At 36.8% G+C, this 144,179-nt stretch overlaps 5 protein-coding genes across 5 annotated transcripts in view; 2 read left to right on the plus strand and 3 right to left on the minus strand.

Moving 5' to 3' along the window:
• Positions 1-14,466: 14,466 nt before the first annotated feature.
• LOC111052868 (putative uncharacterized protein DDB_G0282133) lies at positions 14,467-73,376 on the minus strand. Its single transcript, XM_022339677.2, has 6 exons — positions 73,209-73,376; positions 25,744-25,907; positions 25,356-25,457; positions 20,798-20,892; positions 18,433-18,545; positions 14,467-17,023 (listed from the first exon to the last, which is right to left on the minus strand). Exons 2-6 carry the CDS (start codon positions 25,891-25,893, stop codon positions 15,360-15,362), a joined length of 2,124 nt encoding a protein of 707 aa, XP_022195369.2. The 5' UTR covers positions 25,894-25,907; positions 73,209-73,376; the 3' UTR covers positions 14,467-15,359.
• Positions 67,954-71,572, plus strand: LOC120351185. The gene is made up of 2 exons (XM_039427502.1): positions 67,954-68,081; positions 69,075-71,572. Exons 1-2 carry the CDS (start codon positions 68,048-68,050, stop codon positions 70,283-70,285), a joined length of 1,245 nt encoding a protein of 414 aa, XP_039283436.1. The 5' UTR covers positions 67,954-68,047; the 3' UTR covers positions 70,286-71,572.
• Positions 73,377-85,592: 12,216 nt separating the features above from the next.
• Positions 85,593-89,940, plus strand: LOC120351051. Its single transcript, XM_039426991.1, has 3 exons — positions 85,593-86,028; positions 86,094-86,291; positions 88,818-89,940. Exons 1-3 carry the CDS (start codon positions 85,593-85,595, stop codon positions 89,147-89,149), a joined length of 966 nt encoding a protein of 321 aa, XP_039282925.1. The 3' UTR covers positions 89,150-89,940.
• Positions 89,941-119,633: 29,693 nt separating this feature from the next.
• LOC120348719 lies at positions 119,634-123,055 on the minus strand. Its single transcript, XM_039426993.1, has 4 exons — positions 122,896-123,055; positions 121,608-121,831; positions 120,609-120,768; positions 119,634-120,128 (listed from the first exon to the last, which is right to left on the minus strand). Exons 1-4 carry the CDS (start codon positions 123,053-123,055, stop codon positions 120,097-120,099), a joined length of 576 nt encoding a protein of 191 aa, XP_039282927.1. The 3' UTR covers positions 119,634-120,096.
• Positions 123,056-131,797: 8,742 nt separating this feature from the next.
• The window catches only part of LOC111058110 (mucin-5AC), a 216,095-nt gene continuing 203,713 nt past the window's right edge, over positions 131,798-144,179 (minus strand). Inside the window, exon 17 of the mRNA XM_039426994.1 lies at positions 131,798-141,810. Coding sequence (XP_039282928.1) covers positions 141,642-141,810 — 169 coding nt within the window. The 3' untranslated portion in view covers positions 131,798-141,641. The remainder of the gene's footprint in view (positions 141,811-144,179) is intronic.

The following is a 144,179-nucleotide window of genomic DNA, read 5'->3' on the forward strand; positions in this document are numbered from 1 at the left end:
ATTTAATACAATTATAATTATTTCGCAAATTAAATACAAATCATTTATGAATTGCTCATTGAACTTTTTTGGAGGTTATACTTTTGTTTACTATTGATCAGATGTTTTATAGCACCTCAGACACAGCTGACTATATAAATGCTGATATTATAAATGTCATGCCAGGTTTTCATGCAAGCTATAATATTATTTCTAAAATTAAGAACTATTGAAAAAGGATAAAGAATTTCGAATAGAAAAATAAAATGTATGTATTATTGTTAAAATTATTTATTACTCACGAAATTACATTATAATGTCAAATGTTGTTATAACGAACTAGGTCATAGCATGAATATTGTATCACTGATAAGAGCAGCAAAAATTAATTATAACAGTTTCGAGTATAATAAGAATTGTATAGAAATATTAAATTATAAATTATTGATTCAACTGAGTCACATGGTGAATGAATCTCTTTGGCAAGTCTAAGCCAATCATATGTCATAGAAATGGCACCAAAAGGGATGATCGTTTGAAAGCATCAGATATTAATCTGTTATCAGCCAGCAAACTTGCCTTATCATATATGCTAGTGCATGTACACTGTATAGGGGAACTGTATCTAGAGAATTAAGCAATTTAAAAATTATACAAATTAAATTATTATTGTAATAAAGGAATTATATTTTCCTGCTTGCCACTGACATCATGCCTACGTCATAATCATTCTACCAATGGCAAATTTTCATGCAAATTAATTACACAGAGATTCTCAGAAAAGGGTTCTAGCCAAAGGCTTAGAAGAAGGCAAGACACTTCCCTTTTAAAATCCTCACGGTTAAGACCTTGTGAAAAAGTTACCAAAGACCTATTAGTGAAATTTTGTTCGATTTTTGTATATTTTATCTGTGAGCCAATATCTTAGGCTAATTTATCTATTATTTTGTAAATTTATTCATCAATTGATTATTCTAGAAATTCTAATTTAACTATTCCCTAATTTATTGGTGAAGGAAATATTTAATTAAAATTCCACACGTGCTAAGACCGAAGCCTGGACCAGCCACTGATCATACAAAATTTGATCTAAAGGAACCACGACCGCCAAGAGGATTCATGTGAGTTTTATAATTTGGGGCCCCAATCTTCGCTTCGAAAGAAAATACAGTGCAGAAACATATAAAATTTTTCTTCGTTAAAGTAATGGCCACACCGACAAGCGCTCATAACCATTAAGATCCTAGATTTTATCTGATATAGAATTTATAAGAACTTGTAGTTGATTAACTATCCTCCACTGCCAGAACCACGACCTTGAGTGATTTTAAAAATCTTTTATGATTTGTTTTCATTATTTTTAAAAAACTGTTGAATTTGTCAATTATAAATTCTGTTGGATCATGCATGGTATCATGCGAGCACAAGCAATTTCTAGTTATTTTGTTGATGTTAAACTATTTCCAATCTGTAACCAAGCTTTAAATCTGCACTGTCAAATTATATATTTTATTTTATTATATTTCCACTTTGTCAATTCGTCTTCTGAGTTCAATTATTTCTTGAGCCTGTCAATTATTGTGTCTGACACATTCTATATTATCAAGAACCAATCAAGTACAATCATTGAAATAATTGATTCAACCTGGATATTGGAACAGATTAAGTGGATGTAGTGTGTGGGGTCAGATCGAGATTACCTATTCTCTGTCCTTACCTGCTCATATATCAGCTTTTATCTGTTACCAACTTCGGCTTGGGAGTGAATTTTTTGACTGTATGGCAGATGCAGCTGGAGATAATATAATTTCCTACAATAGAGCATAAAGCCCGACAAGACTCTGTTCTTGTCCTTAGTACCCTATCTTAATCCTTCAGAACTTATTAGAGACGCAGTCCCGTAGATTATCTACATCAGGATTTTTGCTCGACCTGTATGATTTTATATGCTGTTTCATCACAGGTAATAGTTTGGAGATATCTGTATTCAGTGTTTAGCGACCGCTACACTACCTCTGAAAATTTTATTATTATACAGTCATAAGAAGAATCAAGGGTGAGTGAGTGTTTATGCCTCCCATGATTTAGACGATTGTATCGAATCTTGTAGTGACTCAATCAGTCTGGTGTTCACTTAGCGTCCACGCACGCATTTTCAAATTTCTAACCTCAATACTGGTGACTCAGCACAAGATTTGTTATACGTGTGTCGACCTTGGAGGCGATAGTAATTCCCCAAGAAGAGCTTCACACAATTTGGCTTGTAACATGGGGCTATTTGTACTTCACAGTACTCAATATAAATGTTCGTACTGAAGCGCACTGCCAATTTATGATGACAGAATAGTATGATATTCGGAAAAATTCACTTGTTGCAAATCTTAAGATTTGACACTCAAAACTAAAACTGCTGCAACAGTCGTATGGGATTGCATCTGGTCTGGCCAGAGAATTCGAACTGTAGCGCCAAAATGCCAGACTGGTTCTGTGAATAGCAGGCTTGTGTTTGCGCCGGCGCAAACCGTCCTGCTTGCTTGGCATTCTGGATGTTTTTTGTGAGTCGTCCTAGTTTTGTCCATCTTGTCTTGTCAGCCCGTTGTCTTGTTGTGCAAGACCGAGTTTGTATTTTGTCATGTAATTTCGATCGGAAATTTCTTGTAAATGATTGTTTGAGTGTCGTGTGTGTGAATTATGAAAATAACAGCGTAAATAGTGTTGAATTGAATTAATTTGAATCGGATTTGAATTTATAAAGAATCCAGTTTGAGCTTTGTTCGAACCACAGTGTATGACCTGCAAGTTGAACACAGAATCAACGAAAAGACAGCCCGGAAGCCAGAACCTGTCTTATTCCCAGATTTCATCCCACCCTGAACCTGCTCAAAACACCTAATAAAGGCTTAAAAGGGCAAGTAGTCAAGATTGGATTTAAATCTGGTGAGTTTTTGCTCTTTTTTATTGTTCATTAATGCAGAGTTCAACTGTACAAATAACCTGGCTCAAATTGAAGATTAAATTTTGCCCCTTGTTTGTATTTGATTATTTGAATAGTAAATTACAGTCCTCTGGTAGCTCTAGCCTGAGCTTTGTTCAGAACATTTCTTGGTCCTGCCAGGCCGTGATGAATTTAGATTTGTAATTTATTGATTAATTCACACACATTGGATTCAAGCAGTTTTCGTATTTGTCCAATTTTGGCATGTTGAGAATGGTCTGATCTATGCTCAACTTAAGTTTGTTGTAGCCTTGTTCTAGAGCAAGGTTTCTTGTCAATTTGTATTTGTCTGAAATTAAATTTATTTCAGTTAAAATTGTAATTTCTGAAACTAGGCTCATTGTGCTCTTTTTCAGGAATTTGTTTGTTTGTTGGAATTTGTATTGTCCATTTGTTATACATGTTAGTGAAGGTTAATCACCAGCATGAATTTGTTTGTTCAATTCAACAAGTTATCGTTTGTTTGTGAGTTGTTGGAAGAACATTATCTAATCATATAGTTTTGTCTTCAGCAGTAACTTATCTTGTGAATTGATAATCAAAGTTTAACTTTGATAACTTACTAGTCGTGATTCTTCCTTTCATCTAGTTTTGAACTCATTCTTGTTTTATTGTCTGTTGTTTGTATTGTCGGGGCTGAATTGTTTTGTGTATGAGTTCAAGATGGAGGAAAAATTACAGAAACAAATCAGGGTGCATCACGCTAAACTGGAACAATTGTATGCCAGATTGCAAAGAATTTATGAACTGTCTAAAAATGTCTCTGATCCAAAAGTTGCTGAGCAATTTTCAATCTTGTATCCTTGGGTGTCTCAGACCATTTCGGATTATGAAAAGACAGAATTAGTGGTTAATGAGTTGGAACTTGAGTTGAATAAAGATCATGTTGTAGCATTCAACGACTCACACCTAGATCTGTTTCAGTATATTGAAGTAGCGGCTAACACTCTCAAACAGAAAGAGGCGACTGATGCTATTGCTCAATCTTCGGCAGCTACAGCAGCTAGTGCACAGCTGGTCGTGTCCGAGTCGGTACTGCCTAAAATCGACCTTCCCAAATTTGATGGGAACCAGACTCAATGGTCGGTGTTTTATGAACTATTTAAGGCATTGGTACATGACAACAAGAGTTTGAACGATCAGCAGAAGGTCCAATATCTTGTAAGTAGACTTACTGGACAAGCAGCAAATATTTGTCATCATTTGCCACCATTGGCTAACAATTATCAAATAATTTGGCAGGCATTATTGACCCACTATAATGATCCACGGGCGCAAGTCGATGCCTATTTCAAACAAATTTTTGAATTTCGTCCAATAAAATCAGAATCAAAGGCAGGCTGTATTGCGATTTTGGATGGGTTTTGCAGTTCAATCAATGCAGTGAAGAGATTGCGACTCACTGATTTGTCAGACTCGATATTCCTCTATCATGGCTTGAGATTGCTGGATCCAAGTTCTCGTAGAAATTTTGAATCGGCCGTCCGTGACAAGGCTATGCCAACTTATACCAATTATGTCAAATTCATTGAAAAGCAAATTAAGACTCTTCCTTCTGATGAGAAACAGACTGAATCGTTTAATATGAGGCACAAAAAGGATAATAAATCAAAGGTGTTTGTGGTTCAATCTAATGATTCATCTGACGATGCATCTAGTAAAAATCCCAATTGTCTGAAGTGCTCAAAACCGGGTCATCGGTTAGTAGATCGTGCAAGTTTCTTGAAAATGACTCCTTGGGATCGTTATTGTTTGATTAAAGGAAAGTTTTGTTGTTTTCGTTGTCTTGATGTGGATCATTTGAGTAGAGATTGTCGTAGTAAAACTCAGTGTGCTCAATGTCGAGAATCTCATCATTCTTTATTGCACTTTTCCAGATCAAGTTCCAATGAAGGTGTTGCGTCCTCGTCGAACTCCAAGGCAGGTGGCACATCACCTATTAGTTGTTGTTCTACATGCAACGATGTAGAAAATTCGACCGTTGTGTTGTCGACCATCACTGCACATGTTCGAGATTGTAATGATCAGCTTTGTGATGTTCGTTTCTTGGTTGACACCGGGAGTCAGTGTCATTTTGTTACAGCCAAATTGTGTCGGCGTTTGAGACTACCATTCCAGCCCATGAAAACCGTTGTTCGTGGATTCGGTGGTGGTACTAGTGAAGTTCGAGGTCGTACTTGTGTGTCGATTCAGTCAAAGTTGGATCCTACCGTCAAGTTTTCGATGGATGCCACAGTGGTAGATAAAGTCATCGACAAGTTGCCTTCTTGTGAAATCGACAGATCCAAACTTCATCATCTTGAAAATCTCACACTGGCTGACAACAAATTCTATCTTCCTAGTAGAATAGATGGCATCATTGGTGCGGAGTTGGTTCCTCACTTGCTACGTGGGAGTCCTAGTATAGGTGAATCGCACGGATTGATGACTGTTAATAGTGTCTTTGGTCACATTCTGATGGGGAGAGCGCCGATTCTCACTTCAACAAAGAATGTGTCGAATTGTTTTACAGCCATCTGTAGTCCATTCGTTAGTAGTCCATCGTTGGATAGTTTTGTGGAACGTTTTATGGAGTTGGAATCGTGCCCTGCACCAAGCTGTCAACTGAAACCGGAAGAGTTGGAGTGTGAGGTAAATTTTTGGAAGTCTGTACATCGTGTGAATTCTGGTCGTTTTGTTGTTGCCTTGTCATTTGCGGAGCCGCCCAGCAGCTTGGGAGATTTGTATGCTGTCGCCGAACGCAGACTGCTGACTTTGGAGAGACGATTAGAGCTTGACAGCAATACTTGTATTTCATATCATGAAATATTGATCGATTACCTACGTCAGGGTCACATGTCGTTTGTAGCAGATCAGACAGACCGAGGTGGTTACTACATACCGCATCACGCCATCGTGAAAGCAAGCAGCACTACCACGCCCATCTGAATTGTATTTGATGCTGGTTCCAGAACATCATCGGGTTTGTCATTGAACCAGGTTCTTCATGCTGGTCCCAAATTACAGACTGACATTTTTGTTTTGTTAGTTAATTTTCGTTTGTTCCCAATCGCACTAACTGCCAACATTAAACAAATGTATCGACAGATATTAGTGGAGGATTCCTGCCGTCGTTATCAGCGTGTATTGTGGAGATTTTCGCCGGAGGATCCAATCGAATTTTATCAGCTCAATTGTGTTGTTTTTGGTGTTTCAGGCTCTCCATATTTGGCGCTTCGCACCGTCCACCAGCTTGTAGAGGAGGATGGAAATCGTTTTCCAGCAGCCAAGGCGAGAATACCAAGAGACATGTTCATGGACGACTTAGTCACATCTGTCGTCACAGAGTCAGAGGCCGCGGAGCTGTATCGTCAGTCCAAGCAGCTGTTTGAGGGAGGAGGTTTCTCGCTCACAAAGTGGACTTCAAATTCACCATCAATGTTGGAGAAATTCTCGGAGGAAGAGAAATCGTTTTTGTACAAGGATTTCGAAGCAGACAACTCCTTGGCTATCTTGGGATTGAATTGGCAACCTAGTACTGATCTGTTTCAGTTTTCAGTCAAGAGTGGTGAGGTCGTCGCTACTAAGCGTTCTATTCTGTCAGTGATGGCTCGAATCTATGATCCACTTGGTCTCTTGTCACCGTTTACATTATTTCTAAATTGTCTTGTCCAGAAACTGTGGAAATTAGGAGTGGATTGGGACGAGAAGCCGCCTGAGTCTATCTGCACTCTTTGGGAGAATTGTCAAAAAGAGTTGCCTCTATTGTTGGAATTTGCTGTTCCACGTCACGTTGGTTTGTTTCAGGATTCTCACATGAGTTTGATTGGTTTTTGTGATGCATCATTGTCTGGTTATGGTGCAGTTATCTATGTGAAGTCACAGAAGGAGAGCGAGGAGCCAAGAGTTGTATTATTGTGTTCAAAGTCCAAGGTAGCACCATCTAAAGTTGTTTCAATACCTCGTTTGGAGTTGTGTGCGGCACTCTTGTTGGCAGAACTCATGAATTCAGTAGTCACTATTATTAGTGAACGTTGTCATGTGTCTCGTATTGTCGCACTCTCTGATTCTACAGTCACCTTGTGTTGGATTAATGCTCCATCCGCGAAATGGCAAACTTTTGTTGGTAATCGCATCGCAAAAATACAGGATTCTTGTATACATGAGTGGATGCATGTTGCCGGAATTGAAAATCCCGCTGACTGTTTGTCTAGAGGTTTATCACCAGTTGAGCTTGTGAACTTTCCGTTGTGGCTCTCAGGTCCATCATGGATAGCAGAGGACAAATACGATTGGCCCATTCGAACTCCAATGGAAGAGATAGTGAAAAAACCGTCAGTGTTGACAGTCACAAAATCTCCTGATTGTAACAGCAATGCAATATATTCATTGATTGGTCATTGTTCGGATTATGGTCGTCTTTTGAGAATTGTAATTCTTGTTCTCAAATTCTTACGAATCTTACCCCAATCAGAAGAATCAGATTTCGATGTTGCTGAGAGGTATCTATGTAAAGTGGTACAGAAGATACATTTTTCATCTGAATTTGTGCAATTAGAGAAGGGAGAGGATTGTTCTATGCGCCTACGTCGCCTGTCTCCATTCATTGATAGAGGTGTGATTCGCGTCGGCGGTCGTTTGTTTCATGCTGGACTTGAATTTGAGACTTGTCATCAGATGATCTTACCAAAATCCGACGCTTTCGAATCGATGTTAATTGATTATCATCACAAGAAGAATTGTCATGCTGGACCTTCGTTATTGTTGTCCTTGATCAGACAGAAATTCTGGATACTGTCTGCTCTGAAGCGCACTGCCAATTTATGATGACAGAATAGTATGATATTCGGAAAAATTCACTTGTTGCAAATCTTAAGATTTGACACTCAAAACTAAAACTGCTGCAACAGTCGTATGGGATTGCATCTGGTCTGGCCAGAGAATTCAAACTGTAGCGCCGAAATGCCAGACTGGTTCTGCGAATAGCAGGCTTGTGTTTGCGCCGGCGCAAACCGTCCTGCTTGCTTGGCATTCTGGATGTTTTTTGTGAGTCGTCCTGTCCATCTTGTCTTGTCAGCCCGTTGTCTTGTTGTGCAAGACCGAGTTTGTATTTTGTCATGTAATTTCGATCGGAAATTTCTTGTAAATGATTGTTTGAGTGTCGTGTGTGTGAATTATGAAAATAACAGCGTAAATAGTGTTGAATTGAATTAATTTGAATCAGATTTGAATTTATAAAGAATCCAGTTTGAGCTTTGTTCAAACCACAGTGTATGACCTGCAAGTTGAACACAGAATCAACAAAAAGACAGCCCGGAAGCCAGAACCTGTCTTATTCCCAGATTTCATCCCACCCTGAACCTGCTCAAACCACCTAATAAAGGCTTAAAAGGGCAAGTAGTCAAGATTGGATTTAAATCTGGTGAGTTTTTGCTCTTTTTTATTGTTCATTAATGCAGAGTTTAACTGTACAAATAACCTGGCTCAAATTGAAGATTAAATTTTGCCCCTTGTTTGTATTTGATTATTTGAATAGTAAATTACAGTCCTCTGGTAGCTCTAGCCTGAGCTTTGTTCAGAACAGCGTCAAATAGTAGAATTATACATGAAATGAAAGATAATTTGATGCTCTACAATCTCGTAATTAGCACATTATTGTTTCATCAATTGTTAAAAAGTTATAAGACTTGAAAGAGTGAAAAAATGGAAGAAATGTTTTGGCAGTGGCTACTTTTGTTGTTCTTGTGCTGAAAAAGAAGTGTCTTGTTTTGGTGGGGCGAGTCCGTGACTAATTTCTCTACCTGGAAAACAGTCTCTGGTTGTCGCTATCAGCTTTTGTTGCTTATGTCAGTTAAGCTGGCAGAATAGCTAGGAAGTAGACTGGTTTGAATTTTGGCACAGACTGTACTTTCTTTGAAATATTCTGTTTATAACATACTTAGTGTGATGGAAAGAAGTGTGTTTGTGACCAACATTATACAATACTTCTTCGTGACATTGTCTCTTATCTCAACCTTATTTAGCTCTATTGCTTCCTCTCTCACTCTCTCTCTCATTCCCTCCCTCCCATCACTCTATCACTCCTGCGCCTTTCTCTCCCTCTGTCTCACACAAACATACACACACACACACACTCTCACTCTCTCTCTCTCTCTCTTACCCGGTTGTGTGCTAATGCTCTCCTTTATTCAAAACCCCTCAGGGTTTTGTTATTATTTCATACAATGCTTCAGACATATTATCTTCAACCTATCTTGAATTTGACTTTCCCATGCCTAGATTTGTAAATTTTTTTGTGTCAATAATATTCATAGTTGATCGTATAGTTGATAGTAGCATCGTACTGGAGGGTTGATGGTTGAATGTGAGAGAGGGCCGGCCGTGCAAAAAAACTAAAACTGCAATTCAATTAAATCCTCACTTCTTCACTTTCTCACTATAGGCCCTCATCCCTTAGAAACACAATCCCCTACACTGAAATAATTTGACTCCTTCAAGTTATGTGCTCCCTACTTGTTGATAATACCGCCCGTTGTTCTCTCAATAATATTTTTTGAACGAGCGTTAGCAAGTTCTTACTTTTTACTCAGGTTCAAAGTTGTTGCCAGTTTGTGGGTTTGCTTGTTTGTTTGAATGCACTACAATAACTTTAGAAAGAGTTGATCGATTAGCTTCAAATTTTGAACACGCACTCTTCGAACCTTTTTAAAGGTCAAGTTTGTTGAACAACAAAATATATACTCACTTCTTCGTCCTTTCTCAGAATATAAAAGTAACATTGAAAGTACATGAGATAAAATAACTTGCTCCTGTGTGTCTGCCTGACTATTATCCTTCAGTAGCATACGCATAATATTAATGATACAAATTGTGATGGCAGTTGCTATGTCGTTGGTATTATTAATTTAACAAAATTTGAATTTTGATTCTGAATCATTTACCCATACAGAGGAACCTATGAAGTTCTATGGATTCACGTAGGCCTACAGCGTAATATTAATAGGAAAACAGCTTAATGTTCCTTTTCCAAAGATAATTTGACAGTGGGCTCCACTGGGATTCATATTCAAATTTAAAAAAAAATCTGTAGGTAGCTTCAAAATTTTGGTCTGCCATCTTCGTTCCGCCACATTGAATCAAACATTTTCTATGGGAAGGTTTTAATACAAGATTCAAATAAAGAATTTCAAGAGACAATGAATGGTGGAAATCGCTCATCAATATCAAACCGTTTCAAAGATATTCACATTTTAGTGTTGAAGTTTTTGGATATCTGTGATACAAAAATTTTGCTCGCCTAGAACAGGATAGATCATTCATCACATTATTTATTTGATAGATTATTTATCACATTTATTATCGTTCCCTAGCAATCTATGTTAAGCGTTTATATAGTCGCTGCTGAGAGAATGCGAAAAATATTATAATATTTGGAACTCCATAACTTATCATTTAATTAAGAGACATTTATGGGATTAATAATTTTCTGAAAAAACACTAATAATTGGCAATAATTATTTAGCAATATTGCACTAATAGTTTTAATTTTAGACGACTCTCTCCTGGATTATTGAAATCTGTGTTGGAGACTCCTCAGTGATTGCTGCATCATCTGAGAAAACCCCGTAAAAGTGAGCTCTGTTCGAAATTAACAGAATGCTAAAGTATAGACATTTAGAAGAAAACAACCATTTCATTTAATGTTTATTGAAATCGACCATATCAGTATTTACTCGTGAATTACCGGTAGTGTATTAAGATTTGAGAAGAAAATATGAGCATCTTATTGTTTTTTCTCTCAATGATTGTAATGGATGGCTTAATTGCTTTTATATAATTATAAAAATATCACAGTTTATTACATTCCAGTACAATTATCTTGTTTCACAATCCATTTCTAAGTAGAGCTCATAAGTATCGTAATGTTGCCATACAATAATTGAAGTTGATTTCATTCAACTTCAGTGGCGCCATTTCACCAAACTTCTAGGGGGGGGGGGCAAAAACCAAGAGGTATTGGTGGGAGAGGAATACCCCCAAAGGATAGAGGGACCTGAGTTTTTCCCCATAAATGTTACATTCGAAGATATTATTATATGCTTCATTTTTTCCACTTTTATACAAATGTGGTTGAAGTATCAATAAAAAAATACATTATTAATTATTAAATTGAATCATGAAATATTTATTAGTAATATAGGTCTACAGAGAGGCCCTAAAGTAGGAATACACAAACAGATTTCTTAAAAATCATGGAAAAAGATAAATTTTTCTTTTACAATGACAATTTCAACAATTTCTTTGGGGATCATATTCTAACTGGAAAATAACTTTCAGTTAGAAAGCTAAAGATACATCAAGCTGTTCCCATAATCCTCAACAACTCTTTACATACATTTTTGATTGTCTGATTGTACCCTTTCTTTTGCTTTCACTGTGACATCTTGCAACTTGTTAATTCTCATTGAAATTTATTCAATAACTCACTTATTGTGCTCTGATCAATAAGTGTACCCATTCTGTATTCAAACTATACCTCAGAGAAAAATATATCCTTTATTACTCTGTACCCGTATCCATACTTTCAAGGCAATTTTGCCACATTGTTGATACTGTATAAGAAATTATACTACTGCTGTTAAAAAAAAGTATTAAATCATTATGAGACTCTAAGGATTCGTGTAGATAGACCCCCATTTTCATTATTTATCTGATCCTTAAGGGGGGCCTAGGCCCCCCTTCACGCCCTAAATGGCGCCCTGTTCAACTTTATTAAACTTCTCAAAGTTTTTGTATTCTACTCATTTCCATTGACAACATGCTCACATATCCAATCTTCCAGGAATTCTATCCTATATAAATATGCCTCTACATTCCTATATTCCAAGAAAAGGGTATTTCTATGTTGGGAAAGCACATACTAAAATATTAGCTTATAACAATCAGGTAGTTTTGAGGGAATATGAAAAGATAGACTCTTTGCGCAAATGTCATGAATAAGGCACTCCGTGGTCATTTCTGAGTAACAGCCGTGGAAGATGCCTCAATTTCTTCGTTAGGTCTAGCATACAATCCCAGGCAAACACCTCGGAAACAAGATGGCCGCTAAAATTTTCAGGGTTCTGCTATATCGCTTGTATTCCAATAACCGTTCAAGATATTGTACCGTTTTTTAGACGAGAATATTTTTAAAATCTTCCTCTACAATTTTTGTTTCATAAAAGTTTCCTCTAAAACGCATATTTTTGCAATATCGATGCTGATAAAATAAAATATGAAAAAATTTATCATGGATACTGATCCCATAATTACCCATAATTAATTCATAATGAATGGATATTAGAAAATATTGTTAAATATTAATTTGACATACTTGTAAAAAATTTCAGAGATCAATACAACTGTTCATGAGCGAGTTCTTCAACCAAGGGTGTCTCTAGTTATGTTATTATAATATGTGAATCTGTTATTAATCTGTGATAAATCTGTTATGAATAAATGGGTAAATTCTGGTAATTGCATGCAATTAATATTCCAGCTTACTAATGATAAATCACAACACCCTTTTTTCCTATTCACTTCATCAGTTGATGTGATTTTCGGTCTCCTCATCACTGGAGTTATTAGTTACTGTAGCATAATTTTCGATGAACTCATTACTGGAGTTATCAGTTACTATGGCATATTAGTGTATTTATCTTTATGGGAATGCTAATTACAGTGTTTTTGATGGCAAAACTACGAATCATAGAGTTATCGAGAAGTTTCAGTGTACTCACTAATCTTGACAATTGAACTATTGAGTGAAGTTATTTTTGTTTTGTTTCAAGAAATTTACTAATAGTTCTATCATTTAAGCTCCAAATAACTGCAGAAAAGAGAGACAACTGCACAAAATAGGAATGATATATAACGAATTATACAGTTACAAGATAAGTCATCGCCTGATATTACTACAAAGAGGGATAGAAAAGAGTGATAGGTTTCAGAAATAAATTGTCAATGGTCTTGTTAAGAATAGCCTACATGTGGGGATTCATCAGAACAATGGCGATTGTTTGAAAACCAGACAGCTCTTGGTAGTACAGTCCGTCCAAGAAGTGTAACCTAACCGTCTTGTTTTGGAAGTGTCAGAGATTCGATGAGTCTGACTTTGTCATTCCTGTACAGATGTAAAAGTGTCCGGGTTTGGCGCCTAACGCACACGCCAATTCGAGACTCTTTCAAAACAGTCTTTCCCTGTTGCTGGCGTACGGGATGTAAAAGTGTCCGGTTTTGGCGCCTAACGCACACGCCAATTCGAGACTCTTTCAAAACAGTCTTTCCCTGTCGCTGGCCTACGGTGTCAATGGATGAGATAGTCGCTGTCCACTCCTGTCAGGTTCTGGGTGTGTCGGAGGACTAAGGTGGCGCGTACCCGTGAGTGATGATCCAACTAATAGCACAAAGGATAGCTTTGAATGAAGATGTACAGCAGACAGTCAATCGCAACAATTGAGTAACAGATGAAGTAGAAATTGATACGGAAAACAGCGACGTTGATGAGTATTCCCTCTTACATATTTCTTCACAATAGATTGATTATTGGTCTCAGTTTTTGTAGGGGTAAATTTATATTTGTTAGGTTCACTGCAGGGGGTTCAAAGTTCATCAAGCTCGAAAAGGTGTATTCTAATAGTGACTCTCTTGCACTGTCAAGTAGGTTAGAAACATAAGTCTATTACTGAATTATTCAAATTCCAATGATTACTCACTTGCTTCACACATTACTGCAAGACCGTCACTAACTTTTCTGAACAATTCATAAATTTTTTATGAAGAACTACTGAAAACACAATTAAATACGAAAAATAATAGACACAGCACTAGAGCAACCATTTGAGGCAGCCAGTGCTACCAACCCCGATCGATCCGACCGAATGAGAAGTCTTTAGCTATGTGGTAGGTGACACACCAGAATCAGATGTGTCTGCATTTTGTATATGTGCAGTACATTGTTTTGTCCAAATGTGTCGTGTCCGGCCTGGTGTGACATTTTCCTAATACTAAAACAGTTCACCAAAATTGAATATTTAGTGAAAAAGAACTGATATCATAGTCTAAGGATTAAAACTTCTTGGAAGATTTTGTATTTTCTAGCAATATTGGCGGGAACGATAATCAATTTTCTTTATTGATTTTAATGGTGAATTTCAATACTTTGATTTAATTTTTAATAGAGGCTTCAGCTATTATGCTGATACATAAAAATTATCATCCTCATCTGAAATCTGACCTGAACATCAAATTTTATAATGAATGTTTTAATTTTATAATTAAAGTTTTTAATATAGTACTGAACTTGACTGACATCAGTTGGCACTTGGATAAAGAGGAGAGATTAGAGTAGTTCTGGTTAAAAGAGGCCAAGATTGCAAGTACTGAAACATACACTTTCAAGTTTGATGATGCTACAGTCTCAATTTCAATCTGGGAATGAGAGGATAATTTTTGACTAGGAGTTGGAGGTTTTATTTGACATCAATGTAAACGTTTTATTCTGAAAAATTAATACAATAAATATTTACAAATTATTAATCTAGATATAATATACATAGAAAAGTGGAAAACTACTCTCCACTTTCTGTTCGGAGTGTATCAGCTTCTTGAATGACATTCGTAGCATTGATCTTGCATGCATTGAAGTGTGTTCCATACTAACAGAAAAACTCAAGAATTAGAGCAGAGTCACACGAGATGTTTTTCAGAAGAGTCGGCAGGACAGGACAGGAAGCTCTCTGATTGGCTGATTGGATTGGTGTATCGAAAGCTTAATGTCCAGCCAATCAGTGAGCTTCCTGTCCTGTTGTACCGTGCTGACTCGTCTGAATAACGCCTCGTGTCTTGAAATATTTCTAGGCTTAGCACTACAATAACTGAAAATTCAAACATGTTATGGTTGAATGAGATGCAAGTGCATTTACATCTAACATATTTGAAATTGGCTCATTAAGCTACAAGGATCAAATAAAGTTGAATCATGGTAAACAGTGAAGCTCAACATGTGTTCTTCAGGCCAACTTAGACCAACTTTCGCTGTCACGATCCTTGAAATAGTGAATATGAAAGATAGAATGTGGCCATGTATGACGTCACTGATATGAGCAAACTGAGTGAATGTTGAGAAGATAAGTTAACTCACTAAAGTTATCTGAATTCTTATACCATTATCCGACCACTAGCCGATCTGAAGAATTATCTCATTATTTTAAAGGTCGTTTGTTATTACTGTCAGTTTTTTTGTTGAAACTCGATTAAACAACATTCTGAAACTTCTCTTCCAATCTGAGATCAATACAACCTTATCCAATCACTATTTTTGCTGAATAAGTATTGATAATGAGTTGATGCATAACAAATTGAAATTTCAACGAATGATAACACACGGCGTGCAAGCTTCTTTATCAACGATAAAATGTGGGTGACACCTGTAGCAGTTGTCGGGTACTAAGTTGAGAAAGGTCATGGGATGATGGTTGGTTGTGCCTGGCCGCTGTACTTTTATTGTGATGGGCGTCACTTGACTGTCCAGGGGAATCTGCTCGTTATCGTTGTCCGGGATGAAAAACGCATGTCTGGGATCTTGAATTTTCAGCTTGAACAGTTCCAGTGAACTTCCGACCGGATCTGCATCGTCGAAGGGAGGTGCATCGAGCTCTGAAATGAGACCCACAAACGGCGGCTCGATGTCGGTTGACAGAGAATTTATTTCCGATACGAAGTTGCCTCCAAACACTTTGGAATTTTGTCGGTAAGAGTGATTAGAATTCGTAAAAGCTGAGTCATCGGGGATGAATACTTTCAAAAACTGATTGTAATTTATGGAATCTGTGGTGTTATTTTCAATGGGAGATGTGTCGTCGGGTACGAAAACTTTCAAAAAATTATTGTACTCGTTTGTGGAATTGACTTTTTTTGTAGCCTGGTTTCCCGGTACAGATTTATTGGCCTCTTCCTCATCCGGCATGAATCTTCTAATAAAGTTATTATAAGTATTCTCGTTGATAACTGTTGTAGGCTTCTCAGTGTTTTGAGGTAAATTCCCATTGAAACCTCCTTGTCCTACATTGTTATTGTTGGGTGGATTATTTTTGACTTGTAAATTCTGATTTGTGTTAGACTGGAATGGGACTGATGCAAATTTTTGAGTCACCGTTGCCTTGCTTTGTGGAATTTGAGGGTGGTTGGTGAACGGTGATGATGAGATATTGAAATGTGGTTGGGTGGTGAAATGAGCAACAGTGTGCTGGTTGCTTGGATGGAATGCTGCTGATGGTTGTGTGGATGAAAGAGAAGGATTTGTTCTGACATTGAAAGGTGCCTTTGTGCTTATTGTAGATGTACTTTGTGTTATTATTTGCTGATTGAATTGAATTGATCGGATAGTAGTTGTGGAGAATGTTTGCTGAGGTTGGAAAGAGTTGAAATTTTGATTAAAATTATTATTTTGATCGAGATTGTTGTTATTTTTATTAAGATTATTATTACTTTGAGAAAATGTCACAGGCTTGATAGTAGTAGAGGGTGTGTATGAAACTCGTTGCTGATTGAATAACTTATTTGGCCCAACAGTTGTAGAGACAGCAAGTAGTGGCTTGAACGAATTAAATCTGTTTTGATTGGAGCTATTCTGTTGAAATGATCCTAAAGTTGTACTACTTGAAGTGGAAAATTGATTAGGCCTAGCGGTTGTAGGAGCCGTTTGTTGTGGCTGAAATTGATTGAAATTATTTTGATTATGGCTATTTGGCTGGAATGATCCTAGCGTTGTACTTGAAGGAGGAAATTGAGGTGTGAGCTTTCCTGACTGCCGATTGAAATTTTGTTGAGTTGTGGACTTTTGAGAGGCAGAGTTATCAGCGAAGTGATTCTCCATTCTCGGCCTCTGGAAATTGGAAAATTGTCCTGGCGTGAGGTGAACATATTCACTTGCTGACATTTGTAAGCCGTTGCCGTTACTTGATGAAGTTAGTCTTGCTTGTTGAAGTCTTTGTAGCTCGTCTGGATTGAGTAAATTTTTCAAATCTTTACCTGTGAATCAAATAATAAGATATTCAATTCACAACACTGTAGTGTATGATTTATGACAAATTATGTTTCAATTTATTAATATTCGAGTGTGCCCAACATTTATAGAATTTATAAAATAAATTATTATTTCATGTATTATTACTTTATATATTATTATATACGGTGCAACATTATTATAAAATCAGAGAGTTCATGTGAACACTGTGCTGTTTCATGTGTCATGTGTCATGTGTCATGTTAGCCCATTAAAATTTTCTGATGTTGGTGAATTCTATTGTTGTGTCAAAATTGTCTTCTTATTCGTAGGTAAATTAATAAAGAATTATCATTTCAATGGTATCATACTTTATGGTCTGGAATTTTATGATTAGCTGATCACAGAATCAAGAGAGAAAATTAAATCCACAATACCCATTTCAATTATTTAAATTCGTATAGTTTTCGTTGAGGAAGCGGTTGGCTTCGTGATTGCTCTGATCAGTCCTGCTAGATATAAGTTATGCACCTGCTTGCCCCGTTGTATGCTGGGCAGCCACTTCAAGTGCTGAATCTTCAGCACTACGCATTTAAACATTTTCTGTGGTTCGGAGACCACCTAAAGCTGTAGGTAGGTACACTCATCTTTCATCATCATCCATTTACCACGCGCAAGCCGGGAACTTATTGCGGATGATGCCCACATGAGCGTTTTGCTTGTGCGTGGGCAATGATTGTGAATTTATTAGATGATCATGCCATCGGCAGGATTCACATCCACGAACCAGGCGGTGCTGGCAGACCGAAGTTTGTATCGCTTCTTACGGTATCACTAGACCAACCCGGCCGGCCAAACATATGTATGTATCTCAAGGTCAAAAAAATCTTGAATTTTCTGATTTATTTTATAGAAACACGAGTTTTTTTGTCTGATAATTAATTAATACAATTATAATGAATTAATGGAATATTGATTTCTCGAAGACATAAGAATATAACAATAGAAAAAACTGGGATTTCTTCTGTAGGCCTATACAATAACTATTATTCTAGACATTGATTTCTTAGCTCTTTAGACCATTCTTGGTGATCAAATTCTCGTATAGTGCTCGAGAGAGTGGTTGACTGTGCTTCTGAACATCATAAAGTAATAAAAGAGTTGAACGAATTGTACTTCCAGCAATAAACTGCTCTATTATTGATTTACAAGAAAAATAAAATTAGAAGAGTACATTCATGTCATTTACACAGCATATTTACACAAAATGTAGGTAGTTATAAGATACTGTTTTCTAACACCATTAAAATATTATCATTATGCCTATGGTCTCTTTGTAGAAAATAATTTAGACTTACAGATTAGTTTCATGTAGAAAATCGTGATTTTACTAAATTCATGCATAATTTGGATTCTATTGACAATGATAACTCACCATGATAATATATATTGACTTGCTCAGATTCATCTACAAATGGTTTGTCTCTCTGTCCTATCAAGAGATTTGCATGGAAATGCTGCTCTGACCTACTGCAGTTAACTTGATACCTGAATAAAACATAAAATACATATTGATTGTATCGCTTTATAAAATCGTCAAATCTGGTAGGTCTAATTCAGAAGTACAATAAATACCGGTAACATACTTGACGATTCACAATAATAAATTCAAATTTTTGTGAATTTGATTCATTAGAGCTAGGCTAGTGGCCTACTGGATTCAATATAAAATTGAAAAATACGGTATCTATTAATGAATCATATATTCTCTTTTAAAATAATTAAATGAAATCTATATCATGATGTAGGTCCACATTAGTGGGAGAAACGTTTGCTATTCAACAGTAGGTAGGTACCCCTAAGTTAGTTGTACGGAATGTTTTGTAAATTTTGAACGAGCATCATCAGTGGCACTGGGCCTTTAGCATAACTAGAGACTGTAGTGAATTTCATGAAGATGAGACCCAGTGCATGTAACTCATCTTGAATTGTTCACAAAACATTCTCATTATTGTTGTAGACTGAAATATGAGACATATAAATTAATGATGAACCAAGAACCAAATTCAAATGATTCAAATAGAACTTATTTAAAAATCCATAATACTACATTGAAACACTCGACATTCTAAATCAATTCTAGATTACAATTCATTGTAATAAATAATATTGAAATTTCAATTCTACGGTACATTAATACCGTAGGGTAAACCTTAGACCAGTGATAGAATAGACACGGCCCATTGTATATTCATACTGAAAGTCAATGTAAACAAATTCTGCAGAAAAGTTTTCTATCCGATGCTGACGTCACGATATGGTGATCTGGCAGTAGATGTTGGCTTCAGAGGGTAGACTTCCCAGCGTGTATATTCTATAACTGGTCTAAGGGGTAAACCAGCCCACGTTGGGACAATCCCACGTTGGGACACTTCAAGTTGTGGGAAATTAGTGAGTGTTAGGTTGGCAACAACTGCGATGTTTTATCAGCTGTTTCTAGCCTTAATTACAGTCAATAATTTCAGATGTAGCAACAGTCGTTATTAAGAAAAAGGTAAAAACATGTTTTTGCAACCTCAAAGTTTTTTTTGAGAAGAGGAATTTTAATTTTTAATTTAAACATTTACCATTTAAGGTAAGTCTCACAGCTAATATGCATATTTTGAACATTATTGTACTCTCATTTTTAATCCACATTTTTAAGCCATGACCATCTGCCCACCTTGGGACAGCCCACTTTGGGACACTGCAATCATCATTTATATGCTCATATTATAATGATGAGCACTCATTCATTCATTCATTTATTGTATAAAATACTATAATCATAATACAATTATGACATTGGAGGAAAAATGAGGCTGAGCCTGTACTATTTCTCTCCAAAAATTTTGATAAAATGTTGTCCAAAAGATAAGGTTATGTAATCTCACACTGCTTCGTCACTTGATTTTCGGTCCAGGAATGATGATTTAAAATTTTGAATTTTGAAGGTTGATTTTATACTCTAAATAAATCACAGAATGTATCACAATAAATTAAATACTTAAGAAATATTGCACTTATTTAAAAAAATTGAATACAGAATCAAAAACCTACTCACTATTTGTTATTTACAGCTGTCTAATTGCTTCTGAATCTTATTTTACTCAATGTAGGCTACATGTCAATGAAATGAATTATAAATAAATATGATATATGATTATAGCCTGTAATGTAGCTTCAGAGGTAGCCATTTCAAACACACTTTGTGTACATGACTTTTGGTAATAGTTTTTACTAAAAAAAATAAATAATGTATTCATATTATCAATAATTATAATAAATTTTATAAATTAACAAAAATAATAACTTGTTTATTGTTAATTCAATATCCCAACCTGAGCAAGGGATGTCCCATCGTGGGCCAATCTTAAGCCCTGGTTGGGACACTTCCCAAAAAATTGTTTTTGCAATAAAAAAATCAATCGACGATCAATGCAGTTGCCATCCTCAAGGATGAAAGTGTAAGCAAATACAATGAACATAAAATTTAAAAATGTAGATTTTTTCATTTTGGTCCAAGTTATAGCTGTTTGAATTTTGGTGTCCCAACGTGGTCTGGTTTACCCTACATTTAGTGAGTGCTGCGCATATAATAAAAACCCACATATTTCTAGAATTACTCTCTTCTCTATTATTTACTAGCTTGCTCACTAAAAGTGAGCTATTATATTAATTTTATAGGATACTATTGACACATTTGTCATTGATTATTCATGCTGCTTATTTCCACTCAGGTAACAATATGGTTTACTGACCAGTGAGCGCATATCAACATTCTCTGCTGGAAAAGAGTCGTGTTTGGACATCTATAGCTGAACTGAGTGCCTCCTTCTGAACACATATGATAGACCTGAAAAAATTAAATACTCAACTATAGTTTCCAAATTCTAGAAATACAAAAACGTACATAGTGAAACTAAACTTATCTATCCTCTTCAACTTATTTATCTACGGTATTTCATTTGTGAACAGAATTACAGAACATATACATTATATTTATATAATATATTATTGAGGGCATGTAGAGGTATTAAGGCTGTGCAAAAGGCTAAAAAAACTCATACTGGTGATATTTATTAAAGTTTTTCAATTTGTATACTGTCAAGCTATCAAAATAAATACGGTAAGTTGTCTCAGAACTTTTTTCCCCGATCAATACTTTTTGAGATATGAGCGCCTGAAGTTTGAATTTTTGGGACAGATCGTTTCAAATTCAGTAAGAGATAAATATATTAAATTTTGAGGATTAAGGCACGGTTGCACACAAAAGCCGGTTAAATTTTAACCATGATTAACTTTACGAGAACCAATCAGAGACGGCTTCTCTGATTGATTCTCATGGAATTAATCACGGTTGAAACTCAACCGGCTTTTGTGCAGCTTTTGTGCAACCGGCACTAACTCTTCATGATATTTGATTGAATAAAACAAAAATTTAAAATAGAAGTTATTTCTGGTAAATTGAATAAATTTCTCAAAAATTGATAATTTCAGGAGACTTCAGTTTTATTCAATAAACAATACGGTACCACGGAGAATTTATCCTCAAAATTTCATCAATTCAACTTTTACCAATTTGAAATGATCTACCCCAAAAATTCGAACTTCAGGCGCTCATATCTCGAAAAGTAATGATCAAGAAAAACATTTTTCCCTGAGCTTACAGCTCCCTTGCTTGTTTTGATAGCTCGGTAGTATACAAATCAAAAAACTTTGTTAAACATAATCTGTAAAAAGTTTTTTAGCCTTTTGCAAAGCCTTAAACCAAGCCATATCTTAAGTCAAGCAAGTTGCTTAAAATTGGGTTTCTTGGATTATCATCTGCCCATAATCACGAATAGTAGCCTACTGTAGGATATGAGATGTATAATGTAGCGATGGTATAATTCTATTTTGACGTATGATGTTATAATCATATGATAGTAATCATGTGATAAATTCAAAAAGCAACATCGTTAATTAAATGAATAAACAAGTTAGTTTTTACGGAAAAAGCTCAATGTATAGACACAGAATACAACAAAAGGCCAGCGGAATAGGACATACTGTTCACGCGTAATCGAATAGTTCCTTTGCCAGATTGTAGATAGCACAAAACCCTACTCTGGTCTCGCTCTCCCCCCTTCCGCACTCCATCATCACAACAACATACTCTATCACCACTCCACTGACAGGTAGTCGCCCCTCACTCCTACAACACTATCACACACACACACACACACACACACACACACACACACACACACACACCACAGACACGCACCCACACAGTCAACTCAGCACCAGACACCTGTCAACATGTGAAGCAATTATAGCAATTATGGGACTATTGTGATAATAATATTATTCAACCGCCTTCTGTTTTCTTTGCATTTCATCCCAACATTCTCCTGATGATTGGGAAACTCACAGCTGAATCATGACTGTATCATTTATATTACTCTGTGTTCTGTTAGAATGAGAATGCTATGTGAAGAAGAAGTAAAGGATTAAGAAAAAGACAAGAAGAAGGAGGAGAGAAAGAAGGAGAAGAAGAAAATATGACGTTTTCAGTTCATCATCTTCTAAATATTTATTATTTTTTATCACTATTGTATAGTATATCTTCATCTTCCTTATCCTCTTCTCCTCCCTCATGATCCACTAATTCTTATTTCTCTGACATGCTGCTCCTTCTTCTTCTTTTTCTCTTCTCTCCTCCTTCATGATCCACTAATTCTTATTTCTCTCATATGCTACTCCTTCTTCTTTTTCTCTTCCTCCTCTTAGAAGAAGTAGAAAAAAAGAAGAAGAGGAAGAAGAAGATTTCTTCCTTCTTCTTCCTCCACTATCTAATCTTCTTCATGTTCTACCACTTCTTATTTCTATCTTGCTACTCCTTCCCATTCTTCTCTTTCTTCAATAAGAAGAAAAAATAAAAAGAAGAAGGAGAAGAAGAGGAAGAATAGAATGATGAAGAAGAGGAGAAGAAAAAAAAGAAGATGAGTAGATGATAAGAATAAAATGACAATTTTTAGTAGAAGAAGAAGAATAAATAGTAGAACATGATGACAAAAAGATAATATAGTAAGAAGCAGAAGTAGGAGAAAAAGAAGAAGAGCTACAACATGATGATGAAGAAAAATAAGTTTGGAGATGAAGAAAAATAAGTAGGAGATGGAGAGAATATGATAACATAAGAAAAGAAGAAGAAGCTGATGTATTACTATTATTACATTCATTTAAACTACATAAGTCACCCTATCCATAATATTGGTGGAGCTGAATTTTTGCAGGATGTTAGTATACATAGTTAATAGCCTGGAATCACAATATGCTCATTTTTCCCTCATTTTTTTTCACTGGGGATGATGCCCACGTCATGGTTTGTATAAGGGTGATGAGACTGATGATAATGATGAGAGACGTGACCTGATATATGTGAACATTCTTATGTTCTCCTGGGTCCCCAAAAACGAAGAGAGACTTTTTCAGAGATTCGACTGTATTTCATAACAAAACTTACCAGACCTTTTTTTGAACAAAAACAATTTTTGGATAGAACATGTTTTTTTCAAAAGAGGACTGGTTGTCTGTCCAGTCTGAGACCTGGAAGAAATTGTTAGTTCAACTTCAACAATAAGAATATAACAATAGTTAACACTCACACTTCCTCCTACTCCATCACCTCCTTCTTCCCCTTCTTCTTCTTCTTCTTCTTCTCTTCTTCTTCTTCTTCTTCTTCTTCTTCTTCTTCTTCTTCTTCTCCTTCTTCTTCTTCTTCTTCTTCTTCTTCTTCTTCTTCTTCTTCGTCTTCTTCTTCTTCTTCTTCTTCTTCTTCTTCTTCTTCTTCTTCTTCTTCTTCTTCTTCCTTCTTCTTCTCCTCTTCTTCTTCTTCTTCTTCTTCTTCTTCTTCTTCTTCTTCTTCTTCTTCTTCTTCTTCTTCTTCATCTTCTTCTTCTTCTTCTTCTTTCTTCTTCTTCTTTCTTCTTCTTCTTCTTCTTCTCTTCTTCTCTTCTTCTTCTTCTTCTTCTTCTTCTTCTTCTTCTTCTTCTTCTTCTTCTTCTTCGTCTTCTTCTTCTTCTACTACTTCTTCTCCTTCTCCTCCTCTTCCTTCAGCTCCTCCTCCTCCATTTTCATCTTCATTTTATTCATCTCCATCTTATTCTTCTTCTGCTATTTCTTCTTGTCTTCTTATTCTTCTTTCTCTTCTAGGAGGAGGAGGAAGATGAGGAGAAAAAAGAAACAAAGAAATAGCAGAAGAAGAATAAGGAGAAGAAGAAGAAGAAAAAGAAGATGAGAATGAAGGAGGAGGAAGAGGAAGAGAACGAGAAGAAGATGAAGAGCTGAGAATAATAGTGGAAGAAGAAGTGAGAAGAAGGAAAATAAGTACAAGAGGGAAAGAAAATGATCAGAAGCTCTTCTTTTTCTTATCTTTCTTCTCCTTATCTGTCATATCCCATCATCACTCCTCCTACTCTTTTCTACTCATGATCATCAAATAAATATTTTCTTCTTATTTTTCAAATTATTCTTATCATCCTCCTTTTCTTCTCCTTATCATATTAAAGAACTTCTCATATCAACAGATTATAGAAAAATAGAAATTATATATATACATAATTCAGCTCTAGAGTTGTCAGAGCAGAAAGCTACATGTCACAAAGGAATGAAATTATTGTTTGTCTTTTATAATAGGCCACTAATTGGCCTTTGGTTGAGCTTGCAATATTATTGTTGAGGCTTCCTCAGAAATGAGTTGAAAGCCTGGCAGGCTGCCAGTTGCAGCTATAAAAAACCGGTTCTAAAGACTGACACTCTCCTTCCATACTCCCATGCCAGCCCACTTTTCTCCTTCCACTCATTACAAGCCGTTACAATCGACTGTTGACATGCTTATGCGATCTGGTGGGACAATGCAGAACTAAACTTATGCGTGATATTATAAATGCACTACGTTGTTATTCTCATTAGCCTATAGGAGTTTTCTCTGGTATAGATTAAGAAAAAATATAAAATGTGAATGTGTGAAATGAATAAAAGTAATTGATTTATAACAGGATATTGATTTATAGAATAATATCCTACTATAGGCTACATCAATTCATACATTTTTATGCCGTTTTACCTTGAGCGAATCAAAAATGTATTTATTTAAACTGATGCATAGCTTCATAACTGATGCAAGATTAATACGAATCTTGAATTATCATCAGGAAATTAATTCTCCATTTAATTATTAATGATATTGTATGAGTATGGATAAAGTAGGGGAGAGTGTTAATTGTGTACCCAACATTAATCATTTTAATCAATTTAGTATGATTAATCTACCTGACAGCCAGTCTGGACATCTGCATAGTAGCCGGGACTGCGGTCATTGCAAGAGAAGCTCGTTGTCGGGATATCCTTGGCGGCAACTACAACTCTGCTTTTCTGAAACCAAATTAATCAAGTCTGTTATTTTATAATGTACATTTTTATTAAATTCATAATAACTTTTAGTTATTTACTAATTTATAATTTGTAATATTACTTGTCTAATATATCCTATTAATCTATTTTAATATGGTATTGAATATAGCTTTAGATAAAACTCAAAATATACATTATTCTCATCAGTATATTACATTTTAATATCATACTGATAACTTCGGGTGGATATTATTTTAATGGTATCAAATGTGATTGCAAATGCAAAAGTTGGTGAGCTTCTTCTGACCGGCTTCTTGTGCTGCGTAGCCTGCGATGAGGCGCCATGATGGTTGACGATGATCAGCATCAGCAATGCCAGCAGCAGCAGACTGATGTTAGCTGAAGCCGCATTTCGGCGTTTTTGACTAATGTTCGACTCAACTCGGTTCACCATCATTGGAAACAGCCCTCCTGTCAAACAAACAGAATATTCATATTAGAATCTATCAATATTCAGAATTTCAAGTTGCTACCTAGTTATAAAGTATAATAATAATAATAATTCATTTATTTGATCCATAGATTCATATACATGAATATAAGATCTTGTCAAACATAAATTTACACAGAAATTGTAAAGTACAGAGTGAAAATTGTATAAATACTAGTAGTTCTGTGAACAGTAGACCTCACGCAGTATTCTAATCCACAAGTACCTGATTGAAAATATAGACCTTATGGAAATACAGCAATAGATGGCTTCTCAACACATCTGTGTAATCACTTGTCAGCTTATTTATGATGAATAATTCTATAGTCTCATTTTTACTCTAATATTGGCGTATGAAGGAGGCTCCTTTTTCCTTTCATATTATCCTTGAAATGCAAAATTTCCAAAAACCTTGTATATACGTCGACGCGCAATTAAAAAAGGAACATACCTGTCAAATTTTATGAAAATCTGTTACCGCGTTTCGCCGTAAATGAAACCGAACCATCCCACCTAACTATCGATCAAGGTCGCTACAATTTTTTATCTTTCCTTTCACTAGAAGATAACCTCCTAAAAAACGTGAGCTGAGAATCAACATTACTAATAGCGTAAGAGCAGATCTGATTTTTCGAAATTGGAAGTCATTCATAGCTGTAGAAGAAGCTGACCTTTTTAACTATGTTTTAGAGAAACTTCTAACCTGAGAAATAGACTTTATTAACTATACTATATACAAATTATTCAGCCCATTAAAGGCAAACACACACATCAACAGACGTATGCAGCAGACAGACAGAAACCCCCCCCCCCCAGGTGTTCGAATTTCGAATTTCGCGAATCTGTGTGTTTGCCTTTAATGGGCTGAATAATTTGTATATAGTATAGCTAATAAAGTCTATTTCTCAGGTTAGAAGTTTCTCTAAAACATAGAAAAATGTCAGCTTCTTCCACAGCTATGAATGACTTCCAATTTCGAAAAATCAGATCTGCTCTTACGCTATTCTCAATTTCCTACTAGGGTTATACGTTTGTCATACCGTATTGGTTTTTACATTTGTAAACATAAGAAAAGCAGTTCTGCTGATAGTATTATTAAACAATACCATGAAAACTTGAGATCTCGTGTTAACTCGAAATAAATCAACAGCTCTTAAATTCAGTGATGATCATTGTAGACAATCGGGTAAACTGCTAGATTGAGTTTGTTCAACCGGTCCAAGTTGAAAGCATAACACAAGAATAATTAAATGACGAACATTCATGTTGTAGGCCTACCCATAGGCTACTTGGAATACCTGTTAAGAATTATTGTTTTTTCAAGCTTTTTATTGAAGTTGAAGTGTACCTCTAAAGCTGCGTACTCATAAACGCGCCTCCAACCCGCACCGAGCACGTTCCGCCCTCGTACCGCCCTCGTTCCTCCATAGAACCACAGTCGCTCCGCCCCCGCACCCATCATGAACGTTACGGAAGATGTTAGCTCTTCTCGCGTTCCCCGGTCGAACCACTCTTGCTCCCCGGTCGATCATCAATCGCTCTGCTGGAGTGACGTTCGGTTGCGGAGCAGAACGAAAGTCTGTACGCACCTTAATAGTTCCAACTAAACTTCCAGCATATCCTTGAATTCCTACCTCCTACGTTCGTTTTTTCAAAAAATAATAGTGGGCAGATGAAATCTGATATTTTAGTCTTCATGTTGTTAAAAATTGCCCCCTGAACTTTACTGTTTTTCATCCTTTTGTTAAAATATCATATTGTGGAATTCCGATTCAAACTGAACATGCTCTACAGCATTACTCAAGTTTATTTGGAATCTGAAAGAAGTACCTAGGGCGAGCTTCATGTCAACACAAAGGTCAAAGTGCAAGCATGCAATCATCTCCTTCCTGGTGTGTTACGCGGTTATGTGCCAGTTACCTTGACCTCCCGGCAAATCCCGCATACCGTCAGCAGACTTATTTCTCGAGAAGAGGGGGCCAACAACATTCATAATTTCTCACACTTACTTTGAGACATCCGAGTCACTCGTACTCTTTCTTTTGTTTTCTCACTCTCAAACATTTTTCAATCTCTTTATTCTTCATTTGTCTCACTGCTCTCCAAGTCTCTCTTTCTTTACTTTTCTCACTGCTCTCTAGATCTCTCTCTCTCTCTCTCTCTTTCTATTTGTTTCACTGCTCTCTAGGTCTTCCATTTCACGGGCGATTGGAAATGATGTAAACGAAGTTGAACTCTGGGATAACCCACATCTATGTATCATATAATAAACCCATCTTATCTAGAAAAACTACCATAACTAACAAATCAAGCACAAAGTATTCTGTCATCTCTCACTTCGTTGAACGCATTTTGTTCCATTCTCTGTTTCACGATAATAATTTAAGAGTGCAAGTGAACGTTGTTTTATTACAATAATAAATCAGCCTCCAAGTATACAAAAAACGAAGATCAACTTATTTAGCTTTTTATTATTCACCATACAATTTATATTGAATGCATTCATGAATGATATTTATTGGATAAATTTTATAAAATGATATGTGTGGCTTGTGCTAGCTTACAAATACGGTCACTGAAATGAAAATTGAAGCCGATTACAATTACCACATGAGTTGATGAATACAGTTAGGCAAAGCATAAACGCATGAAGGACATTTTTGCATTTGTATTAACTATTCCAATTTAAAATGATGCGATGATTTTATAAATTTATTAAATAATTGTACATTATATTAAGCGTTACCAAAAAGCTATCTATATTATGTTCCACCAAGACTCATTTCAATTTTACTGCAGTACCTAATTTTGAATATTTTATAATATTGATAAGTTGTAAAATCAGTCAGCGGTTAGACACCGAAGTGGTAACATGTAGAGAGTGTTTAATAGTATTTCAGCAATAGTATACATAGTTATAGTAGTGTCGTTTAGTGTAGTTTAGTGTCGTTTATTATATTCAATAGAACAATAGGTTTGCTTACGCTGGAAAAATAGAGCTGTGAGTGGAAGTAGTACGCATGTGCGCGCTCGCGTCCGTACGTTCGCGTCGCCTGCCGCGGTCGGTCACCTCGCGAAAAACCAACTGGCGAGAAAAAACTGCTGAGCCGTCGTAATAATTATATTAATCAGAATAATGAATGGAAAGGAATGGAATCTAGTTAAACCTTCGACTTTCTTAGTTCCAGAATTTGAAGAAGTTGAAGATAATAGCTGCAATTCATCACCACCATTATCAATCACCATGAATGAAGGAGATACATCACCAGAAAAATTCATTCAACCAGACCAGCTTAAAACTCCGGCAGAGCAAATACTGTATAATGCATGGAAGGAAGCTGACAATAGGATGCGAGTAGCAGAAAGTAAAAACAACATGTTTGAAAAAAAACTGGAAAAACTTCAAATCAAGCTGTCAGTTTGAGAGCGCTAATTTCAATTCGGCCCCTGTAGCTTCCAACAATTTGAAAGTTGTAGAGAGTAGTAAGTCGGATCAACACCAATCAACAACAATTAGGAAAAATCAACCAAAAGGTGGAAAATCTGATGATGTTAAAAATGCATCAAGTAGTACTGGTTACTGTACAGATGAGGAGGAACTTGCCAAGGAGATTGAGTACGGTACTTAGATTGATTGAGTACTCTATTTATGTAGATTAATCTCCATAAATAAGTAGACTTGCCAAGGAGATTGAGTACTTTGATTGATTGAGTACTTTATTTATGTAGATAATCTTCCAATAAGGAGACGGAGTGGGTGAGAGTGAAAAATGGGAGATCTAAGAAGATGAAGCTGAATACTTCACTTTCGCCTCCATCACAAGAAAAATCACCACTCTATTCAAGAAATAAGCAAATGCTTCTTCCAATAAAGAGAATAAATCGAAAGATGACACTGGACATGAACAGTTTTCGACCAACAATCAACAGTCAAATAAAATTTTGAAACCACCACCCATCATATTATACAATATTCAAAATTACCAAGTTATTTATAAGATTCTAAATAAAAAAAATGGAGAAAAATACTTACAAGGTGACTTTACTGAATAATGATAGTCTAAAACTCAATGTTAACACAGAGGAGAATTACAGATTAGCTACGGCAGTGCTGAACGAAGAAAATATGAATTGGTCTTCGTTTGAAAACAAACAAACTAGATCTATCAGAGTAATTGTTGAGAAATTGCATAGCACTTGCGATCCAGGTGATATAAAGGAAGAACTTCAAGAGGAAGGATTTAAAATTCTGGATGTTGTAAACATACTGCAGTGGAAGACTAAAGAACCACTTCCAATTTTTATGCTCACTTTTGATAATTCAGAGAATATAAATAAAATTTATGAAATCCATGCAATCATGGGCATGAAAATTGAGGTTGTGCCAATTAAGAAGCCGAAATTCCTACCCCAATGCAAAAATTGCCAAGCCTGGGGGCATACTAAAAAATATTGTAGGAAAGATCCCAGGTGTGTGAAATGTGCCGGTCCTCACCTTACCACCAGCTGTACAAAGTCAAAAGAAGAAAAAGCAAAGTGCTACAATTGTGGAATGGAACATCCAGCTAATTATAGAGGGTGTCTAGTGGCACAAGAACTGCAAGCACTTCGGAATAAGAAGAAACAACCAAAAACCAACGAGGGAAATGAAACTACTGTGCCTCAAAGGGTATTAAAAGATGCTCGAGTTATTGAGAATCAGTCTTATTCGGATAGAGTAAAACAAGTCCCAGTTAACAAAATGAATAAGAAAACCCAACTTATATCCCAGAGCTTAGGTGAAGATTTAGGATTGAATATAACCTCTCAACTCCAATTAATTCTTGAAAAGCTAGTTAGGCAGGAGCAATTCAATAAAACAATTCTTTCTAGACTAGAAAAACTAGAAAATACTACAGTGAAAGAAAGCACTAACAAGAAATATGGAAGGTAGATTTAGAATAATGACATGGAACGCCAACGGTCTATTACAGCATAAAGATGATCTATTGGCAATTCTAATTGAATAAAAAATTGATGTTTGCCTAATTTCAGAAACACATTTCACAAAGCAATCATATTTAAAAATGAGAGGTTACAAAATATATCATGCATTACATCCCCAGAACAGTGCTTGTGGAGGAAGTGCGGTGATGGTTGAAGAAAATAGAATTGCAAGAGTTCCAGTCGATTTCTGTAAAAGTGAAACTTACATGCCATTCGAGTGGAATGATAACGATCGCAGCTGTCTACTGCCCTCCTCGATTCAGCTTAAAGAAACCAGATTACAGTGATTTTTAAAGAAATTTCACGGGAAAATTCATCATCGGTGGAGACTTCAACTCGAAGAATACTAGATGGGGCTCGAGACTAACCACAACCAAAGGGAAGGAGTTACAACTGGCCGTTGATGAATACAACTGCGAAGTACATTTGACAAGGAAGCTAACTTACTGGCCAACAGATAGAGCTAAGATCCCAGACCTGTTAGACTTCTTCATCACAAAGTACATATCACCCAACACTATAGAGGTTGAGGAAGAATTTGATCTTAACTCCGATCATTCACCAATTGTCCTTACAATCCATAGTTCTGCTGTGAAAAAACCCGGAGCACCACAACTAATAAATAAATATACAGACATAGAATCATTAAAGCACATGATAGAAAATAAAATTGACTTAGACACATCTCTACAAACGACTGAAGAGCTGGAAAATAAAGTACAAGAGTTTGTAACAAACATTCAACAATCTGCATGGGAAAACACTCCCCCACTTCAGAGTAAAATTAAAGGTAATAATTGCTACCCCCAAGTAGTAAGAGAGCTGATAGCAGAAAGAAGAAGAACTAGAAGAATCTGGCAAACGGCAAGAGATCCAAGAAGTAAAATAGAACTGAATAGAATTACACAGAACTTGAGAGGAGCAATACATGAAATAAAACAGCAAGAGATTAACACTTACATGGAGGAACTAAGTAATGAGGCCAGTACCAACTACTCACTATGGAGAGCGACAAAGAAAATAAAGAGACCAGTGGAACAAGTGGCACCAATAAGAAAAGAAGATGGAACATGGGCTCACAGCAGTAAGGAAAAAGTGGTTTTGTTTGCAAACGATCTTGAGAAAACATTTACTCCTCATGATGATAGAGTGCTAAATGTAATCATACAGCCAAGACTTTTGGATAATATCCCTCCAACATTACCAAGAGAACTTAAAAAAGGAATAAATAATATGGCAAAGAAGAAATCACCCGGATATGACCTCATAACAGGAGAAATACTTCAACATCTTCCTAGAAAAGCAATTGTGAAATTGAGTCATATTTTTAATGCAGCTTTCCATTTAAATTACGTGCCAAGTTTATGGAAAGTAGCCGAAGTTATAATGCTACCTAAGCCCGGAAAGTCACTAAATGAAGTAACCTCTTATAGACCAATATCACTCTTACCGGTACTATCAAAACTCTTTGAAAGATTACTGTTGGCAAGATTAAAACCAATTCTACAGGATAAACAACTTATACCTTCTCACCAGCTTGGATTCCGTAGTAAACATTCAACAATTGATCAAGTACACAGACTAACAGATGTAATAGAAAGATGCCTTGAGAAGAAAAAAGTTTGTTTTACTGTCTTCTTAGATATTGCCCAAGCTTTCGACAAGGTTTGGCATGAAGGCTTGTGCCATGAATTAGAACAAGTCCTACCCACAGCATATAGTCAATTATTGAAGTCTTACCTGGACGAGAGATATTTCAGAGTGAAGCTGGATGATGAATATTCTACACTAAGGCAAATTAAAGCTGGTGTACCCCAAGGAAGTGTGCTAGGACCAGTTTTGTACACACTTTACACTAATGACATTCCAAAGCCAGCAGGAGTCACTATAGCCACATTTGCAGATGATACTGCCATTCTCTCAGTCGCAGAAGATATTGAGGAATCTACAGAAAAGCTACAAAGAGCAGTTAATGAAGTAAACACATGGACAAATCATTGGCTAATTAAACTAAATGATACCAAGTCTGTACATGTGAATTTTACTAATAAAAGAATTCAATATATTCCAGTATATATAAATGAGAAAGTCATTCCACCTGCTAATACTGCCAAATATTTGGGTATGACGCTGGATGTCAAGCTTAAATGGAAAGCACACGTCAAGAAGAAAAGGGAAGAACTAGGAATTAAATTCAAAAAGATGTATTGGTTGCTGGGAAGAGGATCCTGACTGTCCATATACAACAATATTCTACTATATAAACAGCTACTGGAACCAGTATGGACTTATGGCATTCAACTTTGGGGCTGTACTAAACCATCCAATGTACAAATTATCCAATGATTTCAAAATAAGGTACTAAGAAATATTGTTGACGCTCCTTGGTACATCAGAAATGCTGATCTTCATCGCGATTTTCAATTGGAGACAGTCACGAAAGTTATTGAGCACTTTGCGGCCAAGCATGAAGAGAGACTCCACCAGCATGACAATATAGAGGCAATCCAGGTGCTTGATGTTGATAATCTGGTCAGGAGGCTCAAAAGAACAAAACCGCATGAGTTAGTGAAGTGAAATTTGTGTTGTGAATTGATGGCTTGAAGCTGGTGTTAGTGATAGTGAAATGTTCATCCCTTCAAACCAAAAAAATTATTATTGGCCTACTAACTTGATTGTATGAAACTATTTTATAGGGTACAAACTAGACTGTTTAATTGTAGTCAAAAACTAGACAAACTGAATCATGGGATGAGGTTTGAAAAAGTCCATTTAGTAAAATTAGGATAAAATAAATAGCTTATTAGTCTCTGACTAGGTGCTAATATTTAAATAATAAAAAAAAAGTTGTAAAATCCGGAGCTGGTAAATTGGAAGTAGCCTATTTTTAAAATGAGGAGAGGAAGTGACGGAATCCTATTCAATAAGGAAGAAACATGAACGTGATGAGAAGCATATGCAATGAAAGCATACTGTCTGAAAAATAAATATCCAGGTAGATCAAGGCAAAAGTATATCACATACACCCTGAGTAGCTTCAGAGGTGGGTGATTGATACCCAGGTGTTGCTCCTGGATGAATTAGCTCAGTCATAATGTGGGCGGGAAAAGAAGGCAAGTCGAAGTTCCTCTTCTTTCTTCTTTGTGCCTCAGCTGGCGTGGACAGCACCTCCTGGTGCTTCTGATGGCGTGAAGGTCACTCTCTTCTCTGATGACACCACTTCGAGGTAATTTTGTATTGGCCTTACGGCCTCGGTTCCACTCCAGTATAGTAGGAAGAGGAGGGATAGACAGGAGGGACGGCAGCCAACGGGCTGCTGTGCCTGGAGAGGATAGAAGAATAGGGATGGCAGCCAACGGGCCGCTGTGCCCTGGGAGGATGGGAGGATAGGGACGGCAGCCAATGGGCCGCTGTGCCCTGGGAGGATGGAAGGATAGGGACAGCAGCCAATGGGCCGCTGTGCCCTGGGAGAATGAAAGGCTAGGGACGGCAGCCAACGGGCCGCTGTGCCCTGGGAGAATGGAAGGTTACGGACGGCAGCCAACGGGCCGCTGTGCCCTGGGAGGATGGAAGGTTAGGGACGGCAGCCAATGGGCTGCTGTGCCCTGGGAGGGTGAGAGGATAGGGACGGCAGCCAACGGGCCGCTGTGCCCTGGGAGGATGGAAGATTAGGGACGGCAGCCAACAGGCCGCTGTGCCCTGGGAGGGTGAGAGGATAGGGACAGAAGCCAACGGGCCTCTGTGCCCTGGGAGGATGGAAGGTTAGGGACGGCAGCCAATGGGTCGCTGTGCCCTGGGAGGATGAAAGATTAGGGACGGCAGCCAACGGGCCGCTGTGCCCTGGGAGGGTGAGAGGATAGGGACGGCAGCCAACTGGCCGCTGTGCCCTGGGAGGATGGAAGGTTAGGGAAGGCAGCCAACTGGCTGCTGTGCCCTGGGAGGATGGAGGGTTAGGGACGGCAGCCAACGGGCCGCTGTGCCCTGGGATGGTGAGAGGATAGGGACGGCAGTCAATGGGCCGCTGTGCCCTGGGAGGATGGAAGGTTAGGGATGGCAGCCAATGGGCCGCTGTGCCTTGGGATGGTGAGAGGATAGGAATGGCAGCCAACGGGCTGCTGTGCCCTGGGAAGATGGAAGGTTAGGGACGGCAGCCAACAGGCCACTGTGCCCTGGGAGGGTGAGAGGATAGGGACGGCAGCCAATGGGCCTCTGTGCCCTGGGAGGATGGAAGGTTGGGGATGTACGGCAGCCTAAGGGCTGCTGTACAAGGACAGGAGGTCAGGGACGTACGGCAGCCAATGGGCCGCTGTACAGGAGAGGAAGGTTGGGAGCAGAATGCTGTGGTCTGGGGCTCGTCCGGCGTTCTTATACTCTCCCAAAGTAGAGGGGATGGAGTTTTGCTGCCGCCAGAGGCGGTAAGAATCATCTCGAAGCGAGGAAGATGGTGCGCCATTGGTACCCTCCTTATCTCTGCAGTCAGCTAGCTTGCTGATAGCCGTGCATCTTTCAATAATATTATTAACTATTTTCTCGTCACAATTTTACTTTGACACCCCACTCCTATTTGGGGGGGGGGGGGCTCGTTTGTGCTTACCTGGTGTCGAGACATGGTGGCACAACACTGGATCCTTATTTCTTGAGGGGCCTGGTCTTGGATCCTGTGACTATGGGACTATCTCTTTGACTGTCAATGGGTTTGTTGACTTTTCCACGTCTATCTCAGTCAATGGTGGCATTGAATCTTTCCTTACCACCTTCCTGTTTGTTGGGCATGGCAGGAGTGTTGTATTGTCTTCAGAGGATGATATACCACCTTGGTTTATCCTCTTTGTGTCGACTGCTAGGCTAGATTCTAACTCATTATGAGATGGTTTTTGTTCCATCCTAACTTCCACAACTTTCTCGGAGTTTGAAGTCTTCGTTCTAACAGTTGGAGCATAAATCGTGGCCTGTCGTTCAGAGTTGTTCATTCCATCACAGTGATCAACTATGTCATCCCAGGATGCTTGTCTTGGAATATATGACAACTCTGCCTTTCTTTCAATCAAGGCATTGGGTTCAACTCTGTTCAAACCAACCTGCTTGAACATCCTTCTGTTGCGACTCTTGTTGTCCAGAGATTTGGAGTCTACAGCTGCTATTGTTGGGACTGATGTTGTCTTAGACTCCAATAAGAGCAATCGTGACATAGTTCGCTGACTTGAAGGATTCAATTGGGGAGGATCCCACTCTACCTCTCTTGTGAATGTGTGAATATTCACTCTGTTTTCACGCATAAATTCCATGCCTAATAGCAACTCTTGTCCAAGTCCTTCCATTATAGATGCCGCTAGTGGAACCGTGATTTGTTCTATAGTTATGTTAGTCATCACCTTCCCATTCAAGAGGGTAGACCGTCCATCAGCTAATATCGCGTGGTGAAATGCTGGTTCCTTCTGTATCATCCTTATTTCTTGGAGGACTTCATACACCTCATTACTCATATAATTAGCTTCGGCGCCGGTATCCAGCAATGCCTGACACTTTTTACCGCCGATTGTCACGGTAATAGATATTCTGTTGTCCCTTGATGACTCTTCAATTACAGGAATCCTCTGTGCCGTTCGCATCACTGCTGTCTTGTTTAGAGTTTTATTCTCCTTTTGCATATCACAGACACATTTCAGTGCTCTCTTTCCGCACCTTTTACATGGTGGGATTTCGGGACAGCGTGATCTCCAGTGCCCCAGTTTCTTGTATTGCCAACACATGGGTTCAGACTCACTAAGAGATGGTCTGTTACTAGTAGGGGCTATCACTGTCTCAACCTTGAGCCTTATAATCTTTTTCGTGTCCTCAGTCATGTGAACTCTCAAATTCTGTCTATTCTGTTTCTCCTCTGCTTTGATTTGTTCATACTCCCTCGTGAATTTTTCCAATTTGTTGATACTATGAACATCTGATTGCCGAATATACAATTTGTACCATGGGAGGAGATTCTTATACACTCTCTGTAATTCATTTTTGTCTGTGAAACCTCCTCGATGCCTCATGAGTGTCAGTACATCTTCGAGAAATTCGTCTAACGACTCACCTTCCATTTGCTTCCTCATCTGGATTAGATTCTCGAGGTCCTCCTCATAGGTAAGTGGATAGTAGCATGATCTGAAATCTGTCACAAAATTGTCCCACAATTTCCACTGGTCACAACGATTACGCATCCATAAGGTAGCTTTACCAACTAGTAATTCAGGTAGCGCGACTAGTAGTTGGTTGCCAGTAAGCCCATAGGCCTGTTGTAGCTCATCCAGCCTTTCTAGGAAGCTGAGAGCATCTGATTGGCCATCAAAAGACAGTCCCCAGCTTCTTACTTTGTCACATACCGCCCCTGGGTCCATGAGGGGGTTTGTGTGAATATTGGTTCTAACCTCAGTATGGGCACCTGCCACTGAGTGTTTAGTTTCCCCACTGCTTCCGCTTATTATGCCGGGTCTTGGGCTGGGATAACGTACTGCCATCTTCTTATGTTGTTCCACTAACAACCTTCTTAGCTCGGCATGTGTTCCAGATGACACTATGCCCCAATCTTGTAGAAGATTGAATCCTTCATCCTTTTTCAATCTATAGATCCAGGAAACTCTGGGGTGAGCTATCACCTCGGGGTTTACGTCCTAAACCACAGCCAACGGGCCGCTGTGCCCTGGGAGGATGGAAGGTTAGGGACGGCAGCCAACGGGCCGCTGTGCCCTGGGAGGATGGAGGGTTAGGGATGGCAGCCAACGGGCCGCTGTGCCCTGGGAGGGTGAGAGGATAGGGACGGCAGTCAACGGGCCGCTGTGCCTGAGAGGATGGAAGGTTAGGGATGGCAGCCAACGCACCGCTGTGCCTTGGGAGGGTGAGAGGATAGGGACGGCAGCCAACGGGCCGCTGTGCCCTGGGAGGATGGAAGGTTAGGGACGGCAGCCAACGGGCCGCTGTGCCTTGGGAGGGTGAGAGGATAGGGACGGCAGCCAACAGGCCGCTGTACAAGGACAGGAGGTCAGGGACGTACGGCAGCCAACAGGCCGCTGTACAGGAGAGGAAGGTTGGGAGCAGAATGCTGTGGTCTGGGGCTCGTCCGGCGTTTATATACTCTCCAAAGTAGAGGGGATGGAGTTTTGATGCCGCCAGAGGCGGTAAGAATCATCTCGATGCGCGGAAGATGGTGCACCATTAGTACCCTCCTTATCTCTGCGGTCAGCTAGCTTGCTGATAGCCGAGCGTCTTTCAATAATATTATTAACTATTTTCTCGTCACAATTTTACTTTGTGACAAGTAGGATCATATATTATTGAAGGGCCGGAGCCGGGAAGAATAAAACTAACTTACTGTAAAATGTTTAACAGAAGTGGAATGTAAATTTCAAAACAAAGGATACAGTAATTATTATCTTCTGCAGATATTACTACTTGATATACTATTATACTTCTAGTACTTGATTTATTTTAAACCATCATGATAAATATTTACCACGAAATGTCTGTAATGATGGAGAAAAAGGCAATCAAGGAAGACTTCTATGAACAGTTGGAATCAGCATGTGCTCAGATATGTGAATATGACCAATTGATCATTATGGGTGACTTCAATGCACAGGTTGGAAAGGAAAGTTATCTTGAGCAAGTGGCTGGAAAACATACCTTACATGAGAAAACTAATAAGAATGGATTTCTACTCAGCCAGTTCGCAATGAGAAACAAGATGCAGATAAGAAGCCACCAATTCCCACAAAAAAATCCATCTCGGCACTTGGGAATCACCAGACTCGATAACAGTGAATCAAATTGAACATGTACTTGTGGACTCTCGGAATACTTCATCAATTATTGATGTAAGAAGCTGTAGCGGTCCTTACTGTGACTCAGATCACTTCATTGTCAAAGCAGTGGTTAGGCAGAGACTGTCAATGATGAAAATACATAAAGTGGCAATTAAGAGGTGGGATGTCGAAAAACTTTAAAATCAACAGACTCGAAATGACTACATTAGACTTTTTCAGATTAAAACCAGAGACATGTTAGGCTCAGATGGGGTTGAAGAAGTATGGTCCAAACTAGCCACTGGCTTGAAAGAAGCAGCAGATGAAGCAATCGGTGAAAAGAGATGGGTGAGAAACAAGGAATGGTTTGACAATGAGTGCAGAGAAGTGATAAAAGAGAAGAATGAGGCAAGAGCTCGGATGATTCAAGGGAGACTAGATGCAACTGTGAGGAGTATAAGCAGAAACGCGTGATAGCCAATAAAACATGTAAAAGAAAGAAAAGAGAGGCTATGAAGAGACAATTAGGAGCAATAGAGTGCTTGTACAGACAAAATGAAACACAGAAGTTTTACAGTGCTATGAAGAAAATTAATAAATAATATAGGCACAAAATTAGCTCCTGCAAAGACAAAAGAGGAAAAGTTATAAATTGAGGACAATGTAATGGAGAGATGGGCAGAAGACTTTGAAGAACTGCTAACATCAGCAGAGGCCAATGAAGATAAGAGTGGTCGAAACGAGGATGAGGAACCACCTATCAACACAGATGATGTACCAGAGTAAACATATGATGAAATAGAGGCTATTGCTAAGCAGCTAAGTGTAGTTTATAAAATCCTTTCAAGTGTTATAAACAAAAGAATGAAGATATATGTAGAACGAATCATTGGAGAGTATCAATGTGGTTTCTGTCCTGAAAGAGCGACAGCAGATAAAATCTTTACAATAAGACAGATCACAGAAAAGTTCTATGAGCATGACCTCGACCTACACATTTTATTCACCCATTTTAAACAAGCTTTCGATAGTATAATAAGGGGTGAGTTATGGAAAGTACTAGAGCATTATGGCTTACCGAAAAAGTTGATCAAAAGCTTGCCAAAATGTCAATGAGCAAGACTACGGCCATGATAAAAGTTGGATCTAGAAAAAGTTTGAGTCCAATACTGGTGTGAAGCAAGGTGACGGACTGTCAGCATTCCTATTCAATGTTGCACTTCATCGTGTGATGGATGTCATTGACAAAAGAGGCAGCATTTTTCATAAAATGCATCAAGTATGTGCTTATGCTGATGATGTAGCCATAATTTCCAGAAGAAAAGATATCCTCGAGGACTCTTAAATCGAGAGAGAAGCACAAAAGATTGGTCTCATTTTTTTTTCTTGGCGCTACAGTCCAATGTGGACCTTGGCCTCCGGCACAATTCACCTCCATTCGTCTCTCCTCTCTGCCACATTCTCCCATCCTTTGATGCCAAAAACATGCAAATCGGCCCTCACATCCTCCAGCCATCTCCTCCTGGGCCTTCCTCTTCTACGAATCATTTTACTTTTTAACAAATTATGCGGTAGCCTGCAGTGCTCCATTCTCTGGACATGCCCCAACCATCTCAACCATTGTGCCTTTATAACTCGTACAATATCTTCTGGTCCCATGACATTGGCAATCTCTTCATTATTTCTGATGTGCCACCCATATTATTGACTGGTCCCATGATACACCTTACAATTTTTCTCTCAAAAACATGCAATGCTTGCTCTTCTCTACTAGTCTCAGCACCATAGGTGGCCACTGGTCTGATCAGTGTTTTGTATAGCCGCAGCTTAGACATGTGTGATAAGAGCTCTGACTTCATTAGTTTCATGTGGACAAATTACGCCTTGTTTACAGCTAAAATCCTGCTTTCCACGTCCTCTCGTACCTTGTTCTCACTATTGAGAAGCGAACCCAAGTACTTGAACTCCTTCATATTTTGAAGCCAAATTCCTCCCGTCAGAAGCACCAGGAGGTGCTGTTCACGCCAGCTGAGGCACAAAGAAGAAGGAAGAGGAACTTCGACTTGCCTCCTTTCCCCGCCCACATTACAACTGAGCGAAGTCATCCAGGAGCAACACCTGGGTATCAATCACCCACCTCTGAAGCTACTCAGGGTGTACGTGATAGATTGGCGGGGTATCAATCACCCACCTCTGAAGCTACTCAGGGTGTACATGATAGATTGGCGCCCGCACTTGGGGCACGAGGCAACGAAGTAAGAATCATCATGAGTGAACAAGGCGAGGCTTATTCAGATGCTCAACACCAGGAGCTGTCAGAGGATCAGTCGGTTGAGGACGTAAACCCCGAGGTGATAGCCGACCCCAGAGTTTCCTGGATCTTTAGATTGAAAAAGGATGAAGCATTCAATCTTCTACAAGATTGGGGCATAGTGTCATCTGGAACACTTGCTGAGTTGAGAAGGTTGTTAGTAGAACAACATAAGAGGATGGCTGTACGTTATCCCAGCCCAAGACCCGGAATATTGAGCAGAAGCAGTGAGGAATCCGGACACTCAGCAACAGGTACTCATGCTGAAGTTGGAACCAACATTCACACAAACCCCCCCCAGGGGCGGTATGTGACAAAGTAAGAAGCTGGGGACTGTCTTTTGATGGCCAATCAGATGCTCCCAGCTTTCTAGAATGGCTAGACGAGCTACAACAAGCCTATGGGCTTACTGGCAACCAACTACTAGTTGCTCTTCCTAAATTACTAGTTGGTAAAGCTACTCTATGGATGCGTAATCGTCGTGACAAGTGGAAATCATGGGACAATTTTGTGACAGATTTCAGATCACGCTACTACCCACTTACCTATGAGGAGGACCTCGAGAATCTAATTCAGGCAAGGAAGCAAAAGGAAGGTGAATCGTTTGACGAATTTCTCGAAGATGTACAGACACTCATGAGGCGTCGAGGAGGTTTTACAGACGAGAATAAATTACAGAGAGTGTATAAGAATCTCCTCCCACGGTACAAATTGTATATTCGGCAATCAGATGTTCATAGTATCAACGAATTGGAAAAATTTGCGAGGGAGTATGAACAAATAAAAGCAGAGGAGAAACAGAATAGACAGAATTCGAGAGTTCACATGATTGAGGACACGAAAAAGATTACAAGGCTCAAGGTTGAGACAGTTATAACCCCTACTAGTAACAGACCATCTCTTAGTGAGTCTGAACCTATGTGTGGGCAATACAAGAGACCGGGGCACTGGAGATCACACTGTCCCGAAATTCCACCATGTAAAAGGAGCGGAAAGAGAGCACTGATATGTGTCTGTGATGTGCAGAAGGAGAATAAAACTCCGAACAAGACAGCAGTGATGCAAACGGCACACAGGATTCCTGAGATTGAAGAGTCATCAAGGGACAACAGACTATTCATTACTGTAACAATCGGAGGTAAAAAGTGTCGGGCATTGCTAGATAGTGGCGCTGAAGCTAATTATATGAGTAATGAGGTTTATGAAGTTCTCCAAAAAATAGGGATGATAAGGAAGGTACCAACTCATCACCACACAATATTAGCTGATGGACGATCTACCCCATTAAATGGGAAGCTGACAAATAATGTCACTATAGGACAAATCACAGTTCCACTAGTGGCGTCTATACTGGATGGACTTGGACAAGAGTTGCTATTAGGCATGGAATTTATGCGTGAAAACAGGGTGAATATTCACACATTCACGAGAGAGGTAGAGTGGGATCCTCCCCAACTGAATCCTATAAGTCCGCTAATAATGTTGCGATCTCTCTTATTGGGGACTAAGACAACAGCAGTCCCAACAATATCAGCTGTACAATCCGAATCTCAGGACAACAAGGATCGCGACAAAAGGATATTCATGCAGGTTGGTTTGGTTGGAGTTGAACTCAATGCTTTGATTGATGCCAGGGCGGAATCGTCATATATTCCAGAACAAGCATCTTCGGGCAACATAGTGATGGATCACAGGAATGAGATGAATGACTCTGAACGGCGGGCCACAATTCATGCCCCAGCCACCAACACAAGTGGTAACTCCGAGAGTGATGTGGAAAAGTTAATAGCACCCCCCATGGTCATGGATGTGAACGAGACCACACCACCCCCCACTGCTATGGATGTGGAGGAGTCCGTGCCACCCTCAATGGTTATGGACGTTGGAGAGCCAACGCAGTGTGCAACTATCAATGAAGTGGTCCCACCGTCCCAGGAACCCACACCAGGTCCCTCAAGGAGGAGGGATCCAGTGTTCTGCAAACGAGTCTCAGCACCTGGTAAACGCAAACGGGCTGGCAAGCCACGTATAAAAATCCAATTACCGGATGGACGGCGTAAATATGTGCCCATAGATCAGGCATAGATGATGCCTATAGGCAGTGGCATACACCTCTAAAGGTGATGCCTGAGCGGCATACGCCTCTTAAGGTGATGCCTAGATGGCTCACGCCTTTTAAGGTGGTGCCATAGAGGGCTCTGAACACCCCCCCCCCCCCAAGTAGGAGTGGGGTGTCACAAAGTAAAATTGTGACGAGAAAAAAATAAATAATATTATTGAAAGACGCTCAGCTATCAGCAAGGCTAGCCGACCGTGGAGATAAGGAAGGTACCGATGGCGCATCATCTTCCGCGCATTGAGACGATTTCCACCGCCTCTGGCGGCGGCACAACTCCATCCCCTCCACTTTGGGGGAGTATTTAAACGCCGGACGAGCCCCAGTCCACAGCATTCCGCTCACAACCTTCCTGCTCCTTGTACAGCGGCCCGTTGGCTGCCATACATCCCCGACCTCCTGTCCTTGTACAGCGGCCCGTTTGGCTGCCGTATGTCCCTAACCTTCCATCTCCCTAGGGCACAGCGGACCGTTGTCTGCCGTCCCTGTCCTCCCATCTCCCTAGGGCACAGCGGACCGTTGTCTGCCGTCCCTGTCCTCCCATTTCCCCAGGGCACAGCGGACCGTTGTCTGCCGTCCCTGACCTTCCATCTCCCCAGGGCACAGCGGACCGTTGTCTGCCGTCCCTGTCCTCCCATCTCCCTAGGCACAGCGGACCGTTGTCTGCCGTCCCTGTCCTCCCATTTCCCCAGGGCACAGCAGACCGTTGTCTGCAGTCCCTGACCTTCCATCTCCCTAGGGCACAGCGGACCGTTGTCTGCCGTCCCTGTCCTCCCATCACCCTAGGGCACAGCGGACCGTTGTCTGCCGTCCCTGTCCTCCCATTTCCCCAGGGCACAGCGGACCGTTGTCTGCCGTCCCTGTCTTTCCATCTCCTTAGGGCACAGCGGACCGTTGTCTGCCGTCCCTGTCCTTCTATCTCCCTAGGGCACAGCGGACCGTTGTCTGCCGTCCCTGACCTTCCATTCCCCCAGGGCACAGCGGACCGTTGTCTGCCGTCCATGTCCTCCTTCTCCCCAGGGCACAGCGGACCGTTGTCTGCCGTCCCTATTCTTCCTTCTCCCTAGGGCACAGCGGACCGTTGTCTGCCGTCCCTGTACTCCCATCTCCCTAGGGCACAGCGGACCGTTGTCTCCGTCCCTATTCTTCCTTCTCCCCAGGGCACAGCGGACTGTTGTCTGCCGTCCCTATTCTTCCTTCTCCCCAGGGCACAGCGGACCGTTGTCTGCTGTCCCTATTCTTCCTTCTCCCTAGGGCACAGTGGACCGTTGTCTGCCGTCCCTATTCTTCCTTCTCCCCAGGGCACAGCGGACCGTTGTCTGCCGTCCCTATCCTGTCTGTCCTTCCTTTTCCTACTCCACTGGAGCGGAACCGAGGCCGTAAGGCCGATACAAAATTACATCAAAGTGGTGTCATCAGAGAAGAGAGCGACCTTCACGCCGTCAGAAGCACCAGGAGGTGCTGTTCACGCCAGCTGAGGCACAAAGAAGAAGGAAGAGGAACTTCGACTTGCCTCCTTTCCCCGCCCACATTACGACTGAGTGAAGTCATCCAGGAGCAACACCTGGGTATCAATCACCCACCTCTGAAGCTACTCAGGGTGTACGTGATAATGTCAACCACACCAGCTTTGCTTCTTGATATACATCACATCATCTGCATATGCATATGCTTGCTTGGACTTAGTTACAATACTGCCGCTTGTCTGCAATGCTTTAAGAATAACATCAAGTGCCAGGTTAAAGATAAATGCTGAGAGTTCATCACCCTGCCTTACGCCTCTATTCACTCTAAATCATTTACTTAACTTGTTATCTATTCTGACACAAGCTCTTGCACCTTCCATTGTTAGTAATGCCATTTTTACCAACTTTCTTGGTAATCCACACCTGGTAAGTACTTTAGGTAACTGCTTCCTGTCTACACTGTCGAACGCCTGCCGGAAGTCAACAAATACAATGTGCAAGTCTACATTAAACTCATAGCACTTCTCCATTGTCTGCCTCATTACAAATATTTGGTCCGTTGTCCCTCTGTTGTTTCTGAACCCACACTGAACTTCACTGAGTTCTTCCTCTGCATATAACATCACTCGCTTAAAAATAATTGTGGAGAAGATTTTATAGGCTATGTTGAGCAGTGTTATTCCCCTATAATTATTGCACATGAGTTTGTCCCCTTTCTTAAAAATAGGACAAATTATTCCTCTTTTCCATTCATCCGGCATTTCCTCACTTACCCATATTCCAGTTACTAGTTCATGACATAATCTTGTTAGTTTTTGTCCCCCACACTTATATACCTCAACAGGTTTATAATCACTTCCAGGTGCTTTATTACTCTTCAGCTTGTCGATAGCCTCCTGCACTTCCCACATGGTCGGCGGCTCCACTAGAGGCTCAGCAGTCATTATTCCCTCGGCAAACTCTTTATCTCTCTATACTCAGCTGCTCCTTGAAATATTTCTCCCATCTTTCCAATATTTTATTCTCTTCTCCAATTATTTGTCCCTCTTGGTCTTTACATAACTTTAATCTGGGTTGATACCCTCTCTTTATTGTATTGACCCTCTGATAGAATCCTAATACATCATTCCGCAGGTACGCCGTCCCAATGTCTTCTAATCGCTTCTTTTGCCACTCTCTCTTTTTCTTCCTGCATATTTTACTTGCAGTTCTTCTGAATTCCTTGTATCTCTCTCGTTTCCCTACCCATCATATCTCTTCATGCTTCATTCTTTCTTTGCAGTGCCCTACTACATTCCTCATCGAACCATTCTCCATTTATTTCAATTCTTTTTTCTCCCACAGTGTTTTTAATCACCTCTGTCATGGCGTGCTTCATATCATTCCATGCTCTGATGCTATTAAAATTCTTCAGGGGTTTCCGATAGTTCATTTGGGAGCCGTCTTTCCATTCCTTCCTCAAACCTTGTCCGACACTCCCCCTGCCTCAGTTTTTCCATGTCTCACTTTATCCTTCTTTCCCCCCCTTAGTAGCTTGTGCAAGCGCCACTCTTTCTCTGAGAACTGCTCGCACCAAATAATGATCAGAGTCACAGTTTGGGCCTCTTAATGATCTTACATCTGTGATAGATGAAAAGATTGGTCTCATAGACAATGAAAATAAAACAAAATACATGAAAATATCAAGAAGTCAAGCTCGAAGAGTTTCATAGTGTCTGAGGATCGATAATAGGTTGTTTGAGGGAGTGAAAAACTTCAGTTATCTGGGTGTTGAATTAAATAATCAGAATATGATGAGCACCAGAATCAAACAAAGAATATTATCAGGAAATAGAGCCTACTACAGCAACATGAAGCTCCTAAAGAACAGGCTCATCATTAGAAGCAGCAAGCTTAAGATTTATGAAACCCTTATAAGACCTGTAGTTACATTATGGCTCTGAATCGTGGACTTTGACTAAGGAAGACCAACACAATTTGAGTGTATTCGAACGAAAGGTGCTTAGAAAAGTGTACGGTCCTGTTAAAGAAGGAGAAGAGTGGAGAAGGTAGAACCAATGCTGAACTTGAAATATTAATAAAAGGCCGTAGTATAGTACGCTTCATAAAGGCACAGAGACTAAGGTGGTTCGGACATATTTATAGGATGGATGAAACTAGAATGCCAAAAAATAGTGCTTAAAGAGAAGCTTCACTCGAGAAGAAAACAAGGAAGACCAAGAATACGATGGGAAGATGAGATAATGGATGGGTTATAGAGGATGGAGAGGATTTATAGTGGATAGAAATGTTTGGAGGAATGTTGTGGAGGAGGCCAAAGCCCGCAATGGGCTGTAGAGCTATAGAAAAAAATGGAGAAAAAGGTTACAAGTGAGAATTGTTATATAAACAAATGAGATTTCCAGTTCAAAAGTTAATGATAATCACGATATTGTCCTAATGCAAAAGCTACACGAGAGTGTAGTGAAATCTATTCCCGAGTTCACATCGATTTATTTGTTATGGAGGTCTAGGAAATGATGTGGGATGTACTAAGGTACCTTCTATATCATAATGTACACTTTGGTTTGAAAACGTAATTTAGAACTGATTCTAATTGGATTTCCTCATTAGCCAACAATCACGAGACACGAGAAAAAACGGTTTATGCGATGGCGTGGATCTTCCCTGATGATTTTGCCCTTGAACTATAGAAGACTGAGTCGAGGAATCCAACATTAACATTCCTTTGTACATAATTGAAGACAGAAACCATACCTTGTCTTTCTTGAATTATTGCAGATGATCAGCATGATCTGATCGTAACTTCCTTGAGAAGTTCTACAATATTAATGCCGCCCAGATCACACTTGTACATGAGCTTAAACGAATTAAGTCCAAAGCATGCGAGATGCTTAACCAGTCTTACCGGCTCGTTACATGTTATATAACACGATTATATATGGCGATTACCTATATTCGAACTTTACATCAGATAAATGCATTCGAATTCTAAAGATGAGTTTGGATGATATCCAATGTTATTGATTGATACGTTTGTAGAGAATGTGGGAGACAGTTATGTTGAAAGTTGATTCTCTTGTTTATAGCTTTAAAGATGACTGATGTTGTATAATAAATAACTGCTTTCGACCTTCTAGTATTTCATGTGTTCGTCCAACACCTATGAAGATTAAGATGGAATAGACTAAATTTAAATCAGATTTTCCACATTGATTTTGTGTTATGAAAAGGTTGATTCATTGTTAATCAAACTTTAGTGGATATATTATAGATTAGAGTTATCATAAAATAATGTCATCAGTAGATGTATAATGATTTGAGGCGTGATATAATCATTATAAAACGATCAAATGCATGTGATAAGGTAATTACTATGACCGAGAACTTCATCTATACTGCACATTGAATTTACATAACGCGGTATTCAGCACACTATCTGGCTGAAAAGAAAAACAAAAATTGCCGGTGCCGGTCAGGCATGCTTAACCACTCACACCATCCGGCTGAATAGCACCTCTCATTTTATACTAAGAAAAGACAGACCAGGCCAGATAGTACAAATGAAATGTAATAATAATTTATTCTCTGTTGCATAAATGACCGAATCTACACTTACAATAGTTTGTTGTGTTTGGTTGTGTATGCCTATCTGCAATTATTATACGAAAAAACAGTGAACAGTTACAGTATTGTGAATTTTAGTGTACCAAAAATAATTGCATGCCAAGGTAATTACAGGCTTCAATAATTTACAAGACCTATTAATGGAGACAGTAATAGCATCGATGAGCAAAACAATCATAAATATCTGAGGGATGAAACAAAGGACACAATCATTCACCAACCCACGCCCCAGCCTATACGCGAAGATGCTCACAGTCACAGCATAAAGTAATCAAACGCCTTTTAGGATACTGACATGTTGCATAACATAGGCAGCACAAAAAAGGCATTTCCCAAGTTTAGTCCACTCTACACGTATTGGTGCTTCTGTGAGAATTACTGCCAGTAACCACCGACATCCCTCGCCCACTGTACCATTAATCTTCTGCTCCAATGCTCAATACCATTCTAGTCTGTTTACTCTCATTGAGATAGTACATCACGCATTAACTTTTTAAGGTTGCAACAAGGATTCACCGCTGCCTATAGTCACGCACAGACCTTATTTTTACTTTCTCAATGAAACTCGACTGTATCTCTCTCTCTCTCTCTCTCTCGTTCCCCATCTGCTGGCTGTCCCAATGCATAGGACAGTCATGTTCAACAAGTCCTTTCTTGTGACAGCTTGTGGATTGTGGAACACATTGCCTGTTGAGCTGAGGCGAATTGAGGAACCTCGTCGGTTTGGCGCGGCTGTTTTCAGGTGGATCAGGGGTGGTGTGGGTGGCTGGACCTAGCTCATGGTTCATTGGCCAGTTTTTCTTTCTTTTTCTCAAAACAATTAAATATTTATTATTTCTCTTTCTTCCTCTTCTTCTTCTTTTTCTTCTTCTTTTTCTACTTCTACTTCTTCTCTTGTAACATTGTATTATTTTTCAGTTTTTATTATTTAATTTCTATTCATATCTTAATTATAATTTAGGTTTTGTTATTATTTTTTTTCTCCATTGATTATTTTTTGTATTTCAATAGTGTTTATTTACCTTGTTTGTATATATTGTATATATTTTTTTCTTAATTTGATTTGTTTAATCTAGCAATTATTTAGCGTTGTATTGGAGGGTTGAGTGTAAGAGAGGGCCGGCTGCGCCCTAACTCCGCCCTCCTAGGTAAAAATAAAGGCAGCCATTCTATTCTATTCTATTCTCTCTCTCTCTCTCTCTCTCTCTCTCTCTCTCTCTCTCTCTTATTTTAAATCACTTATTTTCAATCACTTTTTCAGCTACAGCCCTCTTCTCAGAGTGTTTGAAAGGGCGAAACAGATACAAAAAGGCTCATCGAAGTTGCTGTTGTCATATTCTTACAGCATAGTTTTCATTATAGTGAACTACAATATAAATAATAACATGGATAATTTGAATACTGGTAATTTATGATAATGTTTTGCAAAACTACTACCACTGATTGGTGATTCTTATCAAATCAATTAATCATTTTATTACCAAGTTACGGGTTGAAAATTCTATCTTCTCACATTTTTAATTCTAACAAAGTAAGTTAAGTACCGATACTCAGGACTTTAAACAAACAAAACTATCAACATGTCTTCAAATCAATATGATTTACCTATTCAATATCAAAGTAATTATATAGAACTAGGTGATTGAATATTTTGAACAATCCATGATATATATATTAATTATAAAAAAATTCAAGTTTCATAATCCACTTTTTCAAATTGACCAATCGAATCTAAAACAAACAAAAAAAAAACACGATGAAAGAGAAAATTGGTACCGGTACCATTCTATTTCAAGGTTTCAAGCTGCATATTCCAACTATGTGAAAGCTACCTACCTAGTATAGATGGATTCTAGCTCTGCTATGCTTCAAGTTTAGCTATGCTATAAGTGATATTCAACTGTCTTCATTTGAAATTGTGAGCTTTAATTAATGACTACCGTACTTCAGATTCTATTCAATACACCACTCAATGCATAATTAGGAGTTCATAGATGGTTGGTTAATGGATATTTGAGTCCCACTGGAACATCAAACTTAGCATCATCATCAATCTGTGTTGTGTGTTAATAGCTTCCATAAAATTAGTTTTAATATCACTACATAATGTTTTATAGTTTATAATATTAATGCTAGATGCATATTTGAAGGCTTCTGAACCATAAATCTTGAATTTATCATATAAATGACATGTAATGAGCTTTACAATTACAGTCACTTGAACGTCTAATAGTATTAAACTTGACACTATTTTTCACAAATTTTCTCAGATTTGACTCAAGTTTGATAGATTTTGTCTATAGAAGCATACAGTAGCAAGGCATATGAAATTTGTAGGAGACTTGTTCGCATAAAGTAGTCTCGACATTTTGAGGCATCAATTTGGTAACGATGACAGCCAAATGTGTGTTATCATACTACTTATTTTGGACACCTCGTTTGCAACATTATTCCGGCCTTACATCACGATGACAAACTTTCTCTAAAAGTCAATCGCGCCTACAGTATCACACCGAACCACGATTAATTCCATTGAGAAACAGTTCAGATAACAAAAAGTCATGTCAGTAGTGTCATCCAATATACCGCAGTTCTATGGCCCAGAAACCACAATCAAGATTTAGTGCGTGTGGACACCTACTCACACCCACACATGTAATATAAGTATTATGTACCGTATTTGTATTGCAATGGTACACACGTGTGAGTGTGAGAAACACACAAATTGAGCTTGAAATGAACTTATTGGTTTTGATAGCTTAGGTATTGATCTTTAATTTGAATCAGTTCAGACTTAGTATAGATACTTTCAAACTCTTGTATTTTGCTTTTCATCTATGACAGAAAAAGATAAATTGTAATCAGAGTAGGCTACAGTTGCGCTTCAGCTGAATTCATAATGAATTACACATGATGAACTGAAACATGAACATCAATTCCTATGAGTGTAGGCCTATAACAAGCGGATTGCAATAATGATAGATTTTAATGAACCAGTCTTGTGCAATATTATTATATTTTTGGAAATACGCAGCCGTTTAGGCTTGTATAAAAAGTTATAACATGAAACATTCTACCCGTAATTTATTCTAAGTTATGTTGAAAGAAAACAAAGTTCATTGGAATTTCTTCTCAAACCATTATTCATTTTCATTTTCAACCTGTTCTTAGAGTAGAGGTAGTAGTAGTAGTTTATAACTCAAGTTTAGTTATTGTGGATGACTTGATAATAATATATTAAGATGGTGGTTATTATTGTGATATATTTATTAGTATCAACTTGTTACAATCAACTCTACTGTTTGTTCCTATGTAACACGGGATACAAACCTTGTAGGTTTGAACTGATTCGAATTTTATAGCATTTTCCGAGCAATGCCGGTATATTGGCATCGAAACGTCATTTCAATCTCAGTAACAACGTAAAAAGGCATTTTTGGGAAATGTTTACATTAAATTCTTCTACTTAGATTCCAACTACATAACATAAACTTTAAATGATAAACCTTACTATATAGCCATTTTTGTACGAGTTGTTTGGAAAATTAGTGAAAATCACTAAAATCACACATGAAAATCTAGTGTACGTTCATGACCGTCTGTAGAACACTCTAGAATCTGGAGATTCGGTAATCATTTTTCAAAGTTTTCCCACAGAAGAAGCAAGTTACTGGAAATCATGTTGGAGAGACTTATTATTATACACCTAATACGGCTATAATGTAGCGCAGACCGATTCACATCAATGTTATTCAATTAGAATTCATGGTCCATGTAATTAAATTGAGGCAAATGTGATTTATCGTGTCGTGACATGTCTCATTGCCTGTTTTGATCATAAGACAGATCATCTCTAATAGAAATTCAGGGGCTCGTTCCACATCTCAACTGACTTCATACTGACTTGCCTCATCGTGACCGTCAGTTATATCTGGCCATGGAAACTTTCAAAGTCCACCGATTGAAGAGAAACACGACTATTCCTATTTATATATTCCTATATCAGTAGCAGATTTTATAAAATTATAAATTTGATATTCTGAATTTCCCCAACGTAGACAGATATTTGCCACTGGACTTTTTTTTAGTTGTGTCCGTTATGTTCAGGACCAGGTTTATGGCCTATCAAATTTATAATCCGACTTCAGGATTCTTTCCTACGGTCCTTCAAAGTTTACATGTAATCCTTATGGAAGAAGATTTGTGATGTGGCCACATACAGAAATAGAAATCATTGCGTCATCCAACAGTCGTCGGTAGATCTGTTTTTACTTTCCTTGCCCTATTACCATAGGTAAGGAAAGTATTGCTTTCCAAAAAAAATTAAGGTACCCTAATTTCAAGTTTTCTATACGTTTCAAGGTCCCCTGAGTCCAAAAACATGATTTTTGGGTGTTGGTCTGTGTGTGTGTGTGTGTGTGTGGTGTGTGTGTGTGTGTGGTGTGTGTGTGTGTGTGTGTGTGTGTGTGTGTGTGTGTTGTGTGTGTGTGTGTGTGTGTGAGTGTATATGCGTCTGTGTACACGATATCTCATCTCTCAATAAACGGAATGACTTGAAATTTGGAACTTAAGGTCCTTACAGTATAAGGATCCGACACGAACGATTTCGATCGAATGTAATTCAATATGGCGGCTAAAATGGCGAAAATGTTGTCAAAAACAGGGTTTTTCGCGATTTTCTCAAAAACGGCTCCAATGATTTTGATCAAATTTATACCTAAAATAGTCATTGATAAGCTCTATCAACTGCCACAAGTCCCATATCTGTAGAAATTCCAGAAGCTCCGCCCCATCTATGCAAAGTTTGAGTTTAGATTCCCAATTATCAGGCTTCAGATACAATTTAAACAGAAAATTTCAAGTTGAAAAGATTGAGCATAAAAATCTCTACAATTAATGTCGAGTATCATTGTCACCTTGAATTGAAAATAAGCTCGAAGTTCGAGAAAATAAGATTATCAATTTATTACATTATTACATTGATTGAGGAACGGGTGATTAAATTGAGGCGATTGGGCTACATTAACAAAAGTGTGGTTAAAGCATATTAATGATGAAAAATTAAATGGTTCAAATTAACTAACTATGGAAAACAGATGGATTTTCTTTAAATTATCGAACTATTCATCTACGTTGAAAGATCACGAATGTATTGGTTGCTCTTTTTTATTATCGAAGACCAAAGCAAGCATTCATAGAAGTGGCCACGTTTCACGATATGAAATACGATGTTACTTAAACGATTTATTATGAAACATCATATGACAGTGTTAAGAACTGTTTACTTCTCAAACTGGTATTATGACTGTTTAATTTAGGTACTATTAATGCAGAAAACTTGTTGAATAAAGTCTTTTAGTCGTTAGTTCGTGACTTTATGGAGTAGCCCAAACGTTACATGGTGAAACGAATCAATCGAAAAAAATGGATCAATTCTTAAGACATAATATCTTATCGAAGCTGGATGACAATAATTGACAAGATAGCTGATTGAACGAACGTTAGCAAGTTCTTACTCTTACTTCTCAAGGCCAAAATCGTTGTCCGTATGTGGGTCTGTATGTTTGCCCGTATGTCCATATGATCAATCAGTTTAAAATTTTGAACACATATTATTTCAACCTTTTACAGATCAAGTTCACTAGACATCGAAATTAACTCACTTCTTTGCTGTCCTCTTTAAGGATAATTAGCAAAATAACATTGAAAGTGCATAAGAAAAAAGTGTTGTGATCTATCATCTAGTCAGTTGAATTATTAATTCCTTGCAATTCTACAATTTTTCTATTCTTCTATAAACAGCAGATGATATTTGGGAGCTATCACACAGACTGTAATCAATGCGCCGACACATGTATGTCAGACAGACAGTCTACCTGTATATTGTTTTTCTGTAGCATTCCGCACGCGTTATTAATAATACTGCTTGTGATAGCATTATTAGCTATTACGACACCAGTATTATTAGTTAAGGGAATAGTAATATAGCATACTAGCTTACCCGGCGAACTTCGTACCGCCAAAAGTCAATGTATCTCATGTCACACTTGACTTTATCTGGTGAATCATGAAATTTATCTGACAATCAATATTTTCATTTACATCTCAATACGGACTTCCTATATTTGCTTAAAACTACCGTTTTAATACCAGTATACAATTTTATCACAGAGTGACGTGTTATTACAGTTGGTATGAGTTGATATGCTAAATCATATTATCACAACATGATCTTGAATCATGATGATCTTCCCGTTCTACGTTATTCGCTCGGTCGACAATTTCGAAAACATAGGTCTGTAAAATGGATCAATATATATTTATTATTAGCCCCCCTATAAAAATTTCTGGTCAGAAACCATCCCCAATATTCACACAACATATTCCCAAAGTTTCATGCCGTTCTGTCAAGTAGTTTTCGAGTCTATAGGGAACAAACAAACTAACACACAAACAGACATTCATTTTCATGTATAGAGATAAAGAGAGTGAGAGACTGATAGTTTGGTGAGTGTTATTGAGAACAATGTTAACAGAAGAACTAAACAATTCATTTTTCGATCATGTTCAACGTTAAACAAATGATATAATAATATCATATTACAATATTACAAAACAAACAATATTATAATACAGTATTACAAAACAAACAAGGTTACTAACTTTTATCTATTAATGCAAATTAATTTGAATGCAATGAATTTTCAAATAAAATATTAAATAGTGCTACTCGCTTGCTGTCTGTGGCCGCTCAAATAAAATAAAACTGTAATTAATTTTCTTCGGGGTTGGGGATCTAAAACGATTCCTATTATCTGAAATCTTACCTTGTCAAAATAAACTCCTACAAGATAGATGTCTAAAACACCACATTTCCTCACAAGATCCCACCTTTGAAAATACAATATTATATGTTTGGTTTAAATACATTAAGCTGTTTCCATAATTCTCAACATCCCTGCACAGTTATTATAAGTTGCGAAATATTTCATAGATCAATGCAACAGTTCATGAGTGAGTTTTCCAACTCCGGGGGTTACCAGTTACTTTTACTTATATTTTTGATAATGGTTAAAAATTGAAAACACTTGAGTTACGTTGAATTGTAGCTAATATTTTAATTGTATAATTTGTTTTGATTCTACTGAAGGCTCAATAATAAATAAACCGCAAATATCTCATCCCACATAAAATCTGTTCCAGAAACCTGAAATCAATCTAGAGATTGAGACATTCATTCCTAAACTGTAACTAGGCTCTTACTCAAAAACAGTACTGGACATAGAATGTACGCGTAATTATTACAGCGGAAAGAAACAAAGTAGAAGCTAAAGTGCTAAAACTAAAAGCTAAAGCTGAAGTAAAAGCTTTTAGTGTAAGAGTGAAAGAAATAGATATACTGACAATAATGAGTTTTCAATTAATCAAAACGATTTTAGCAGTAGGGTAGGATAGGATTAGAACAGTGCAGGTAAATAAGTTTCACCTATGTTCAATAAGGGATAACGTTTTATGTAGAGTAGGCCTACCCTGCCTATCACGTCAAAATTTCATCTATTGATATTTTTATAACTTACTGAACGGTCAGTTAATTTGGCTCTTAAAAATGTAATTGAGATTGAAATGTCTAATTAATATTTTTATTGTCTGATCATACTTATAACACCCAATTTCCTGTGTTCCATGGTAAAGTAACATAAAAGCTCATTACATGTAGAAAGGTGCCTTGATTATTTCGAAATGGCATAAATGATAAAATCTGTTCACGCTATGTATTGTTGCAATCTTGGATGGAGAAGAATGACATTTTAACGAGCTGAGGTTTAGGCCTATACTTAGGCGTCACTTGCTATTGTGCCGTGATATGGACCTGATTGGTTGAGCCGGTAAAAACGTGAATGTTAAGATTTTCTCACAGTGCACACTACACACTCTTGTATGGCTGCAATTTCTTGTAGAATTAATTGAGACATTTCTAAACCAAACGCTAAACTGAACCAACATACTAGCAACATGAGATTCTGTTAGAAAATTGAGGAAATCTTCTTTAAAAAATGAAGGAATTTTCATGAGAGATATTGGAGACATATTTATGGGAGAAGATTAGCTGATATTTTAATTTGCCCTTCCCATCGGTGATCTTCAGCAAAATATGACGGCTATGTCAATATCAAGAAGTAGAATCTTTTAAAGACTCACGGTTCAGGATTAAAATATGCTGATTAAGGATTGGTCTAGCAATTTCCCACCACACTGACTATAATATATTGATCAAAGTGAATACCGTATGAGTATTGTCGAATTCAATAAATTCAGACAGAAGAATCGATACTTGATACTCTTGATTGAAAAATCAATAACGCGATGACAGAAAATTGTTGATAATTATGATTTTGGCTTGGCTCATATTACAGTATTTCATAACAAAATATGTTAAAAGTGATCTTGTCAATTGGAAAAAATTGAGATTCAAGTTTTGCAAATTTAATATTACTAGTAATAGTCTGTCACACAATAATAAATCATCATATTATGCATTACTCCCACTTCTTGATAGGCTTAATAAGGCTTGTTGAGGGGTTGCAGTCTTTGTGAAAGATTGTATAAAAACAAAAATATTAATCTCATCAGAGCAGAAGTATTCTGCCAGACCTGAATTATCTTTATCTAGCTCTAATAAACTACTTGTTGGTATCTGCTATCGCCCACCAAAATTTGGCCACTTCAGTGACTTCGAAAATGCCTTACATTCTTTCATGCCTCATTATAATCGAATACTAGTTGTGGGAGATATGAACACTGACCTAAATATGACAAATCGTAACTTTGACTACTTTCAACTGACCACAATATTCCAATGCCTCAATATGACTATCTTACCACTCGACCCAACTCATCATACTAATGACTCTGACACATTCATTGACTTACTAATAGTTAGTGATCCAAATGAGGTTGTTGAAACTGGTCAAATCTCTGTGCCAGCTATTTCAGGACATGACTTGATTTACTGTGTACTCTCTCATAGGACACCTAAACCAACTCAGAAATTTATTACTTACAGAGACTTCAAACACATTGACGAAGATGCTTTTTTGACTGACGTAGCTCAAACCCCCTGGCATCAGATTGAAATCTCACCCACTGTTAATGCAATGGTTGAAACTTTTGAAAATTGGACACTCCATCTGTATGATAAACATGCACCCTATGTGACAAGGAGGATAAACAGAAAACGACGTGTACCATGGATGACTCCTGAAATACTCAAAATGATGGGACAAAGATACAAAACTCACAGAAAATTTAAAAAGACATTTGACTTAGACAGTTTAATTGAGTATTGCAGTTTGAGAAATAAAGTAAAACAACAGCTACGGAATTCGAAGACTAGGTACTTGAACTCATTCATGACAGACAATAGACAAGACTCTAGATCACTATGGCGCGGAATAAAAGAATTTGGCCTTGGTAAACAGAAATCCCAAACTGAAATTGACTTAACTTTGGACGATATTAACAAACATTTCGTTTCTCATTTGACACAACGTGACGATACAGTCATCAATAATCATATTAATAATCTCAAACATCAGGTAACCAATCTAAATGTACCACTTCAAAACAAATTCAACTTCCAACTAATATCGGAACTGGAAGTTTTCAAAGCAATACAACGTAGTCACAGCAATGCAATGGGGGTGGATAACATACAAATTGAATTTATTAAAAAAATATTGTTTGCAGTGTTGCCCACCATAACATTCATTTTTAGCAAGTCCCTTGAAAACAACGAATTTCCTGAAACAAAGTCACCTCTCCCAATAAAGTTGAAGATTTCAGACCAATTTGTATTTTACCTGCTCTGTCCAAAATACTTGAGAGAATTGTTCATTCACAAGTTGTAGAGTTTCTCGAAGCCAATAGGAAACTACATAATTTCCAATCTGGATTCAGAAAATCTTTTTCTACTGAAACCTCTCTCTTGCATGTCACCGATGATATTAGGTTAGCTATGGATCAAAGAAAGTGTACTGTCCTCAGTCTGTTCGACTTTTCAAAAGCATTTGACACTGTAGATCATGAAATTCTCTTAAACAAACTAGCTATTCTTGGGTTTAGTTATCAAACCCTCGCATGGTTCAAATCCTATCTCTCAGGTAGAAAGCAATGTGTCTCTGTTAAAAACAATAGGTCTAATTGGTTAAATGTTAACCATGGCGTCCCTCAAGGTTCTATCTTAGGCCCCCTACTCTTCACTCTTTATGCGAATGACCTACTCTCTGTCATAAAATTTTCTAGTTTCCATACTTATGCTGATGACCTTCAAATTTATGCAAGCTGCCCAATCACTAAAATTAATGGAACAGTAAATAACGATATAATTTCAATAGTAGAATGGACAAAGAAAAACGGACTAAAACCCAACCCTATAAAAACTCAGCCCATAATAATTGGATATTCAAGACTAGTAAACAACATCGATTTAAACTCACTTAACAAAATTAATGTTGATGGTGTCGAAGTAGCTTACTGTGATTCAGTTAAAAACCTTGGAATTATTATGAACAAAAATCTTGACTGGTTTGATCAAATTAATAAGACTTGTAAATTTTTATTCTCTGCCATGCATTCATTGAAGAAGGTGCAAGATATTCTTCCCAGAAAAATTAGATTGTTACTAGTCAAATCGCTCATATTCCCACATCTTATGTATTGTAATTCTGTGCTCAATGATATGCAAGTAACCTTAAACGATAAACTTCAGCGATGTCAAAACTATTGCCTCAGGTATGTTTACTCTCTCCAACGCCATGAACGAATCACTCCAGCACATATTGATAGTTCAACTTTAAAGTTACCTGATCAGAGAATGCTTCGATTGTATAATCAAGCTTGTTAGGGACATTTTAAAATATGGTGAACCAATCTATTTCAAAAACGATTTTAAATTTGTATCTGAAGGTAGGAGAATTGATGCTTCCCACACTAGAACAGGTGAAAATACTCTAAGAATTCCAAATCATCGAACAACTATTCATACAAAATCCTGCCTTGTTAGTGGTTGTCGTGCATGGAATGCACTCCCAAATCAAATTAGGTCCATAGAGTCGAGCGGGCTTCACCTGTATATTGAGACATTATCTTTTAGAAAAAATGGCTGAAACTGTCCAACCCTAGAGCAGCATGACATTCAATTAAACCTTCCTTAATACCTATTCTTATCCTTTATAATCATTTCCCTCCACTTCAAAGTAAAAATTATGGATTTTCTCTTTTTTCATGTAAATTTAGCATAAAAATGTGTATAGGCTACATTTAAGATTGTTTCTTATTCTAACTCTTCCTCGAGTGGATTTTAGCAACCTTATTCTATATCCCTTGCCCTCTTTTTTGTATTATAATTTCCCCTTCATAATTCCCCAATTAGAATTATTATTATTCCTCCATGAACTTTCATAATCATATTATCTTACATGAACTAATCTCTTTTGTACAATAATTTCCCTTTGTCATCAACATTATTTTTGGATTTAAATCAACAAATCTTTTTTTCTAATAATAAATTTCACGCCCTCATTATTCCAATTATTATATCATATTGATTTTCTAATTATTGGGAATTAACTTTTTCTTTAATTTTTTCCCTTATTATTATTTACTCTTTTCTGTTAATTGATTTAACTAAATGATTTATCGTTTCTATGATTTGGTTTTCACTCATTGATATTTTTTTCTTAATTTTTTTCGCTTTGACATGATATTTCGTTTGAATTTTCAACTTTCTTTTTTTACGGTTAAAAGCTGAAGGGGAGGGTATCCTTAATACCGTCTCTGAGAATGGACTTCTCAAGGTCCAAACTTCACCGTTTCATGTGAAAAGAATACAGTAGTATCTTAACTTTTGCATTTTTCATCATTATTCTTGCTCAATATTATTGTAGAACTTATCAGTTTAATATGATTCACCACGTCATTTTACCGCTACTGGTATTTATTTTTAACGCTAGAACGTAAGTTGAATTATGTTTTGTTAAACACATGAATAAAGGAATCTGAATCTGAATCTGAATTCTTCATTCTTTCCTCTCTTCCTTAATTTTATAAAATTGCAGGCGTCTTCACCAAACAGTTAATACTTGTTCATCAAGTGCCTACTTGAGTTACGGTACTTTAACTTAAATGATTGAATAACAGAATATTTTAACAATAAAATATACTTTATTCAGTATTTCTTCATTACTCTCCTCTGTTAATCTGCTACGAGTGTAATCCCTAATTACATACATCATAATAAACATTAACAATGCGGGTTACCAGACATCTTCCAGTAAATATTCACGTCTGAAAACTAAATAAAATATGAATATATTATAATGTTTAATTATTGCTACTTCAAACTACCAACAAATAAGGAATAGCAATGAACTAGAATATTGGTTTGAAGACGTAAGTCTACATAGTAGGACGCTATGACAAGATAATAAATAGATAGGCTACACATTACATCTGATTTAATTCTAAAATACATGATATGCTTTATGCATGGATTGATGTTGTCTCACTCACTACTTGCTGAAACAATGATAGAACAGTTTCGGTTGATATACCATTACAATCATAGAATAACCAATCGTTATCGTTCCTCCATTCCAATATCAAGAACTTGTATAGTCTAAACTTCTCACTGTTTCAAATATGTTGAAGACATCTAATATATCTTTTTCTTTATCATAGACTAGCTGGAGGTCCTTTCTTTTTGTTAGCTCAACCTGTAAACCCCAACGTGTGTGCGAAAAAGCTAGGAAAGGAGAACGCAACAGGAAAATTGGAAATCGAAAATTTTAAACGTGAATATTTTCAAAACCTTTTCAACACTCGATCCTTCGTTAGTCCTCAGCTGAACCCGCGTGAGCCATATTTGAACAATTTTGTTCAGTTTTAAAAAAATCTGGGGAAACTAAAAAGTATCGATTTTGGGTAAGTATTCACGAAATCTATAGCGAAACCGTTATTATCACACGTCTTGAGATTCAACATTAGATAAGAACCAAATTCCAATGTATTTAGCAAAATTTCAGATTTGGTGACGAATGAATAATTCCATCACTGCAATGGAGATATAGATATTAACCATTAACATCTATATAATGTAAGTGTTTGAGTAATGATACTGTTTCAAAATGATGTATCATGTTATGCATTTAAAACTTGAAAAAAAACATGTGTACATGTTTGAGACAATATCTAGACGCTTTATGGATAGTCACCAACACAAAATTTATCGATGAGATAGATAATCGATGTCTAGAAGTGCAATGATTCAAGTTTCTAACATTATAATTTACGGTTAAACTTTCAGGCAAAAGCTAAGTTAAAATACGCGCCAAAGTAGGCTACATTTCTTGAATATTGCATAACACCGAATAAAGGTGCTTGAAATTAATTTATTATTGAAGCTTGCTGATATAAAATATCCCGCAGTGGATTCTATAACAGTTCCAGTGAGTCGTGTTATTGATCTTGCGAAATTGGAGAGTCCACAATTCTTGGCTCTTGTTTCTTCTTTCGTGATGTGGAAAGCGAAGGAAGGACGCACGCGAAGCAACTTATCTGCCCGCTTTCGTGAACGACCTTTTTACTAAGAAAAGTGCACTTTCGTTGGGATTGTCATCCAGTCCGTCCGCATCAATGAGTTATATCACTTCCCATTCACGTTTGTGAAGCTGAGGCTCCTATTATTTGCTCGATGATTTGGATGAACCATCCGACCGATTCATCGTTTGTATACTGTATAATTCTGGTCGCAAAATTATAATGGAGGCTTAAACGTAATCCATGTTGTAGAGACGAAATTGATTGCCGATTGTTGGGGAAATGTCACAGGAAAATCTGCAACGCACTTGATCACGAAATTTGTAGATATTGTGTAATACTGTATCACTAAATCTATTTATGATCCATACAGAGTGTACCGTGATAATTTTTTATTAAGTTACAAAGCAGTAGAGTTAGAGTTATGTACCAATATTCAAGTAGCCTGATGAATATGTTGATATTAAATAGGCCTACGTAGATCTTTATTGACGTATTATTGATAAAGGCCCATAAGGATGAGTTCGAAAACTAGCATAAAACATCATCCACAATGTTCGACATACTATGTCTAGATGACGAGGATGAATACCGTACATATTGGAACCTCATCATCAATAAGAGCAACTGAAGTGTTATCCATAAGATAGTGACAGGCTCGCTCTGCTCCCTTTTACTTTAAAGATTATCCAATTGTTCAATTCTAGACAATAGTTCTATGGTCTTCCATGGAAGTTATCAATGAACTTGTTTGGCTTTGATAAAACCAAATATAAAATACAAATAAAATGCTTCAGATGTTCTCTAAAGAACTGAAAAAATGTAAAAAAGCACTGGAATATTTCTGGGACATTTACGAAAATTTCGATAACGAACTAAACCTTTCTAACTTAATCCTTAGCTGAAGAAATGAGCCGAAATTGAACACTTTTAGCCCATTCATTCGCTAGAAAGCTGGAAAGACTAGCCTATTTTTGAAATCACAAAAACCACTGGAAATTAATTTTTGTCAATTTTGGTGAATCGATAACACTTGCCTCACACTTGCCATGCAATTGACACGTGCATCAAATTGAGTTTTATTGAACTAGACACTCTCAAAGACACAGAAATAAATCTTTCAAAAAACGTTGATTTCGGACGACGTGTGTGAGAGTAAATTTACAACCCTATATTCTAGAATACTTTTCCAAGAATTAAACTGACGATGCTATCTAATAAATCAGTTCCAAAAAATATTTGTTCATGGATTGATTGATTGATTGTTTGCCTTTATCAGGGCGGAGTTAGGACTGCAGGTCGTCTCTGCCACACAAACTTAAATAATTGTTTGAACCCTAATGATTGATTAATGATTCGTTCTCGATAATTATTCAGAATGAAACACATAGAGAATAGTAAATTTTCAAACCCCTGTGAACATAATACTCTCTCTAGCTAGTCCTCAATCGTAGCTGTATCTTGTGAATACAATTATTTATTAATTATAAATTTTTGCAGAGTAATTTAGCGAATCAGCTGGTTAAACGCACTCAAAAAACAAAACAAAAATCAATGTATAATCTTGGACGCAACTAAAAAAATCTGGTGTGGCGCACTCACACAACTTTCCCTGCCGTTATGAAAATTGATCAACTGACGCTTGTGTTCACGCGCATCTCAAGTCTACTATTCCAAGATCTGAGCCAGATGGTGACAGGACAATAACGCTGGAGACACACGAGGTCTGCTATCTCTTCATAGTGAATGATTCAAGAGAATCAACAGTTGACAACCGTTTGCAATATTATTGAATAATCACATTATCTCGAATTCCGAGCTTATTTTCAATTTTAGGTGAAAATGTTACTGAACATTAATTGTAGAGATTTTCATGCTCAATCTCTTCCACTTGAAATTCTGTTTAAATTGTATCTGAAGCTAAAATCAAACTTTGCATGGATGGGGCGGAGCTCCTGAAATTTTTACAGATATGGGACTTGTGGCAGTTGATAGAGCTTATCAATGACTATTATTAGGTATGAATTTGATCAAAATCTTTGGAGTCGTTTTTGAGAAAATCGCGAAAAACCCTGTTTTTGACAACATTTTCGTCATTTTAGCCGCCATCTTGAATCGCATTTCATCGAAATTGTTCGTGTCGGATCCTTATATTGTAAGAGTCTTACGTTCCAAATTTCAAGTCATTCCGTTAATTGGGTGATGAGATATCGTGTACACAGACGCACATACACTCGAAGGCTACTTTCACACGATAGGAGACGTGCAACTTGAACACTGAACAGTGTTCACGTTTTTTTTTTTGTCGAAGTACATTGAGTCAAATCGTGTCTTTCACATGGTGACTCCTAGCCAAGAACCTCCTTTTGTCACGTCTTTTCCCCCCGAGGCAAGCAGAAACCGGCTTGGATCGAGATACTAGCGGACAAATCGTCGCTTTCACATGGTGATCTACGTCTCTCCGGTCACCACTTTTTCTCAAAAACTATCTTTCTTGAAAATGAAGATAGAAAGATTCTGACTCCGGATTTGGATTCAGCGACCCCAAATTTTTCAAAGCGTAAGTCCCGTTTTCGAAAATATCCGAAAACAAGGAAGTTATGGCTGTTTTTAATAAAGCTTTCTATTATCATATAATTATACGATAAAAACGAACAGGTACTGTACAATACAGTACGTAAGTACTGTAGCTATTATAATACAACTTACACTGTATTCGTGTAGGAAATTTGGTAGGATATCTATCTTGATTTCTGAAAATACCCCAAAATAAGGGAGTAAGATAACTTTGAAAAACCAAAGTTTCCCTGCCGATTGAAGAAACATTGAAAAAAACGTTTAACAAAAATATCAGATCACTATTCAAGCTATCAAGCTTTTCATAAATTTATTTGTCTCCTCATGGCAGAAGGTTTGCGCCCAACGTTTTCACTTGAACATTTCTGTGATTAAATTGTGATAGAACACATTATAGTATAGGTTCTTCTAAATCAAGTTACATGTACATCGATTTTCGTAAAATTGATTTTTTACCGTTCCTATGAATTCTAAGATTTCTATGAATTCTCTATATAGGTTCAGCACAACTTCTTAAATAACATTATGTTTGATTCAACAGAATTCATAAGGACGACAAAACATCGAACAACCAAAAAATGCTTTCTGAGTAACTGGCTCAGTAACTGGCTTACTCATGATACAAAGTATCGAACTGCTTTGTACTATGATACATGGTTTTTATTCCGTATCATTCTTTAATAAAAATAAAACAAGATTCCGGTTTCAAAAGCATCAAAGTCGCCAGGCTGGTCTGAACTATTCATGACTTTTTCAGTATGCATTATCCACTCAGCAGTTCTAATACACAGACATCAGTTTCACTTGGAATGGCATGACATTTTCTATTATTTCAATTCCTATTATTGTAATAGATCGATTCAGATCAGCACAATGTTCATACTGTATGTTCATAATAGATTTTTCTGATTGTTAAAAAGAAATAGTCAATAATTGCTGGGAATTTAAAGTGATATTCAACGATTTGAACCTGATAAATTGGATTGTTGATTGACAATTGAAATTCAGTGAATTTTACTGTGCAACATTCCTTTTCCTCCTATTTTATTGGATGATGAATGGAGATGATTTATGATTTCATATTTGGATTCATATTTTCATAGTTCAATATTTTTTTGGAAAACTAAACTTTTAAAAAATAGAAATGTTTATGTTTAAACTTCTCAGGTGTTCAAAAACTTCTTGAAACCTTTGCCTGTCCCTTTGTGAGGCAGGAGTATTATTATCTTAGTACGTACTATATAATCATATGATAATGGAAATATATATTAAAAACAGCTATAACTCCCTTGTTTTCAGGTATTTTTGAAAATGGGACTTACGCTTAAAAGAATTTGGGGTCACTGAATCCAAATCCGAAATCTTCTATCTATATTTTTAAGGAAGTTGGACTTTGAGAAAAAGTGATGAGTCATACTCTGAGCAAACGTCGGCGTAGTTGTTAGATCTGTCAGCTTATTCGTAAGATCCCCATGTGAAAGCACAGGAGAGCTGCAAAATATGAAATATGATCTTCAGTAATATGATCTTCCAGGAGTGGGGACTCTGCCGTGTGAAACTGGCCATACACACACACATACAGACCAATACCCGAAAACCACTTTTTTGGACTGATCGAAATTGTTCGTGTTGGATCCTTAAGTGTAAGGACCTTAAGTTCACACACACACACACACACACACACACACACACACACCACACACACACCACACACACACACACACACACGAAATTTGGAAATTGGGGAACCTTAATTTTTTCCGGAAAGCAATACTTTTCTTACCTATGGTAATAGGGCAAGGAAAGTGGAAAATGAAAGAGAAAACTCATCTCAACACACTCCTCCTATCCCGTGAATCAATCATCAGAGGACACTTCTGATAGCACAAATGAGACTGGAGTTTGATTACTTCTGACTAAGAAATTCTGAATAAAGCTGGAAAAGTTCACGAAAAGACACTGGATAACGTAAGGTCAACAGAAAATGTAAGATATTAGGAAATTGAAAATGTCTCTGAGCATACTCTCCTGAAACGTTAAGGTGCATTTCGTAAACTTCCGCAGTCGACGACGACAAGCATTGTTGACATTCAAATTGTCCAAATTGCAAGTGTGCTAAAACAGCTGATCAAATAACTTATTATTATTATTTGTGTTTATTATTCAAAAATCAAAACATTTCTAATAAATAAAATATATTGCCATTTGAAAGTATAAAAAAGTATAAACTCAAGATCCCCATTAGAATATGATTGAGTATAATCTTTCAGGTTATTTAGACAAATTAAAATGGAGGATCTCCATGCAAGAGGGGCGTAAGGTCACAGACGCCCTTTTTGCGGAGAACAGTCCAATGGATAGAGTTATACTTGAAGCATATGCCACCTAAATTTCATATTGATATCTTGAACAATTACGATTTTACAGCAATTAATGTAAGGTTATGTCATGCCTCATTTTCCAGTACCATATGAGTCAATCTGTATTCTTCTGCCAACGGATGATTGAAGGCTAGTGTAGGCCTATTTGGAGAAACAATATCAAAACTTAAAGATATTTATGATTAGTTTTTTATAATATATTTTTGATAATAGTTTGATAAATATAACCAAGTTTTATGAGATGGAAGAGTTCTCAAGTGACAGCATGGATAGTGATACATCTGAGCTCAAGGAAATCATCTGAACAAGAAAAACTGTTTGATGATGTTCACGGATATTTACAATACTCATTCCTTAAATATAGTGGAAAACTTTTGTTTTCTATGCAATCTATGCAATAAGGACTTCAATGATGTGGATCTATGCAAGAAGGGTGGCATTTCAAGCCTTTCTAGTTCTGATTGTCATTGAGTATTCACATGAACAAGAACAGTACAATTATAATGATTAAAAAGTTAATATCTCAATTAAATTCAGGGTGAAACCCAAAATAAGAAGTTTTGTATAGGAAAAAAGTTCTAATGATTTGAAAACCTTGTAACTTGTTTTCTCAAAATAAAGGTTTGCTTCCCGACGTCCTTCTTGCATAGAGCTCCTCTACTCAATGCGGGATCCTCATCCTGTCGTGGTCGATGACGGCATTTAAGCACAAACGAAACCCCAGCTTCAGATGAACATATAGGTATGCAGCAAATTTTAAAATTATAGAATATTTTTTCTTGATTAAGGTACAGTAGGGTTGATTAGCCATTTCATAAAAAGTAGCCAGTTCACTTATTTGGGATACTTTATTCAAATTAATAAAAACATTATAAAACTTGTAGAAAGTAGGATAAAACTGTAGATCGAAACTAGTCGTTAAAATGTTTTAATAAAAGGGTACTACAAGTTTTATATTGTTTTTATTAATTTCAAAAATTACTTATTGTGATGATATTGAATCATCATATGACTAGTGTTTTCTTCTTATGTTTCTGTTATCAGATGTTGAACTATTTATTCTAATTTTGAATCTGTTATGAATTCATTACTGATCAATAAAGCCTAGAATGCAGAGGTTTTTCATTACAATTTATTGATCAGTAATCTAAATCATCAAATCAATTCATCTTATCAAATACGAGTCAATCAATTTCTATTCTCTATTTCACAATTTCTATTCAACAACAAATGCATAATCTTCAAATCTTTTCTGGAAACGAAAACTGAAAATTCGCGTTACGATGGACAAATTTTTGAAACCAGACAAGTTTGATGGTGATCACGGATATTTACAATACTCATTCCTTAAATATAGTGGAAAACTTTTGTTTTCTATGCAATCTATGCAATAAGGACTTCAATGATGTGGATCTATGCAAGAAGGGTGGCATTTCAAGCCTTTCTAGTTCTGATTGTCATTGAGTATTCACATGAACAAGAACAGTACAATTATAATGATTAAAAAGTTAATATCTCAATTAAATTCAGGGTGAAACCCAAAATAAGAAGTTTTGTATAGGAAAAAAGTTCTAATGATTTGAAAACCTTGTAACTTGTTTTCTCAAAATAAAGGTTTGCTTCCCGACGTCCTTCTTGCATAGAGCTCCTCTACTCAATGCGGGATCCTCATCCTGTCGTGGTCGATGACGGCATTTAAGCACAAACGAAACCCCAGCTTCAGATGAACATATAGGTATGCAGCAAATTTTAAAATTATAGAATATTTTTTCTTGATTAAGGTACAGTAGGGTTGATTAGCCATTTCATAAAAAGTAGCCAGTTCACTTATTTGGGATACTTTATTCAAATTAATAAAAACATTATAAAACTTGTAGAAAGTAGGATAAAACTGTAGATCGAAACTAGTCGTTAAAATGTTTTAATAAAAGGGTACTACAAGTTTTATATTGTTTTTATTAATTTCAAAAATTACTTATTGTGATGATATTGAATCATCATATGACTAGTGTTTTCTTCTTATGTTTCTGTTATCAGATGTTGAACTATTTATTCTAATTTTGAATCTGTTATGAATTCATTACTGATCAATAAAGCCTAGAATGCAGAGGTTTTTCATTACAATTTATTGATCAGTAATCTAAATCATCAAATCAATTCATCTTATCAAATACGAGTCAATCAATTTCTATTCTCTATTTCACAATTTCTATTCAACAACAAATGCATAATCTTCAAATCTTTTCTGGAAACGAAAACTGAAAATTCGCGTTACGATGGACAAATTTTTGAAACCAGACAAGTTTGATGGTGATCCGAATTCTCCAACAGCTCTACAAGAATGGAACTTCTGGCTAAAGACTTTTGAGAATTTCATCGCATCTTTTGACGAAGAAGACATCGATGATGAAAGTAAGTTGCGGTTGCTTACCAACTTTCTATCTCATTCTGTTTATCAAACAATTGCCGACAAAAATTCATATACTTCGGCTATTGACGCACTAAAATCTGCATATGTAAAACCAATAAATGAAATATTCGCTAGACATAAATTGGCAACTAGAAAACAGTCTTCAGATGAGACAATTGACCAATATAACCAAGCTTTACAACAACTGAGTAAGAATTGTGGGTTTGCAGATGTTGATTCTGAAACTCATAGGAAAACATACATTCGTGATTCATTTATCCGGGGCCTCAGCTCTCATCAGATAAGACTGAGACTTTTGGAGTTTGACAAGCTAACTCTTGATGAAGCTATTGAAAAAGCACGTGCCTTGGAATCTGCCAGAAATCAATCAGCTTCTTACTCTTCTGAAATAACTCTTAATGCCACTTCAAATAATTCTTCAGAAAATTCATGTAAAGAAACAAATTTGTCAGCTGTAAAAACTGGAAGCTCAAGTTTTCAAAAATGTTATTTTTGTGGTCGTCAGCGACATAAAACACGTCAGCAGTGCCCTGCACTAAATGACTCATGCGAAAAATGCCAGAAAATAGGTCATTGGAAAAATGTCTGCAAATCTACTAAAACTTCTTCATCTTCGGCGCTTATTGCAGCCTCTACTGTTCTTGAAAATGCTACAGTACAAGCTCAGGTAAACAACATTCCTACTTCTGCTTTGATAGATACAGGAAGCTCTGAGACATTTATTTCACACTGTTTTGCTAAAAAATGTGGACTTGAAATGTACCCTACAACTGGTGCAGTGTCCATGGCTTCAACATCACTAAGAAAGAACATTTTCTTTTATTGTGTAGCTCATTTAGAATTTTCAGGTCAACATTACCCCAAAACAAAATTCAGTGTATTGCCTGATTTGTGTGCTAATGTTATTGTAGGACATGACTTACTTAATCAACACTCTGAACTTAGAGTTTTATTTGGAGGAACTAAACCCCCATTGACTATCAATTATCTGGCTCCAGCAAAGATAGAACCTCCACCACTTTTTGAGTTTTTAACTAAAGACATTAAACCTATAATTACTAAATCCCGAAAGCATTCTCTTGAAGACTAGTTTCATGGAGAAAGAAATTGAGAAACTGCTAGCTGATGGAATTATTGAAGAAAGCAGGTCTCCCTGGAGAGCTCAAGCATTTGTAGTGAAGAACGAAAATCATAAAAAGCGAATGGTAATAGACTATTCTCAAACTATTAACCGATACACACATCTTGACGCATATCCCCTCCCTAGTCTTGAAGATATTGTTTCTAAGGTCTCAAAAAACTCTGTATTCACCACTATTGACTTGAAAAGCGCTTACCACCAGGTACCCCTACGAGAAAAAGATCGACCTTTCACTGCATTTGAGGCATGTGGCCGTTTGTATCAATTTCGAAGGCTTGCTTTTGGTCTGACAGATGGTGTACCCACTTTTCAGCGAGTCATTGATAATGTTATTAATAATGAAAAACTTGAAAAAACGTATGCATACCTGGATGATGTGACAATATGTGGTAAGAATCAGAAGGAACATGATTTGAATCTCAAAAAATTCTTAGATGCAGTACAAAAATATAATTTTACAATCAATACAGAAAAAAGCAAATATTCACTTACTTCAATAAGCTTGCTTGGCTATAAAATTGAAAATGGGACAATTTCTCCTGACCCTGAACGTCTGAAACCATTGCTCAATCTTCCACCCCCAGATAATAGAAAGGCTCTTGAGCGAACAATTGGAATGTTTGCACACTATTCCAAATGGATATCCAATTATTCAGATAAAGCTAAACGGCTTCTTACAGCAAAGACCTTTCCTTTGACTTCTGAAGCTATAGCTGACTTCAATCAACTCAAAACTGAGATTTCTAAGGCAGTAGTTAGTACAATTGACGACTTTGAACCTTTTGTGGTTGAAACAGATGCATCTGATTTTTCAATTTCAGCTGTCCTATCACAGTGTGGACGTCCAGTAGCATTCTTTTCTCAGAAGCTGAATGATAGTGAGCGTAAACATTCATCCATTGAAAAAGAGGCTTTTGCTATTGTGTGTGCTCTTAAAAAGTGGAGACATTTCTTACTTGGAAGATTCTTCAAAATTATCACTGACCAGCGCTCTGTATCATTCATGTTTGATATGACTCATCAAAATAAAATAAAAAATGAAAAAATACAACGATGGCGATTGGAGATGTCATGCTACAATTACGAAATAATTTACAGACCAGGAAAGGACAACCAAGTAGCAGATGCACTTTCCAGAGTGTGTAATGCAACTCAAACCGATAAATTACACTCCCTACACTGTGACTTGTGTCACCCTGGAGTGACCAGAATGATTCATTGGGTAAGAACTCATAATTTACCCTATTCAGATGAGGATGTCAGAAAAATGACTTCTTCATGTCAAACATGTAATGCCATGAAACCTCAATTTTTCAAGAAATTGAAATCTACTCTCATAAAGGCGACACATCCATTTGAAAGATTAAGCGTGGACTTCAAGGGTCCTCTTCCATCAAAAACTAAAAACAAATATTTGTTGACAATAATTGATGAGTACTCTAGGTTTCCGTTTGCATACCCTTGTCCGAATATGAATTCATCAACTGTAATTCAGTGCCTTGTGAACTTGTTTACCGCATTTGGTTTACCTTCTTATGTACATACTGACAATGGAACCTCTTTCAAATCCAGAGAGCTGCAGGAATTCCTTCATAATCGAGAAGTAGCCACTTCCATGTCATCACCTTATAACGCACCAGGAAATGGCCAAATCGAACGAGAAAATGGTACAATTTGGCGCACAGTGTCTCTTACATTGAAGCATAGAAATTTGGATGTATCTGATTGGGAATCTGTGCTCCCAGATTCTCTACATTCTATTCGATCCCTATTGTGCACGGCTACTAATGAGACGCCACATGATAGGATGTTCCGACACTATAGACAATCATCTAATGGTATAGCACTTCCAACCTGGCTTGCCCCTTCAAACAAAGTCCTAATGAAAGTACCTATACGAAGAAGTAAATTCGATCCATTGGTCGAGGAGGTGGATATTCTTCAAATCAACCCACAATATGCCAAGGTACGGCTTAGTGATGGAAGAGAGACAACTGTATCATTGAAAAACCTTGCCCCTCGAGGAGAAGAGAGCATTCAAGAAGATAACGATAAAAATCAAGATGATACAAATGCAGGATCAAGCCTTAGTGATCACGCAGAGCCTGAGAACAATCAAGAAAATTATCATGAAAATCAAAATGAAACAAATACAGGATTCCCCCTCAGTGATGAAGAAGAGCCTCCTGATGGCACCCTGCGAAGATCTTATAGAGAGCGCAAAATGCCTTCTTATTTGAAAGACTATTCATTGAATTCCTAAAGACGGGAAGAATGTGATGATATTGAATCATCATATGACTAGTGTTTTCTTCTTATGTTTCTGTTATCAGATGTTGAACTATTTATTCTAATTTTGAATCTGTTATGAATTCATTACTGATCAATAAAGCCTAGAATGCAGAGGTTTTTCATTACACTTATAAAAATTTAAATTATCTGATTATCATAATTCTGTAAATCAATAATTGTTGCATCAATATAATTTGGACTAACACGAAGTTTATAAGAAGATTGTTGTGATCAAAGTTTAAAAGCTACTTTTTTATCCCAAAAAACCAATTTTCATAAAAATAAGCAGCCTATTTTAAGTTTTGCATGAGTACGGCTAGTTTATTCTAATAAATGACAAGCTATATTGTGATAATCAAGAAACATTTATAATTTGAAAACAATATTGACGATTAATCGTTTCAATTTTATTATTCACATTCTGCAAAGCTGTTAGAACAAGAAGCTAAACGTGGACGTTCAGCACATTATCTTACAAACCAGAGTTCCAATAAGCATCTACAGTCTTAGAGTAAATTGCTACCACCAGTCAAAGAATGCAGTAGAGAGACGAAAACAATGAACAGTGTTATTTACATACCATTCCTCAATGTGTGTGATGAGATTGTAAGCACCGCTGTTCAGCATGTGATCGCAAGAGAACCGAGAGCCCGAGAATGCAACACAAGGATCAAGTGACAAGCTTTCAACTAGGATGCTGTTCTGAAGGAGAGGGGAGAAGACGACAAAGAAGAAGAGAAGGTGTACCATGGTTAGCGGCTGCAGGGAATAATAACTGGTAAGAAAGAATTGATGATTGCAGAAGTGAAAAGGAGAGAAGATGCTCTGAAGAGGGGAGAGGTTGTTTTACCTATAGCGATATTTAGCGTGTGGGTGGTATAACATATGATGAAGAAGACGGAGGAGATGAAGAAGCGTGAGCACGATTAGTGAGAGTGAATGTTTCGGTCTCTTGACTTTACTGGAGGAGCCAGCCTTTCAAGTACAGTACCGGTACCTACACTTCATTATAATTCTTTTGTTTTTGTTTCTACTTCTGAATAAATCCATGTTGTCTCACCTATACCACTTAAGAACTTAGAAATCTCAAGTCACAAACAAGGTTATCCGTGTATTTAATTTTTCTTAGCGATTATATAGATTTTTCTATATGAATTGTTGTTGTAATGTGTAACTTTTGAACATCATCAACATGTGGACCAATAATATTGTATTGATGTAAAATTAATGTGGATATTTTATTGATTGTGTTATCTATAAATTCTTGAAAATCAGAAAACTAAATCAGGATATTTTTCTTCTAGCCATAATGACCTTGAGCAGTTTGAATAGATTTTCATCACAAGTTTCAGTAAAAATTGTAACATTCAACATTGTATCAAAATTTAAATATTGTATACATTCAATTGTATCAAAATTATTGTAAAAATATTTTCCAATCCTTTCATAATATGAGACTCAAATTCAAATTCATAATGTCAATCTGTCATTTCTAGTCTCAAGATTATTAGAATCAGATAATCGACGACCAAATCGACTTTGAGAACTAAAAGTAGGCTACATATAGATTGATGTAATCATAATCATCATCTATCATGGACTAGGCTTGTAAAGCATGTTCCGGTGTCTACCGCTTCCTCGGTCTGATGTCTCTTTTTCCATCCAACTCCAATTTCCAAGCTTGTAATGGAAAAGGCGTTGGTGGAATACGTCACAGGTAATTTGTCCACTTCATTCCAAGTTTTATAATTCCTGCTAGGGGTTGCACATTGCACTCACTTCGGATTGTTTCATTTATAGTCCACTCAAATGGTCGTTTTTCAGGAAACAGCCCCGAAAAATTTTTCTCGACGATTCTATAATTATGTATTTTGGGGCGCTGAATTCGAATCTGAAATTTTCTGATACGCCAAAGACCGGCTTCACCCCCAAAATCCCCTAAAATTTCAGACTTTTTGAAATTTGTCCATTTAATTTCAAAAACTTTGGGTTTTTGGAGAAATATCAATCTCTACAAGATTAAAGATAATAAAATTTCCAATAATATGAGTGGTCGCGCAGAATTCTACCATTTTTGGTTCTGGAGCTACGAATTTTCAAAAAAGTGGTATTTTTCAAAGGGTTTTCAAAATTATGGAAACCTACCACTTATACCCTATACAACTTGGATATTTTTCTAGTATAGATAGAAAACCACACATCACGTGATAGAAAAATTAATTCTGAACATGCTTTCTGAGGAATTTTCGAATTTAGTAGTGGGGGGAGGGGAATACATCCAAAAATAGAAAATCATGACCTACTGCCAAAATACAAATTTTTCATTATAATACCCTTTTCAAAGCCTTCCCAACAAAAAATACATACTTCGGCTGAAATCATCTCACAAGTGTCATTTTCTATGAGAATTACTCGTTAGAAACTTTTAATTTCAGTATTTCCTATTGTGGGGGGGGGGGTTATGTCATAAGGATATGTCAAGGATCAAAACTTTAAACACTTATAACATTAGACAGAATCTCAGATCTCCTCGCACTACAGCTCATTCTTCTAAACTCGTCAAGGCGGTTCAGATCATGTAGCCTATTATTACTGAAATTTGATCAAAAAATAAAAAATTCCTCCTTTAGTGCATTTTTGCCCATATATATATTTGAATACACAGAAAAAAGGCCAATTTCTATATTCAAAACTGTGTATCTCGGTTGCACGAAATGATAAAAATTGTACTTGGTCTTGATTTGAAGAACAAAATCTCCTCTTTCATGTAAGGTAAATGAATTTTTAAAAAGTTCAATCGTGAGGTAAGATACGTTTGTTTCAAAAAATTAACAAATTTGCGATATTTTCCTCGTTTTCACAGTCTCAACAGTTTTTCGATAATGAACAGTCATGAAAGATGGATTTAAGGCAACGTAGCTTATAGAGAATGCAATTCTCTTTCATTTGAGACCAATCGTAAGTTTTTATCATGTATCTTATTCGTTTTAACAGTAATTTTGACTCCTGAATAACAGTTAAATCTCAGAAAAAAATGAGAAAATGGAAATAATCATTTTTCCAATTGGCTGTAACTTTTGAACGGTATTAAAATCAAAAAAACGATTTATGGGAGTGTAAAAACGTATTAAGAGTGTAAAACGTGACTTCATCATAAGTCAAAACAGTTACCACACAAAAATGCATAGGGAGCATGGAAATTTTGACAAGAGCAATAAAGAAGCTTACATACACATTTTTTTCTTCATCTGCAGTATTGGATTCCAATACAATAAACAGTTTTTTTAAAAATAATTTATCTATTTATTCTGATAAATAAATGTAATAATAATAAAATGATACAATTTAAATATTCTATCTAATCATAATAATTTATTTTATGATGAATCATCATTAGAATAAGATAAAACAATCATTATCATCTGCAAAAAAATTTGGTTGGACCATGATTTGTGCCTGGGTCCTTCAGCATGAGAGTCAATGCTCCAGCTGCCTTTGCCACCACGACTGATGGAAATGGGGCGAAAAAGTAGGAACATGAAATTATTGGAATTGAATTTTTCTAAAATGTAGCCTACTGCACATGCGCTCCGTTTTGCGAGCGTAAAGAAAACGCAGTGGCTACACAAACCAAAAGACCTTAAAGAGATATGCATCTTTAAGGTCTTTGCACAAACCACTCTCGGTCTCAGTCAGCACCCTATCGCGCATGTGTTAGTAACGGTTCTTTCCCGTTCCATTCAGTCAGTTCTTTGAAAGTAACGTTCTTTGTGATGATGGTTACCGAGCACTGTAACTGGAGCTAATCGTCATTCTATTTGATGATGATATTAATATCCAATGATGATTTATCATTGAATTAAATATAATAATCAATATATTATTATTTTATTTAATAAAAGGGTTGCCAGAACTCAGCCTTGCAACCAAAACAGCTGATACTGGTATATCTGATGAATTCAACTGTTCATTATTTTTGAAAATAGTTATTCATATTTTATTTGTCAAATATATTTCTTTAAGATGTGATAATAAATTTTCATAATTGAGATGAAATATTTTGTCAATTAGTTGAATTTCTACATTGTTGATAAACAATGTGGCAACATCGCGATGTGTGAAAGAGATAGCGCCATCTGCTTTATTGAATGATAGACAAGGATAGCAATACCATTGCAAATCATACACTACCATTATAACGTGGACCTCACTATAGATACTCAAAGAATACTTTTCAATAACTATGTGTTAACTGTGACTGTTTCTTGTACCGAAATATTCTTAGTAAGTCTTAGTACGTTACGTCACAGGGCAACGTACGCACGCGCATACACATGCAGTGATATTCTTAGTCACTATGACGTCACCAGAATATTCTTAGGAGCTATGATGTCGCACAGAATGCCAAGTATCCATAACCAAAGCAGCTTTTCTTTGTCTCAGATACAGAGTAACGGCCAGCAACGGTCACAGTTATCACATAGTTATTCAAAAGTATTCTTTGAGTATCTATAGTGAGGTCCACGTTATAATGGCAGTGTGTGATTTGCAATGGTGTTGCTATCCTTGTGTATCATTCAACAAAGGAGATGGCGCTATCTCTTTCATGCATTGCAAGGTTGCCACATCGTTTATCAACAATGTAGAAATTCAACTAATTGACAAAATTGGGTTGAGGGTTAGGTTTTATTTAGGTTATATTCAATAATGTTTCATAAGGATAGGTTAGGTTTTTGCTTTAGATTTGCAATATGCTAAAAGGGGCTACGGTCCAGTTAGAGTTATGTTTTTTGTTGTTTCAAAGGTGAAAGGATAGGTTAGGGGGTTGGGAGTTTGCTTTGAAATCCAAAGTATTGAATGTGAAAGGGTTAGGGGTTAGGTTTTTTAAGTTATAGGTATTTAATAATGTTTCATGAGGTTAGGTTTTTGCTTTAAAATTGCAATATGCTAGTAAGGGCCAGGGTCCATGTTTTTTGTAGTTTCAAAGGTGAAAGGGTGGGTTAGGGGGTTAGGATTTTGCTTTGAAATTGCAATATGCTGGGAGGGATTACAGGTTTTTACCAAGATATGTTTATCAATGTTTTAAATATAAAAGGGGAGGTTAGGTGGTTAAGTTTTTGCTTTGAAATGACAATAAGCTGACTTAGTTGTAGTGTTTTTCAACATTAGTTAAAAAACAACTGTTATATTCTATTAATTATATTATTGAAAAGTACTCTTACTTTTCTTTAATGGAATGATAGTGTCACGATGTATATCGTAACTAGAGAAAGGAATTGAGTTTAGGGCTCATTTATTTGACGCTCGGCTATCTTTGATAGAATCTAAGGGGTCAACGTTCAAGCCAGCCACTGGCCTACCGCTCAGCGGTGCTGCGCATCCTCTCTCCCCTCCCTCTCGGTCACTGAGGGAGGCTCGAGAAAGGCTAGCAGGAGGCAGTCGAGTTCGGAGAGCCAGGGCGAGCGGTCGAGTGAGGTGAGAAGGAAGCAGCGAGCAGCTAGCAACGTCACAGTACGTCTTGTACTAAAGTGAACTCCGATTTCTTCAGCGACCGGGGGTTGTGTTGAGGCTAAAGACGATTAGCCTCAAACACGGTGGACTCCATTGCTCAACACCCGTTTGGGCGAGTGCTGAATGACATTTAACCCGTTTAGACGACGGGCTACCAGTTTCGACCAACGGCGACACGTCAGGTTTGGTCGAAACCTGACTCCCCATTGGTAGACCACCAGTGGGACATCGAGGCGCAAGAGGACCTCTGGGAAGGTGTGGAAAAACCTTTCCCGCGACTCCGCGACCGATCCGGACCCCAGGAGGACAGCTGGTGCCCGGGTGCCCGGCAAGTAGGACTTAGGAAAGTCCAGAGTGCGAGCCGCCGCAGCGCACTAATCCAGTGCGGAACCGAAAAAGGACCTCTGGGAAGGCCAGGGAAGGCCTTTACCAGAGCTCCACGACCAACCCGGACCCCGGGAAGACATCCGGTGCCCAAGGACTAAGACTTAGTCCCGACACGAAGCCCTTTCTCGCAACTGGCACCGCAAGGTTCCTATTCCCTTCATTCCCCGACCAACCCTGTTTGGCAGTGCGAAAGCACGGCCCCTCTTTCCTAAAAGAGGGAAACATTTCTCCAAAACACTCAAAACCCTGTTCCAACCCCCAACTCGAACGAGGGTGGTTGGCGGACGCCCCACCAAGACTCCCGTCCCCTGCTGCGGCCCACCCCAGCGCACTAGTCCAGTGCGGAATTGAGAAAGGACCTCTGGGAAGGTGTGGAAAAACCTTTCCCGCGACTCCGCTACCGACCCGGACCCCAGGAGGACAGCTGGTGCCCGGCAAGTAGGACTTAGGAAAGTCCAGAGTGCGAGCCGCCGCAGCGCACTAATCCAGTGCGGAACCGAAAAAGGACCTCTGGGAAGGTGTGGAAAAACCTTTCCCGCGACTCCGCGACCGATCCGGACCCCAGGAGGACAGCTGGTGTCCGGCAAGTAGGACTTAGGAAAGTCCAGAGTGCGAGCCGCCGCAGCGTACTAATCCAGTGCGTAACCGAAAGAGGACCTCTGGGAAGGCCAGGGAAGGCCTTTACCAGAGCTCCGCGACCAACCCGGACCCCGGGAAGACATCCGGTGCCCAAGGACTAAGACTTAGTCCCGACACGAAGCCCTTTCTCGCAACTGGCACCGCAAGGTTCCTATTCCCTTCATTCCCCGACCAACCCTGTTTGGCAGTGCGAAAGCACGGCCCCTCTTTCCTAAAAGAGGGAAACATTTCTCCAAAACACTCAAAACCCTGTTCCAACCCCCAACTCGAACGAGGGTGGTTGGCGGACGCCCCACCAAGACTCCCGTCCCCTGCTGCGGCCCACCCCAGTCGCCGACTGAGTTTAGCCGGCCCAGAGCGACACTGGGAACTCTGATAGAGACAGGTGTGGGCAAAAATCAACTCAGAAGATTGGCACACGAACGTGGGGCCCAAGGCAGGAGGAGTAAAGCAGCAATGAGTGCAGAAGAGAAATGTAATCGCGCCGGAGAAGACCAGGAGGCGCGAGAGGATAACAGCGATCCAGGAGTGTCCTGGATTTACAAACTCCACCGGAATGAAGCAGTGGATCTAGCAGCATCAGCAGGGCTACCTACAACAGGTACCATGGCAGAGCTCAGGAGAGCTCTTGTCGAAAACCACCGGAGGACAAGGGTGGAGGCCGCCGGTCTAAACAGGATCGGTGGCGGAGCTGGCACATGTCAGGAAGAGGAAGGAGCTGCAGCTCTATGGCCACCAATCGCGGAGGCCACTGCATGTTCCAGACCGGAAGAAATACCCAAGGAGACGTCTCCAGAGTTCGATGGAGACTCCAGCAACTCCTGGGTGTACAGAGTGCACGATCAGGGCTTGATTGATCTAATACTCGACTCAGTGCTGACAGATGGCACAAGTACGAGCCTGAGGAGGGCTCTACTGGAGCAACGACAGCGGATTGTTGCGATGCTCCCCGTTCTGGATAATGAGGAGGAGGCGCTTCGTCGAGGAGTGCGAAGGCCAGCACCAGTTAGCGAGGAGGCAGAGCCTGCGCTGGTGAGGCCGGAGATGCCGGAGGGGCATTATAACATGCCTAGGCATGTGTTGAGGTCACCTACCAGGTCAGCGGTGCCTGCTACATCCTGTATGGACCCGGGTGCCGTGTGTGACAAGGTTCGAGGGTGGCGGCTCTCATATGATGGGAGTGGAGATGCTCCAAGTTTTATGGAGCGGCTCGAGGAGCTGCAACAAGCATATGGCTTGTCTGGCAGACAGTTATTTCCAGCGTTACCTGAAATGTTAGCGGGGAAATGTTCCTTATGGATGAGGAATAGGAGAGAACAGTGGAGATACTGGGACGATTTCCTGAGAGACTTTCGGTCTCGTTACTATCCACCTACTTATGAGGAGGATCTTGAGAATGAAATTCTCGACAGGCGGCAGAAAGAAGGCGAGCTCATAGACGACTATGTTGAGGAGCTGCTAACGCTGATGAGGAGAAGAGGTGGTTTTTCAGAGAGTAGCCAGGTACAGAGATTGTACAAAAATCTTTTACCACGCTACAAGCTCTACATCAGGGAGGCTGAAGTATACACCACCGACGACTTGCTACACTTAGCGAGGCAATATGAACGAATTAAATTCGAGGAGAAGAGTGCTCAACAGAGACAACGAGCTGTGAAGCAGGAGGAGGTGAGGAAGCAGACCAAGCCTCGACAGGAGACGACTACTACACAGCGCCTGGAGATCAGAGTGTCCGGAGGTTTCACTCTGCTCAAAGTGCGGGAAGCCACGACCCAATTGTTCCTGTGAGAGAGAGCAGAAGAAGACTTCTGATAAAACAGCTGTGGTTAAAACGAGGCTTCAAATCCAGCTAGAGCCAGAGCTCCAGGATGACAACCGTCTTTTCACTACAGTGGAAATAGGAGACAGACAGTATAGAGCTCTTCTCGACACCGGAGCAGAGTCCAACTATATTAGCTCTAAAGCTTTTAATAGTTTGGAAGCAGTGGAACGAGAGCCTGTGCAGCGCGGCGCTGCTATGGCTAATGGAGCGGCTGCACGTCTGCGAGGTGGTGTTATAATCAACCTGAAAATCGGCAGAATATCCCTATCAACAACACTCACAATAATGGATGGGCTTTCTCCAGATATTCTGCTTGGTATGTAGTTTCTACGTGAGCACCGGGTGAAAATAGACCCCTATTCCCGGTCAGTGGAATGGGATCCTCATCTCGTCAAAAAGCACATTGGAGACGATATTTCCACTCCAAAAGTGGGAGAAGGAGCTGTCAACTCCAGGCTGGCTACTGTTAAAACCGAGCCTAACATATGGAGGTCAAGGAAGCCACCTGTAATTATTCCTGTCAAGAAGCAGGAGAAGGAGAAATTTCCTCAAGTCCAGAAACACGTAGGAGCCGTGTGGAAGACTGGAAAAGAGGAATTTATTTCTCAGAAAATTTCTCCAGCGCGTGGAAAGTTCATTTGCTGGCACTGTAAACGAGCTGGGCACTGGAGGTACAACTGTCCGGAAAAGCGGTACCGGAGGCGGAAGAAGGAGGATAATTTTCAGCGAGGAGCTGGAGATAATCGTCAAGCAGTGCAGTCTAGAAGACTGCCGGTGCTGGAAACTACACTCAAAGTAGTTTCAGATATTGGAGACAAGAACTATAATGCCAACCGGTATTATAATTGGAAAAGGAGGACAAGGAAGGTGAACTCTGGACAGCTAGTCTACAGGAAGGAGTGTCACCTGTCCTCGGGTGCTAATCAGCTTGCCGCGAAGTTAGCGCCGGAATTTTCTGGCCCATATGAGGTCGAGGAAATGTTGAGCGACGGTAAGAGGTTTACTGTGCACGAGAAGGGCACCAAGCTCCAGCCACACCTGCCCGAAGATGAGGAAGAGGATGGTGATGGAGCAGTTGCGAAAAAGGTGGACGGAATTCGAGCGGATGGACAGCAGGAGGCCGAGCGAGTCTATAGAGGGTCGCTGCCTATCCGGAGGATGGAATACCAGAGAGGTGTCACGCGCCGCCAATAAGGAGGTAAGAGGCGAGAAGGGGTGAATAACATAGAAGTTCAATCATATCACAGCTTTAGAGCTATTGTTGATTCATAAATTATCCCATTTAAAATGAGGAAATTAAATTTTGTTGTCAAAGACAAAATTGCATAGATATTGAAGAAAATTAATTCAGAATTATTAGCACGAATTTATTAGCCGAATTTTGAAGAGCATTAGCACGATTCCGAAAATGATGAAAATATTAAAAGACTGACAATATTATTGTTATTGAAAGAAATTGGTAAATAGTTTATTAAAAGGAAACAGCATATTCCGTTTAATTTTTCTCATAAAATAGAGTTCTACTTAAACTAAATGGCAACTCAACCATTACAGTTTAATTAATATAATCAGTCATAAAGCACTGGCTGGATTAAATGGAAAAAAATTATTATTAACAAATCAATACGTTTCTTTTGATCTGAAGGCAATCCCAATAATTTCAGATTGAAATTTTTTTACAATATTAAGATGTGACCAAGCAAGGATAATCAAGAAAATTTTCTACAGTCTATGACTAGTTAATAACAGCTAAAATCGATTCCAACTAGACTAAATTTTCTTGATCGGTATATTACCGATATTGTTGTAACCAAGTACGGGTTAACAAACAAAACTTGCAGTAGCTTGTTTTCTACTTGCCATAAATAGTTGATGGCGAAATGAGTGGATAGAGAATATTAGAAAATATTATAGATCAGTATGATCCGAATAATATTTTAACCATGAGGTAATGGTTATAATAATAATTGAAATCATTTAATGAAGCTGGTGGTAATTGCTTTAATCCGTGTAAAGTGTTACGGTGCAGTTAATTAACAGACGTTATTATACTGTGGGATAGAAGTGAATTACGTTGCAATTAATTATTCATGTGGAATGAATAAATTGCGTTTGATTGTGAGTCGAGATGTACTACAATCGGGGGTTATTAGCTTCAGATTATGATTCAAATTTTCTAATATTTCACTTGGAAATAAAGTCGGAGGACTTACTATAAATTGGAATAAAATAATTATTATTTCAATTCGAATTAATTCTATGTTGGATCGAGAAGTTACTTGTGCTGTGGAGATAAGATAAACATTATCTCAACTGGCTAACTGCTATCGCCAAGCTTCTAGTCTGTAGAAGAGAATTACTTCTCCTTTTCAATAACAATTTATAAAATAGAATTCATGTGAATTCTAGTTTTTCCAGATATTCCACTGTTATTGAGTCAGTCTGTGTTAGATCGTGCTATTGTTAGTTTGGAATTAGATCACGTCTCGAGAGTGAATCTGATTTTTACTCAGCCTACCATCATGAGTTTATTGACGGTGCATTAGCTCATTCAATTATTACTATTTTTGTGCTGATTGTTGTGATTATTTTTCGGAAAATCAATATTTCCAGAGTATGAATTAATTAACAGCTGTTGTGTCATTATACACGCCTTGTGTGAATAATTACTTTGAAAAAAAGTAAATTAAGATTTATTTCGGGGTGAAATAAGTCTTGAAGTGAGAAAGAGAGATTGAGCAATAAATGTTCACTGATTGTGAATTAATTAGCAGATGTTATCTGTTATAATAAACACACTGTCATTTATATCCAATGGATGGTTACTTTGCATAAGTAAATCATGTGATTGATTTCATTATTGAAATGAACAGTGAGAAGTAGAATATTGAGTTGAAATTTATAGTTCCGATTTTATTATTGTGATATAGTGAGAAGGCTGAGATCCTCATAACAGATCGAAAATGAATTATTATTTCGACCACATTTAATTGTGATATAAAATCGAAATATGTGGTGTAACATCACAACTAGTGGCTTCATGTCAACCATATAATTCAGTATTCTACATCATATTGTCATCTCTCATCTTTTATTGTGAACAATAAGTTGCTGATACACTGAACTAACTGAGAGTATCCATCACTCTGACACTTGGTAATTTTCCTCGACTCCAATTCACCTCTATCAACTTCTGCCTCCTGTGAAGTGTTACATTGTTGTGTATCACGTTTCTTCTTGAGGAGGGGGACTGCAACTCGAGTCTACCTCCTCGACGAGCTCCTGGTATTATTGGAGCTGTATCTCAGCTGACTATTGCTGAGACCACGACGAGTTCCTGGTCGTGTTGGAAATTCATCCCAGCTGTCTGATGCTGGGAAGCTAGGCAGTGCGAGAGCACGGCCATGCAGTGCGCAAGCACGGCGAAGCTAGGCAGTGCGAGAGCACGGCCATGCAGGGCGCAAGCCCGGCACATGCAGTGCGCAAGCACGGCATCCTTTTTGCAGTGCGAAAGCACCGCGTCCTTATTTTTGCAGTGCGACAGCACGGCGTCTCATTGCAGTGTGGAAGCACGGCGTTCCCTTGCAATGCTACTCAGGTTCTCAGAACCGGTCTGAGGTGTGGTTCACCTCGTTTTCTTTTTATATTTTGTGTTACCCTCCCCTCCTGGCAGTGCGAGAGCACCGCGACTCTCATCTGCAGTGCGGAAGCACGGCGTCCTCGGCAGTGTGGAAACACGGCAACTCTGCAGTGCGGGAGCACGGCGTCCTTTTTGCGATGCGAAAGCATGGCGTTCCTGGCAGTGCGGAAGCACGGCGCCCCGGGCAGTGTGGAAGCACGGCGCCCCGGGCAGTGCGAAAGCACGGCGTCTCATTGCAGTGCGGAAGCACGGCGTTTCCTTGCAATGCTACTCAGGTTCTCAGAACCGGTCTGAGGTGTGGTTCACCTCGTTTTTTTTTCTATTTTGTGTTACCCTCCCCTCCTGGCAGTGCGAGAGCACCGCGACTCTCATCTGCAGTGCGGAAGCACGGCGTCCTCGGCAGTGTGGAAACATGGCAACTCTGCAGTGCAGGAGCACGGCGTCCTTTTTGCGATGCGAAAGCATGGCGTTCCTGGCAGTGCGGAAGCACGGCGCCCCGGGCAGTGCGAAAGCACGGCATCCTTTTTGCAGTGCGAAAGCACCGCGTCCTTATTTTTGCAGTGCGACAGCACGGCGTCTCATTGCAGTGCGGAAGCACGGCGTTTCCTTGCAATGCTACTCAGGTTCTCAGAACCGGTCTGAGGTGTGGTTCACCTCGTTTTCTTTTTAATCCAGTCGTAATCAGACCTCCGTAGAGTGCAGATCGTAGCGAATAATTAGTGTAGAGTAGTATTAGTAGTGAAAGTGGAACAAGTTGTGTCAACACCAACTGTCAACAACCAGCAGTCCAGTCAGCAGTTTTTCACAGTGAAAACTACTCAACGTTTTTTTTTTCTGAGTGAAAAGTGTGTCACCAAATTTTTCGTTTGAACATTGCTCTCTTTAAAAATTAGGTTCTGTTTCTTTAAAAAAACAATTATCAAACCATCAATAAATTATGGTGTTTTGGATCTATCAGCCTTAAGATGATCCATTCGCCAATAAATACGCCAACAAAACTACCACCATCCGCGCAGCTAGAATACGAGGAAGAGGAGGAAAAGGATGAAATGAATATGCCTCCCGAATTGCCACCGAAAAGTAAAAACGATAGCGGAATACGTTTCGAGGTACGTTCTCTTAAAAATATACAAGAGAAATTTCTGAAATGGGGGAGTGAAATAACTCTGGAGCAGAGTGTGAATAAACTAGCAAGTGAAGTTGCAAAAAGCCATAATAAGCCGATCTCATTTGCTGAGGCCGTGCAACTGCCAAAGAAGAGGACCGCACCTTCTACATTATCGAGTGCCGCCTCCACTGCTGCAGCCAGGGAGTCTCCGCCCCGGACCAAGAAGCTGTCGCCCAAGGAGAATGTGATCATCCTGAAGCCAGCAAAAATAAATGGAACGGAAAAGGAACAAAGCGGAAAAATTCGAGAAACAATAAAGAAGAACATCACCCGTGAACAAAATTTGAACATTAAAAAGCTGTTGATGTCCGTGGTGGGGGTGTGCTGTTGGTGCTTCACCCAAGGGCCAATAAGGAAAATGTTTTGGGTGATAAGGTCCTGCAACATCCAAACATAAAGGTAAGCGAGCCACAATCCAAATTGCCAAGAATAATTCTGTATCACGTCGCTGCAGATATAACTGCTGCTGAATTGGCAAACGATGTGTATGAGAGAAATCTCGAGTCATCGTCACTGAGTAGGGAAAATTTCTTGAAAAACTTTAGGCCGATTTTAAAATAGGACCGAAAAACAAAAACACCTTTTTGCAGTGCGACAGCACGGCGTCTCATTGCAGTGCGGAAGCACGGCGTTTCCTTGCAATGCTACTCAGGTTCTCAGAACCGGTCTGAGGTGTGGTTCACCTCGTTTTCTTTTTATTTTTTGTGTTACCCTCCCCTCCTGGCAGTGCGAGAGCACCGCGACTCTCATGTGCAGTGCGGAAGCACGGCGTCCTCGGCAGTGTGGAAACATGGCAACTCTGCAGTGCGGGAGCACGGCGTCCTTTTTGCGATGTGAAAGCATGGCGTTTCCTGGCAGTGCGGAAGCACGGCGCCCCGGGCAGTGCGGAAGCACGGCATCCTTTTTGCAGTGCGAAAGCACCGCGTCCTTATTTTTGCAGTGCGACAGCATGGCGACTCATTGCAGTGCGAATGCACCGCGTCTTTTTTTTTGCAGTGCGAAAGCACGGTGCTTCTTGCAGTGCAAAAGCACAGCATTTCTTTTTGCAGTGCAAAAGCACTGCGTTCCCTGGCAGTGCGAAAGCACTGCGACTCTCATCTGCAGTGCAGAAGCACGGCGTCCTTGGCAGTGTGGAAACATGGCGATTCTGCAGTGCGAAAGCACGGCGTCCTTCTTGCAGTGTGACAGCACGGCGTTTCCTTGCAGTGCGGAAGCACGGCGTCCCCCCCTTGCAGTGCGGAAGCACGGCGTCCCAGCAGTGTGAAAGCACCGCGTCTTTTTTTTTGCAGTGCGAAAGCACGGCGCTTCTTTGCAGTGCGATAGCACAGCATTTTTTTTTTGCAGTGCAAAAGCACGGCGTCCCACATCGCAGTGCGAAAGCACGGCCACCCCCATTGCAGTGCGGAAGCACGGCGGTCTCTTGCAGTGTGCAAACACGGCGTCCCCCATTGCAGTGCGGAAGCACGGCGGTCTCTTGCAGTGTGCAAACACGGCGTCCCCCATTGCAGTGCGGAAGCACGGCGGTCTCTTGCAGTGTGCAAACACGGCGTCCCCCATTGCAGTGCGGAAGCACGGCGGTCTCTTGCAGTGTGTAAACACGGCGTCTCAACGCAGTGCGAAAGCACGGCACAGATCTTCAAGATCTTCTCTGAAGCTAGGCCTATGATCTGGCCAGATAGCTTGCTCATTTTCTTCGGATGGTGCCGACGCACCACCACCAGTTGGCAAGGAGTCAACCTGGCGCCCAGTTTGTGTTCGGTCTATGATGACCGGCGGAGAGGCGGCAGAATGTACTCAGGCATTTGGGACATTCTGTCTGCCGTTTACCCCTTCCATCCTCACCCCCCCCTCCCCTCCCCCTCTCTTTTCCCCCCTTTCCTTAGTAGGAACAGTGTGTCACGATGTATATCGTAACTAGAGAAAGGAATTGAGTTTAGGGCTCATTTATTTGACGCTCGGCTATCTTTGATAGAATCTAAGGGGTCAATGTTCAAGCCAGCCACTGGCCTACCGCTTAGCGGTGCTGCGCATCCTCTCTCCCCTCCCTCTCGGTCACTGAGGGAGGCTCGAGAAAGGCTAGCAGGAGGCAGTCGAGTTTGGAGAGCCAGGGCGAGCGGTCGAGTGAGGTGAGAAGGAAGCAGCGAGCAGCTAGCAACGTCACAGTACGTCTTGTACTAAAGTGAACTCCGATTTCTTCAGCGACCGGGAGTTGTGTTGAGGCTAAAGACGATTAGCCTCAAACACGGTGGACTCCATTGCTCAACACCCGTTTGGGCGAGTGCTGAATGACATTTAACCCGTTTAGACAACGGGCTACCAGTTTCGACCAACGGCGACACGTCAGGTTTGGTCGAAACCTGACTCCCCATTGGTAGACCACCAGTGGGACATCGAGGCGCAAGAGGACCTCTGGGAAGGTGTGAAAAACCTTTCTCGCAACTCCGCGACCGATCCGGACCCCAGGAGGACAGCTGGTGCCCGGCAAGTAGGACCTAGGAAAGTCCAGAGTGCGGGCCGCCGCAGCGCACTAGTCCAGTGCGGAATCGAGAGAGGACATCTGGGAAGGTGTGGAAAAACCTTTCCCTCGACTCCGCGACCGATTCGGACCCCAGGAGGACAGCTGGTGTCTGGTAAGTAGGACTTAGGAAAGTCCAGAGCGCGAGCCGCCGCAGCGCACTAATCCAGTGCGGGATCGAGAAAGGACCTCTGGGAAGGTGTGGAAAAACCTTTCCCGCGACTCCGCGACCGATCCGGACCCCAGGAGGACAGCTGGTGCCCGGCAAGTAGGACTTGGGAAAGTCCAGAGTGCGGGCCGCCGCAGCGCACTAGTCCAGTGCGGAATCGAGAAAGGACCTCTGGGAAGGTGTGGAAAAACCTTTCCCGCGACTCCGCGACCGACCCGGACCCCAGGAGGACAGCTGGTGCCCGGCAAGTAGGACTTAGGAAAGTCCAGAGCGCGGGCCGCCGCAGCGCACTAGTCCAGTAACTGCTGCTGAATTGGCAAACGATGTGTATGAGAGAAATCTCGAGTCATCGTCACTGAGTAGGGAAAATTTCTTGAAAAACTTTAGGCCGATTTTTAAAATAGGACCGAAAAACAAAAACACCGTGCACTGGGTAGTGGAGTGCACTGGTGAATTAAGAAAAGAATTTATTAACAAATCGCGGATTGGTATTGATTGGAGGGTGTGCCGAGTTGGAGACTATGTTGCCGTCTCTCGTTGCTTCAAGTGCCAAAAATTGGACATATCAGTAAGCATTGCACTCAAGCACAAAACACCTGTGCTCACTGTTCCACTACAGGACATGATGTTAAAGAGTGCCCTAATAGAGACAAAAAGCCCTCATGTTTAAATTGCCGCAATGATAAAAAAGCTTTCGATCACAAAGTAGGTGACAGAGAGTGCCCTTCCTATCAAAAAGCGTTACAACAAATAATTGATAGAACTGATTATGGAATCTGAAAGAAAAATATTCAATATACTGAGGATAGATAAAAATAATAGTGATAGTAAAATCAAGCAATCAACCCAACACAAAATGATTACTTTAAATTCCATCCTTAACAAAATTGTTAGTTTCTGCGTAACAACTAATACTGATAAAAGTAAGATAAGTCTGGTTTATAATTTTGGTGAGAGGGTTGATGTTATGATATCTTTTACAAAAATAGGAAATAGTATTAAAACATCCAAAGGACTCTCTCTGCTTAGAAATAAAAATATTTCTCTCTTGAAGAGTGGAATCGCCTGAATGTGTTACGAGATTCTAATTGTATAAGAGTTTTGTTTTCTGATAAAAACATTCCTATTTTCATATTAAATGATGGTGAAAATGGGGTACTTATTGATCTTTTGAATAGAATAAATGATTGGAGTAAATTCAATTACCCTTTGATTATAGGAATTGATTCTTTTAACAATCTTGGTGAAACTTATTTTGATATTCCTGCCACTGAACTCTTGAGTACTGTCATAGGAGCTAGAGATTTGAAGTTTATTTTTTATTATCGAGGTTATTGTGAAATTAATTTTCTTAATATACCTAAGCTATCTGATAGTCCGGGAGTTGAGTACCCTGTAGGATTCTTTGAAGGTAATAATAAACGTGAAGCATTCATAAACTCTATGATTGAATTACGGACCCTACTTCAAAACACTGATAACGAAAATGCTAAAATATATAAAAATATTCTTCTTAGGATCACGCATAGAAACATGTCAATATCAGGTGATGAACTAATAAGCGTCCTGAATAACAATATGAACATCTATGATAATAATTTGAAAAGATTCCTATTCAAAACAAACTCTAAATACCGAATGGGATATTGCTTGGAGCAGGGTGGAAGTTACGTAGAATTTCAAGAGGATACTTTAAAATTCTCTACTAAAGAACGATATGTTTTAGTCACACGTAATACTACACTTATGCTGAATAGCGAATTAATAAAAACTATAAATAGAATAACTCTTCATGAGTGTAAACTTCCTAAAATAAAGTGGTGTGACGGTGTTCCCGGCTGTGGTAAATCTTACTTTATAGTCTCGCATCATGAGCCTGGCAAGGATCTAGTACTCACTCAAACACGGGCAGGTATTAAAGCAATCCGTGAAACTGTCATTGAAAGGTATGGTCGAAAACATTGTAATCGTCTTAAGCTTGATTACAGGACAGTTGGCTCATATATAATAAATCATAATCAGAATAAAACATACAATAGAGTTTTTATTGATGAAGCTCTACTTATGCATGCGGGTTACATCGGTTTTATTGCTAACTTGAGTAGGGCCTCAGAAATAATTGTAGTTGGTGACGCAAACCAAATACCCTACATTGAGAGAAGTAATTATGCCACAAGATGGCATAAAATTTCAGAATTCTGCGAACCTTTTACAAAACAAACGGTAACTCGTAGATGTCCTATCGATGTTTGTTTTGTCCTTTCCACTGTCTATGAAAATATTACGACGCTTAATGAAAGAGCTATCTCAATTCTGCCTACTTACAGAAATGGGGAATACCATCTGATACAACCCGACACTTTGATATTAACATTCACCCAAGAAGAAAAACTTATGGTGGGTGATACTATAAAGTGGAGAGAGGATGTTGCACTTCACACAATCCACGAAGCACAAGGGCTAACTCATAAAAATGTTATTCTAATCAGAATTAAGTACAAGGAGAATGAAATCTATAACAGCATGCCCCATGCGATTGTTGCCTTGTCTAGACACACTGAAACTTTCAGGTATTTAACAACCAGTCTGGTAGATGATGCTGTGGACAAACTAATTAAAAAACTTAAATTCATAGATAGTGAGGGGCTTGTTGAATGGAACAAGGAAAAGAGAAGTGGACCTGATGATATAAGTTATGAGTGACACTGAAGAGTTCTTAATATTTTAGAAACAGAAAATGAAACAGATGTAATCGACGATTATTTGAACTATCACTTTCACGAGGACAGAAATAAAGATGCTGAGTGTTTCAATATTATGTCTATGAATATACGTAGTTTGAATGCTAATTTCGATCAGTTTATTTGCTGCCTCAATGAATTGAAAACTGATATTCACATTATAATATTAACTGAGACCTGGTTGACTGCAGATATGCCGTTCATTTTCAACATTCCTGGATATACGGCAATAAATAAGTACACTAAACAGAATAAATGTGATGGATTATGCATGTACATAAAAGATTGCATAGGATTCAATGAAGTTTCACTCGATATCTCTGATGCCAATGTAGTTAGTGCTGACTTAAGAATTGATGATTTTATTGTGAAGGTGATTGGGGTTTATAGATCACCAAGTAATCAAAATATTGATAATTTTCTTAATAGTCTGAGTAATGAAATCAGTAAAATTCCTAATGGAATAAATGTATGTGTGGCGGGAGACATGAATATAAATACACATTCAACTAGTGTTCCTGTTCAAGATTATCTGCATATTTTCAATAGTAATGGCTATAAGTCTTACATAAATGGTGATACCCGAGTAACAACCACAACAAATTCTTGCATTGACCACATTTTTTATAAAAATTCAGGCAACCATTCTATGTTCACTAAAGGAGTTATATTTAGGACAACCATAACTGACCACTACGCGGTTGTACTGAACTTGGTGAAGGTCCCTATCAATAAGGATAATAGAAACGTATTGATAAACACATTAACTAGAACCAACTATCATGCACTATTGGAACGCATAAGGAATGAAGATTGGGGAGAAATCTATACCGTGAATGGAAGCATTGACACTATTATGGATAAATTTGTCGATCGTTTGACCAGTCTCATCAATCAATGCAAGAAGGTAAAAGTGATACCTAACAGACTTCGTCCCCTGAAGCCCTGGATATCTGAAGGCATCATAAGATCAATAATCACGCGGGACAAAATGCATTCTAGACTCAGAAGAGATCCTAATAACAATATCTTAAAGAATGAATATAAGGCTTATCGTAATGGTTTGAATAAGATCATAAATCATGCAAAGGAAGTCTACTATAAAGGGAAAATTGAAAATTGTAATAACAACAGCATGAAGTTGTGGAAGTGCATAAACGAGGTTATAGGTGAGGCCAGTATCAAGGAAAAGAGTACTGAACTTGATGCTCACTCCCTCAACAATTATTCACAAATGTGGGTAAATTACAAGCTCAAACTATCAATATCCCTGATAATACTGGTGATCGATTTCCTGCAATACAGATCGATAATACGTTTTTTATGAGACCAACGTGCCCAGTTGAAGTTGAGGCAACTATTAAAAATCTAAAGAACAACTGCAGTCCTGGTATTGATGGTCTAGGTAATATTACGCTGAAGAAAATAGCCAATTTTATATCTCAACCTCTCGCTTTCATTTTTAATAGATGCTTTGAGGAGGGATATTTTCCCGAGCACCTCAAATCAGCCAAAATAAAACCTCTATTCAAACAAGGTGACCCGACTAATCCCTGTAATTATAGACCGATTAGTCTTATCAGCAACCTTGCTAAAATAATGGAGAAACTAATAAAGTCAAGAGTTGTTTCTTTCTTGAATCTTAACAAAATAATCAACAAGAACCAATTCGGTTTCCAAAATAGTAAAAGTACATCTGACGCTCTAATAAAATTCATCAATACTTTATCTGATAAAATAAACTCCAATAAGAAAACTATTGCGGTCTTCCTAGATATACGCAAAGCTTTTGATACAATACCTCATAATACTTTGTTCAATAAACTAGAGTCCTATGGTTTCAGAGGAGTCTCGCTTAAATTGTTCAAAAGCTATCTGAGTAATAGAACCCAGTCCCTAACCATAAATGATCAATCTAGTGTAACTAACTTAACTTCTTATGGTCTTCCTCAAGGTACTGTACTTTCTCCCATCCTTTTCATACTCTATGTAAATGACTTTTTAAATTTAAGACTTCTAAACTCAACTGTGATATCCTTTGCAGATGATACTGCAGCTATTTTTCACGGAAATTCATGGAATGAAGTTCATACTATAGCTGAAAATAATATGCTTTTAATTAAGAAGTGGTTAGATAAGAATACCTTAAGTTTAAATATTGAAAAAACTAATTACATTACTTTCTCTGCAAATAGAGTAGGGCAGCCTAACGAGAATCAAGATTTGAGACTCCATTCTCAGTGCAATTTAAACTTGGGTAATTGTGATTGTCCCACCATTAAAAAAGTCAATAATACTAAGTATTTGGGAATTATAATTGATGAAAACCTTAAATGGGATGTTCATATTAAATACATATGTAGAAAAATTAGATATTTATCCTTTAAATTTTACCAAGTTAACAGAATTCTTAATAAGAACCACCTGAAAATGATGTATCATGCTCTTGTCAAGTCAATTCTGCAGTATGGCATAGTTGTTTGGGGAGGCTGTTTCAACTGTCATATTGCTGAATTATTTGTAGCACAAAAACTGATAATTAAAACTATATTAAACAAACCCAGGCTCTATCCAACGGATATGGTTTTTAGTGATTTTGAGGTCATGACTATACGTCAATTATACATAAAAACCGTAATTGAGTACTTAATAAAATATAGATCCGATTTTCCTCTCACAATAAACTCTACTCTTAATTATTATAATCTAAGGGCCACTGCTAACAAATATGTAACCTATAACACTAATATTGAATGTATAAGGAGGCAATTAATTTACATAGGTACTAAAATAATAAACCTCATTCCGAATCACTTTCTCATGGACAATAAGGTCAGCGGAAAAATTAAACTGGATATAAAAAACTGGACATACAGTAATTTCTTCTTCCATTTAGATATATGACTCGAGATTTCTGCTCCAGCATTTTTATTTTTTTTTTCATTAGTTTTTTCATTTTTCAGTGGACTCGCTTACCTTTATTTTGAGTACCTATTCCTCTGTTTTCTTCCTTCCCCCCATTTCTCCCTTCCTTTTTTCCTCATTACTTCTCTTCTCTTCTTTGCCTGCCTATTACATGGGAAACCATAGTTGGCTAGGTATCTTCCTCTCTTTTTTCTCTTCTCCAACACACCCAAACACTAAGCCCATGGTTTTTTATATTTGTAACATTTTATTGTGTTTTATTTGTTTCGTAAATCTTTGTAATTTTGTTTTGTCTTGTTTTGTGTGTTTTTAATAAATTGAAAAATAAAATAATTGAAATTTTTTGTGTTACCCTTCCCTCCTGGCAGTGCGAGAGCACCACGACTCTCATGTGCAGTGCGGAAGCACGGCGTCCTCGGCAGTGTGGAAACATGGCAACTCTGCAGTGCGGGAGCACGGCGTCCTTTTTGCGATGTGAAAGCATGGCGTTTCCTGGCAGTGCGGAAGCACGGCGCCCCGGGCAGTGCGGAAGCACGGCATCCTTTTTGCAGTGCGAAAGCACCGCGTCCTTATTTTTGCAGTGCGACAGCACGGCGACTCATTGCAGTGCGAAAGCACCGCGTCTTTTTTTTTGCAGTGCGAAAGCACGGCGCTTCTTGCAGTGCGAAAGCACAGCGTTTCTTTTTGCAGTGCGAAAGCACTGCGTTCCCTGGCAGTGCGAAAGCACTGCGACTCTCATCTGCAGTGCAGAAGCACGGCGTCCTTGGCAGTGTGGAAACATGGCGATTCTGCAGTGCGAAAGCACGGCGTCCTTCTTGCAGTGTGACAGCACGGCGTTTCCTTGCAGTGCGGAAGCACGGCGTCCCCCCCTTGCAGTGCGGAAGCACGGCGTCCCAGCAGTGTGAAAGCACCGCGTCTTTTTTTTTGCAGTGCGAAAGCACGGCGCTTCTTTGCAGTGCGATAGCACAGCGTTTTTTTTTGCAGTGCAAAAGCACGGCGTCCCACATCGCAGTGCGAAAGCACGGCCACCCCCATTGCAGTGCGGAAGCACGGCAGTCTCTTGCAGTGTGCAAACACGGCGTCCCCCATTGCAGTGCGGAAGCACGGCGGTCTCTTGCAGTGTGCAAACACGGCGTCCCCCATTGCAGTGCGGAAGCACGGCGGTCTCTTGCAGTGTGCAAACACGGCGTCCCCCATTGCAGTGCGGAAGCACGGCGTTTCCTTGCAGTGCGGAAGCACGGCGTCCCACATCGCAGTGCGAAAGCACGGCACAGATCTTCAAGATCTTCTCTGAAGCTAGGCATATGATCTGGCCAGATAGCTTGCTCATTTTCTTCGGATGGTGCCGACGCACCACCACCAGTTGGCAAGGAGTCAACCTGGCGCCCAGTTTGTGTTCGGTCTATGATGACCGGCGGAGAGGCGGCAGAATGTACTCAGGCATTTGGGACATTCTGTCTGCCGTTTACCCCTTCCATCCTCACCCCCCCTCCCCTCCCCCTCTCTTTTCCCCCCTTCCCTTAGTAGGAACAGTGTGTCACGATGTATATCGTAACTAGAGAAAGGAATTGAGTTTAGGGCTCATTTATTTGACGCTCGGCTATCTTTGATAGAATCTAAGGGGTCAATGTTCAAGCCAGCCACTGGCCTACCGCTCAGCGGTGCTGCGCATCCTCTCTCCCCTCCCTCTCGGTCACTGAGGGAGGCTCGAGAAAGGCTAGCAGGAGGCAGTCGAGTTTGGAGAGCCAGGGCGAGCGGTCGAGTGAGGTGAGAAGGAAGCAGCGAGCAGCTAGCAACGTCACAGTACGTCTTGTACTAAAGTGAACTCCGATTTCTTCAGCGACCGGGAGTTGTGTTGAGGCTAAAGACGATTAGCCTCAAACACGGTGGACTCCATTGCTCAACACCCGTTTGGGCGAGTGCTGAATGACATTTAACCCGTTTAGACAACGGGCTACCAGTTTCGACCAACGGCGACACGTCAGGTTTGGTCGAAACCTGACTCCCCATTGGTAGACCACCAGTGGGACATCGAGGCGCAAGAGGACCTCTGGGAAGGTGTGGAAAAACCTTTCCCGCGACTCCGCGACCGATCCGGACCCCAGGAGGACGGCTGGTGCCCGGCAAGTAGGACTTAGGAAAGTCCAGAGCGCGAGCCGCCGCAGCGCACTAATCCAGTGCGGGATCGAGAAAGGACCTCTGGGGAGGTGTGGAAAAAACTTTTCCTGCGACTCCGCGACCGATCCGGACCCCAGGAGGACAGCTGGTGCCCGGCAAGTAGGACTTAGGAAAGTCCAGAGTGCGGGCCTCCGCAGCGCACTAGTCCAGTGCAGAATCGAGAGAGGACATCTGGGAAGGTGTGGAAAAACCTTTCCCGCAACTCCGCGACCGATCCGGACCCCAGGAGGACAGCTGGTGCCCGGCAAGTAGGACCTAGGAAAGTCCAGAGTGCGGGCCGCCGCAGCGCACTAGTCCAGTGCGGAATCGAGAGAGGACATCTGGGAAGGTGTGGAAAAACCTTTCCCTCGACTCCGCGACCGATCCGGACCCCAGGAGGACAGCTGGTGCCCGGCAAGTAGGACTTAGGAAAGTCCAGAGCACGGGCCGCCGCAGCGCACTAATCCAGTGCGGGATCGAGAAAGGACCTCTGGGAAGGTGTGGAAAAACCTTTCCCGCGACTCCGCGACCGATCCGGACCCCAGGAGGACAGCTGGTGCCCGGCAAGTAGGACTTGGGAAAGTCCAGAGTGCGGGCCGCCGCAGCGCACTAGTCCTGTGCGGAATCGAGAAAGGACCTCTGGGAAGGTGTGGAAAAACCTTTCCCGCGACTCCGCGACCGACCCGGACCCCAGGAGGACAGCTGGTGCCCGGCAAGTAGGACTTAGGAAAGTCCAGAGCGCGGGCCGCCGCAGCGCACTAGTCCAGTGCGACTCCGCGACCGACCCGGACCCCAGGAGGACAGCTGGTGCCGGCAAGTAGGACTTAGGAAAGTCCAGAGTGCGAGCCGCGGCAGCGCACTAATCCAGTGCGGAACCGAAAAAGGACCTCTGGGAAGGTGTGGAAAAACCTTTCCCGCGACTCCGCGACCGATCCGGACCCCAGGAGGACAGCTGGTTCCGGCAAGTAGGACTTAGGAAAGTCCAGAGCGCGAGCCGCCGCAGCATACTAATCCAGTGCGAAACCGAAAGAGGACCTCTGGGAAGGCCAGGGAAGGCCTTTACCAGAGCTCCGCGACCAACCCGGACCCCGGGAAGACATCCGGTGCCCAAGGACTAAGACTTAGTCCCGACACGAAGCCCTTTCTCGCGACTGGCACCGCAAGGTTCCTATTCCCTTCATTCCGCGACCAACCCTGTTTGGCAGTGCGAAAGCACGGCCCCTCTTTCCTAAAAGAGGGAAACATTTCTCCAAAACACTCAAAACCCTGTTCCAACCCCCAACTCGAACGAGGGTGGTTGGCGGACGCCCCACCAAGACTCCCGTCCCCTGCTGCGGCCCACCCCAGTCGCCGACTGAGTTTAGCCGGCCCAGAGCGACACTGGGAACTCTGATAGAGACAGGTGTGGGCAAAAATCTACTCAGAATAGTAATATGTTGAATATTTAATTGAATTTAATGATACATCATCATTGGATAATAATATCATCATTAAAATGGAATGATGGCTTCAGTAACGGTGCTCGGTAACCATCATCACAAAGAACGTTACAAACGTTACAGAACTGACTGAATGGAACAGGAAATACCGTTACTAACGCATGCGCGATACGGTGCTGTCTGAGAACGAGAGTGGTTTGTGTAGCCACAGCGTAAAGGAAAGAGCTGGTTAGTGTAATAGTATATTTCGCACCTAGGGCCGAAAATGAGAATTTTCCGGCTTAAATCGGTTTAAATCAGTTTTCAAGTCCGAGGCCGTAGGCCGAGGAGTCGAGGACTAGAAAAGATTGAGAGCCAGAAAAACATTTTTGCCCTTGGTGTGAACACTATTTTTTGCCACACAGAAAAATAAACAATATATTATATGAGAATAATTGTTTATTAAGCACTTCCGAAAGCAGAAGTGGAAGCTCATAGCTCTAGCAAATCTGGATATCAGGAAATTGTCCAAGTATTTTTATTTTTTATTCTGATTTGTCTAAATAACCTAAAAGATTATGTTCAATTATGTGGGAGGTTGAGTTTATACTCTTCTATTCTTTTAAATGACAATAAGATGATATTATTATAAATGTTCTAATTATTGAATAATAACACAAATAATGAAAAGTTTTTGATCAGCTGTTTTAGCACACTTGAAATTTGGCCAATCTGAATGTCAATGGAAGTTTGGGTTAGAAGTTCCACAGAATAGGTACAGAATGGAATCTTGTAATCTAACCAATGCTTTTTACATGACACAAATACTAGACACGTCACGTGACCTTGGGAAGTTCAATCCTGGCCTTCTGATTGGCTCGTGGCAGTGAATGAGATCAATTGATCCGGATCATTAAAGTGATCCGAACCTACCATCAATACTATAGTGAGGTCCACGTTATAATGGCAGTGGATAAAGATAGAAAAACAATGTTGCCGATTCTCTGTTTCAATTTATTTTATTTCTACACTGTCAAAAATAAATTTGGCATCGTTGCAGAGCTAGAAAAGTACAGTACTACCTGCTTTGTGGAATGATAGACAAATATACCAACATCAAAGTTAATCAACTACTGTCATTTTAACGTGGACCTCACTATATTACAATGCGGCGCTTCCTAACAAGATGGCGGATTTTGGCATCAGGGTCAGGGTACTAGCCAAGTTTCCATACTGTATGTATACTGTGGCTCTATCCTACTCTGAAAATCGAATTTGAATAGTTCATCTATATAATAAGAGAGAGTAGGGTTGTGTTTGTTGTGTGTTTGTTTGTTCGCATCAAAACATGTCAACTTGTGGATTGCATACTGGAGAAACGGGAATGATTTAGATCTCCAAATTTTGAACATAGATTCTAAAAATATCAATCTCGTGCACCTGGAAGCCCAAATTTCAATTTTCCTTCTAGTTTTTTCAGAATTAATGTTCAAATTCATCTATGCTACCGTAGGCTACATGAAGTTCCATAGCCCAAAGTGTGTCTTTTTATGAGCAGGTTATAAGACTATGTAGCGCAGCGGTAAAAGGCCTGCTTACGGAGTGATGGTTCCTCGGTTCGAATCCCCGAGGCTTTCCCATTTTTTTGTTCTTAATTTTTTCCCTCGAAACGTATTATTATCAATTACTTTTTGAAGGAATTTTTTTTCATTACTATTGAACTTGGATTTTATCAAATAATTATTTTTAATGTGAAATTTTGCCACCAGTACAAATTGGACATAGTCCTCATGCTGTAGGCCTATAATTGAATTTCATAAGAAAAACATGAATAGATCACAATAAAATAAGAAATAAATTTATATTCTTCAGTTATAATGTACTATCAAATTTAAATTACGGTAACTAATATAAAAAATAGCTAATAAAAGTCGAAATTCATCGACAAAAAAAAAAATGTCACTGACCGAGGTTCGAACCTAGATCATGATTGTAATTCACTGAGATTTGAGGTGTTACGCCTTTACGCTCTCGGCCATTGCATTATTTTTGATCAAAGAGGCCTGTGAGTCAGGTAACGTATGTAGGCTACGATAATATAGTGTAGCATATAGCGGCAAACTTGAAGCCGGTTTGCCGGCATTTTCACAACAAAATATTGCTCTGGAAATAGTTAAATCATAGAGAAAACATTCGAAGATTCAATCTTGAGTGGGCCTAATGTTTTCTCTATATGGTTTGATATTGAAGAAAAATTATCTAAAAGTTTTAATAATGAATTACGGAAAAATTACTAGGAATTTTTCAGTCAAGGCTGAGTTTCACCAGTAGGCTTACCTTAAACTTTAGATCCCTGCTGTATTTTCCTATTATTATTGTTGATTGTATTGCATTAAGAAGTGGAATTCGATAATAAAAAGAAACAATTATTACTCTACCTCACTTTTAAATATTGATACAATTATTGTACTTTGATTTCAAATTCGATTCTTCACTTTTAAAGACTTGCGATACTTACCTTTCTGACAATGGACAATGCAGCCAACATTATATTGTTGAGGCTATGGAGATATCATCGTATTCTATTGTTTGATATCAAAAACACAATAATAAATATTAAATTATGAAACAGTAATTCATAAAATATATTATAGACATGATACCGCGATTCACGATAAATAATTATATAGATTATTACAGTCGTTATGAGATTATCTCTATGATTTTTGTGAGATCGGACACGATCAGCTGTTATTCAAGGTCATTTTACAGCCCTAGGGCCGAAAAGTTTTACCGGCCTGGTCGGAAAACAATCACTTTCGGCCTCCATATGACGCACGTAAACCAGCTCATTACATCCAAGTGTGGCGAAAAACATTTTTTCCCATGGTGAGAACGTTATTTTTCGCCACACAGAAAAATAAACAATATAAACATGAGAATAATTGTTTATTAGGCACTTCCAAAAGCAAATCAGGAAGGTCATAGCTCTAGCAAACCTGAGGTAATCTGAATATCAGGAAATTGTCCAAGTATTTTTATTTTTTATTCTGATTTGTCCAAATAACCTAAAAGATTATGTTTAATTATGTAAGAGGTTGAATTTATACCTTTTATTCTTCCAAATGACAATAAGATGATATTATTATAAATGTTTTGATTCTTGAATAATAAACACAAATAATGAAAAGTTTTTTGATCAGCTGTTTTAGCACACTTGAAATTTGGCCAATCTGAATGTCAACATCAACAATGCTTGTTGTCATTGACTTCGGAAGTTTAGGTTAGAAGTTCTAATAGTTAATTAATAGTTTATAATATATATTAATATATTATTATTATTATAAAATAATAATAACAATATATTTAAATATCCGAAAAAAATTGAAAAAGAACATTAGTAGAGAACAGAATCCCAAGATAAAAAAAGCAGTCAACTTCAGAGGAGGTGGATTACTGCTGGTGCTAGACCCTAAGACTGAAAAAGATAAGTTTTTGAGTAATAAAATATTGCAGGAAAACGAAATAAAGGTGAGTGAGCCACTAATCAGGAAGCCAAAAGTAATAATTTACAATGTTTGTAGTGTTATGGAAATCAATGAATTAACTGAGGAAATTCATGAGCGTAACTTTTCCTTAATGGATAAAAATAAATTTTGCACAAACTTCAAGCCAAAATATAAGTTAGGGCCAAAAAATGAGAAAACTGTCCACTGGGTCATTGAATGTTTGGGTGAAATTAGGAAGGAAATGATAAACAAACAGAGAATTCTTATAGACTGGAATTCCTGTAGAGTTCGTGACTATACAGCAGTTTCAAGGTGTTTTAAATGCCAGAAACTGAACCATGTAAGTAAGCATTGTCCTAATAGCCAAAGTACTTGCGCATACTGTGCCGTTAAGGGTCATGACATCAAGGAATGCCCAAACAAAGAAAAAAGTCCATGCTGCATAAACTGCTCGAACAATGAAAAAAATCACAACCATAAAGCAAATGATAAAGATTGCCCCACCTACCGAAAAGCGTTTCAACAAATCATAGATAAAACTGATTATGGTATTTAAAAAAATAATTAATAAATTGATAAACAAAAAAATTAGCAATAGCTCCATGAGTTATGAGCCCCGAAATGTAGATCTCGCCCAAGTTCTAAATTGTATAGAAATATTCAACTCAACCTGTAAAACTCCTAAAAGTAGAGTAAATCTTGTATATAATTTTGGTGAACATGTAGATGTAATGATAAGTTTTGTTAATTTAAGTAAGGGTAACTTTAAAACATCCAAGGGTTTCGCAGCTCTGACAAGAAAAACTAAATTTACACATGAAGAATGTATACAACTTGACCAATTAAAAAATACTAATATAAAACTCTTTCAAAATCTTGTAAATAATGATCCATTATTATTGATAGAATGTACCAAAGAAATTGAGCTCAACTTTTTTTCAATTTTCAAAACCTTAAACAAATGGGCTGAAACAAATTATCCATGTTGGTGTTGATTGTTGGTGTTGATTGTTTCAATGATTTTCTTGAGATGACTGCCACTAGTCTATTGAGTAATGTGCTGGAGGCGGATAGTCTTAGATTTGTATTCGCGTACCGTGGCTATTGTGAACTTAAATTCCTCAACATCCCTGATGCTTCTGATAGTTCAAAATGTCCACCTGAAACCCCATTAGGATTTTTCCCGGGCTATACAAAACTCGAAGTTTACTTAAACTCTATGATAGAACTTTGTCACATTATTCAAAAGACTGATACAGAAAATGCGAAGATATACAAACAACTTCTCTCAACAATAACACAATCCAACATTGCAAGCTCGAACGGAGAAATTATGAATGTTTTGAAAGGGAGTATGAATATTTACGATAATACAATAAAGCGTTTTCTTTTCAGAACAAACTTAGTTTACACAACGGGGTTTTGCTTGGAAGAGGGAGGGAAGTACGTAAAATTCCAGCCCCACCAATCAAGATTTGAAACTATGGAAAGATACGTCCTGGTGACCAAAGATACAATACTTATGCTTAATGGCAAATTATTAGCGAATATAAATAAATTAAACTTTAAGGATTGTAAGTTACCCAATATTAAATGATATGACGGAGTACCTGGTTGTGGGAAATCCTACTTCATAGTTTCTAAGCATGATCCTGGAAGAGACCTTGTCTTTAGTCAAACACGAGCTGGCATGAAATCTATTTGTGAAGAAGTGGTTAGGATGCATGATATCGATGATGAAAGGAGCATATACTTAGATTATAGAACTGTGGGATCTTACATTATAAATAGCTCGGGTGAAAAAACGTATGAAAGAGTTTTCATTGATAAAGTATTATTAATGCATGCTGGTTACATAGCTGAATTGAGTAAAGCACAAGAAATAATTGTAGTTGGTGACTCACAACAGTTACCTTACATTGAGAGAAGCTCCTTGGAAACGAAATGGCATGAAATGTGTGGCTTGTGTGAGCCGTATGCATACCTTTCAAAAACCCGCAGATGCCCACTAGATGTTTGCTATGCACTTTCCCCCCCCCCCACTATAACATCATCGCTATGCTAAATAGTAAAATCTCATCCATACTTCCGACACACAGATTAGGTGAACATCATTTTATATTCTCGGAGACCCTTTTTTTGACCTTCACACAGGAGGAGAAACAAAGAGTAGCTGAAGCACTAAATTGGGGAGAAAATACTTGGAAAGGATGGAAACTTCATACTATTCACGAAGCGCAAGGACTAACATCTAAAAACGTAGTATTAATTAGAGTAGATTACCGGAACAGAGACATTTTTATAACAGTATCCAACATGCAATAGTTGCTCTTTCACGCCACACCAATACTTTCAGATATTTAACTACGAGTGTAGAAAAAGATATGCAATAGACAAACTCATTGATAAATTAAGAACAACAAATGAAACTGATCTTGAAAAGTGGAACAGGGATAGATTATGCATGCTTGATAACAGACTTGATCATGGCTGATATTGATGAAATTCTTACTTTGCTGGAAATTGATAACATCACTCCTGAAATCGATGAATATATCAATTATTATGTTCCTTCAATAAATGGAAAAAATATTGAATTCTTAAATATCTTCTCGACTAATATCCGCAGCCTTCATGCAAATTTCAATCAGTTAATCTGTTGTATAAACAGCTTAAAAACAGATATCCATGTAATAGTTCTTACTGAAACTTGGCTAACCGAGAACATTCCATTTACTTACAAGATCCCAGGTTACACCGAAGTAAATAAATATTTGAAAATTAACAAATGCGACGGTCTGTGCATTTATATTAGAGATAATATTGATGTCAGTGTGATCGCTTGTGACATTGTTGATGCAAACTCGTTGTGCTTTGACTTGAAAACACCAAATGATAAAATGTTCAGAGTTATAGGAATTTATAGATCACCCATTAATCATAACACCGAGAATTTTGTCAACAGCCTAAACCATTTCCTTGACAATATACCCAATTCAATGAGTGTTTGTATGGTTGGTGATATTAATATAAATATTCAATCAACTAGGTCTAGTATACAGGTTCAGGAATACATGCATATTTTAATGAGCAAAGGCTTTAAATCTCATATAAATAGAAGTACTAGAGTATCAACCACATCTGAATCGTGCATAGATCATATCTTTTTCAAAAACACAAATAGCAATTTCAGCTTTATATTTGGGAACATCTTCAAGAAAACAATAAAGGATCATTATTCGGTTCTATCACATTTAGGTAATGAACGGAATCCCGAAACCACTTCAAATAGAAATATGCCTGCAAACAGCATAAAAATATCTTACAACTACAGACTTCTTGCTGAAAAATTGGAAAAAGAAAACTGGAATACAATTTTTGGAAATGAAGATATAGATATACTTGTTGAAAAGTTTGTGGAACGGTTAAATGGCATTATTAATTCAGTCAAAACTGGGATAAACATTCCTCGTCAAAATCGCCCTTTGAAGCCTTGGATAACGCAAGGAATAATAAGATCAATTACTATACGGGATAGAATGCATGGTAGAATAAGGAAAGGTCCTGCAAATGCTGATTCAATAAATGAATACAGAATTTATCGGAACACATTGAATAGGCTCATAAGTGAAGCGAAGGAGAAATATTATAAAGTTAAAAAGGTTAGTTCCTGTTGGAAGAAACAGTGATTTGTCTTCTGGGATATCACGGCCTGTCTACAAGAGGCTACTGTGTGCAAGAGTGATGGGGCCATTCCATCTATGCCCCACTCCCGATGACATCATTGCTACTGCTGATGTGATGTCCACTGTTCCGGGAGGATGCTGACTTCCTGATGTCGCTGAGGCCAGTGAACAGCTGACTGGCTTCCGACTGCCAGAACAGACCTACAGCTGTATTGCAGTTTGTGCTGATGTCAACCACCTACCACAGGCTGAGATGTCTGGGTACTACCGTCGGGTGCATAGGTGCATCTCTTCGACCACCCCCATCCATATTGAAAGGCTGTTCCAGGTCCCAGCTCCAGGCTTGATGTCGACCAGATAATAGTGTCAAGTGTTAGTGTGAAAGCAAATTAAGAGTGAATGAAATTTTGGTGAAATCGTCTTTTTTAGGGGAGGGGGTAATGTAATAGTGTGATATTGAGAGGGTATTATTGTAGTTGTTTTTGTGTTTCTTATATTGTTTTTCAGGTTTTTGAACTGAAATGAACTTTGATTCTAACTGTTTGTTGAACCCTGCGTTTTTAGTGTGAGAATTGACTCTGTCTTGTTTGAATTTGCTAACTTGTTGCTTAGTTGTCGAAATTAAAGCAACTTTCGTGCATTTTTCAAATGCAGTTTCAATTTCTTGTCGAAAAAGCCACTGTATTTGAAAATTGTACGAGCATTGACCTTTTTGCAGCTTTGGCTTTTCCACTGGAAGTTATGCTCAACGCTCGTGGAGGGGGAATAATTTTCAGTGAAAAGGCCACAGTTGGAATTGAGACATAACTGGGAAAACATGTAACTGTAACGGTGTGCGAGCCTTGGTCCTCTGATTGGGCCCATTTCCCATTCAGAGGGACAATTTGTTAAGTTTTCTGTTATCAGTAATTTTTATGTAGTTAAATAGGCAACCAAATTTTATATAGTTAGTAGGAGTAGAATCAGAAAATTATTTGTGCGTGTGAGTTCAAGTTTAGTGAGTTTTATTAAAGAGTATGTGAGTCCAAGTTTGAATATTGTTAAAATGGTGAGTGCCGAACTTTGGTTGTTTTTCTTATTAAGCTCATAATTTAATTTCATAGAATGACCGAGGCCCTAATTTAAATGCAGAAAGTTAGCAGGTTCCCAAAATGTATAGAAAAAAAATTGAGTATGTCTTCTTGACCTGAATCGATTGCTGAATAACTTTGTTCTCTTTGAAAATTTGACATGATTTCTATTGATACGTTAATGAGTTCAATTAAACTGAGGTTGAATTTTGAAAAGTATTTTTCATTGAAGTTCCTGGCTCGTAGTTTATGTTTGCTAGAATATGTGACAATGATGATAATCTGTGCATTTGAATGAACGAATCCACTAAAAGCTCCCAACCAATCAAGGATTCAAATAGAGATTTGATAGCATAATTTTGGTAAATATTATAGAAGAGAATAAACAACCCCCTCCGTATACATTGGTGCGCAGCGGTGGTATAGACTGCAAAAATGTCTATCAAACCACATGTATTTTTATATATTTCATATTTGGAAGATTAATAAATAGAGACTAATATATGTCACCGGTTACAGAAATGATTTCAGGTGTGGTGTAGGGTTTAAAAATACCTCCACCGGTTCTAGAGTACTTAGAATTGTTGTAAACACAAAATCATCATAAAAAATCAGTTGAACGTCCATTCTATTGCTGAGTCTTCTACTTTGATTGAGGGAATTTTCCTGTATTCTGTCCTTGTTAGTTCTATTCCTTTCTCGTTCTATTGAGGGAAATTATTGTCGTCCCCACCACGTCCTTTGTAATTTGGTAATTTTTATTGCATAATATTACCAGCCCTGATACCTTTTTTGATCCTGATTCGGTCAACTTGGAGACCTGAACAGGAGACCGATTTTAGATTCTTAGAGTACAGACATGTTTTCTGAGCTTAATTATTTATTGACCTGATTCAATAATGTCTTTTCCAGACAGTTTTTTATTCTCTCCTGGAGACTAAAATTATATTATTGGGAATCATTCATCCCATCAGTTTGAAATCGCTAATCCGTTTATTAAATTATTAATGACCTAGTTAATTCCCATTCAGAGCGGTTGACTGCTGCACTTTATTATTATTGTAGGCTATGGATTAGTGACAGTTGAAAACCCATTTGAGGGTTTTGTGTGTGTGTGTGTGTGTGTGTGTGTGTGTGTGTGTGTGTGTGTGTGTGTGTGTGTGTGTGTGTGTGTGTGTGTGTGTGTGTGTGTGTGTGTGTGTGTGTGTGTGTGTGTGTGTGTGTGTGTGTGTATTCTTGAATACTCATTCGAGGATCATGCTGTAAATATGCCTTGCTGTCGAACGAGGGCTTACGAATTTGCCGACCGAGATGGCCGGTGATATCAGACATCTGTCCTTGCCGTGCAGGGCTGAAAGACGATCTTCGATCTGACGCCACTAGCCCGATGCCTGGAGGCCATCACCCTTCATCCTCATCCATCACCCTTTGGACACTCACCCTTTGGACACCGGACTCGAGGACGACAGATCTTAGATAAGTACTTGATACCCCCACTACAATATCAGATGTGCCCCGTAAATTTGGTCTCTTAAAGACATGTGTATTCGGTCTCTTAAAGACATATTGTATTTGGTCTCTTAAAGTCATATTGTATTTGGTCTCTTAAAGACATGTGTATTCGGTCTCTTAAAGACAGATTGATTATTAGATTATCCATGTAAAGATGTATTTTGTAATATTCTCATTATTATAAGAGCAGTCAGTCAACCGCATATCCATGTTTTAATTCCAAGACCCTCAAACCACTAGAATGAGGATCACATTATTGATCAGATCAAAATCCGCAGATCTCAGGGTCTAGCACAATTTCAACAACTAAGCCTTCTCCGACAAAATCATTTGTCACCAGGAGTTCGGTTTCAGAGGCTGAATGACTTTTTTACCAATGTTGGTGGAAGACAGGCTATAGCTTTGAACAATGAACTAGGGAATTCTTCCAACTTTGATCACAACAACGATATAACTGAAACACCTCTACTGAATTCTTTCTTCATGAGACCAACAGATTCTAAAGAAATTAAAGAGACAATAAAAGAGCTGAAGAATAATTGCGCCCCAGGAATGGATAATCTCAATAACACAGTACTCAAGCAAATAGGCCACACTATTTCACAACCACTAGCCACGATTTTCAATAAATGTTTCGAGCAAGGCTACTTCCCCAAACACTTCAAAAAAGCCAAAATAAAACCTCTCTTCAAGCAAGGAGATCCATCAAATCCTGGCAATTACAGGCCAATCAGTCTTATCAGTAATCTGGCAAAAAATTATGGAAAAGATTATAAAGAAGAGATTAGTCCTGTTTTTGAGCAAACATAAATTAATAAATGAAAATCGATTTGGATTTCAGGCTGAGAAGAGTATGGAAGATGCATTAATTAAATTTGCTAATACTGTTTCACAAAACCTGAATTCCAATTACAAATCTATAGCGGTTTTCTTGGATATCAAAAAAGCTTTTGATACTATTCTACATTACTCCCTTTACAATAAACTCGAGAAATATGGCTTCAGGGGAATTCTTCTAGAATTAATTAAAAGCTATTTGAGAGATAGAACACAGTCTTTTACAATAAATGGATGTACTGATACCTCTAAAATGACCTCTTATGGGTTGCCTCAGGGAACTGTACTTTCACCAATCCTTTTTATTATATATGTGAATGATTTACTGAGCCTGAAACTAAAAAACTCAACAACTATATCATTCGCAGATGACACTGCAGCTGTTTTCTATGGAAAATTGTGGATCGCAGCTCTTGAAATTGCAGAACAGAATTGTTTTCTCTCATTAAAAAATGGTTGGACAAAAACACTTTGAGCTTGAACATTGATAAAACCAATTACATCACCTTTGCACTCAATACAACTGGTAAACCCGACGAAAATATGAATCTGAGACTACATTCAAACTGCAACATGAACTTCAATAACTGCACTTGTCCCATAATAAAAAGAGTAACAAGCACAAAATTTATCTAGGCGTCATAATAGATGAATATTTGAAGTGGGACATCCATAACAAATTTTTATGCAAAAGAATCAGATATCTTTCTTATAAATTCTACGAAGAAAAAAAAATTCTAAACTCAAGTCATCTTAAAATGGTATACTTTGCACTGGTACAGTCCATAATTCAGTATGGTATTGCACTGGTACAGTCCATAATTCAGTATGGTATTTCAGTACGTCATAATCTTTTAGGTTATTTAGACAAAAAAGAATTAAAATAAAAAATACTTGGATAATTTCTTGATATTCAGATAACCTAAGATTTGCTAGAGCTATGACCTTCCAGTTTTGCTTTCGGAAGTGCCTAATAAACAATTATTCTCAAATATATTATATATTGTTTTATTTTTCTGTGTGGCGAAAAATAGTGTTCGCACCACGGGCAAAAATGTTTCTCCAGCTCTCAATCTTTTCTAGTCCTCGGCCTACGGCCTCGGACTTGAAAACCGATTTCGAGCCGGAAAAGTCTCATTTTCGGCCCTAGATGCGAAATATACCATTACAGCCCTAGGGCAAAGACGTTAAAGAGGTATAGACCCACAATGCCCATGCCTTCTCTTACTTGAAATAGAAGGCTGCCATTGAGGTATTTCAGCGTGAGAAATTAAAACTTCATAGGGGAGAGAATGCTGTTTTGGCGCTGCAATACAGTTTAATATTAGGCTGTTTAACTCATTTCTTCGAAATGAGATTACATTATTCGTATTATTGTATAAAAATGAATTTTTAATAACCTGGGTTAGTAGACTTACCTAGGCTACCAGGCCTAGGTAACAACTAACCTGGGCCTTATTACAATCAATTTATTTGAACTCAACCTGCAAAAATTAAATATGAGTGGTTGCAGAGTTTCAAACTATCATAAATGAATAACAAGTTGACAATTAAAATTAGTCTCAAGTATTATTAAACGAATGGCTGAATGTATTTGTTTTGTATAGTGAGGTCCACGTTATAATGACAGTATTTGATCAATTCTGGTTTTGCTATCCTTGTCTATCATTCGACAAAGCCGGTGGTACTATATTTTTCTAGGTCCACAACGATGACAATTATGTTTTTGACAGTGTAGAAATATAATTAATTAATTCAGAGAATCGGCATCGCTTTTCTTCTATCTTTATCCCCTGCCATTATATCGTGGACCACACTCTAGTTACCTGTGATACGAAATTTAGACAGTTCTATTTGATCTATTGCTATAATTTATAGCTGAACAAAACTTTGTGATTGTTGGTAATCTAACCAGCTATGTCTCCAGCGTTTCTATGTAACCAGAATTTATGAAAATTTCAAATAATTTAATAATTATAATATTGATTAATCCAGCATCCACGAACAAATCACCACTTATGGGATTGTAATAATCTTCCAGGTTGACCCCTCAATGGCTGATTTCCACATGTTCAATTCCAAGTAAGACACTAGCGCTGCATGTGAGTCTATACATCTTTAAGGTCTTTGCCCTAGGGCCGTTAAAATTTTACCGACCTGGTCAGAAAACAATCACTTTCGGCCTCCATATGACGCACGAAAACCAGCTCATTACATCCAAGTGGGGCGAAAAATAGATTATCGCCTGCTCCTCACAAAACAACTGTTTCATGTTGAGTTTTCAGTTTGTAAAGAAGAACTTTAAAAGCGGTTGTAGAAAGAAAATATTTTCTAGTAAGAAAGTTGGAGAAAATGCGTTCCTACCCAATACACTTGGATTTAGTACTTTTATTTGAAGTGAAAAGTAAGTGGAAGTAGCTTGTATGTAAATGATAAGTACCTATTAAGCTGCGTTTACACCGGAGTTGATAACATGAGTTTTATTAATAAAAAGTTGTCAACTTGACTGAATCGACAAAAAATTCTCTTGAAAAAAGTTGATAGCTCGTGTTTTCAACAGGAAATTCCTTGTTATTAACAAAATTTATGCTATCCATCGAGAGTCGGTAAGTTTATTTGTTAATAACAGGTTACTATCTTCCCCGCAACACCCTCGTCAAGCATCCCTACCCTACAACTACAGCTGTTCCCTACTAACTACAGCTGCAGACAAAACACGTGACAAAGTTATTAACATTTTGTTGATAACAAAACTAGCAGTGAAAAGAAAATGTTATTAACTTATGATGAAAACTTTTGTTCTAAACGCATTATAATTTAGTTACATTAGCTCAAATGAAGATCATTATTTTAATGATCACACACATGTTTCAATTCAAATTTGAAGACAATAATCTCTTTTCTGTATAGGGCTACTTGTAATATAAATATAAAGAAAATAAAAATCTCAGTACCCTTTTTTTGAAATATTTTATCACAACATGTTTCGGACATTTATGCCATTTTCAAGTGATATGAAGTGAAGTAGTATTTATTTATTTACTTCATATCACTTGAAAATGGCATAAATGGCCGAAACATGTTGTGATAAAATATTTCAAAAAAAGGGTACTGAGATTTTTATTCTCTTTATATTTTTATTGAAGACAATTTTTTGCTTTTTATTCCGGCTGTTATATCATATGAATAGTCTCGTTAAATAAAATCATATGGAAGTCAATTATATTGATTACAAGATCTTGGTAATAACAAGTAATTTTCTGTTAGAAACATGAGTTATTAACTTTTGTAAAGAGCAATTTTTGACGATTCAGTCAAGTTAATAACTTTTTGTTAATAACTCGTGTTATTAACTCCGGTGTAAACGCAGCTTAAAACTTCTATTGGCACAATAGAATAAAAAAAACAATGACTTCTGCTTAGCAATCACGAGAATGCTTTAAATACATAACACTTGCATTCAAGTAGGTATATCAGCACATGACCTCTGCCGTGCTACCAATTTTTCCTTAAACGGTTGGAATAGCATTTAACACCTATCAACCTAAGGATAGTTGTCGGCTCCAATGAAATAGATTCTTGATAAATTGTGAATGGATCTATTGCCTATGAATGAGAAATCCAGTTTTCAGAGCAAATTAACTTATAATCTTCAGATGAATTTATACAAATACACAAAGAACTATATCTTAAGCCTAATTATTTTTAGAGTAACTACGAACTAAAATACTTATCTAGTTTACAGTTGAAAAACAGTGGCTATTGGCTTGAAGACACAAATTAACTAAATCTTAACAAAATAGAACACAAAAATTTGTATAAAACTCAATTTAAAACATTAATAAACGAAAATGATTCAGAGCAAAATTTTACAACAACACTCCTAGCCAGCCATTTTTCTAGAGAGGGCCTAACAGGAGAAAACCTAAGTTACAAGTCAGAGAGCCAACGCCTCCAACATTACAGACACGTCACCAAAATATTATAACTTACAAGTTTAGAATTCACATTCTACATCTGTTCTCAATAAAACTTTATTTTGAAACTATTATTTTAAATTTTTATATATATCTCGATTTAAATAAACCATTTATCTAGTAATTTTGTTAACCCTGCCTCGGTGACACCATGGAACAATGCAACAAACATTTACGATAATAAATTCTCCGTCAAAAAGTTTGTCCGTCTATTGATGACTCTGATATTTACTATAAAGTTCCATAGATCTCGAATTGAAGATTCGATTCAAATGTGAGAAAAAATGTAATATTACAAATACCCCCCTCTTGACATAAAAAAATTTTACTGTTTGAAAATTTAAAGAAAAAATTTACATTGACCCTAATGAAAATTGTTGAAATTTAAATTTGAGAACAGTAACAATTTTTTCTAGAAAAACATTACATGTCATCCTATAATTGAAAATTATTATAAAAATTCATCAATAGCATTTGTTATATGTTTCCAAACAATATTTCAAAGTATAGAATATCAAAATTACTTTTGATTTAGCTTTATAATTTAAAGGAAAATATCTCAACAGAAAGTTTAATATGTAAAGAATAGTTTTTTGAAATTGCACATAAATTTAATAGATAGAAAAATTCAATTTTTTATTGCAAAAAAAAAAAAATTAGTATGTTGAATGAAAAATTTATTATTTTTATTATTATTTTTTTTTTAAATGAATTGATGAATTGTTACATTTAATTTTCACATAAAATTTCAATAAATCAAAAAATGTTCATTTCTTTCACTATTGACGCGGTTGATTTTATTGATGCACATTTTGGAAAACAGTCCGTTAAGGCACTCAGTATGATTTTCAGTTAAGTGTGACTCCAATGTGATGACGTTAGTGTTGGGCTGATCTGGATGCACGTAGTGTTGGGCTGATACTTGTAGTCGACTGATGCATATCAAACTCGATACAGGTGACATCTCAGTTAGCATTGCCTCATGCTTGTAGTAGACGGCTGCATACCAAACTCGATACAGGTGACATCTCAGTTAGCATTGCCTCATGTTTGTAGTAGACGGCTGCATACTGCTTTGGCATCGGCGTTGATACTGGCATTGGCGCAGGCATTGGCATTGGCGCAGGCATTGGCATTGGCATTGGCGCAGGCATCGGCGTTGATTTTTGTTGTTGGCATCAGCATTGGCGCAGGCATTGGCGTAGCTATTGGTATTGGCATCAGCATTGGCGCGGATTTTGGCATTGGCGCAGGCATTGGCGTAGCTATTGGCATTGGCGCAGGCATTGACATCAGCACAGGCATCGGCGTAGATTTTGGCATTTTGGCGTAGTTATTAGTGTTGATATTGGCGTAGTTATTAGTGTAGGCATCAGCATTGGCGCAGATTTTGGCATTGGCGCAGGCATTGGCGTAGCTATTGGCATTGGCGTATATTTTTGTTGTTGGCATCAGCGTTGGCGCAGGCATTGGCGTAGCTATTGGCATCAGCATTGGCGCAGATTTTGGCATTGGCGCAGGCATTGGCGTAGTTATTAGTGTAGGCATCAGCGTAGATTTTGGCGTAGTTATTGGTGTAGATATTGGCGTAGATATGTCACACTAGTTCGAAAATCACCCAAATGTTCTTAACACTCTTCATGGCGTTCACTTGTTGCTGATTTCGAGATTCACATGATAACTATTTCAATGTTAATGTCTGTGCTGTACCTGTTATCTTAAAATGCTTATAAACTAAAAAGAAAAACTTGATTAGGCTATCAATACAATCTAATACACATGAAAATTATTTTTAAATATATATGACATTGAAATTTGTTAACATCTTATTATACAGTCAGCAATACATAAATTGTGAAATATGGACATATCAATGATAAATTTAAAAAAATTCATTTTCATCTATTCACTGTTCAAATATCTAAATTTAATCCATTCTTCAAAATAGAAATAGAATTTCATAACACCCTGTATCATTATCAAAATTGTAAAAAACATCAGATCATCACAACAAAAATTAATTTCAATACATATTTCAATAATTTCAGACAATTGGTCTTCTATTCACAATCATTTCATAATATATCTGCATTTCATTATCATTTAATATAACATTTCATTTATAGCATTTATAGCAAGTTCATTTCACATTTATGATTTATCATTCAGGGTTTCAAAATTATTTAGTTTTAATTTTGTTCAAAAATTGTATAAAAAGCAAATTATTTAATATTGTTAATCATCGTTTGTTGGATACTATAGTTTATTTCGACTTTTCAATGTTCTGAACACAAGCTACATTTCATGACAAAACTTTACTATCAATCATTAAACAAGAAATCATTCAAAACATCAATAATATTTTGCTTCAAAGGCAAACAATATTCATAAGTAATCTGCATCTATGGCAATCAACATTATTAATCATTATTTTTGCATCTATGGCAATCAACATTATCATTATTTTGCATCTATGGCAATCAACATTATTAATCAACACAAAAAATATTATCTCATTACTGCCTCTCTAAGTCATAACCTCTGTTATTCCTTCTTTAGGCAATAATGGGTTTCCATCTCAAAAAACAATCACATACCAGCAAAATTCTAATCAACAAACCCCACTAAAAATTCTACATACACTCCAGCATCCATTTCAAACGATAATCAATCATATCAAAATTTATAGAACAAACAGTTTTAAAAATTTTGAAAAAGATATCAATCACAAAAAACTTATTTCAATTAATAATATAACAAAACGTTTTTATTCAATAAAAACATTATTATTCAAGCTAACTTTCATTAATACATCACATATATATGGCTACAGAATTCATTAATACTTTCAAATTTTTAAGTTTATTTATTATAATAACATAATTTATAATTTAAAGACTGTATAATAAGTACAAACATTTCAAGATTATAATACAAAGATGATCAAGATGAATAATGGGTAAATAAGTTCCCTAAAAATACAAAAAAGAGAAAAAGAAAACTGGGTAAATAAATTCCCTAAAACAATACAAAGAAGAGAAAGATTAATAATGGGTAATAAGTTCCCTAAAACAATACACACAAAATTGATACACTTCACATAAGTGATACATGATGAAAAAATATATCACAAGCAAACAATTCTTTACACTACAGTGGATAGATTTTAGAAAAGTTAAGTTTTATCAACAATTTAAAGATTAGGAAAATAAGCTATTTTAACTTCTAATATTATTTCAGAAGAATACAAATTTAAATGACTATGGACAAGATTGGTTAAGATATGCATCATAGAAGAAATTTACTGAATATTACACAAAGACAGGAAAGAATCGAAAATTGAAAAGATTAAGGGCCAAGAAAATAGGCTACAGGAAAGAAAAAAGACACAATTATGGACTCTTACCATACACTGTGTAGCGATTATGCTATTCTGAATCCCGGCATAACACAGGATTCCTAATCATTGTGTGTTGGGGAATACCCTTTCATCATGTGATTCACTGTCATCATTTTGTAAGTAAGCAACTTGAAACAACCTTTGAATACTAACACATCAATGGAGACTTTATGCTTTGTTTTCTTCAAGAACATGATTTTATTCATGGGTTCATTTGTTTCAACAAAGCCATTTTGCTCACAAAAGTTAGTCATGTTCACTTGAGAATGCATTGCATACACCTTTTCAATTCTCAGTTGAAAGTTGAACTCATCAACTTGACTCAAAGCAACATTCATTTTGTTTACATTATTCCTAACCTCCATAGAAACCTGTCTCATGTAATCATTCACTTTGTTTATAGTTTTCCTAACCTTCAATGTAGCAATATTACTTTCATGATAGTTGACTTTCAGTGAAGACAACTCCCTACCTACTTCTTTATTCAATTGTACTATCTCACTAAGGTTGACTTTTTCAACAACAGTAACTAGGCCTACAGTGTCAGAAACTTGAATGAGTTGATCCTGTATCTTAACATTACTATCTTCATGATTATCTTTCAATGTTTCATGTGCATTTTTCAATAGAAGGTTTATACTAACCTGCTCTAGTCTAATGCTAGCAAATTCTTGCTTCATCTCATCAAACCTAGCACTTTGATCTTGTTTCAAATCATCAAACTTTTGTGTTAAGAATGCTATAAGATTCAGATCATCTTTAATGTTTGCCATTTTGTAATATGCAATGATATCTATTCATTAAAACTTGATCTCTCTTGAACCGATTTCCCATTCAGCAGTACACCACTCATAACCTATCAAGATATCTATCCTACCAATAATTTTTCATAACCAGGGATTTCATGGTGTACCATTTGGGACATATTTATTTTGTAATTCGGTCCCACCACAGGGGTAACATTTGCCGTGCTACCAATTTTTCCTTAAACGGTTGGAATAGCATTTAACACCTATCAACCTAAGGATAGTTGTCGGCTCCAATGAAATAGATTCTTGATAAATTGTGAATGGATCTATTGCCTATGAATGAGAAATCCAGTTTTCAGAGCAAATTAACTTATAATCTTCAGATGAATTTATACAAATACACAAAGAACTATATCTTAAGCCTAATTATTTTTAGAGTAACTACGAACTAAAATACTTATCTAGTTTACAGTTGAAAAACAGTGGCTATTGGCTTGAAGACACAAATTAACTAAATCTTAACAAAATAGAACACAAAAATTTGTATAAAACTCAATTTAAAACATTAATAAACGAAAATGATTCAGAGCAAAATTTTACAACAACACTCCTAGCCAGCCATTTTTCTAGAGAGGGCCTAACAGGAAAAAACCTAAGTTACAAGTCAGAGAGCCAACGCCTCCAACATTACAGACACGTCACCAAAATATTATAACTTACAAGTTTAGAATTCACATTCTACATCTGTTCTCAATAAAACTTTATTTTGAAACTATTATTTTAAATTTTTATATATATCTCGATTTAAATAAACCATTTATCTAGTAATTTTGTTAACCCTGCCTCGGTGACACCATGGAACAATGCAACAAACATTTACGATAATAAATTCTCTGTCAAAAAGTTTGTCCGTCTATTGATGACTCTGATATTTACTATAAAGTTCCATAGATCTCGAATTGAAGATTCGATTCAAATGTGAGAAAAAATGTAATATTACACCTCTAATGAGAAAATGCTTGGATTAAGAGTCGGTTTCGATAACAACTGAAGAATCCCTTCCATTAAAAGAATATACTGAATATACGTGAGGTAAGCTACCAGTGATGAGTAGTGAAACCATTATTATACTATAATACTCAAGAAATTTTTTCTGAATAAACTGTGAAAAGTGGAGTGGAACTTAGAAGACCAATTTTTGCTCTTAAATTATCTCAAAGATGAGACTTAGCTCAAATTTTTATATTACAAACCTGCTGTTAGCATTTTATCTAGATGCTTTACTGGTATCAAATGAATAAATTAGACCACAACTTGTAAATTATCAGCATGTAAATTATAGGGTCAAATCATTGAATAATTGAAGTGTTGAAAGTGATCTGTAGAATAGTAGCCTAATTGCAACGAAATTTTGTGGATTATTGGGTGGGGCTTGAGAGTCGACCTCGACTTTATTCATTGGCAACTAATATTTCCCATTGACATTATCAAATTACCGGTGATCATGTTATTTTTGCTCTTACTTGCTGCAATTAAAGATAAAATTCCAAATTAAGTTGATTCAGAATTTTCTGAATCTGGCATCCATGGATCTGTTGCCTATTCTGGAATCCTTGGCATAGCCTATCACTTATCGTACATTTCTATTTACTTGTTCAAAAGTTTAAAAGCAGCCAATCCACTGATTCTTTCTTCCATGGAAATCCATTCATACATAAGAGTACATTGATAATACTTTGTATAACATTCATTGTAGCTGATTCATCATGTTTTCAACTTTAGTATCATGAATATTAAAGTGGGATCATTCTAATGTGAATTTGCATGAATCTTAAGTGAGTTGACTCAATCACTTCAACAGTTGACTTTCATGATATGGTCTCATTTTATTTATTTATTTATTTGAAAATTTACATATTTGAGGGCACCAGGAACTGAATCCCATTATTGCCCTCATAACACACATTGAGCATACAATTTGAAAATACAATACATTGAAATGAAAATAGAATAACTTAACTAATATACTATTGAGTTTTAGAAAAAACAAAATACAAAAAAAATAAATAGAAAACCTTTCAAATATGAAACTTATAGTATAGCAGATAAAAGAAGAAGAACTAAGTATGTAACTAATACTGAAGAATTCAAGAAGAAAAGAAAAAAGAAACAAAGAAAAGAGAATTATGGAAACTTTGCAAATATGAAACTTATAAATAAAAACACTAATATATTATGTAATACATAGGAAAGAAAAAAAAAAAGACAAAACTCAACAAACATAAATCTTATTCAAGTCCCCCTGAACACACTGTCTGAATCAAAAAAATCTAATGCATTATTAAGCCTATTGTATAATCGAAGAGACCTAAACAGGGGAGCATTGTAACCACTGACCGTTCTACATCTAATATCAAAGGTGGGATGATCTCTGGAATTAGCCCAGTCAATGAAGGTCCAAAAAAGCAGTTTCGATCTGGAAATTAAATAAAAGCTGGATTTCCCACCATCGATAGAACCCTCCCAGAGGGTCATTCTCCCAAAAAATCCCCTTGGAGCTTTCCGCCCCAACCCCCTAAAACATGAAAAATGCAGGTAAACACGGGAAATAAATTATCTCTGTAACCATTGATCGGAAACAGTTCTTTTATATGCCATTCGATTCGTTACATTACGGACTACAATATTAGTTATGTTCATTTTTTCAATAAAATTAACAGTTTTCTTGATAAAATAATATATATGAAAACAATGGCTATAGGCTTGTAAACACACACAAATCAAAATTTACAAACTTAGAACACCATACAACTGTTCAAAACTCAATTTAAAACATTAAAATTTCAATTAAACAGAAAAATATTCAGAGAGCACAAAATTAGAACACATAGCCAGCCATCATTTTTAGAGAAGACCAAACAAGTCAGAGCAAAAACCACACCTCAAAATCAGTGATGACTTCATGAACACGTCACCAATATTAAATTCCAAAAAATTATAAATTACAAGTTTAGAATTTACATTTTACATTTGTTCTCAATAAAACTTTATTTCGAAACTGTTATTTTAAATTTATATATCCTCTATATTTATAATTTTTTATTAATTCTGTTTCTCTGTTTCGGTGATACCATGGAATGCAACACAATTATTTACGATAAATTCTCAGTCAAAAAGTTGTCCGCATATCGATTACTCTGATATTTACTATCAAGTTTTATAGATCTTGAATTGAAGATTTGATTTTAATCGAGAAAAAATGTAATATCACAGTGTATTGGTGAAGTACAACACTTTTAAGAGTTGATTTCTGTTTCTTAATGCTCTTAAAATAGATTGTAAAAGTTTAGTTTTTGTAGAAATAAACCTACTTATTTTTTAACATATTTAATTACTGTATACCTACTTTTGCACCCCTCTGTATAACATAGCTTTATACCACACATGTAAACATAGCTTTCATAGTTTTCAGCCAAACTTCTGAATAAACTAATATTTTAGAGATACATTTGCTTACACAGACTTTGTTTCAACTCAATTAGCTTTACTCTTATGTCTCTCCTCCCGTCCTCCATCACGATCTTTGGCAAATCGAAACCAACTTTTGGCCTTTTCAATTATGTTGTACTCACTTCCTTATTCGGTCTGCTTATTATTGCAAACAACGCCTGTAATAGAATAATAAGATGACTCACTGATATTTTTGTTAATTCTTAACACTAGAGGATTAAAGTAAGTTAAACATAGAACAACTGGTATCTATTGTATTACTGTAAATGGAAGAATGTGCCAGACCAATATTGAGCATAAAGCCTGCCACACATAGCAGCTAGTCCGCAGACACAGCCTTTTATGGTGTCATTTCTTGTGGTGTAATGAAACATCAAAATCCTATCAATCTACTGTGCAACATGCTCATGATCCTCACCATGTATTCTCTAGTATCCATGATACATTCTGTTGAAATGTGAAGGAAATATTAAATTAATACTTAACTAGTATTTAAGTGAGTTCAAATTCAAGAGAACTAACACGATAATGTTGGTGGAACCTTTTATTATTATTATGTTGGTGGAACCCAGCAATAGTGCCGTTATTTATAGAGAGAAATTCAAGTTCTATGTGTCATTGGGAAAAATCATACTTACGGAAAATTATGTCTTTAATTCTCAACTGAAGCAAAGCATTCTTGCCATTTTTTCCCGTCCAATTATAAGATTGTGCCATTTTGTTTGAGAATAATGGAGCTAGTGTTTTTCTGACAACATAATCTACTGTTTTGCCCCCTACCCGACCAAGATATTGAACCTGAAAATGAACACACTGATTAATTCACATTAATAACAAAATTAGAAAAGGTGAACTCATGTAATTCACTTTTCTACTCACAGCTCATTCATTATTGAGTTGCAAACGCGTTTTGATCTCTGGTGCTCATCTTCAGTGCTTTGAGCTACAAGTTGTGCTACAAGCATTGAAGATGAGCACCAGAGTTTGAAACGTGTCTGCAACTCAAAAGTAAGTAAACTGTAATGCAAGTAGGAAAGAGAATTATCTATTATTATTACAATATTATTCAAGTTATTTAATACAGTTAAAAAAAGTATAAATAATAGCAACTATCATTGAGTATGTATTAATTTCAACTTTGGTCACCAATAGATGTTGCTTAAAAATAAGAGACATGAAATAAATGTGAAATTTTCAACTCTTTAAAAAAATTACCTCATAATTTGAATTGGATGAGTGGTTTTAGAGTGATTAAGTATTCAATGACAGTGAGTGGGTCTATTTTAGAAATATTAAAAAAATCTATACGCTATTATATCAGAAACCAAGGTCAATATAAGAAAACTTTCATGATAATTTTATTAATAATTAATCCATGTAATAATTTTTGTTGGAGATATAATGTAAAGTCCAAGGTTGACGGCTCTTACAAATTGTGTCACATTACAACCAAGTGTTATGGGACACTGTATGTTCATAATCTTCCACCACCTACTCACTGTGCGGCACATCAAGCTATTAATATAAGAGATAGTAAGGATGAGTGTTTGAAATACATTTTTCTACTACTTACTACTTATACTACTACTTTATTACTTTATATACTTTATTACTACTTACTACTACAGACTACTTACTAGGAGGTTTTGGTTTTGCTCAGATTCCAGCCACACTTCGAGATTCTCTACTTCCTCCTTCTCATTACAGGGGAGAGGAGGAATTGAGGTTGTTGTCAATGTTTCGGTAGAAGGTTGTTGCTTGTTTAGTCCAGCTATTTGAGGAAGAATATTTTCCAAATATTCTTTCAATTTGACAATTTCCAATTCCAATTTCGCAATGCGATTTGCAACCACATTCAATCCTGGAAAAGAGATTTTGTTTAATAGTCTTCCTTCTTTTAATAGTTATCAAATATTTACAATCTCTATGGTAAGCCGTTCACTAGATTATGGCGTAACAACAAATGGAACTGGTATCATGTAATCAATTCCACTTCATCATTTATTTATGATGAAATTTCAATGTGCATTATAATGAGAGAATAACAGAGTAGAATTGAAAATAAAATTAAAATTGCTCAATATTTATGAGAAATATTAATTTAATATTAGTAACCTATTGAAATTGATATAGAAATTAGTTAATATTAATAAAAAAAACAAACAAAAAAATAAAAACAAACATTCTGTCCAGAACAATAAAAAACTATTCTACTTAACTTAAGACTCATAACACCAATCAGACATTAACTTAATGCTTCAAGTGCCTTGAAGCATTAATACCAGTATACTTTTCAATATTATAACTCATTCATGAAATGTTTGATAAATAAGTGAGTATGGCAAGAATAAACATTTGATCTCTTATGCAGGAATGTCTCTGGAAAGAATAATGGAGAAGTCTCAAGTTTTAGTTAGGTTAGGCTATGTCAGTTTAAGCCATGTTTACACCAAAGTTAATAACACAAAATAATGTTAATAACTTTTGTGATTAACTTATTATTATATAAACCTATATATTACATAACTTATTATATAAAAGTTATTGACAATTGTTTAATTAACTCTGGTGTAAACATAGCTAGTCACAGAAAGCGGCAGTTCTGAGGTTGCATTTACAGAGATCAGAATACATTATATTATTTATTAGAATGTTATAATTTATCTCGTAATGGTATAAGTAATTATTTATTGAAAAAGTGAGAAACAGAAATCAGCATAATATTATGAATATATTGAAATACATGAGTAAGTTAGTGTAACACGAGGAAAAATTAATTATAGGTTATAAAAGGTGAGTAGAAAATCCATAGGTTGTTTTTAAGCAGCAACAATAGTTCAGTAAAATCTACCATACTTAAGAAACAAGAGAGTATAGGTATTTTATAAAGATTAAATGTAAAAGACTACAATTTAAATATCTCACCTTTTTGTTGAATAATCCAGCAGAACCGGATTTGAGAAAAATCAAAAATGTACAAATGAACAAAGTAGGAAACAGGCAAACAGCAACGAAGATCGATGAGTATTTTAATATCGATATTATCAAATATCGATAATTTCAAGTATTGATATTTTTGGTCCATAATCAATATTCATATTAAGTTGTGTATTAAATTCCTGTTCTGATAATATTGCATAAATTATTATCATTCCAATGAGTTGAGCTATTTAAATAAGACTGATGATGAATATGATAGGCCAATTCATTGATAATCAATTATACAAATTTCCATAATATTTATTATGCAACTGGCTTATGATTATCATCAATAGTATCAGTTTCAAACTATCGATTCTGTGTTGTTAAACAATTCATCTGATATGGTATCGATATTTATCTTTCGATAAGTTTGCTACTCTAATCCACAAATACCGCGAATTTTTAAGTACAAAAGCTTATATTTCTTTGATACTTTTTCATATTAAAATGCTAAAATTAATAGAGTAACTACATATTCCTATGATTCCACATTGGAAAATATTGTTTTTGAAGTGTATTAAAAGTTCATGTTTAACAAAATATGATTGAAAATAGAAAAATGAAAATGTGGAAGCTTCCAGCAAGCTGATAACTTCAATGAAAGATAGACTTCTAATGAATGAAGCATGTTTTCAACTTAAAAATGCAATTTCTTGGCTATTTATGATTAAAATTCAATGATTTTCTAGGATAAGGTATATTTTAAGTAGAATTACAAAATAATAATTTATCATTTTTTCAAATTTCATGAAAATACAATTTCTATATATTTTGCCTCTGCATTTTCACCCACTAATTATTGGTTTATAAAAAAACTCCTTTTGTACTTTTGATTTGTTTTCAAGTTCTTTAATGACTATCAAAATGATAATTGAAAAAAAGTGAAAAAAGTATTGTTGGGTTAGCCAACCAAAGTGACATGCCGGCCTATAATCTGTTTTATTATACATTATTATAGTAGGCCGGCATGTCACTTTGGTTGGCTAGTCCAACCACTAATATTATTTTCCAATTATCATTTTCAATATTTCAATTATTAAAGAACTTTATTAATCAAAGCTGATTTACTACTTTATTTATTACATCTTTATTACTTAATGCTGATTAATCAGAATTCAAGCTCTGGGTTGGGGAATTCAACTGTGGTTTCGATTGGGCCAACACCACTCCTGTTGGATTTCCCATCATGAGATCAAATAACTTGAAATTTGATTGTGTTAGAGATTCTATATCCAAATTTACATCAAGTATGGTTTTTTTAAAACAAGTCTCTAGTATTACTTGTCAATTTTATCAATTGTTGGAATTGCCAATAATAACTGAAGTAGGGCCAATAGCTACTATTGTTGGGCTTTCCTACATCTTATATGCCAACAAACTTTACATTGGCCCAACCGCTACAATGCCAACCAACCACTTCCCTACCTTTCCCAACAATGTCGACAATAATCCTACAGAAGCCCACTGATGTGTGCTACCTGGGAAATTGATAGTTAGGAAAACAGTAAATAAAGTGAATGTTTACATGAGACAGGTTTCTGTAGAGGTTAGGAACAATGTAAACAAAATGAAACTTGCTTTGTATCAAGTTGATGAATTCAACTTTCAACTAAAAATTAAAAAAGTGTATGCAAAGCATTATCTAGTGAACATGACTGACTTTTGTAAGCAAAATGGCTTTGTTGAAACAAATGAACCCATGAATAAAATCATGTTCTTGAAGAAAACAAAGCACAAAGTCACCATTGATGTGTTAGTATTCAAAGGTTGTTTCAAGTTGCTTACTTACAAGATGATGACAGTGAATCACATGATGAAAGGGTATTCCCCGGCACTATGTTATGATTAGGAATCCTGTGTTATGCCGGGATTCAGAATAGCATAATCGCTACGCAGTGTATGATAAGAGTCCATAATTGTGTCTTTTTTCTTTCCTGTAGCCTATTTTTCTTGGCCCTTAATCGGTTCAAATTTTGATTCTTTCCTGTCTTTGTGTAATGTTCAGTAAATTTCTTCTATGAAGCATATCTTAACCAATCTTGTCCATAGTCATTTAAATTTGTATTTTTTTCTGAAATAATTTTGGAAGTTAAAATAGTAGCTTATTTTCCTAATCTTTAAATTGTTGATAAAACTTAACTTTTCTAAAATCTATCTATTGTAGTGTAAATAATTGTTTGCTTGCAGTATATTTTTTCATCATGTATTACATATTTTAATTATGTCTATTTTTTGTCAGGTATCATATTAGGTAACTAGGTTTTTCAGAGCAAATTATTTCCCATTTTCTCATCTTTCATTGCATATCGTGCCATAAGCCATATGTAATTAGCTCACAGTTATAACAAATTAGAGTCATATTTGGAATCTACAAAATTCCATAGTAGTATATTTCATTAAATATACTTCCTTATGAAAGTTTAGTACTGACATGTAGGATAGGCTCTAATTAATCTTTCTCTTCCTTGTATTATTTAGGAAATTTATTTACCCAATTTTCTTTTTCTCTTTTATTTGTATTTTTTAGGGAACTTATTTACCCATTATCCATCTTGATCGTCTTTGTATTGTAATCTTGAAATAGTTTGTACTTATTATACAGTCTTCAAATTCTGAAATTATTTAAAAAATAAATTGTTCAATCTAGAACATGCTGAAATTTAATCTTATGTATAAATTCTTTTGTTATAATAATAAAACTTCAAAATTTGAAAGTATCAATGAATTGTGTTGCCATAAATATGAGATGTTCAATATAAATGAAAGTTAACTTGAATAATAATGTTTTCATTAAATAAAAACGTCTTGTCATATTATTAATTGAAATGAGTTAAAGGTGAAAATTTCTCTAAAGTTTTTGTAATTGATGTCTTTTTCTAAATTTAAAAAAACTGTTTGTTCTATAAATTTTGATATGATTGATTATCGTTTGAAATAGATGCTGGAGTGTATGTAGAATTTTTAGTGGGGTTTGTTGATTAGAATTTTGCTGGTATGTGATTGTTTTTTGAGATGGAAACCCATTATTGCCTAAAGAAGGAATAACAGAGGTTATGACTTAGAGAGGCAGTAATGAGATAATATTTTTTGTGTTGGTTACTCATGCTGATTGACATAGATGCAAAATAATGATTAATAATGTTGATTGCCATAGATGCAGATGATTACTTATGAATATTGATTGCCTTTGAAGCAAAATATTATTGATGTTTTGAATGATTTATTGTTTAATGATTGATAGTAAAGTTTTGTCATGAAATGTAGTTTGTGTTTAGAACATTGAAAAGTCGAAATAAACTATAGTATCCGACAAACGATGATTAATAATATTGAATAATTTGCTTTTCATAAAATATTTGAACAGTGGATAAATGGAAAATAAATTATTTTTTTATTAAAATTTTGTAATTGATGTCTTCAAATTTCACAATTTATGTATTGCTGACTGTAAAATAAGATGTTAACAAATTTCATTTTTATATTGATTATATACTTAGAAATAATTTTCATGTGTATTAGATTGTATTGGTAGCCTAATCAAAATTTTCTTTTCAGTTTATAAGCATTTTAAGATAACAGGTACAGTGTGGACATTAACATCTAAATAATTATCACGTGAATCTCGAAATCAACAACAAGTGAACGCCATGAAGAGTGTTAAGAACATTTGGGTGATTTTCGAAATAGTGTGACTTATTAATTGACTATCAACGCCAATATCTACACCAATAACTACGCCAATATCTATGCCAATATCTACACCAATAACTAAACCAATATCTACACCAATAACTACACCAATGCCATTGCCAACAACTACGCCGATATCTACACTGATGTCTACGCCAATGCCTGCGCCAATGTCGATGCCAATGTCAACGCCAATAACTACACCGATGTCTACGCCAATGCCTGCGCCAATGTCAATGCCAACGCCAATATCTACGCCAATATCTACACCGGTAACTATGCCAATATCTACGCTGATGCCTATGCCAATATCAACGCCAATATCTGCTCTGATGTCTACACCAATGCCAATGCCAATATCTACGTTGATGTTTACGCCGATGCCTGTACCGATGCAAATGCCAATATCTACGTTGATGTCTACGCCAATGCCTGCGCTGATGCCAATGCCTGCGCCAATGTTGATGCCAATGCCTACGACAATGTCAACGTCAATGCCGACACCAATGCATATGCCAATGACAATACCAACGCCTATTGCTGACCATGTAACTCAAACTTCAACACTACCACATTACCTGGAGGTAATTGCCATCCATGTTCACATTCACAACTTTGAATTCAGAATAACAGTCACAGTATCATGAAAGAATTGATTCAAAAAATCCTCTCCTAAATTATTCCTGTATGCAGAACTCTAAACCTTGAAAGCTGAAAATATCAAAAAACCAAACCTTACCTAAATTAATCCTCACCTAAGTTAATCCTGTATGCAGCATCTATCTCTTTTCCAAAAAACAAATTACATTGTCATTTCAAGCCTGAAATGTACATTGTATAATAATATGATACAAAATTTACGTGACTCTGTATTGAGTTTGGTATGCAGCCGTCTACTACAAACATGAGGCAATGCTAACTGAGATGTCACCTGTATCGAGTTTGGTATGCAGCCGTCTACTACAAGCATGAGGCAATGCTAAGTGAGATGTCACCTGTATCGAGTTTGGTATGCAGCCATCTACTACAAGCATGAGGCAATGCTAACTGAGATGTCACCTGTATTGAGTTTGGTATGCAGCCATCTACTACAAGCATGAGGCAATGCTAACTGAGATGTCACCTGTATCGAGTTTGGTATGCATCAGTCGACTACAAGTATCAGCCCAACACCACGAGTATTCGGATCAGTCCAAAATTTGCATCAATAAAATCAACCGCATCAATAGTGAAAGAAATGAACATATTTTGATTTATTGAAATTTTATGTGAAAATTAAATGTAACAATTCATTTAAAAAAAAATTTCTTTTTATTCAACATACTAAATTTTTTTTATGCAATGAAAAATTGAATTTTTCTATCTATTAAATTTATGTGCAATTTCAAAAACTATTCTTTATATATATTAAACTTTCCGTTCAGATATTTTCCTTAAAATTATAAAGCTAAATCAAAAGTAATTTTGATATTCAATACTTTGAAATATTGTTTGGAAACGTATAACAAATGCTATTGATGAATTTTTATAATAATTTTCAATATTATAGGATGACATGTAATGTTTTTGTAGAAAAATTGTTACTGTTCTCAAATTTAATTTCAACAATTTCCATTTGTTTCAATGTGATTTTTTTTCTTTAAATTTTCAAACAGTAAAATTTTTTATGTCAAGAGGGGGGTATTTGTAATATTACATTTTTTCTCGATTAAAATCGAATCTTCAATTCGAGATCTATAAAACTTGATAGTAAATATCAGAGTAATCGATATGCGGACAACTTTTTAACTGAGATTTTATCGTAAATAATTATGTTGCACATTACATGGTATCACCGAAACTGAGTTGACAGAATTAACAGATAAATAGATCATTATAAATATAGAGGATATATAAATTTAAAATAACAGTTTCGAAATAAAGTTTTATTGAGAACAAATGTAAAATGTAAATTCTAAACTTGTAATTTATAATTTTTTGGAATTTAATATCGGTGACGTGTTCATGACATCGACACTGGTTTTGAGGTGGGGCTTAACTCTGTACTTGTCAGGCTCTCTCTAAAAAATGGTGGCTGGCTATGTGTTCTGGTTTTGTGTTCTCTGAATATTTTTCTGTTTAAGTGAATTTTTAATGTTTTAAATTGAGTTTTGAACAGTTTTATGGTGTTCTAATTTTGTATAAAATTGTTTTGTGTATCTACAAGCCTATAGCCATTGTTTTTCAACTATATAAATGGATAAGTATTTAGCTTGTAATGATGTTAGATGCACAAGTGTGTTAAGCTGCATACACATACTCGTGCTTCCAACCCGCCCCTCCCTCGTACCGCCCACGTACCACCATCGCACAGCAATCGCTCCGCCTCCGCTCTCTACTCGCACCGATCATGAACGTTACGGAAGATGGTAGATCTTCTCGCGTTCCCCGGTCGAACCATTGTTGCTCGCCGGTCGATCATCAATCGCTCTGCTGGAGTGACGTTCGGTCTTGGAGCGGAATGAAAGTCTGTATGCACCTTAAGGTATTGTTTTGTGGATTTGTGTTGTATATTGCCAAAATTCTTCTGAAGATTATAAGTTGGTTTGCTCTGAAAACTGGATTTCTCATTCATAGGCGATAGATCCATTCATAGTTTATCAAGAATCTACCATTTTGGAGCCGATAACTTCCTGTAGGTTAATAGGTGTGAAATGCTATCCAACCTATTTAGGAGAGTGTGTGTGTGTGTGAGTGTGTGTGTGTGAGTGTGTGTGTGTGTGTGTGTGTGTGTGTGTGTGTGTGTGTGTGTGTGTGTGTGTGTGTGTGTGTGTGTGTGTGTGTGTGTGTGTGTGTGTGTGTGTGTGTGTGAGTGTGAGTGTGTGTGTGAGTGTGTGTGTGTGTGTGTGAGTGTGAGTGTGTGTGTGAGTGTGTGTGTGTGTGTGTGTGTGTGAGTGTGAGTGTGTGTGTGTTTGATTTTAGATTCCCAATTATCAGACTTCAGATACAATTTAAACATAAAATGTTCAGTGGAAAAGATTGAAAATGTAAATCTCTACCTACAATTAATGTTCGGTAAAATTGTCACCTAAAATTGAAAATAAGCTCAAAATTCGAGAAAATGTGAATATCCAATTGCAAACTGTTGGCAACTGTTGATTCTATTAAATGATTCACTATGAAGAGATAGCAGACCTCGTATGTCTCCAGCGTTATTTTCCTGTCACCAGCTGGCTCAGATCTTTGTTTATAATTAGACTTGAGATGCGCGTGAACACTAGCGTCAGGTGATCAATTTTCATAACGGCAAGGAAAGTTGTGTGAGTGCGCCACACCAGATTTTTCAATTTTTGCTTGAAACCAAACGCTTATGGATGTAAATTAACATGTAAATCTTTACATTTTTTTCATAATTGACAACTTTGGTATATTTACCTGTGAATCACAGATATCATATTAGGTTTGTCTTGTGTCACTTAATAATAAACTTTCATAATTGAGATAAAATATTTTGTAAATTTATTATTTTTCTACATTAAAACAACGATCTGGCAACGTTGCGGAGGTAGAAAAGGTAGATATGACTTGTCGAATGATGAGAAAGAATAGCAAAACTAATGTTAATCAAACAGTATCATTATATCGTGGATCTAACTATTCATAATAATTATTATTAAACGAAAATCCAAATTAAATGCTGTAAATTTATAGTTTGGGAAAAATTAATAATAGTTTAGGGATTCTCAATTTTGATTCTAAATTATTCACCCATACAGAGTAAACTATGGAATTCTATGGATTCACATCACAATTACAAGTTGCGGAATTCAAAGATCAATACCACATTTTATGCGCGACTCCTTCTCAGTGGGCCGGCCACTAGTCTATATGCGTTTCTATTTGGACAGGAAGGTCGATCATAACGGTCCGCTATTAGTTCTCGTAAACAATTGTCGAATAATGAGTACTATGCTTCGTATATAGGGACTGAACGGATTTCCATATTAGAGCCTTGAATAGATTAATTGAATGATGAATACATGTGTGATTCCGAATTGGAGTAGTGCACCCTCAAAATAATTCCAATTCAACTCAACATTGTCTACGTTGAAATCTTCTATTCATCACGGAGTGATTGTAAAAAAAGGGTACAATCAATTGATTGATGTTGGAGTTTCATATTCAACTGATATGCTCAAAAATAAATTATTGTACCGTGGACATCATCATAGATTGTTAGGCATCTTCAGTGCCCAAAGCTATCAACATTTTGAAAAACTTTCAGTTCCTTACAGGCTCTTGAACATTACTATGTATGGTAACGATTATTGCTGATATTGAACACTATTTTAAAGAAAGTACCGTATTAGAATAGTTGTTCAGAAGGAGAATGTAAAAATAATAAGACGTCTTAGAAGACAAACATAGTTTTTATCTTTTTCATTTTTCAAGATTTTAACAAAAAGGAAGAACAGATATACAAAATAATCATCGATCAACAAAATAATAATGATAACAAGAGAGCAGACTACAAAGAGACATTGGTTTTTAATGGAGAAAAAAACACACTTATTGCTATAGGTAATATTTAACTACTAATAAGGGGTTCTGGACACAGAGAACTAATATAAGACTGGAGCCCTTACATTATATCCAACAATATTATCATTTATCTTGACATTGTAGTCAACAAATAAACACGTATAATTTTTGTTTATTCTCAGAATAATCTAGATGGAATTGGATTTTTAATAAAATATTTGAAGATAAAAATACATCCAACAAGAAAAATCACCACAGAATATAATATATTTTACATACTATCAATCATTAATTTTCATCTATTATTACTGACTTACATAATAATATTTATGACTTCTATTATTCTTGTACTGTAACATGGCGAACCTCTCTCTTTCTATCGCAATTGATTTAGTTTCTCTTTTATCTTTAATTAAAACCCTTTTCATATCCAATTACTATTAACAAATAATGATTTGTCATCTCACACAAATTTCAGAAATTCATTCACAAAATCAACCCGAATCTCATGATTCATGAATTCAATAAGAACATTGAAATAACAAATAAATAAATAAATTGATGATAAATGAATACATAAATAGATAAATAAGTAGATAAATTAATTAATTAGTAAATGAATAGATTGAGTGAGTAGTATATGAAAGCTCAATTTGTTCTCTAAAGATACCAAAATGCTTCAAACATATTTTGAAGCAGCAGAGCAATGTGACTAGTAGTTCTGTGAACAGTAGATCTCACGCAGTATTCTCATCCACAAGTACCTGATTGAAACTGTAGACCTTATGGAAATACAGCAATAGACTGGCTTCTCCACACAAATCTGTGTAATCACTTGTCAGCTGATTTATGATGTATAATTTTCTATAGTCTGATTTTTACTCTAATATTGGCGTATGAAGGCACTACCTCCGTAAACAAAGCCTTAGTGTATTCGAGTGACGTCAGCACAGGTAGGGCTCCTACAACAATAAAAATCTGGTGTGGTACACTCACACAACTTTCCTTGCCGTTATGAAAATTGATCACCTGACGCTAGTGTTCCCGCGCATCAAAAATGTACTATTCAAAGATTTGATCCAGCTGATGACAGGGCAATAACGCTGGAGACCCACGAGGTCTGCAATCTCTTCATAGTGTATCATTTAATAGAATCAACAGTTGCCAACAGTTTGCAAGTGGATAATCACATTTTCTCGAATTTCGAGCTTATTTTTAATTTTAGGTGGAAATGTTGCTGAACATTAATTGTAGAGATTCTCATGTTCAATCTTTCCCATTCGAATTTTTTTGTTTAAATTGTATCTGAAGCCTGATAATTGAGAATCTAAAATCAAACTTTGCATAGATGGGGCGGAGCTCCTGAAATTTTTACAGATATGGGACTTGTGGCAGTTGATAGAGCTTATCGATGACTATTTCAGGTATAACTTTAATCAAAATCGTTGGAGCCGTTTTCGAGAAAATCGCGAAAAACCCTGTTTTTGACAACATTTTCGCCATTTTAGCCGCCATCTTGTATCGCATTTGATCGAAATTGTTCGTGTCGGATCCTTATATTGTTACGTTCCAAATTTCAATTCATTCCATTGATTGGGAGATAAGATATCGTGTACACACACACACACACACAACACACACACACACACACACACACACATACAGACCAATTCCCAAAACACTTTTTTGGACTCAGGGGACCTTGAAATGTATAAAAATTTAGAAATTGGGGTACCTTAATTTTTCCGGAAAGCAATACTTTCCTTACCTATGGTAATAGGGCAAGGAAAGTAAAAATTCGTTGATTTCAGCTGATCTATATCAGCTAGTGTTTTTATTGGTGTAGGAGCCCTATTTGTGCTGACGTCACACGAATGCACTACGGCTTTGTTTACGGAGGTAGTGATGAAGGAGGCTCCTTTTTCCTTTTATATTATCCTTGAAATGCAAAAATTCCAAAAACCTTGTATATACGTCGACGCGCAATTAAAAAAGGAACATACCTGTCAAATTTCATGAAAATCAATTATCGCGTTTCACCGTAAATGCGCAACATATAAACATTTAAACATTAAGAGAAATGCCAAACCGTCGACTTGAATCTTAGACCTCACTTCGCTCGGTCAAAAATTCATTCATTCATTCAATCAATGAATGCTAAAATGAACACGCATTTTTATAATAATGATCTAGTCGACTATAAAAAACATGATGCGAAGATTACGGGTAAAATAAAATTAAAGTAGGCTACTTAATACCATTAATTTATGATAATAAGAGGTTCAATTATAACGATATAGGCTACTGGAACATTAAGTTGCATATTAGCCATTGTATTGAAAATTATTTGGAAAACACACCAAAAATCAATATTTTCCTCAGACTCACCCTTGTGTATAATATTCTCCAACTCGATTGTAAAATCATGAATTTATCATGCTATAATACAAATCGTATGAAGTGAGAAATAGATTGTAAGAAACAAAAAATAGCGTCCAGAAAAAATATGTATCAGTAGCTGTGAAAATAGAAGTGGTAGAGAACAAATTGATTTCCAAATATCTCCTCTTAATTGGGATTTTTTGATAGGCTAATAAATAATTCCAATTCCCAAAACCTATACTGATCATTAGAAAACTCATCAATTTTCTTTCTTTTTTTCCTGACAAGAATAAAATGTGAGTGGCAGAATCATGAGGGATATTATTTAATTAATAAATTCAAGATTCTTAATTAACATAGTAGGCCTACTTCAATAAAATAATCAATTGATTTCAAATTTTCAAAAAGTAATCTTCTCAGGAGACAAAAAATAACAAGATAGAAGAATATTAAAGTTTGAAATATTATTTATCGATTTTTAACTGATAATAGATATTGAGTTATAAAAAAATTTAAAATAGAAAGATTTACAATATTTATGGTGAAATGGAATGTTTTACGATCAGATGTAAATAAAACTTTCATCAATCAATTAATAATCATAGTGATTGCTATAAAATATAACAATATATTTTTATATGAGAATTATAATATGCTGAATATAGTTATACTAATAAAAAACACACTTATTTCCCCTATACAATTTCAATTACTGATTTATTAAATCGCCATAAAAAATTATGAGTTCGATATTTTTTCTGAACATTATATGATGAGACATTAGTTATTATTACAAATATTATTATAATATAAACAACAGTCAAACAGATAAAGTAAAAGAAGCTAGATAAAACTTGCAATAGTGAACTGGAAATCAAAGATGTAGTTTTATGATAATGTTACAATAATTATTATTAATATCTACGCAATGAAAACGTTTTTAGCAGTTTTCGTCACGAGCGATGAATAATAAGCATCAATGACAAATATATATGAAAACATTTACTCTATATTCATACACCTTAAATGAAAACATTAATCTTATTCATTACAATATTACTAAGAAAATTGCAAAAGAAATCAAGCACAGCTATGATAGTAAAGAGAGAGAGAGATATTGGCACTTTTATTACTTTAATAGTCATCGTCGATTTGATTAAATAATTAGGCTATGCGCACTTTGTTTCAATGAATGGGAAATATTTTTTATATCAAAAAGGAGATCCATTTTAATATCAATTAATATCCAATCTTTGCAAAAGATAGTTCTAAAACAAACCGAATACTCAATGGTTAGGCCTTATAACTTGCTTAAAAGTTCAGATCGTTTTTCTTTTTCACTTCTACACAATAGTCTATTTACGTATGCAATTTGATATTATTCAACTGAATGATTAATTCAAACAGTATTAATAATACATTGAATTATGAAAATCTATCAGTGGAAAGGTTCACGAGAAGCGTGAATTGAGAATGTAGAAACAAAAGTTGGTTGGTTGTCATACGAGCATAGTTTGTAAAGGATTGAAAGGTTGAATCACCAACGGTACTTCTGTTGATTCAATATGATTTAATTTAGTATTCATTCAATATTTATAATATAAGCTCACATCCTACATAATACTCGATAAAATTTAATTATTCTGTTTGTAAATTATTAAGAGTTGTAGAAAAACGTCAATACAAAAATGTGCTCTTTTTATTGTTAGAGAACATTTTAAATGTTCAGGCTATCATAAATTGATCACTGACAGCTTCAACGCTTCAACTAATATTATACTAATGAATTGGAAAAATTGAGAAACATTCAATGAACTGTTATTACCATTGATTACTTTTGACTTTCTTTATGAATATGGAAATATTTAATTTTGATTTTTATGACTTTCAGATATAGAGATCTTGGATCTTCATCAAGTTTATCCTAAAGAAATACAAAGTTTGGAATATTGAACTTTTTTAATAGAGCAGAAGCACTATCTGAGCTTCAAAAGCCCGTTGGTTCTGAATTCACATATAACTGTAAGTTAATTCATTGCTCATTGCTCATCATCCTTCCTATATAACAACTCAAACACAAGTTGAGGGCTTATGATATAATCTTAGGAGAGGATAATTCTCTTGAAAATACTTGTATTTAGTAGGAAAGTAACATTTTTTAGTGTTAAATTTCCCAACAAGTACAGACAAATTTTTCAAATACATTCTCATATTTACAGTATGATTCTCGTGATTCCTCTCCACCGATCAAAAATATATTGAGCGAACTTCATTTATTAGAAATAAAATGAAAACTTGGCACAAGATGGAGAATCCAGGCACAAACTTCTCTTAGAAGATGAACAAACATATCAGTATATATTTAATTCGTACTGTACAACAAACTTTATCATATAATATTATCATCATCTTATAAAAACTGTGGCTGCAATTATTACGAAACTGCATCTTTCTTTGAAAGACCACTAAGTGAATTATTGATTGTTATTCTTCTATCGTGTTTACAATTTTTCATAAACCGAAGTTGATCACAAACGTTTCCTCGTATTGAATCTGAGTTATTATCCTAACAGGGAGTTCAAAACATGGTAACAACTAAAATTAGATGGTTTTTACACATGGATGCACACAACGAATAGTTTTATTAATATTATTCCCATGATCGTTAATCATTATTAATCCTTAACAATAATTAAAAAGTGACTTTAGCACCTGAAATTACATTAACAATAAACACAAAAGTCAACTGACAATGAGGTCAGCTACACTAACAAATTCATCTATTAACAGATATTGAACCGGACCAGGCGTGCTCAATCACACAACAATCAACATAAAATATATTATCGTTATCTCATGACGATTCAATTTCAATTTCAACTACCTATCACTAACAGACTAAAGATTGCTATTCATGAAATACCACGTGACTGGACACTGTTGTGACCATGGGTGGGCTGTGGGCGTGAGAGGGTTTAGGGGGTAGTTAGATGCAATCTTTCGCTTTTTAGGATTGTCAAGTACCGTACGTGTCCTAGAGTCAGCTGCCCAATGATACACGTCAATCAATATTGAAGGGGTTCTGACATACACACACACACACACACACCACACACACACACACACACACACATTCAATCACACACTCACACTCTATCACAACACAGAGTAGTGGCCTGGCAGCAACAAGAATAGTCTCACTGAAAATATATTTATATCCATATACAGTACCTAGTTCAAGAAAGAAGATTTCCTATTTATCGACCGTCAATTCAAAGAGTAATAGATATTTACTATCGATAAGTTTGGTTTCTTTACAAATACAAACATTGACAAAATGTATAATAATCTACATTGTAATATAATATATATATATATATTCGAGTTTCATTATTAGAAAAACAAACATCTGTAATATATATTATGAATGATAAATACCTTGACAGTATTTTGTCTATTGCTTTCCTTTCTTACATACGTAGTAGTAACATTATGAATAATAATAATTTTTACTTTTCCACATTGTGTCGTCTGCAGTACCAAATACAAGGCACTTACTTCCACCGACGGCCAATAGGAAAGTAGCATAGCATCCACATCCAACCACAATATAATTATAATAATATTATAATACTCTGCTTATTATGCCTGTTTTGACTCATTACAATTCCCTAATCATATTCTCAAAAAATCAATAACTATTTGCTTAGATTGGCACATACCTTAGTTTGGTTTGCTTTTGATTAATAACTCAGCTGAGTAACGATAGACTTCCCAAGAATAATAAATCTTTTCTACTCTGCTTTCAAGCACTACCTCCGAAAACACGAGTTTATGGAGGTAGTGTTTCAAGCAGCTTATACGAAAACACACACAAATTGATTTCTATTATTGTTGGAGAACCTGTGAAAGTAATATTAACAAAACCCAAAAATCGAATGTCTTATATAATAAAGAGAGCTTTGTAATCATTCCTATTCACCTACCTATATTCTTCTCATTCTAGTCCATATCAATATTATTGCTTACGGTAATTTTTATATAAATCTGATAATTTTCTCCATTTTCCAACTTCTCCCATAATTAATGGAAAATGAAAATCAGAAACATTTTGACATTACAGAAATCTTATATTAAAATCTAATATTGAATTCAATCGGTACATAAATTGATTTTGAAGAAACTATTATCAATGTATTTACTCATTAAAAAAATACTTCAATTGATTTATAAATATAGATAGAGGAATAACCTTTATTGTTTGATGAATTTAGGAAGATTATTAGTTTGCTTGAGCAAGATGTTTTCATTTCGTTTCAATGTTTATGCATAATTATGATACATATTGTAGTATAAAATTCCAACTGATATTGAAAGAATTACAGCAGAAATTATTAAGCGATGTCTGATTCATTTGTTACAATATTGTTTGATTGACTTCATATTAAGGCGTTGTAAAATAATTTGTATAGTACCTATATCTTTGGAACACAAATGACCAAGTTAATACAATTTATGTACCTACTCCAATCATTCTAATAAACTTAACACACAACACCACTAATAACATATAAGAACTCAAGCAAGAGCTTCTATTGGGATGAACCCTACTTCTTGGAGAATGAAAAAACTGATTGTATTTATCAGATAATGATTGAAGTTTTTACTATAAAATTCTCTGCTTCAGAAAAATCTCCAAACAAATTTCAACCTATTAGTAAAGCCACTAATTTCTCAACGCCAGTCAGATTAAGCGTGATAACATTTGAAAAGGAGTTTGAATATCTTCTGATTATTTAAACTTCTAGACATAATAATAACACAAATTACTATAGAGGGTACACAGAAATGCATATTAACAACAAATAACACAGTAATACTGCTAATCCAATATCATATTAATTTGCCATTCACCATAGAAGTCGAAACAACGAAGAATAAGCACTAAGTTTACACATTCATCGATACACATAAAAAAGATGGAACTATTTTACACAATTCATAGAATATGCTTCTTTAATGAACATAAAACACCAATAGAAATTCTACATCTCATAATTATATCACCAAACACAAAAGCTGTACATAATTCAACAAATAGGTACCTATAAACCATCTTTTCAGAGCTTGATAGTTATACCTTAAGCATACCCATACACCCAAATTGAATATCAATATTCACTTATTCCATAAATATCGATCAAAAAGATCATCAATTTCAATAATAACAGAGCCAGACTATTTTTTATTATGTGGAATACCTCACATGATCGTCGGTATAATGCAGGTTGGCACTATCTTGGCTTTTTCAATGAGGACTGAAGAGTAATATCACTGGAATAATCGCTACAATAGTAGCAAAAATAACTTCTATAGTTTTCTTTCTAAATATCAAGTGTTCACTAAACAACTAGCTTATCTTACCACCACTCAACAATATTTACTATTATGCATCCTCATTGGCTGTCATTGAAACTGATTGTTCATCAAAATTTCTTATTAAAATTGTGAATATTTATTACTTTTGTTACAAATATCGTAGATATCAATAGTATATGAAGTAAGAAGTAAGTAAAATATTATAATCATTAAAAATATTGTACACAGTTGGAGCTTTGAAAATTTATCCTCTCTTTTTGATTAGTATGATTCATTACAAATATTTCAATTATTTCAAATACGCACATACATATAATATACTCAAATTACAGAGTGTAGATATTAATAATTATTATCAATTAAATGAGCAAGGGCATTATTGATATGTTCAGTGTCTTTTTTGTCGTATGTAAATAGATTGATTACTTGGAATTATCAAGTACAAATTTAGTTCAATAATAGGTATACACACATCGAACAGTAATGAGATCTTATCTGGCTAAAATTAATGAGACGAGTAGCCTATGACAAGTAATGAAAAATACGTGAGCAGAATAATTATCTTACAATCCTATTATTGCTGGTCTAGTAAAGTTATGATGATTATGTAGAGGTGAATTACAACGATACCATTTTCAAACGTTTTGAGCAGACTATTTAGACTGGAGAGAAAACTTATATTCATTCAAACATCAGATTTATTCTTCAAAGTTTGAAGAATTTTCAATCCTAGATTCTGATTGCGGCAAGGCAAAAATAAGATTTTTATTAAAGGTACTCTTTGTTTTTATTTATTACCCTTTGAATACAATTGAATTAAATGTGTTGAATGCCGAATACTGTGTTATTCTCTCCATCAAATCGTATGCCACTTATTTGAAACTGGTAATTTCAACTAAATATACAATGCAACTTCCAGATAAGAGTTATTTGTTTTACCATACAAATACAGAAAATATTATTGTCTCACTCTTCATCCTTTATCAACCATTCAATCTAATTGGTTTAGAGATATATTATTGTATATTCACTAAACCAAATTGATTCAAGAATATTTTACATTGGTTCGTTGAACTACATATTGTGATTGATTAGAGTTGGGCGAATTTGAGATTTTATCTTAAGCAAACTCAAAGTAAGTTGTAGTAGTAATTCCACTACATTGGTTAATTTCATTTGGCATTTCAGTGAGGAAAATAACTTATGAAACTATTTCAGATAAAGAAGTATTTCAATGGATTGAGAATTCAATAGGATTTGAAACGACACTCTAATGATTTTGATTCCATAATAATTATCAATTAAAAATTTAATTCAAATGTGGCATCTGGTGTAAAATCTGATAAGATCATTAAAGGATGATCTTATGATAGTGAGGTACGATAATGAGATCTTTATTGGCAGTGATAGGCCTACAAAACGAACTATGAGTTAATAAAGTACCACAATAAACAAATATAGCCTACGTATATCTCTTTCGAGGGCTTCAAATAAGATAGAGAAATAGGATTAATGATAACTCGACGATTAAGGTGAAACTCATAGTCTATTTTTAGAAACTTTGCTCAAGCTTAATGTGTTACGAATTTACGAAACGTTCAACTATGAATTTTCCTCTCCGGAAAAATGCAATGCAAACAAACTTGGTTTTATGAGTGCTGAGTGATGAAGGCAAATTTCAACTCGGAAACACATGGAATAAAAATGTTCAGATGAAATAAATATGGAATAATATGTTTTCAATGGAATAAATATGTTCAGATCGATAAGAGGCACATTATTTCACAGTCTGAAATCCTAAGAAAAAAATACGTTTGTAGATTACATACTGTGGAATTACTTCAAAACAATCATTTTGTTTTTCTTAGTACGGTAGAGATACTTCTTTTGTCTTATTAACTGGATCCAATGTCTTTTTAGCTTTGCTAGATAAACGAGGTAGTAAAACGAGGAGAATTATTTTATACATTCTCCACAATTATTATAAAATAAGTACGGTAGGAAAGACAAAAAAGTCACAAAGTATTCTAGAACTTTTAGATTCTCAGAGCTAGGCAAAATATTTACCTCGAATGCTATGAAGTGTATTGCCATGAAGTGAACTCATGAGAGTTATCACAGACAACATACGACTTTCCATTCCATTGTTCATCAAGTTTGAGTTTGAGTTTCAGTTTCAAGTTTCAGTCAGCTAACTCAAAATGAGTTTTCTATTAATTGATACTGTCGCTAAGAATTCAATGAATATCATATTACACCCCGTCACCCACTATGATTGTGTTCTTATCACTCTATACGGTTATGGATGTTTAATATAATTTCTCGTTATACGGTGATTGAGTTTTTTATCACTCAACGAGGCTGAGAGTACAAAATATTATTATTGACGTTTTTCAAGTCCAATAAGTTCAAGAGTAGGTACAATGCTGTCATTTGATGGCACCCAGTTCAACCCAATTTTGCTGCTCAATAATTGTTTGGGAAGCACTATTTGTCGAACTAGAGAGTGACAGACTTATTCTCGGTTCCCAATTTGTAGTTTTCTGTATTTGTATTCTTAGAAACAAAAAGCTTCCTAGTTAAGCAAGAAGATGTACACATGGGACAGGTTGAGCGAGAAGGCTAGTAGAGTTTTTGTGTTTTTTTTCAAATTTGTGCGATTTGAACAATCAGTTTCGAGCACCAACAAGGACACACACAATATGTCAGCTAGATGTCTATGAATGACGTTGCACCGATATAGATGAGGTTACGCCCATGGCTCGACCGACTGTCTGCTCGGCCATTTCCAGTTTATGCGGATCCAGCTTCGGCTTCTTTGGCTCTGCGTCCGGCGGTCGGTGCGACTTCATGTGCGCGCTCCGACTTTTCACCTTGTTGAAAACTCTACAAACATCAACGAAAATTGTTAATTTTGATCCTAGATTTAGTAGGCTACTACAGACGGTTCAAGCCATAATATACAATGACAACGCTTATAATTTGAATAATGTAGCCTACTGTAGTATCAAAATGTTTGTATCTGCGACAGAACTTACATACGGTACTCCATTCATCCATCCAATCAATAAATGGAACACAAAAAATCAAAATCTCATAATCCTACTATAGGTTAGGTACTACTTTAAGACTGTGAAAAAGGCAAAAAACTTTTTACTGGTGATAGCCTATTTTTCAAATAGTATTTTTTATAGTATAGCTGATTTTTATACTATAAAAGCTATCAAAATGAAAAAAATTCTCAGAAAAACATTTTTCTGATCATTACTTTATGAGATATGAGCGCCTGAAGTTAAAATTTTTGGTACAGATCATTTCAAATTCGGTAAGAGATGAAACCATGAAATTTCGAGGATGAATTCATGGTATTGTTGATTGAATAAAACAAAACTTTTCTGAAAATATCAACTCTTGAGAAAGTTATTCAATTTGCCAGAAGTTATTTTTGGTAATTTTCAGTGAATTGGATAACTTTCTCAAAAATTGATATTTTTGGGAAATTTGTTGTTTTGTTCAATCAACAATACAACAATACCATATGAACAATCCATCCTTAGATTTCCATGAATTTATCTTCTACCGAATTTGAATTGATCTGTCTCAGAAATGTAAAATTTATGCGCTCATAACTCAAAAAGGTATAATGTGAGGATAATAAAAAATCATAAGAAAACCTTTTCATGTTGATATCTTGATGTAGTATACAAATCAAAAAACTTTGAAAAACATCACCAGTAGAAGGAATAAATTTTTTAGCATTTGGACAGCCTTAAGATATGGAAACTATCAACAGTATCTCAGTAGCCTATTTTCAAGTTCTGAACGGTAACTTACATTTACTAAAAATTCAAATAAATCAACATCATTAACAGTATTCCACTGTGAGAGGAAACACACTTCAAAATATAATTTTTTAACCACAAAAACTGACAAAAAGAAGTTAAGCAATGTGAAGGAAGTGGTTTCACAATATGAAGAAGACAATTAAAAATCCTAATATGATAGAACATCACCATTAAAGCTCATGTGATGAATTTGTTCAATGTACTTAAGAATGTAAACACATGTAAAATGTAGCCTTATCACAATGAAATAGGAATAACTTGAAGATATTATAGCCTAATGACATTTTATAACGTAACACAGTAGATCAGTCAACTATATTTCATCATATAAACTAAAAATATGTTTTTGATCTCACAATTAATGGAGCAAATCATATTTTGTTGACAAAATCATAAAAAGATTCCATATTAGTCAAATTAGATGGATTATTACAACATTATATTTGAATTATACTCCTAATTATTGGATCATATATTTGAAACATTTTTTCGATTTAAATAATAGAAATCAGGGAGAAATGAACTGAAAATCACACACTAGGGATGACGACAATATTTTCTACAATTTCAACTGATCTTGCAAGTTGCGTTATCATTTTCAAATTAATTGACAGGAATGCGAAGATCAGATGAGAAGAAGATCATCAAACTATATTGAAGCCACATATAGGCCTATTATTTGTTTCATGTCACAGAAACCATAGAATTATTCCTCTCTTATTCGGATGTGAAGGTATACTGTAATTTCACTTTCCATTATTGAATCTATTGATGCAAAATCAACTAAGGGAATGCTCAGGATAATAACTAGAGTATTATACTTATAGTCCAGTCAACGAAAGATTATAGAGGGAAAAGTTTGGAACACAATTTTCAACTCCACAGCTCTTTTAAGGATAGTAAGAGGATTAACATAACAAAAGTCCTCACCCCTACCCCCTGTGCTTAAGGGGTCGGGGTGGGTTTAAAGTACCATTTTTTCATTTTTCGCATATATCTCGGAAACGATGCATCTTATGAACATTTGTATTCTCTACAATATTGAAGCTTGCAAAATTACCAAGTTTTGTCCTCAACATTTTTTTCATATCTCTCATAGTTTCTGAGATATCCGCTCTAGAAGATGAGAATTTTTTTGAAAAAACACTTCTGCCTCCAGTTTTTTCACCTTTGCGGCCTTCTAATTTTTGAACAATTGATGAAAAAAATCCGTGCTGATTATGAGCTAATAAAGCATCAAATTATTTTCTATTTGATGTATATTTTCACCATTTTACGCATTTCCCTACGACTGTTGCAGCAGTTTTAGTGTTGAGAGTGGAATTTTCTGTTCAGCAACAATAGATCAGTTGACAATGGAATTTGGAGGGAATGATTGGAACACAATTTTCGACTTCATGTGCTAAAGGG

The sequence above is a fragment of the Nilaparvata lugens genome, chromosome 4 (genome assembly GCF_014356525.2).
Source record: "Nilaparvata lugens isolate BPH chromosome 4, ASM1435652v1, whole genome shotgun sequence".
Classification (NCBI taxonomy): Eukaryota; Metazoa; Arthropoda; class Insecta; order Hemiptera; family Delphacidae; genus Nilaparvata; species Nilaparvata lugens.

Excerpts from the sequence above, each read along its gene's own strand:
- LOC120348719 (XM_039426993.1), bottom strand. The coding sequence starts at position 123,055 with ATGGACCAAAAATATCAATACTTGAAATTATCGATATTTGATAATATC. Across the intron at positions 121,832-122,895 it reads CTGGATTATTCAACAAAAAG|GATTGAATGTGGTTGCAAAT; the intron begins GTGAGATATTTA and ends TCTCTTTTCCAG. Across the intron at positions 120,129-120,608 it reads AATTAAAGACATAATTTTCC|GCGTTGTTTGCAATAATAAG; the intron begins GTAAGTATGATT and ends ATTCTATTACAG.
- LOC120351185 (XM_039427502.1), top strand. The coding sequence starts at position 68,048 with ATGGACAAATTTTTGAAACCAGACAAGTTTGATG. Across the intron at positions 68,082-69,074 it reads GAAACCAGACAAGTTTGATG|GTGATCCGAATTCTCCAACA; the intron begins GTGATCACGGAT and ends ACAAGTTTGATG.
- LOC120351051 (XM_039426991.1), top strand. The coding sequence starts at position 85,593 with ATGATCCATTCGCCAATAAATACGCCAACAAAACTACCACCATCCGCG. Across the intron at positions 86,029-86,093 it reads TGGAACGGAAAAGGAACAAA|CTGTTGATGTCCGTGGTGGG; the intron begins GCGGAAAAATTC and ends AACATTAAAAAG. Across the intron at positions 86,292-88,817 it reads AAACGATGTGTATGAGAGAA|ATCTCGAGTCATCGTCACTG; the intron begins ATCTCGAGTCAT and ends TGTATGAGAGAA.
- LOC111052868 (XM_022339677.2), bottom strand. The coding sequence starts at position 25,893 with ATGATGGTGAACCGAGTTGAGTCGAACATTAGTCAAAAACGCCGAAAT. Across the intron at positions 18,546-20,797 it reads ATGTTGATATGCGCTCACTG|GTATCAAGTTAACTGCAGTA; the intron begins GTCAGTAAACCA and ends TGTTTTATTCAG. Across the intron at positions 17,024-18,432 it reads AGTCAATATATATTATCATG|GTAAAGATTTGAAAAATTTA; the intron begins GTGAGTTATCAT and ends TTTGATTCACAG.